Source organism: Amphibalanus amphitrite, unplaced genomic scaffold, assembly GCF_019059575.1.
Source record: "Amphibalanus amphitrite isolate SeventyFive unplaced genomic scaffold, NRLGWU_Aamphi_draft 000576F_arrow, whole genome shotgun sequence".
In the NCBI taxonomy this organism is placed as follows: Eukaryota; Metazoa; Arthropoda; class Thecostraca; order Balanomorpha; family Balanidae; genus Amphibalanus; species Amphibalanus amphitrite.
The window spans coordinates 4,058-148,236 of NW_024882070.1; the positions used below are offsets into that span (position 1 = coordinate 4,058).

At 48.4% G+C, this 144,179-nt stretch overlaps 1 protein-coding gene and 1 long non-coding RNA gene across 2 annotated transcripts in view; one reads left to right on the forward strand and one right to left on the reverse strand.

Annotated features, from left to right (window-relative positions):
• The first annotated feature begins 13,151 nt into the window (after window positions 1-13,151).
• LOC122394153 (nucleoporin NUP100/NSP100-like) lies at window positions 13,152-93,895 on the forward strand. Its single transcript, XM_043390812.1, has 14 exons — window positions 13,152-13,438; window positions 40,560-40,772; window positions 44,509-44,721; window positions 48,967-49,338; window positions 50,071-50,389; window positions 51,875-52,029; window positions 52,237-53,045; window positions 63,314-64,336; window positions 88,570-88,919; window positions 89,501-89,644; window positions 90,315-90,519; window positions 91,283-91,428; window positions 92,200-92,336; window positions 93,037-93,895. The coding sequence occupies exons 2-13, from the start codon at window positions 40,575-40,577 to the stop codon at window positions 92,271-92,273; spliced, it is 4,008 nt and encodes a 1,335-aa protein (XP_043246747.1). The 5' UTR covers window positions 13,152-13,438; window positions 40,560-40,574; the 3' UTR covers window positions 92,274-92,336; window positions 93,037-93,895.
• A 41,722-nt stretch (window positions 93,896-135,617) lies between these two features.
• LOC122394150 overlaps window positions 135,618-144,179 on the reverse strand; it is a 10,804-nt gene continuing 2,242 nt past the window's right edge. Inside the window, exon 3 of the long non-coding RNA XR_006258804.1 lies at window positions 135,618-135,713. This is a non-coding gene — a long non-coding RNA (uncharacterized LOC122394150). The remainder of the gene's footprint in view (window positions 135,714-144,179) is intronic.

Genomic DNA, 144,179 nt, shown 5'->3' on the forward strand with positions numbered 1-144,179 from the left:
TTATGACATGATAAGTTTTGTATCAGACTTGTGTTGACAATATATTTATTACTGACTATGTATGACGTCATAAGTTCTATTCCTGACTACCAATGACGTCATATTTGTTCGGGTCGCGACTGACGAACTATTCCGTCCGTGACGTTGGTTCCTGACTACCAATGACGTCATATTTGTTCGGGTCGCGACTGACGAACTATTCCGTCCGTGACGTTGGTTCTGACTACCAGTGACGTCATATTTGTTCGGGTCGCGAATGACGAACTATTCCGTCCGTGACGTTGGTTCCTGACTACCAATGACGTCATATTTGTTCGGGTCGCGACTGACGAACTATTCCGTCCGTGACGTTGGTTCTGACTACCAGTGACGTCATATTTGTTCGGGTCGTGAATGACGAACTATTCCGTCCGTGACGTTGGTTCCTGACTACCAATGACGTCATATTTGTTCCGGTCGCGACTGACGAACTATCCCGTCCGTGACGTCTCTGGTCGAGTCTGGTGAATCGCCGTCTCTGAAAAAAGAAACAAAGAGAGAGAGAGAGAGAGAGAGAGAGAGAGAGAGAGAGAGAGAGAGAGAGAGAGAGAGAGAGAGAGAGAGAGAGAGAGAGAGAGAGAGAGAGAGAGAGAGAGAGAGAGAGAGAGAGAGAGAGAGAGAGAGAGAGAGAGAGAGAGAGAGAGAGAGAGAGAGAGAGAGAGAGAGAGAGAGAGAGAGAGAGAGAGAGAGCAGTCGTCGACACGTTACACCAACAGACATGCCCCGGATAATGTAGCCGTAATGACCAGATCCCCAACTATGACGTCACCGTACGATAAGACGTCATACAGCGGTTCATTCACGTCAGGTCACTGTTCCACTGTTCCACTCTTCACACAGGCCGTGTGGACCGCCCGGGGTCACAGTTGTGACTGTTCCAGAACACCAGAGGTCACACAGGTGACCCGAGTTTGACCTCAGAGACACCACTTCCGGCCAGTGAGACAGAGAGAGAGAGAGAGAGAGAGAGAGAGAGAGAGAGAGAGAGAGAGAGAGAGAGAGAGAGAGAGAGAGAGAGAGAGAGAGAGAGAGAGAGAGAGAGAGAGAGAGAGAGCAGTCGTCGACACGTTACACCAACAGACATGCCCCGGAGAATGTAGCCGGAATGAACAGATCCCTAACTATGACGTCACCGTACGATATGACGTCATACAGCGGTTCATTCACGTCAGGTCACTGTTCCACTGTTCCACTCTTCACACAGGCCGTGTGGACCGCCCGGGGTCACAGTTGTGACTGTTCCAGAACACCAGAGGTCACACAGGTGACCCGAGTTTGACCTCAGAGACACCACTTCCGGCCAGTGAGACAGAGAGAGAGAGAGAGAGAGAGAGAGAGAGAGAGAGAGAGAGAGAGAGAGACAGAGAGAGAGAGAGAGAGAGAGAGAGAGAGAGAGAGAGAGAGAGAGAGAGAGAGAGAGAGCAGTCGTCGACACGTTACACCAACAGACATGCCCCGGATAATGTAGCCGTAATGACCAGATCCCTAACTATGACGTCACCGTACGATATGACGTCACACAGCGGTTCATTCACGTCAGGTCACTGTTCCACTGTTCCACTCTTCACACAGGCCGTGTGGACCGCCCGGGGTCACAGTTGTGACTGTTCCAGAACACCAGAGGTCACACAGGTGACCCGAGTTTGACCTCAGAGACACCACTTCCGGCCAGTGAGACAGAGAGAGAGAGAGAGAGAGAGAGAGAGAGAGAGAGAGAGAGAGAGAGAGAGAGAGAGAGAGACAGAGAGAGAGAGAGAGAGAGAGAGAGAGAGAGAGAGAGAGAGAGAGAGAGAGAGAGAGAGAGAGAGAGAGAGAGAGAGAGCAGTCGTCGACACGTTACACCAACAGACATGCCCCGGATAATGTAGCCGTAATGACCAGATCCCTAACTATGACGTCACCGTACGATATGACGTCACACAGCGGTTCATTCACGTCAGGTCACTGTTCCACTGTTCCACTCTTCACACAGGCCGTGTGGACCGCCCGGGGTCACAATTGTGACTGTTCCGGAACACCAGAGGTCACACAGGTGACCCGAGTTTGACCTCAGAGACACCACTTCCGGCTAGTGCCGGCCGTCGGAGGGGCTCCTCAGACGATAGCAGAGAGCCGACGGAGCCGATAGCTGCGCCGCCGATTGCAGGGAGCCGCATTCCCCGCCGTTTTTCAGAGTGGCGACGCGCCGGGACCTCTTCAGTGCTGTTGACACTGCCGATGGCACAGCTGAGGTGGGCTCGATAACGCGGCGTTGGTCAAACATTGCATGGCGCAAGCAGCTCTCCAAGGGACAATCCATCACTGAAATATGTGGCCCGGTACTGATATAGCTAATGCATCGTGATGACTAGCCCGTCTTCACTAATCCGAACAAGGTATGTCTGGTGTACTCTGTCCTGTGTCGCGTGAACTCGACTGGCGTCTGGGAGGGGGGGGGGGGGTGCTCAGCGCTTCGGGCACGGTGCACTGGCGGTCACGGGGCCGATAATACTGCTGACCTCTGACCCCGGCCATGACCCTAGGAGGATCTCTCTCTCTCTCTCTCTCTCTCTCTCTCTCTCTCTCTCTCTCTCTCTCTCTCTCTCTCTCTCTCTCTCTCTCTCCCTCTCTCTATCGGTCAGTTCTTCTCGTTGACTGCCGTTCGTCCGTTGCTGCTGGGGATGACGACTGGTGGTGGATTGAGAGACGGGATGACGACTGGTGGCGGATTGGGAGACGGGATGACGATTGGTGGATTGGGAGACGGGATGACACTGACGGTGGATTGGAAGACGAGATGACGACTGGTGACGGCTAGACGACAGATCGGTGGTGCCGGTGATTCGGTGCTGCCGACACGCTGGTCCGGCCGAGACGCTCTACAGAAACAGTCTGCTGTCTGCTCTACCGACTGGCTGAGACGAATCCCCCACCCCTAAGTTGGCTTTTTCAAGTCGCCTTATAGGTTATCCCTAGAACGCCTAGGGGGGGGGGGGTTGTATCAACCCCCCCCCCCCCCTTAGGTTTTTTCGAAGTGCACGCTAAACGGCTTGTCGTAGCGGGCTGAAATTTGCAATACCCTCTAAGGCAACCTTTGCGCATCTTTTGCCGAAAAAAAATTGATCGGGTCATGTCAGGTCACGGAGTTATGACGTCATAAGAGGTACAGCCTCCGGCCGACAGTTACCAAACGTGTGCGCCGAATCCCTAGGTTTTCTGCCGGTGATACCCACATTGTTTGATGGATCATGATGAAACTTCCCATGCATGTTGGGGCAAGCATTGTCTATCGTGTGGTGCAAGAAAATTGACCGGGTCAGGTCAGGTCACGGAGTTATGACGTCATAAGAAGTACAGCCTCCGGCCGGATTTTCACGAAGTGTGTACCGAGTCCCGAGGTTTTCTGCTGATGCTATCCACATCAGCAGATGTGGACATACATGTGGACATACACTTTTCTGAGTCGTTACCTACAGTATTTATAGCGGAGCAGTGGTCAACAGCCGACGAATCGGGAAAAACACCGGAGGGTGATGTGACACCATATCACTCATCAGCAATAGGCCTCTTACTTTTATAGGGTAAATACACCAAAAACACCATATATGATGCAGAATTGAGTGGGGAATACGTTGTTGAAGGTTTGAAGTTAATATCTCTCAGCGTTTTGCCGCAATCGTTGCGCAAAGTTGAAAAAAGTTTGATTTTCATTCGGAAAATTTGACCTTTGACCGGTCATAAGTAGGTCAAATGTTGACCTAGGACCAAAAATATACCACCAATCGCGAGATCTCGTTGAGAGCAATCCGTTGTTTTTTTCCGCTAAGCTCTACGACCTTCCGTTTCGAAACGCCAGGGGGGGTCGTAACAACCACCCCCCCCCCCCCCCCTGGTCGTTCGTGTTATGAGAAATGGCCTGGTCGTGCGAGGGTTATTCCACGCGTCTCGACAAGAGAAATGCACTAACGGTAAATAAACGCAACGTGAAGTTGGCGTCAAAAGCTATTACACAAATAAGGGTTTTGCAAAAATGTCAAATTCCGCGTTTATGCTCTTTGAAGGCAAAACCATTGACCTAAGGCAAAATATGAGAACAATGTCTATATGTTACAGACCGTATGAAAATCCAGTCCGTTTGCAAAAGGCCTGGCCCAGTCAGGCCGTTTGAAAAACGGCCTGAAAAAGCCGGCCGTTTGCAAACCGCCTGAAATATCAGACCGTATGGAAACGGCCTAGGCAGTTTGAAACGGCCTAGACAGTTTTCAAACGGTCTAGTCAGTTTTCAAACGGTCTGGCGAAGTACAACAGCCTCTGAAGATTGTCGTCACTTCTTCTGTTGGCCCAGCTCGGGCCGTGTATTTGTGACCACACCGGAGTCGAGACTAAACCGACAGCCAAGCACAAAGTGAACAGTCACATATCACGCCACATGGCGCTGCATCCGATTGGTCACCCCTTTGGCGCGAATGTCTCTCATTGGCGGACAGCGATCGGCTGATCGCGCCAGGTCACAGGCCGAGGTCACGTGACGGCGCATCGGCGGGGTTACTACTGGAAGCGATATAACGAACTGAAAAATTACGCCTAGAAAACAAAAGTAATAAAATAGGAAGCCACGGCCTAGGACACCTTCCTTTGTCTAAATTGTATCTAACACCTAAATTATCCGTATGCACTGTAAACGGAGCAGTGCCCGCGCACATTAAATAAACCGCCACCAAAGCCGCTACATATTCCGCAACATAAATCGGAAGGGCGAACCGAAATCTCGCCGAAATTGGGGCGCAGCCCGGGCGCACGATACCAATACAAAACGGAGTGGCGTCGACAAAAACCGAACGGCCATGCGCCTCGGACCACGCACATCGATCTTGCCACCGCCAAACCACATCATCGGCCAAATACGGCACAATGGCAGCGCACGCGGCACAGTCTCCGTCCCTGACCGCCGCCACAACCTCGAGAGGCAGCTTAAATAGAGGCCTTACAAAATTAACATAACCCGCCAGACGATGTCGCACCGTCGACGGCCAAGACGGACAGCACTCAGCTACCGCCGTACGAAGGGGTAGCAAAACATCGCGTCGCACCCGCGCCGAACTCTCACGCAAATTCAGCTCAACCCCCAAAAATACAATGCTCGACACCGGTGACAATATAGATTTCTCAAAATTAATGCATAAGCCCACATCCGTCAAAAACCGAACAATACCACCGAGGGATGCAAAGTCCCGAGCAAGAAACAGAAAATCATCTAAATACACAACGCCGCGAACACCAGGAAAACGCTCCTCCACCAGTTTAACAGTGACACAAGAAAAATGCTGCATCTCAGCAGGCGCATGTTTATAACCCATCGGCAATCTCGTAAACAAATATGTATGATTATCATATAATACCCCAAAGTTACGTTGCGTGCTCGGACATAACGGAATATGGTAAAAGCCATCGCGCAAATCAATCTTAATCGCCCATACAAAACCCTGAGACGATAAATCTAACGCTCTGTCAATAGAAGGCAAATTGCATGGACGGGCCGACAATAGTGGAGTCAAATCAGACAGATCGTAAACCAAACGCGCAACCGACTCAGATTTCGCAACCGGGAAAAGACGGTAGCAAGCCAGCGGGTTCCCCGGCCGCAAAACCCCCGCAGACACAAACGAATGCACCGCCGCGTCCATCAGCGCAGACCGAGGAGTCGCCCGCCAGATCGGCGGCACCACAGAAGGCACTCGTAACTTGAGGCCTCGAGCCAGAACACTGTGTACCCGATGATGGCGCACGTAATAGTCTGGCCTCACTTGCACCGACACCGGCGGCCGCACTCTGGCCTCACTCGACACGCGGCGCTGCCCGTCGCCGGTAAACGGCGACGCCGCCCACGCCGCACCCCGGTCGGCTCGCGCAGACGGAGCCGACCCACCACCACTCTGAGGAGCCGCCCGCTCAAGGAGCCCCAGCAGCGCCCCGAGGGCACAGCCAGCGCCCCCCGCCGCCAGAAACCGCCCCGCCGGCAGCGGCGCCGGCGCCGGCGGCGGCGGCGGCAGCGGCGCCGGCGGCAGCGGCGGCAGCGGCGGCGGCAGCGGCGGCACCAGCAACAACGGCGACGACGGCGGCAGCAGTCCCAGGTCGAATAGCCAGAATTTGGCGGCGCTGCGTGCCGCCGTTTTTTTCGCTATTTAAGAAAAACCACAGGGGGGGCCAAAATGCCCCCCCCCCCCATCAGGGCGCAGGTTAAAGAACACAGTGGACTTTTACTCTATTTTGAGGCAATGATTTCATTGAATAACTTTTAGCATGGCGTTTGGCATATGCTTTATTCTTCTGCATATCGAGTCGTATATAGAATATCGATGAGGGTATCGAGTAGACGTGCTGTAGAAAATTGATTCATAAAAGACATTTGTAAAAAAAAGTGACGAACTACATTGCTCTGACGTATGCGACTTTTTTGCAAAGAAATAAGCTGCTGCCTGCCACTAAACACAAGTCAATTGTCTAGGTCCTGGTAATACATCTATCGTCTTTTAGGCTCTCTGCCAGCATTGGCAGCACCACCACCAGCACCGCCGGCCTCAGGACCAAGCCCACCACCAGCGGGCGTGAGTTCACCAGCGGAATCTGCTTATTGATTTTACCAATTGTCCGGTTATCTTGTCCTGTTTCCGTGTCCCGCTTCAGTTTTGTGCTTTATGAAGTCCGCCTTTCCTTTATTCTAAATAATTTCAAGTACATGAATCTAAAAACACCATTCATAAATCATCTGGAATAACCATCTGTCCATTTACTGCACCGGCAGGTTGATGGAGGCGGGTGTGCGGCTTTGGCGCAGCTGAGCCGTCGACCGCCGGAGCCAATCCGGCAGTCCGGTAGTTCAGCTGCCGCACACTCGCCCGTCACAGCATCAGAGGCCTCCCGAGACAGGTTAGTTTGGTGGACGCTTCTTGTGTGATGCATACCTGTTTATGTTCCAAGTTCCAACGTTTGTGAATATACTTGATACGAGGCGATTTTAGTTAGCAGCATTCACAAATGACACCAGACTCATAATTATTGCATTACCAGTCCCGGGATGACGCGTTTCCCTTCCGCTGGTGGCGTCGCCAGCTCCCCGCGCGGCCAGCTGTCGCCATGACGGTGACCAGAGCCCGGGGACAGCCGCTCAGTCGTTATACAGCAGTGTCAGCTGACTGCTGGGTATCCTTTCAGCCCCCACGGTCACCTGGTCCGGCCGTCCTGAGCCAGTCGAGTTCTCGACAACCGGCTGCCGTCGGCCGTGTGCTGGGTAGCTGTCTGTCACCCGGTGGCAGTCCGTCTTCGAGTAGCACACACCGAGATGGGATGCTCGGGGCCGTACGGCTGCCGTGTCTTCCCTCAGGACATGGTGTGTGGGCTCTGCACTACCTGAGGGGTCTCGGGCGATAATAGAGACGCAGTCCGATGTGGCAGCCTCCACGTGGCGGATTGCGGGTCATGCTAATAGCCACACAGAGCCACACGTAAGTATTGCACTGTAGTATTCACCAGATTTGAGTGTGTTGCAGGAACCTGACATGTGACGTCACCTGTACCGCTGTTTCCGCTTCTAATGACGACGTGGTCAGGTGTCGGCTCTGCTGCAGTGTCAAGAGGACGCACGGGTTCTCCGACAGCATCATCTTGGTCGTGGTGGCGACTGTATCCGCCAGTGGGGAGGGTGTTCAGGAGATCACTAACCTCTCGTCCTATTCTCCTCTCCATGCGGTGTACTCGACAACCACAGGTTCCGGACCAGACCGGTAGGCGGCGCTAGTGTCGCTGACGTGCTCTGTCTGCGGCTCTGTGCTCCCCTCCTCTGCCCGCTGCTCCTGTTGCTCTGCCCAGACCTCACAGGCGGGCCCCCCTCTCCTGGTGGTGTCTACTACACACATTGTCAGATGGCTGGTACAGTGATAAGTAATGGACAGTGCACAGTGGACCGTGGTGCAATATATATTGACGATAAACCAGGCTGTGTCGTTTGTCACGCCGATGTTGTTTGTTATTTATGGCGACTCCGTGTGTATGTGTAGTGTGGGTGTCACACATATCATCTATGGTGTTTGTTGTGTGTTTGTTGTGACTCCGTTGTGTTTGTTGTCTGCGTTATGCGCCAGGCGCGGCCATAGCGCGGGACGCGACGCCAGCGCCGCCTATCGGCAACGCCAGAGAACTAAGGTCGGTGAGAGCACGGATTTTGATGGGTGATAGCGCAGTGTGAAAAAATAGGAAAGTTACATGAAAATGTCGCTATACTACGGTATAGTTCACCATCTGAGCGACATATTTATGCATTTTTTATCCATGGCGGATAAAAATTGGACCTGGGATCTGGCCATGGAAGAAAAAAATGTTGGTCAGTGTAAGCACGGATTTTCGTGGAAATGAGCACAGTGTGAAAAAATAGGGTAGTTACATAAAAATGTCGCTATACTACGCTGTAGATTACCATCTGAGCAACATATTTATGCATTCTTTATCCATAGCGGATAAAAATTGGACCTGGGATCTGGCCATGGAAGAAAAAAATATTGGTCAGTGTATGCACGGATTTTCGTGGAAACTAGCACAGTATGAAAAAATAGGCAGCTTACATAAAAATGTCGCTATACTACGCTGTAGCTCACTAACTGAGCAACACATCTCTGCACTTTTTATCCATAGGAGAGAAAAATTCGACCCGGGATGGGGACATGGAAGAAAAAAATATTTGCACCACCAAATGAAATTAAAATACATCACTCCCGTTATATTTGTATTGAGTCTTTCATGAAACAATTTCGCTATACTACGGCAAACAGCATGACGTCTCGCATATATTGAGACATATTTTGACAATGCAATGTAGGTATAATACAATTTGGAATGTTCATAAACATTTTATCTTCTCCTGCCAAATCGCGGTGCCAATTCTCCCCAAATATTGGTAAAAAATACGTCAGGGTAAACGCATATTACTGAATTTAATTGCATTATATCGCATTTTTCAGTTTATCATTAAGTCTCCACACAGGGACGTTTTCATCTGAAGTTTGGCCGCCGGAGCCACCGCGAGGCCTAGTTGCACGAGTAGTCGATAGTCGGCGCCACCGTCGCGCTCGGCCGCAGCCAGTATACTGCCAAAAATGGAGCTATTATGATATCGCTCGTTGGTAACTAAGTGTGGCGTGCTTCATAAATGATCGCCGCATAGAGAAACAACCGTTTAATGAAGAAAATGACTTATATTTTACTCATAATAACAATCTGAACCCCAATGTCCGCTTCTATATGGAGTTTGGCGCATAACGGTTACAGGTCCGGCCCGTACCGACATTGACTCACGACGAGTCTACTGAGTCATACAGAGTCATGGGGAGTCATCCAGAGTCAACGGATTTCATGGGAGTGAACATAGGTGTCGAGGAGTCCTGGGGAGTCCGTGAAGTCCCCCCGAGTCCCTCGAGTGCCGACAGTGAGAATGAGCTCCGTTGGCGGGTAAAGACGCTTGTTATCCGGCTCCCGCGCCGCTGCAGCTGCGGCCGACAGGAAGGACGGCAGATAGCCGGGGCAGTACCACCGAGTCCCAGAGCCGCAGGCAGGATGGTGCGGTGGACCCGGCGACGGTCCGGGGAGGGGGGCGGGATGGGACAGCTATCTGCTCGGCCGAACGGCGCAGTTTGGAGTGGGCGTCGGTGCCGGTGGGTCCGGGTGAGGTCACTGGAGAGGTCGGTTGGTCCGGGTCAGGTCACTGGAGAGGTCGGTGGGACTGGGTCATGTCACAGGAGAGGTCGGCGGGTCGGCTCATGTCTCGTCTCACCCCCCCCCCCGTGCCGCACACGGCGGTACCTTGCCGTCGCGCGGTGTCCCGTCTCTCCCCCCCGCCCCCCGGGCCCGCCGCCCCCTCTCGACGGTAGCGACGCGTCGCACGCGACACGGCTGACCAGACGGCGGTAGGGCGGCTCGGCGGCGGTGATCGGCGCCGGGCCGGAGAGGTCACTGGAGAGGTCGGTGGGTCTGGGTGAGGTCACTGTAGAGGTCGGTAAGTCCGGGTCAGGTCACTGGAGAGGTCGGCGGGTCCGGCTCATGTCTCGTCTCATCTCCCCCCCCCCCCATGCCGTATGTACGGAGCACAATGCACATATAGACCTCCATATCCAGAGTTGTTTTGAGCCGCCCTGTCCCATGGGGCCAGGTCCGCGGGTGTTTTACCGCCGTGTCAGACGGATTATTGTTTGAGTCGCCACCTGAAGGCCTGTCATTTGATTTAGGCACATATTGCTACGTTTGTTGACACTGCTTTGATAGACAGTAGGTTCGTTCAGTATCCGCGATTTATCACGCTCGAGAACACTGTCCAGCCGTCGGTAAACCGTTGTCACCGTGCCGGTGGTACCGCCGTGGTGACGTCACGTGTGTTGTGACGTCACGTGTGTTGTGACGTCAGACGTGACGTCACGCTGGCTCACACCGCTGCGCTGTTGTGTTGTAGTTTCAGTTTAGACCAGAGAGTGGTTGGAGCCAGCTAAGAGGGTGTCTGGTCCAGGCGATATCGGACCTCGCCCGTCACTGTGTCGGACCGTCGGTGGTCCGGTCGGCTGTGGTTCGTTTGGACCAGATTTTTTCCGGTTCGATGTCGTCCATTTTTGTGATATCACCGAACTGATGGCGATTGAATTACATTATTGATGGCTTAGTAATTTTATTCAAGAATCTGTGTTCAGGCCTCCTGTTAGTACATGAGAGCCTAAGGAGGGAGGTATCGAATACGCAATTTTACTGAAATGGCATTCGCAAGTGTTTAACCCTATTCCTGGCGGGCTCCGCCGGGACAAGAAACTGGCGGGGGGGGGGCCGATTCGGCCCCCCCCTGAGATCTCGAGAACGAAGCAAGATAGCGACAAGCGGTAAACGGCATCGGATACGCACGGCCAAGATCTACAATTTTTACAAAGGTCATTTTCAGGTCAGGTCAAAGGTGACGTCACAGGGGTCGAAAAAGTCAAAATGGCGGCACTAGATATGGAGAGAGTTTTTCTCGAATAACTTTCGAATTAGTCAAGATAGGAACAAACTAAGGGCATCATCGTGATCCTCTCGTCAATCCGCATCAAATGATATATATGTTGACCTCGAAAGGTCAAGGTCAAAGGTTGACCTCAGGTCACGTGACCTCGAGGTCATCATGTATATCATTCGATGCGTCTTGACGAGTTGAACACAATGAGACCATCCACGCGTCTGTATCTTGTTCCTGTACGGAGTTATTGGCCAAAAACCTTTGGTGACCTTTGATGACGTCACATGACCTCACAGCTGCCCAACAGCAAAACAGACCTCAAGGTAGTGAAGGTTGATCGTATATGAAGTCATGTATGGTATATGGGGCCATTCCGACCCGTTTTAGTGGTAAAAACAGGGAGTTGATTTTTCCCCCATTGACTTATAATGGGGAGGTCGCGAAATTGACCTGACCTTAGGTCACCGATATCAAAATTCCGAGATATACAAATTGCACATACTGGTACCCTAACTAAACCCTGAAGAGAAGAAATTGATCGGTCAAAAACTCTAGCTCTGGCGTGATTGCAAACTTTTCTGAGGTAGCGTCACCAAACCGCCTCTGGTGACCTGACCTGAGGTCAGATCAACTCAAAATTTTCAGACATGTTGCGTAGAAGCCTTTTAGGAAAAGTCAGAAAGTTTGAGCTTCCTAGCTCAACGCGTTTGGGAGATATATCCAAAAAACCTCAGGGGGGGCTCCTGAGGCCCCCCCCCCCGCCAGGAATAGGGTTAACCCGCGCCGTGCTGGTGGCCTGAACTTTCCGCCGAGTGCTGGGGGGGGGGGGGGCGTTTTCACGCCCCCCGTCTAACTCGGCTCCTGGGCCACGTATCGACACGCGGTAAGCGGCAATCGAAAGAGCGTCAAAAATAAGGACGAAAACACTTCGGTCATTTTTTGGGTCAGGTCAAAGGTCAGGTCACCAGAGGTCACCAAAGGTAAAATGTTGACTATTTCAACATTTTGGAAACTGCCAACGGCTATCTCGGGAACCGATAGAGCTACAGCGCCGCGGAAAAGCGCATTCGATAGCCCGTTTACAGACCTTTCTGAATAATGTTCTCAGATTTGACCTCAGGTCAACGGTTTAGCCTCCAGAGGGCAAAAACTCCAAAAATAGCCGTTTTTACGAAAAACGTTTTTTCGTCAATTACTTTTGACTCATAAGCGCCATGACATTATTTTTGCCAGCATCGTGTTCCTCTCGTCGAGACGCGTCGAATGAACTATTTGTTGACCTTGAAAGGTCATTTTGAAAATTTGACCTCAGGTCAAGGTCATGACCTGACCGAAAAGGGTCATGTTGCATATCAGTCGATCCGTATCGTCGAGCTGAACACATCTGACGTGTTTTCACCGCTCTAGCACGTCTCTATCAAAAGTTATAGCCAAAAAACTGCTGGCGACCGTTCATGACCTGAGATGACCTCAGGGGCACACAGAGGGGTCACAGGTGCATTTTTCCTATTCAGTGTGTCATGTTTACCTATGAACCGATGTTTGAGAGCGTTTTGAACGATATTCGTCCAAAAGAGGCGCATTTCAATTTTCTCCCGTTGACTTATAATGGAGAGGTCGCAAAATTGACCTGACCTTAGGTCACAGATATCAAAAATCCGAGATATACATTGTATACATACTATTACTCATATCAATCGCTAAAAGTTTCAAAGTGATCGTTCAGTCGGTGTAGCTATAGCGAGCCTTTGAACTTTTTCTGAGGTAAGGTCACTTGACGTGACCTGGTGACCTGACCTTGAACGGCCTAGGTCTGAAATTTTCACAACATGTGCGGAAATGATGTAGAAACACGTGTACTAAAAACGGCGGCGCTGCGCGCCGCCGTTTTTTGAGATATTCGCGAAAAACCTGAGGGGGGGCGTAAAAACGCCCCCCCCAGCACGGCGCGGGTTTTATTGCCACAACCAACCATAATAAACGATGTAGGATGTTATTATTGTAATCGTCATGCATTCTACATATATGCATCATCTTCCATTGTATTGTATATCTATTTAGCATTGACATTCAGTAAGTTTGTACCTACTTTGTTGTCATGGGTAAGCGCCGTCAAATCGACCACCTGGGCTGGATGTACTGCCGGCTGAAACTGCAAGCTGCATGCCAGGGGAGGGGGAGCCTGCACACTGACCGACTCGTGTTGTCACGTTACCATGGTAGCTCTGATGACGTCATCAAATTATTGAGCCCCGCCACCAGGTTAATGGGTTAGTTCCAAGGCCATGCTAGTTCGGCCTCATGACAAAGCGACACAGGGGCGGCACTGCGCAGTGTCAGCGCTGTGACCTCGTACAGAGAGTGGAGGACTAGGACGAAAGGTGTGCTGAGGAAAGTAAGGTAAGCGATTCAAGTTGAGCCCGTGCCCCGGACTGGGGTCCTAGATTTAAGGTTTCAACGCCCTGCTGGTGCGGTGCTTTGACTTCAAACTCGCGCCCCGCTCACTCGCTGGGGGGGGGGGGGGCGGGGGCTGGATTTGCTCGCAATGTTGGTACGGTGTTATAACCCTCGCCGGCCGAGGAGGGGGGGGGGGCTGCCCAAGATACCTATAAGAAACAGGTAGATCCGATGTTTGAAAGTAAAGCCCCAGTCACGAATTTGACGCACCTGTGACATTTCCTGACACCCACGTGACTATGGTAGGGGAGAACGGGGTCAATTGTAACATTTTTTGCATTTTATCATCTGGTGCAAACACGTTCGCAGTTATAAAGCTCTTTTCTTTATTTTCAGAAACTATGATGTTTTGTCTTTAAAATGAAGTTAAAACATTTGCGAAATAACTTCTTATTCTGGTCAAAATTGTGGTCCGAAAAAGTCAATTCAGCTGTTACAATTCACCCCAGATACGGGGTCAAAAGTAACACCACCCGGGGACAATTGTAACATGTTAACTTTCAGGCTACAGCAACACATTTTTTTCCAAAACTTTGATTTAACAAAAGTATTGAACACTTGTTCATCTTCCCAGACTTGGTAGGTACGGTTCTTCTTAGGAAAAAAAGGCTTAAAAATCTCGCACTTATGCATGGGCTTGGATGGACCTCCTCTCCCTTGGTTTTTCGCAAATACATCGCGTAAAAAGCTGCCAATTGCGACAAAATTTACAGTTCTCTTAATTCTTCTAGCAATGTTTCATCTCCCTTGAAAATTTGACGACTTTGACATAATGGCCACTGACCTATAACCTGTTACATTTGACCCCTGCAAAAATGTTACAATTGTCCCCATCGCGCCTTGATATATTTTAGACGAAACTGGCGCAAAAAAGATGTTGCATGTACAGCATTTAATGCTTTCAATTTATGGACAACAAGCCTGCCAACGCTTACACAAAGTCTGAAGTCGATATCATTTCAATGGCGGGAATGAGCTAATCAAATATAACGGTATAAGAATTTACAAAATGCTCTCAAAAACACATTACTGTGCACAGCCATCGACATACTCGGCACTCTCGCTTCAAACTCCGTTGAGAAAGGCAGTATAGAATTACGCATTTTCGGTCTTAACCCTATTCCTGGCGGGCTCCGCCGGGACAAGAAACTGGCGGGGGGGGGCCGATTCGGCCCCCCCCCCCTGAGATCTCGAGAACGAAGCAAGATAGCGACAAGCGGTAAACGGCATCGGATACGCACGGCCAAGATCTACAATTTTTACGAAGGTCATTTTCAGGTCAGGTCAAAGATGACGTCACAGGGGTCGAAAAAGTCAAAATGGCGGCACTAGATATGGAGAGAGTTTTTCTCGAATAACTTTCGAATTAGTCAAGATAGGAACAAACTAAGGGCATCATCGTGATCCTCTCGTCAATCCGCATCGAATGATATATATGTTGACCTCGAAAGGTCAAGGTCAAAGGTTGACCTCAGGTCACGTGACCTCGAGGTCATCATGTATATCATTCGATGCGTCTTGACGAGCTGAACACAATGAGACCATTCACGCGTCTGTATCTTGTTCCTGTACGGAGTTATTGGCCAAAAACCTTTGGTGACCTTTGATGACGTCACATGACCTCACAGCTGCCCAACAGCAAAACAGACCTCAAGGTAGTGAAGGTTGATCGTATATGAAGTCATGTATGGTATATGGGGCCATTCCGACCCGTTTTAGTGGTAAAAACAGGGAGTTGATTTTTCCCCCATTGACTTATAATGGGGAGGTCGCGAAATTGACCTGACCTTAGGTCACCGATATCAAAATTCCGAGATATACAAATTGCACATACTGGTACCCTAACTAAACCCTGAAGAGAAGAAATTGATCGGTCAAAAACTCTAGCTCTGGCGTGATTGCAAACTTTTCTGAGGTAGCGTCACCAAACCGCCTCTGGTGACCTGACCTGAGGTCAGATCAACTCAAATTTTTCAGACATGTTGCGTAGAAGCCTTTTAGGAAAAGTCAGAAAATTTGAGCTTCCTAGCTCAACGCGTTTGGGAGATATAACCAAAAAACCTCAGGGGGGGGGGCTCCTGAGGCCCCCCCCGCCAGGAATAGGGTTAACATCAGCTCATTCTATTGGTAAGTTTATGAGTTATTAACACTGTTACAATTGCCCCGTGTTACATTTGACCCCGCTCTCCCCTATTAACTTTTGTGTTTTGCGATGTTTTGACCTTATTTAACCCTCGCCCTGGCAGGGGGGGGGGGGTCGATGCGACCCCCCCCTAAGGTTTTTCGAAGATAGCGTAAAAACGTCGGCGCGCAGCGCCGCCAAATTTGGCACAGCCTATGGGGCAACCTTTTTACATATGACCTGAAAATTTCAGGTCCAAGTGACCTTGGGTCAGGTCACCAGGTCAGAAAACCGGTACAAGGTCATGGTCAAATTTCAATTTTCTTTTTGCACCTGTCCAACTCACAGTTTTTGACTGATTTCCTTCAAACTTTCAGGATGTGCTAAGTTCATCGAGTTGTATAACATATAGTCCGGCTTTTTTGAGGTCACTGACCTGAGGTCAGTTAGAGGTCATTACTTCGTAATGTTAAGCCTAAGGGAAAATACTAAATTCGGAAAATACTGGAGATATCCGCTTCGTTCTATCACTTTTGTGCTTCGAAACCACGGTACTTAACAGCAGGTCACTTGGTGCTTCTTTGTTTGGTGTACTTATACATGGGTCAGGTCAAATGAGGTCAACTGAGGTCAAATGACGTTTTTGCCAATAACTTGGCACATAATGACGCTAGAGCTTCAAAAATGGTATCATTGTGTTCCTGGTGATCAGCCGAATCGAATGATATGCGATATGATGCAATTTGGTTAAGTTGAACTTAATTTATTAATTTAAGTTTACTTAAAATTTAAGAAAAACTTTAAGTACACTTAAGCAAGCTTAACCCTCGCCCTGGCAGGGCATTTTTCATAACACGGCCTGGCAGGGGGGGGGGTCTATGCGACCCCCCCCTCGCGATTGGCTCCTATAGCACCTAGAAACACCAAATTTGGTAGGTAGGTGGGCCTCCTGGAGTTCTCGCCCCTGTGCAAATTTGGTTGCTCTAGGTCAATATTTAGGGGGGTTTTGGGGGGTATAAATGTAAAAAAATTTAAAAATTTTAAGTCAACTTAAATTAATAAATTAAGTTAAAGTTAACCAAATTGCATCATATTGCATATCATTCGATTCGGCTGATCACCAGGAACACAATGATGCCATTTTTTAAGCTCTAGCGTCATTATGTGCCAAGTTATTGGCAAAAACGTCATTTGACCTCAGTTGACCTCATTTGACCTGACCCATGGCTAAGTACACCAAACAAAGAAGCACCAAGTGACCTGCTGTTCAGTACTGTGGTTTAAAAGCACAAAAGTGATAGAACGAAGCGGAAATCTCCAGTATTTTCCGAATTTAGTATTTTCCCATAGGCTTAACATTATGACGTAATGATCTCTAACTGACCTCAGGTCAGTGACCTCAAAAAACCCGAACTATATGTTATACAACTCGGTGAACTTAGCACATCCTGAAAGTTTGAAGGAAATCAGTGCAAAACTGTGAGTTGGACAGGTGCAAATAGAAAATTGAAATTTGACTATGACCTTGTACCGGTTTTTCTGACCTGGTGACCTGACCCAAGGTCACCCGGACCTGAAATTTTCAGGTCATATGTAAAAAGGTTGCCCCATAGGCTGTGCCAAATTTGGCGGCGCTGCGCGCCGCGTTTTTACGCTATCTTCGAAAAACCTTAGGGGGGGGGGGTCGCATCGACCCCCCCTGCCAGGGCGAGGGTTAAGATAGAGCAAAAAGAAAAGTACCAGTGAACTCAGCACGTCAAGGCGCGTCGAATGATATACTTTTAAAGTATTAAAAGCTCAAAATGTATGATTAATGTTGTTTAACCCTCGCCCCGTTGGGGGGGGGGGCCATTTTGGCCCCCCCCCCTGTGGTTTTTCCTGAATAGCAAGAAAACGGCGGCGCGCAGCGCCGCCAAATTTTCAGTACCTTCCCGGGCATCAATTTGACACCTTCACACCAAATTTCAAGTCTTAGGTCACCTTAGGTCAGGAGTTATTGAGGTCAAACTGAGGTCATGTTCGAGCAAAAATGAGCAAAAAACATGCAATCTTGAAACGCTCACCAAATCTACAGTTATCAAGCAATTTCAAAGTTCTTTATATGGTCTAGTAGACAAAAAGCGGCGCTACAAAACTGCTATCTCGGATTTTCAAAATTTTTGGTTTTTGACCAAAAAAAATTCAAAAAATTGATTTTTTTAGAAAAACTTTGAAAAAATCCAAAATTTTTCCGAATTTCGAAAAAAACCGGAATATATGTGATAGTCCCAGCGCTCTTCTATATACATACCAAATTTCAAATCGATATCTCGTTTTTTGGCCAAGTTATAGCGAAAAAACTGTTCAAAAATGATGACGTCAAATTTTTGAACTCAATTTTTAGCAATTCTAGACCACCTACGGCAAAACAAAGACCACCATTGAACTCCCCGTGACGAGCTGCATCGATTCGATACCCATTTTATGCAAAAATATTAACTTTGAAATTTGACCTAATTTGACCTGACCTTGACCTGACCTTGACCTGACCTTGACCAAAACGTGATCTAAGCTGGCCCCAAAGGCTGCCTGACCCATATAATCGCATTTGTCATGTAAAATGGACCATAAAACATGTATCACACGACACTTTCATATTGTGACCCCCCCGTGACCTGACCTCTGTGACCTGACCTGGTATCAGTGACCTCAAATAGCAAAATATGTGTTTGAAGAACATTTCCCCATCGATGATTTTCAATGAAATGCATTTTACTCGATTTTACAACGCATTTCTTGAAGTGCCTGTAAACGGTGAAAATTGGACCTTTGACCTGACCTGTGACGTCATCGGTTTGACCTAGGTCAATAAAATTGGGTCACAAGGTAGTTCCCCGTTGGGGCTATCCAACGCCGTTTACCGCTTGTCGCTATGTTGCGTGGTTCTCGAGATCTTAGGGGGGGGCCAAAATGGCCCCCCCCCCCCAACCGGGCGCGTTGCTCGGCAGAGCCCAACGGGGCGCGGGTTAAAGCAGCATATTAACCTTCGCCCCAGGGGGGGCATATGTTACCACCCTGTCGCGTTTTTTGCGTGTGAATAAAAAACCGCGGCGCGTAGCGCCGCGCCGCTCATGATAGCTTTTGGTACATCAATTTTGGACAATGTGTGAAATTTTTGACCCCAGGTCATGTCAGGTCAGGTCACCAGATCAAGTTAACTGACCAAGCCTAAAAAAAAGTTTGCAATCATGTCCAGCCTGCAATGTTTGTCAGAAAGGTTTTAACACGCGCAGTGGAAGGGGGGGGGGGGCGGATTTCGCCCACCCCTCCTGTTTTTCGCCAATAACTCGCGCCGCAAGTACAATATCAATGTGAAATTTCGGCTACCTGTCCAGAATTGAATTGCGGATCTTCTCGCGCAAGAAGTAAGCAAATCGGTTCACAACTTTTCTAGTAATAGCGGTGTAAAGTCAAACATCATGCCGCCGCGGCGGCGCGGCGGCGCGGCGGCCGGCGCTAGCCGTTACGCGCCGCCTGAATTGTAGACTGTGCCGGGGCGGGACGGTTCCGTCTTTACATCGCGCTCCTTACCGCTGATTATATTAGATTCGCGTCAAATTCGGTGAGAAGACTGAGAAATGTACAGGCAATCATATGGTTAAAGAATTTTGAAAATCGGCCGGTAACAACTTGAGTTATGAGTGTGTAAACACAAAATTGTGATTGCCGCGTTTCCCGCGTCGGCCGATGCCGCTTCAGCCGGCGACATCTTACCCTTAGCAGGCTTCTAACTGCCATATTTATTGTTGGATTATCTAGAAATTCACCATACATACTCACAAATGTTTGCTCTTTCGTATAGTGAAAGTTTTAAAAAAATCGGCCGGTAACTTTTTGAGTTATCGGCGTGTAAACGCAAAAAAGTCGCTAATATGGCAGATTTGACCACATTTGACCTCATTTGACCTTGAAGATATTGACCTAGGGTCATGAAATTCACACACAACAGAGTTCCCCATGGCCCCCACCTACCCTCCAAATTTCGTCTTTCTAGCTCCAGTGGGAGCTGAGATCTTAGGGGGGGGCGACATCCGCCCCCCCCCCTTCCACTGGGCGTAGTACTCGCAACCCTTCCACTGCGCGTGTTAAACTTGGTGGATTGCATGCTGTTATGGACGCCTACAATTTGTATATCTCGGATTTTTTATATCCGTGACCTAAGGTCAGGTCAGTGGCGTGACCTTTCCATTACAAGTCAATGGAGAAAAATGAAAATGCCTCTAGATCCGTGTGTACGCATAGGAACAGTCCAAATATTTCAGAATCACAACGATTTAGTCCACTCGTGACGACCAAGGGGTCATTTTTGCTGATAGCCTCTAGAAAGGTCATCCGAGGTCATTTGAGGCTACAAACAGTTTTTTGCCAATAACTCGCGATTGGAAAGAGATAGAACGCTGGGGATGGTTTCATTGTGTTTGTCTTGTTAAGACGCATCGACTGACATGCAACATGGCCTTTTCCGGTCAGGTCATGACCTTGACCTGAGGTCAAATTTTCAAGTTGACCTTTCAAGGTCAAATTATAGTTCATTCGACGCGTCTCGGCGAGGGGAACACGATTCTGGCAATAGAAATGTCGTGGCTTTTTGTAGTCGAAAGTTATTGTCGAAAAACACTTTTCGTAAAAACGGCTATTTTTGGAGTTTTTGCCCTCTGGAGGCTAAACCGTTGACCTGAGGTCAATATTGATAATGACCTTTTCAAAAGAAAAGTTCAAAAGCTACCGATTGCTGTTCCATGCGTTTTCCTAGCTATCATAGTTCCTGAGATAGCGGCATGTTTTCTGAAAAATATCATGACAATTGGCAAATTTTGACCTTTGATGACCTCTGGTGACCCCAATATTGCTCTAAGGTGAAAAATGACCGAAATACTTTCAAACGTACGCATTGAGAGCTATCGACTACTTTTTACCGCGTCTTTCTAGCCCTCTTAGTTTTTGAGTTAAAGGTGGGTGGTAACATATGCCCCCCCTCACTAGGGCGAAGTTGGCGGAGACCGCCACTGGGGCGCGGGTTAATAATTATGTTTGTAAATTATCGATAAGCTGCTTATAGCAGGTCACGTGATTGCTACCAGATTATGTGCTCAGAAAGCATCTTTTCAACTTCGATTTTGAACAATTATTACCTCCTTTGAGGTCAAATGATGGACGGTTTGAGGCACACGATGAAATGCTGAATCTATTGATGCCAAAATTTGTTCGTTTTTTGCATTTTTAGACTAGTATATCCTGGGTCAAACTTTGACCAGTTTGTGTGTAAACCCTATGGTGAAGGGAAAACTTCACGCCCAGCAGGCGTCATTACAGTGCTGCAAAATCGTGTTTGGTGGGGGTGGGGGCTGCCACCTTCCCACATCGTTTTTTTTTTCTTCGCAATAGCTCCTATTTTCGAACACGCTGGCGATGGAGAGCTGAGACTTAGGATACCTGACCTCAACCGCATTTTCGGGTCAGGTCAGGTCACTGACCTATGACGTCATAAAGGAGCGTCTGCACGGTCTTCAGATCAGATGTCGGAAATTCGCAACGCCCTCAGTGCCAGAGGAGCTTTTACAGGGAGATGAAACTTACCGAGCCTAGTATCCATTAGGAGTCTCACAACTTTTATTACTCGGATTTTCCTAAAGGCCACATGAGGTCAGGTCGGTCACGTGACCTCACTAGAGATGTCAATCGGATACCAACTTTTTGGTATACCGATACCCAACCGATACCAACTTGGTATTTGGTACTTCAATCCTAATGTGCTTGATGTTTTGTTGGTATCAGGAATCCTCGCAGGCAGAGGTGGGGCAGAGGTTTAACCCGGCAGGCGGTGGGCCTCCCGGCCACCATCCGCGCGGCGGGGGGGGGGGGCATTTTTTGGCCCTCCTCCCGTATCTCCGAAACTACTGGACGGATCCGGAAAATTCAAACGGCGTTCGATAGCCCTGTCAAATTTGTTGAAGGAAACCAAATTTCATTGACCTCGGGGTCACCGATGACGTCATAGGTCAGGTCAAAGATAAAATGTTTCACCGTTCACGGGGTTCTAGGGAAAGCGCTATAACACCGAGTAAGACGCATTTTGTCGAAAATTCAGAGGTGAAAAAAGCTGCTACTCGCCTGCGTGCGTAGGTGACAGCCATAGGAATAAAGAGACAGATTCGAACATCTCAGATGATGCACTTAACCCGCGCGGGGCTGGGGTCTCCAACCGAAAGCGCGGGGCTGGGGGTGGGTAAATTTTACCCCCCTGTTGTCTCCCGAACTAATGGTCCGATTTGGAAAATTCAAACGCCAATCGAAAGATCTCATCACGAACAACTAAAAACATGCACTTAATTTAAAGTTTGAGCCTTTAGGTCAAGGTCAAGGTCAGGTCAAGGGTACTGAAATTGCAAGTTTCTACAGTATCGGCCTTGCACCGTAGAAGCCGAAGAATGGACTGAGACTGATTGCCTAAAACGTGTTCTTAGGCTACCAAGACAATATTCGCTGCATAAAATATCATTCAGAGGTCAAGGTCAAGGTCAGATCAGGTCAGGTCAGGTCACCAAAAACAAAATATAGAAAAGGGCATGTGCGACACATGTTTTATGGGTCATTTTATTCATAGAATTCAATAGGCACACTCAATTGGTGATTTTGACCACATCTGGTTGAATTTCAGGTCAAGGTCAGGTCAAGGTCAGGTCAAGTGAGGTCAAATTTTGAACTTGGTTGTTAAGGCCTAAAAAGGTGTCTATCTGATGCAGTTTTTCACGGCGAATCGAATGATGCTATTTTTGTTTCCGTGCAAGGCCTAGAACTTCCAAAAAATTCATTTTTCAAAATTTTGTGTGTCGTGACACCATGAAACTTTTAAAAACTCCCACATTTTTGAACCGATTCTTCTAAAAATTGGTATGTAGGTCACGAACACCACATCTCTGACATATATTCCGGTTTTTTCGATGCACGCAAAATTTTGGATTTTATAATTATTTTCCCAAAAGTCAGTTTTTTGAAGAAAAAAATTGAGCCAAAATCCAAAATTTTCAAAAAAAAAAACGAGATAGTCATTTGATAGACAAAGTAGCATTACGTATAACCCTTTTTGTTGCGTCTTGATTCCTTTAAAAATGAAGATGTTAACGGCGTTTGAAATTTTGCCGTTTTTAGGCGAAAGTGGCGAAAATGACGTCATTAAAACGTCAATTTCTCAAAAAAATCCGACGGATTTCGCTCAAATTTTCAGGGAACGTGTCAAATTGATGTAAAAAAGGTACTGAAAGTTTCGCGGCGCTCTACGCCGCGGTTTTTGAGTTATTACAAAAATTCGCGAGGGTGGGTAAAATTTACCCCCCCCCCCCCAGCCCCGCGCGGGTTAAAATAGATAAATAGGCCGTTTCCGCTAAAATCAGAGCTGTCTTCCCATAGAGGGACACTATGACCACGGCATAAAAATTTAACAGCGTCATCTCTTTGTAGCCAGCTCCTGCTGAAAAATCCCGCCGGTACGACAGCCGGTGCGTTATGAAGCGCCATAGACAACGCAGGAAAAACGGCGACAGCGCGACAGCTCGTCCCCGCTCGTCGCCGGTTGAGCGGTGGCGGGGACTGGCGCGGCCTTGGCCGCCGCCGGAGGTAGGGAGGGACCGGGCGACGGGACGGGGGACGTCACATCTGGGCCACAACTGGGGTGAGGTCCATGACCATCGGTCCCGGGAACTTGGTAGGAGCGTTGATAATTGGTTCTGACTACTGAAGCAAAGGCAAGTGAATCAGTGACAACTGACAATCCTTTCGTGAGTTCTGATTGAACTAGATCAGGAAGCCAGGACGAGCTAGGAAGTCGATCAGACCTTAGGTAAGTTGGATGCTAGTAATTTATTTTTGTGTTGTTGTGTCACTGAAATGAGGTGATGCATTGTAATGCAGAGAGGCCGAAATTTGAAAGGTCAGTTTCTTTCTAACATTCTGGCCTCATTTCATTAGGCCTACAAACATACTGACATGCATGGTACATACTGTTTCAAGATGACTTGTAAAAAATTGGTGACAGCTAGACATTGCAAAGGTGACAGCTTTTGAGTTTTATTCACCTCTGCGAAAATTAGCGATAGGGCGTCAGTTGTCTAGTACATATGTTGCTATTAGAGGCCACTGGTCATACCAGGTCAGGTCACAGGTCAGGTCACCAAGGGTCACCACATGAACCCAACTTTACTATGGTAGTTTAACCCGTGAGTTGCTGGGGGGGGGGGTTAAACGCCCCCACTTTTTTCGCCGGGCCATAGCATAAAAACGGTGCGCCGCAGGCGCGCCAAATTTTTAGTAACTGTAGGGAATTGATTAAAGTTTACTGTGACAAAGTTTCAAAAAAATCGGTCGGAAAATTTTTGAGATATCGAGGTTTTAGTGACGTAATGATTTCCGAGTTTTCGACCAAAAACGGCATATGTTCAAAAAATCATATAAAATCACAGAATAGACATACAGACATGCCGTAAACGCCATTAGACTGCCAATACCATGAGCAATCAAATGGCTATCTTCGATTATTGATTATCGTTCCGCATTTTCCATAATCTTGAACTGAATCTTGGCAATTTTTCGTGACTACTTCACGACCATGATACATGCATTTCTTAAATTGAACTTTTTGAGCCAAACACGTACACATATGATAAAATGAATGTCACCATCGTGTTCCAGCCCCAAATTACCTATAAAACATGTGTCACAGGCTGCGAATATCAGTTTTGATTTTCGGGGATATGTGCCTACCCGGTTGACCTAACCTTGACCCTGACCTATGCTTGACTGACCCCTACATGGAGCTGACACTCTTGTAGGCCTTATATGATGGATTGTGAACCGTTTTGACAGAGTTTGTGACGAGAGGCGCCCATTGCGAAGTCCTGAAGTCCATGCTACTGAAAGCCCGATTTCGGGTGTTTGACCTGACCTTACCCGACCTGTGACCTCAAAATTCAACTTTAAAGTACTCATCTGAAGCGTCTCGTCGCGCTCTTTCGTTTGCCGCCTCGTGCGTTTCGCTGCGCCTATTGGTTCTCGAGTTATCGGCTGGGGGCGTTTAACGCCCCCCCCCCCCCAGCAAACGGTGGGTGGCGAAATACCCCAGCAACTGCCGGGTTAAAGCGGCTCCGGTGGAGCAGTATCCTTTACCGCGTTTTAATTAAAAGAGCTCTCAGCAAAGCTCCAGGGGAGTACGGTGTACTCAAAGGTTGATCTTAAATCGGCCTATAATCAGCTCCCTCTAGACGAAAAATCACGAGAATATCTTACCGTCAACACTCTAAAAGGCTTACTGATGCCCACGAGACTCGGGTTTGGTTATTCCGATCCGCACCAGCACTTTTCCAAAGGACGATGGAGGTGCTCTTAGCGGGCATCCCAGGGACGTGCGTCTTTGTGGATGACGTCGTAGTCTCGGTTAAGACGCTGCCGGAGCATAATGTCGCACTGCGAGCGGTGTTGGCGCGTATCCGTGAGGCCGGACTGCGGCTTAACAAGGACATGTGCGTTTTCCGAGCTCACAGGGTGGTGTACCTGGGTCATCAGATCAGTGGTGAGGGTATCAAACCGACAGATGACAAACTGGAGGCGATCACAGCGGCCCCGGAGCCGGAAAATGTGTCCCAGCTGTGCTGCTGGCTGAGACTGGTTAACCCTCGCCCCGTTGGGGGGGGGGCCATTTTGCCCCCCCCCTGTGGTTTTTCCTGAATAGCAAGAAAACAGCGGCGCGCAGCGCCGCCAAATTTTTAGTACCTTCCCGGGCATCAATTTGACACCTTCACACCAAATTTCAAGTCTTAGGTCACCTTAGGTCAGGAGTTATTGAGGTCAAACTGAGGTCATGTTCGAGCAAAAATGAGCAAAAAACATGCAATCTTGAAACGCTCACCAAATCTATAGTTATCAAGCAATTTCAAAGTTCTTTATATGGTCTAGTAGACAAAAAGCGGCGCTACAAAACTGCTATCTCGGATTTTCAAAATTTTTGGTTTTTGACCAAAAAATTCAAAAAATTGATTTTTTTTAGAAAAACTTTGAAAAAATCCAAAAATTTTCCGAATTTCGAAAAAACTGGAACATATGTGATAGTCCCAGCGCTCTTCTATATACATACCAAATTTCAGATCGATATCTCGTTTTTTGGCCAAGTTATAGCGAAAAAACTGTTCAAAAATGATGACGTCAAATTTTTGAACTCCATTTTTAGCAATTCTAGACCACGTACGGCAAAACAAAGACCACCATTGAACTCCCCGTGACGAGCTGCATCGATTCGATACCCATTTTATGCAAAAATATCAACTTTGAAATTTGACCTAATTTGACCTGACCTTGACCTGACCTTGACCAAAACGTGATCTAAGCTGGCCCCAAAGGCTGCCTGACCCATATAATCGCATTTGTCATGTAAAATGGACCATAAAACATGTATCACACGACACTTTCATATTGTGACCCCCCCCCGTGACCTGACCTCTGTGACCTGACCTGGTATCAGTGACCTCAAATAGCAAAATATGTGTTTGAAGAACATTTCCCCATCGATGATTTTCAATGAAAGGCATTTTACTCGATTTTACAACGCATTTCTTGAAGTGCCTGTAAACGGTGAAAATTGGACCTTTGACCTGACCTGTGACGTCATCGGTTTGACCTAGGTCAATAAAATTGGGTCACAAGGTAGTTCCCCGTTGGGGCTATCCAACGCCGTTTACCGCTTGTCGCTATGTTGCGTGGTTCTCGAGATCTTAGGGGGGGGGGCCAAAATGCCCCCCCCCCCCCAACCGGGCGCGTTGCTCGGCAGAGCCCAACGGGGCGCGGGTTAACTTCTATGGGAAGTTTCTGCGTGGGCTGGCCACTACGCTGTCACCACTGTACGCTCCTTTGCGAAAGGATGCTGTTTGGAAATGGGCGGACGCGGAAAAGGAGGCGTTTCGGGATGCCAAGCGCCTGTTACGGAGCCCTCCTGTTCTGGCACACTTTAATCCTCAGTTACCGATCACGCTGGCATGTGACGCCAGTCCGGTGGGGATCGGTTGAGTCCTCAGTCAAAAGACGCCGTCCGGCGAGCGCCCAGTAGCGTATTATTCGCGCACGCTCAATGAGACGGAGCGGCGTTACTCGCAAACAGACCGAGAGGGCTTAGCGGTGGTGGCAGGGGTCAAACATTTTCACTTTTCTTTAGCTGGCAAGACGTTCGTTATCCAAACCGATCATAAGACCCTTCTGGGTTTAATTGGCGAGATGAAATCGAATGGCTTAGCTGAAAAATGTGTGGGAAATTTTAAACGCAGTTTCAAGAAGCAGCAGTCGGGATCTGTGCACACAAAAGTTTCGAAATTTTTGTTTCATTACCGAGCGACTCCCCATACCACGACTCGCGCTACACCAGCAGAGTTGTTTTGGAGGCGGCGTATGCGAACACCGCTGAACGCTCTAGTGCCTGATTTAGGTGCGACAGTGTGGCAGACGCAAGCGAAACAGAAATTGTATCGCGATCGGCACACGGTTGGTCGTCAGGTGGCCGTAGGCGATGCTGTGTTTGTGTCTGCAGTGGACCAGCTCAGCGGTGGTGGGGGGAGGACGTGGCTGCCCGGTGTCCTGGTGGGGAGAGAGGGTGTGGAACTGTCAGTGCGACTCAGAGGTGGGCGTGTGATTCATAGACACCTCGACCTTGTGTGGACGTCTGGCCAAAATGCTTGCAATGCTGCCCATCGCAATGTCAGCATTCCCAGTGTTGGATACCCTCCCTCATGTGTGCGTGAGCCGTCCTCACGGGCCTCTGAGACGTCGCCCTCGGCAACGGAGGCCGAGGGAGACGGCCGGGGGGGGGGGGGACGTTACGCTTTGCGAGACCGTGCGCGGCTCCGTCCGCCTGAGAGACTGTCTTATGTGTAAATTGGCGACTGTCCAAAAGTGTCATGTTTTGTCCTGAGGTGGAGGGATGTAGTAGATTGCCCCACCGCTGGCTGCGCCAGTGGCCCATGTGTCGCTATACCTGGCGCCGCCCCTGACTCGGCCCGCGGCGCACGGCCTGAGCCGAGGCCGCGGTTCAATAAACCAGTACAGAACGAACCGCCGTGGTGAACAGGTCAATGAACTTGCATGTTCACATGCTGACCTCCGTGATGTGAGCTGTGTTGGGAGGGGTTTCTTGAGTTATGCGTTGGCTTCTTGGAAATTGTCGACATTCGACCTGAAAATCGGCGAACCTTTGCCTTCAATGACCTCTGGTGTCCTGATCTTTGACCTTACCAAAAAAAGTGACCGCAGTGATTTCGTCATTATTTCTGGCGCTCTTTTCCGCGTAACACTACGTGGCCCAGGAGCCGAGTTAGAAGGGGGGAGAGTGTTCAAACGATTGTTGAGATTCCATGACAAAACATCGAAACGCAAAATATCGAATCGCAAAATATCGAGTCGCATAGTATCGAAATCGCAAAATATCGAATAGCAAAATATCGAAATAGCAAAATATCGACTCGCTTAACCCTCGCCCATGTAGGGGGAGCCCCCCCCTGAGGTTTTTCTTAGCTACACGCCGAACCGTTTCAGATAGCCTGCTCAAATTTTCAGTACCCTATGGGGCATTCTTTGCGCAACTTTTGTTTTTTTTTGTCAAGGTCATGTCAGGTCACGGAGTTATGACATCATAAAGGGAACAACCTCCGGCCAGATTTACGCTAAATTGGAGATTGGTATGAATGCCGACTGACCTGACACACTTATGGGTTGTTTTAGAATCATAACTGGCTGATTTGACATTGGCACAGTGTCCGTTGACCTTTTCAAGGTTCCTAAAGGTCAAGGTCAGGTCAGTGACCTCGGTTGACCTGTAATGACTTCTTGCACTTGCATGCCTTTTCGGGGTATTTTGATGCCCTGAATTCGAATTTGCTATCCATTTTAGGCATCGCCGGTTGCTTCTTGTAGTTCATTTTGGGTCAGGGTCAGGTCAGTGACGTCACACGCCTGACGTGACCCAATGCACAAAAGACCTTGCAGACTTCCGATGCTCCCAACGCATCATTTTTAGAGTTATGACATCGAAATACACACCAAACGATAGAGAATTGATCAAGGATCACGATAGTGAAGGTTTCAAGTCGATATCTCTTACCGTTTTGCCGCAATCGGCGCGGAAATCTGAAAAAAGTTAGATTTTTCCGAAAATTTGACCTTTGACAGGTCATAAGTAGGTCAAATGTTGACCTAGGACCAAAAAATATACCACCAATCGCGAGATCTCGTTGAGAGCAATCCGTTGGTCTTTTCCGCTAAGCTCTACGACGCTCCGTTTCCAAACGCCAGGGGGGGGGGGTCGCACCTGCATGGGCGAAGGTGGCAAAATACCGTTTACGGGCGAGGGATAATATTGAAGTTGCAAAATATCGAAATGGCAAAATACCGAAAGACAAAATATCGAGCGCCAAATATCGAAAAGACAAAATATGGAAAGCAAAATATCGAAAAGACGAAACATCGAAAACAGAATATCGAAAAGGCAAAATATCGAATGCATAATATCGAAAAGACAAAATATCGAAAGCATAATATCTAAAGGACAAAGTATTGAATGCAAAATATTGAAAAGACAAAATATCGATAAAGCGAAATATCAAAAGACGACAGCATAGGCGGCACCAGGGTGGGAATTGACAAGGCACTAAAACTTGATTCCATGACAACTGAACCAGTGACAGCTGAACCAGTGACAACTAAACCATTCACAGCTGAACCGATGACAATTTAAACAGTAAACAACTGAACCAGTGGACAGCTGAACCAGTGGACAACTAAATAATAAGTTGATTCAACCCTTCCCGTTATTGGCGTTTCATTAGAAGGAAACAGTTACATTTGATCTAAAATAATAATCAAACCTGATCAAACCTAACCCAACCTAACCTAACCCGCGCCCTGCCTGGGGGGGGGTGTTTGAACACCCCCCCCCTTGTGGTTTTTCGCGAATATCTCAAAAACGGCGGCGCGGAGCGCCGCCGTTTTTGGTACACCTTATCATACATCAATTCTACACATGTTGTAAAAATTTCAGACCAAGGTCATTCAAGGTCAGGTCACCAGGTCACTTGAAGTGACCTCACCTCATAAAAAGTTTCAATGTCTGTCATAGCTACACCGAGTGACCGATCGCTTTGAAACTTTCAGCGATTGCTAAGGGCAATAGCATGTACAAAATGTATATCTCAGAATTTTGATATCGATGACCTAAGGTCAGGTCAATTTTGCGACCTCCCCATTATAAGTCAATGGGAGAAAATTGAAATGCGCCTCTTTTGGACGAAAGACATTATAAACACTCCCAAACACCGAATTACAAGTGGTTTAGACACACTGAACATGAAAATGGTGTCCGTGACCCTTGTTTGTGCCCTGAGGTCATCTTAGGTCACGAATGGTATCTAACAGTTTTTTTCGCAAATAACTTTTGATAGAGGCATGCTAGAGCGATGAAAACGCCTTATATGTGTTCAGCTCGACTATACGGATCGACTGATATGCAACATGACCCTTTCCGGTCAGGTCATGACCTTGACCTGAGGTCAAATTTTCAAGTTGACCTTTCAAGGTCAAGTTATAGTTCATTCAATGCGTCTTGACGAGAGGAACACGATGCCGGTAACAGTAAGCTCGTACAAGGCTTGGGTCAAAAGTTATTGCAGAAAAACTGTTTCCGAAAAAATCGGCTATTTTTGCAGTTTTTGCCCCCTGCAGGCAAAACTGTTGACGTTAGGTCAAATCTGAGAGAATTACTCAGAAAGGGCGTTAATAGGGCTATCGAATGCACTTTTCCGCGGCGCTGTAGCTCTATTGGTTCCCGAGTTATGCGTTAGCTTCTTGGAAATTTTCGACATTCGACCTGGAAATCGGCGAAATTTTGCCTTCAATGACCTCTGGTGACCTGACCTTTGACCTGACCAAAAAATTGACCAAAGTGATTTCGTCATTATTTTTTGACGCTCTTTCGAACGCCGCCTTCCGCGTATCGCTACGTGGCCCAGGAGCCGAGTTACAAGGGGGGTGTTCAAACACCCCCCCCCCCAGCAGGGCGTGGAAATCCAGGACCCCCAGCCGGGCGCGGGCTAACCTAACCTAATCTAGCCTAACCTAGCCCAACCCAACCCTCCCCAACACAGCCTGTGATGTTTTTTTTCATTTCAAAGCAAGAAGTGTCGGAAATTGCAGTGCATCAGCGATTCTTTTCAAGATTCTGCTTTCGATATTTTGTCTTTGCGATATTCTCATTACCGATAATTTGTCTTTTCGATATCTAGCATTCGATATTTCGTCTTTTCGATATTTTGCTTTCGATAATTTGTCTTTTCGATATTTTGCTTTCCATATTTTGTCTTTTCGATATTTTGCATTCTATATTTTGTCTTTCGATAGTTTGCAGCTTCGATATTATGCCATTCGATATTTTGCGATTTCGATATTTTGCGATTCGATATTTTGCCATCTCGATATTCTGCTTTTCGATATTCTGCTTTTCGATATTTCGCAACTTCGATATTTTTCCATTTCGATATTTTGCTTTCGATATTTTGTCACTTCGATATTTTACCTTCGATATTTTGCGATTCGATATTTTGCATTTCGATATTTTATCCGGAACCCTGTTCAAGCATCCCCCCTCCCAACAGGGCGTGGAAATCCAGGACCCCCAGCGGGGCTCGGGATATGATGTTGCTCCCATGGGATTAGGGTGGGTGTCAAGGTCACCTGAGGGTCAGATCAGGTCATTGACCTTTGATGGCTTTGGTTTAGTTTTTTAATTTAACTCTCGCCCTGGCAGAGGGGTCGATGCGACCCCCCCTAAGGTTTTTCGAAGATAGCGTAAAAACGGCGGCGCACAGCGCCCCCAAATTTGGCACAGCTTATGGTGCAACCTTTTTACATACGACCTGAAAATTTCAGGTCCGGGTGACCTTGGGTCAGGTCACCAGGTCAGAAAAACCGGTACAAGGTCATGGTCAAATTTCAATTTTCTTTTTGCACCTGTCCAACTCACAGTTTTTGACTGATTTCCTTCAAACTTTCAGGATGTGCTAAGTTCACCGAGTTGTATAACATATAGTCCGGCTTTTTTGAGGTCACTGACCTGAGGTCAGTTAGAGGTCATTACGTCGTAATGTTAAGCCTATGGGAAAATACTAAATTCGGAAAATACTGGAGATATCCGCTTCGTTCTATCACTTTTGTGCTTTTAAACCACGGTACTTAACAGCAGGTCACTTTTTGCTTCTTTGTTTGGTGTACTTATCCATGGGTCAGGTCAAATGAGGTCAACTGAGGTCAAATGACGTTATTGCCAATAACTTGGCACATAATGACGCTAGAGCTTAAAAAATGGTATCATTGTGTTCCTGGTGATCAGCCGAGTCGAATGATATGCGATATGATGCAATTTGGTTAACTTGAACTTAATTTATTAATTTAAGTTTACTTAAAATTTAAGAAAAACTTTAAGTACACTTAAGCAAGTTAAAAAGTATATCATTCGACGCGCCTTGACGTGCTGAGTTCACTGGTGCTTTTCTTTTTGCTCTATCTTAATTAGATCAAAAGTTATAAGCGAAAAACTTTTGACCGTTTTTTAGCGAAATTTTTACATTTATACCCCCCAAAACCCCCCTAAATATTGACCTAGAGCAACCAAATTTGCACAGGGGCGAGAACTCCAGGGGGCCCACCTACCTACCAAATTGGGTGTTTCTAGGTGTCATAGGAGCCAATCGCGAGGGCCGAGGGGGGGGGGGTCGTATCGACCCCCCCTGCCAGGCCGTGTTATGAAAAATGCCCTGCCAGGGCGAGGGTTAAATGTTTCTGGCTTCTGGGCTAGTTTTTGGAGCTGAATTCACATTTAGCATCCATTTGAACATTTACGGTTTATTCTTGGTGCCTTCGTAACACGTTACGAAGCCTTTAGAGGCGGTTGACACCTACTACGAATACCCGGCAAAACCCTTACTGGTTGACCTGATCTGACCTGACCCGACTTGACCTAAATGCATGAAGACATCATTTATTATGGCATAACTAACATGATATTCGTGATCAGCACCCCGAAAAACCACGTAGCTGCCATGCTTTACGACGTTCTGACAGGTCCCGATTTCCCCGACTTTTGGGTTATTGACCTGACCTGGAAGATCGACCGATGACCTAGGACCTTCCCTCGCCCGCACATGCCATTTTCCCATCCTAGAACGCACATGGGGATTTGCCATTTTCCAGCGGGGAGATATCGCCACCGTCACCGGAAGGTCAGGTCAGGTCATTGACCTTTGATGACTTCGGTTCAGTTTTTTTTTTATTTAAATGTTGCCAGCCCCCCCGCGCCATTTCGTTCCTGTTGGAGATAGAGCTTAGCGGTAAAGACCAAAAAGATTCTTTGGGGAGACGCGAATCCAATGATACCCAGTTTTACCTTCTCAGGTCAGTCACTGACCTTCCAGTTCAGGTCATACTAAAAATTGTTGCTGTTTGGGTCACCGTTGGATATCAAGTGCGCTGCTTATCATATACCGATGACGATGCTGTTTTCTGGTGCCAAGCCAGCTAGAACCTCTTTGTCTCACAACCCGACCAGGTTTTTGCTGCTGAGGTCATTTCAGGTCAAGTTAGGTCAAGGTCAATTATATGTGTTTGTATGTCTGTGTGTGTCTGTGTGTATACTGATGTGTGCACCGATTGTTTTTGTGTCCATATTACATGAAATCATGATCTGAGAAGCTTTTACAAAAAATGCAGTAAAAAAACTTCACAAAAAGTAAATTCAGCTTGCCTAAAACGCAATTATCTTAGATGACCTAGGTTGACCTTGACCCTGACCTTGACACCTGTACATTAGGGGTACCCATTTTTGGGTCAATTTTTCAAATTTTAGGTGGGGGTGGATTTTCCCATTATTTGGTCTATTCTGATTTCATCTATGCCAAAAATAGCGAAATCAAACGATTTCTAGGGGTCGCGAATTCAAAATGAAAATGCCAGTTTTAGCGAAAAATCGACCAAATTAATGCTATTTTATTTTGGAACAAGGTTACCATGCTAACAGGTGGGAGTCAATTTTCCCATTATTTGGTCCATTCTGATTCCATTTGTGCCAAAAATAACGAAACCAAACTATTTCTAGAGGTCACGTATTCAAAATGAAAAGGTCAATTTTAGCGGAAAATCGACCAAATTAACCCGCGCCCTGATGGGGGGGGCCATTTTGGCCCCCCCCCCCTGTGGTTTTTCTGAAATAGCGAGAAAACGGCGGCGCGCAGCGCCGCCAAATTTTGGGTACCTTACCGGACATCAATTTGACACCTTCACACAAAATTTCAAGTCACAGGTCACCTCAGGTCAGGAGTTATTGAGGTCAAACTGAGGTCATGTTCGAGTAAAAATGAGCAAAAAACATGACATCTTGAAACGCTCACCAATTCTACAGTTCACAAGCAATTTTAAAGTTCTTTATGTGGTTGTGTAGAGAAAAGACGGCGCTACAAAACTGCTATCTCGGATTTTTGAAATTTTTGGATTTTGACCCCCAAAAATCAAAAAAATTGATTTTTTTAGAAAAACTCAAAAAATTTCCAAAATTTTTTCGAATTTCGAGAAAAACGGAATATATGTGATAGTCCCTGCGCTCTTCGATATACATACCAAATTTTAGATCGATAGCTCTTTTTTTGGCCAAGTTATAGCGAAAAAACTGTTAACCCGCGCCCTGCTGGGGGGGGTGTTTGAACACCCCCCCTTGTGGTTTTTCGCGAATATCTCAAAAACGGCGGCGCGGAGCGCCGCCGTTTTTGGTACACCTTATCATACATCAATTCTACACATGTTGTGAAAATTTCAGACCAAGGTCATTCAAGGTCAGGTCACCAGGTCACTTGAAGTGACCTCACCTCATAAAAAGTTTCAATGTCTGTCATAGCTACACCGAGTGACCGATCGCTTTGAAACTTTCAGCGATTGCTAAGAGCAATAGCATGTACAAAATGTATATCTCAGAATTTTGATATCGATGACCTAAGGTCAGGTCAATTTTGCGACCTCCCCATTATAAGTCAATGGGAGAATATTGAAATGCGCCTCTTTTGGACGAAAGACATTATAAACACTCCCAAACACTGAATTACAAGTGGTTTAGACACACTGAACATGAAAATGGTGTCCGTGACCCCTGTTTATGCCCTGAGGTCATCTTAGGTCACGAATGGTATCTAACAGTTTTTCGCAAATAACTTTTGATAGAGGCATGCTAGAGCGATGAAAATGCCTTAGATGTGTTCAGCTCGACGATACGGATCGACTGATATGCAACATGACCCTTTCCGGTCAGGTCATGACCTTGACCTGAGGTCAAATTTTCAAGTTGACCTTTCAAGGTCAAGTTATAGTTCATTCGATGCGTCTTGACGAGAGGAACACGATGCCGGTAAAAGTAAGCTCGTACAAGGCTTGGGTCAAAAGTTATTGCAGAAAAACTGTTTCCGAAAAAATCGGCTATTTTTGCAGTTTTTGCCCCCTGCAGGCAAAACCGTTGAAGCTAGGTCAAATCTGAGAAAATTACTCAGAAAGGGCGTTAATAGGGCTATCGAATGCGCTTTTCCGCGGCGCTGTAGCTCTATTGGTTCCCGAGTTATGCGTTGGCTTCTTGGAAATTGTCGACATTCGACCTGGAAATCGGCGAAATTTTGCCTTCAATGACCTCTGGTGACCTGACCTTTGACCTGACCAAAAAATTGACCGAAGTGATTTCCTCATTATTTTTGACGCTCTTTCGAACGCCGCCTTCCGCGTATCGCTACGTGGCCCAGGAGCCGAGTTAGAAGGGGGGGGGGGTGTTCAAACACCCCCCCCAGCAGGGCGTGGAAATCCAGGACCCCCAGCCGGGCGCGGGTTAAAAATTGATGACGTCAAATTTTTGAACTCAATTTTTAGCAATTCTAGACCTCGTAGCGCAAAACGGAGACCACCATTGAACTCCCCGTGACGAACTGCATCGAATCGATACCCATTTTATGCAAAAATATCAACTTTGAAATTTGACCTAATTTGACCTGACCTTGACCTGACCTTGACCTGACCTTGACCAAAACGTGACCTAAGCTGGTCCTAAAGTCTGTCTGACCCACATAATCGCATTTGTCATGTAAAATGGACCATAAAACATGTATCACACGACACTTTCATATTGTGACCCCCCAGTGACCTGACCTCTGTGACCTGACCTGGTATCAGTGACCTCAAATAGCAAAATATGTGTTTGAAGAACATTTCCCCATCGATGATTTTCAATGAAATGCATTTTACACGATTTTACAACGCATTTCTTGAAATGCCTGTAAACGGTGAAAATTCGACCTTTGACCTGACCTGTGACGTCATCGGTTTGACCGAGGTCAATGAAATTGGGTCACAAGGTAGTTCCCTGTTGGGGCTATCCAACACCGTTTACCGCTTGTCGCTATGTTGCGTGGTTCTCGAGATCTGAGGGGGGAGGGGCCAAAATGGCCCCCCCCCCATCAGACCGCGTTGCTCGGCAGACCCCATCTGGGCGCGGGTTAACATTTTTTATGTTTTGGACAAAGTTACTATGCCAACGGTTTGGGGTCGATTTTATCATTATTTGCTCCGTTCTGGATCTAGCAGTGACAGAAATAACGATATCAGACCAGTTTTAGGGATCGCGAGCTTGCATTGGAAGTTTTAATTTTACTTGGAAAAATGACTTCATATGAATGGATATGAATGCGCAAAGCCTGAATGTGTTGCAGTGGTATTAATGACTGTTGGACACCGTGCAACATTGCTTTAGTTGTAGATATATTCGACGTGCAGCGGTAAAAGAGAGCACCAAAAATATCATTTTGGTCAATGAACAGCATATGCTCAGTTACACTCACTGTGGCTTAGACCGTCATTCGTACCTACATATACACAAGACCGTAACTCTTAGAACGACTGGCTATGTAGTCAGAGGGCTCAAATCAGTGATCGAAGCTTTCTCATTAGGACCATTTAGTTTTCAATGAGTCGTCTTATTCAGCAAAAGAAATGACTGAACCCCAGGACGTAAACAATGAATATTGACACAATCTGGGTGGGAGGGGCATTAAAAGCCGTTACGGATGTGACGATATAACTCGTGTGTCGTATTGTAACGGAAATATGGCATGAAGTAGATAAATAAGTTGTTAATGGCCTATTTATATCTTTAACGAGGTGAAAACAGCACTGAAGCTATGCCGGTATGCATGACCTTTGCCAATTCGCTAGCCGACCTCCCCTATAGTCCCGGAGTTGCAGACACGGCTGAGGGAGGGGCGCAAGCTTTTTACCACCGCGCCGTTGGGTGACTGCTGTATGAATGTAGCTTTGCCCATCTCCCACAAACACCCACACCCACATACAGACTTTTGTTTAGACTGTTGACATATTGTTGACTTGAGACGGGTGCAGATATCATGCCATGGAACTAGTGCCTGGTGATGGCCGCTGCCAGCAGCGTCCTTGCAAGATAACGGACCTTACGTTGCACTCTACAGGCCCAGTCCAAACCCTCAGATGGTGCAGAACTGAAGTCGAATGGCATTGCCTAAAGCTGGAAATTAGGAAGGTACCAAGTCTAAACGACTCAGCCAACTCCGAGGCAGATCCGTTTACTGACTCCTGGCATTGCCTGGGGGCCGACACATTGGGTGGGCCATGGACCTTAGGTGGCGGAACTAGTTCTCCTCGTCTTCAGCCTCTGCACGCACACTCTTTTATATGACGCCGCGTCCTGGTTACCACCATATACGGCCCATGCAGGATGAAAATCTTCTGCTTCATTAGGTTCTTCAGATTCAGACGCCAATTACCTCAGATCACAAGTGATCTGTGCAAGGAGCTGTGAAAGGTCTTCGTCACTTATCAGCTATGCACGTATCAGCGCATGGCTAGTCGCCCGTGGTCGAAAATGCAAAGTCGTAAATGATGTGCAATGTGCATTGTATCGGAAACTCTTACACTTAAGACGTGTACTCGTATCTGTCCCCACTGAAGAAATGGAATAGTAGGTACATGGTTGGTAGGCATGGAAAGAATCGACGCTTTGGAGTTTATGTTTTTGGATTAGAAGTTGATATTTTTGGGTAGAACACCCAGATTTATTCTACCTTGTCTCATGCGTGTATTACATCGTAGCCGTCAGCGACAGTAGCGGTGGAACACCTTCAATTAGGGGGGGGGGGGGGCACTGCCGACTTTTGGTCCCATTCTTTCCATGCAACGCCCCTAGGGCTAATGTTAAAATGCCAAAATTAAAGGGGGCACGGTGCCCCGGTGCCCTCCCCGTTCCGCCGCCTGTGGTCAGCGATCAGCACTGCTTGTGGAAGTAGGTATACGGTCAAAATGGTTTGATCGTTTTTGAATTACATGGTTTGAAGTCCATTCGGAGCCATAACCTGTGAGATGTATCCTGAGCTAATTTGCGGAAACTTTAATTGTATGGACACAAAAAGCCTGTCATGAACTGAGATGTGGCAACTGAAACGTCATATTTAAGTTTGACCTCACAGGTCATCAAAGGTCACCAATACCAAAGGTCACCAAAGGTCACATGAAGGCAGAAGATATCAAAAATGATTACACGCCGACCAGAATGATACCAACAACAGGAGCAAAACATCACGGCGCTTTTCACCAAATGTTGCAATATCGACTTGTATTGATCGCTAGTAAGGCATTTAACCGGAACCACGTGATGGAGCACATCGATCTGGATGAAAAAGGAGCGCTCAATGACCCCTCTACCCGACTTTCGAAACAAAAAGTTTGCCTTTGGTGCGATTTACTATCAGCGTAAAATAGGCATATTTCTAGGTAAATACGCAAATTTCAATCTCAATTCGCGACCCCTAAACCACCTTTGATTTCAATATTTTTGGCATCATTGGAATCAGGAGCCGCGAAATAATGGGGAAAACTACCCCCACCCTCAAATTTCCAAAATCGGGAAAAATGGGTACCCCTACTGTACATCGTCGAACAACATGTTCCATGATAGGTGGGAGGTAAGACTGGCAAAAAAGGCCGAAATCAAGGTGTCAAAAGCTCACAAAGCCCATGGCAAACGTAAGATGCTGTGAATTGGCCATTTGGGTCATGACATGACCTGAAAAAGAAGGTCATATCTCCAAAACAAAACATCACAGAAACTTTAGAGTTTAAGTGGACATCAAGAAAGGTTAGCGGAGCAGCTATACCAAAAATCAGCCTTCTAGCTCAAAAATGTTGAGTGCAGAGCAGAAAGACTACCTGGGGGAGGGGGGGTGGTGGTGGCAACCCCCCCTTGTGCGGGCGAGGGTTAAAATTGGGTATCAACGGCTTTCTCACGTGACGGGCAACACGCTCGTTTTTACCGTGAAGTGCTAGCTCGATCAGGGGCCAAAGGCGAGGGGGGTCGTATCCCCCCCCCCCGTGTGCCGTCGAAGGACGCAAAATGGCCTGTGCCGGCGAGGGTTAACCCGCCTGGGGTCTGTGTATAACGCGCCCTACTGTGGGGCAGGGGGCTCCTAACTCCGAAACTATTGGGCCGACTTCGTCAAAATTCAAACAGTATCTGATAGCCTTGTAAAAACTGTCCAGACAAGCCTAATTTCATTGACCTCGAGGTCACCGATGACGTTACAGGTCAGGTCAAAGTAAAAATTATCAATGTTTTGCTTGTTCACATTTTGGGCTCTGGCTGCCGTCTTACAAGTCAGATCAGGCTGATTTTTTGAAAACACACTCGTGAATAGATGCCTTTGATATCCTGAGGGTACCACACTTGTACTTTGATTTTCAGGTGAGGGTCAGGTCATCATAGGTCACGGAAATCTTATATAATAAGTCGGTCGAGTGACACATGTTTTATGGTTCATTTAGGCCATAGCTTTCGAAATCGGTGTCGCCTGTCATTTGAGGCCATTTTTATCTGAATATAGCTGAGGTCAGGTCACTTTCAGGTCAAAAAAGGTCAAATTTTAAAGTTGAAATTTTTCACTAGAAAACATGTCTATCGGATGCAGTTTGAGCTGAGGAACACGATGGTTCTATTTATTTCGGTGTACAATGTCAAATTCGTACTGAAAAATTGATTTGAAGAATTTAAAAATGTGAAATTTTGCTATAATGCGTGTAGCTTGGCCATTTTTGAAGATATCTGGCTAAAACCTCCTAGAGTAAGTCATAAGCATGTGTTCTATCATACCTATATATTCCGTTTTTTTTTCGAAAAATCAAAATCTTTTTTAAAAAAAGATAAGACTACAAATTTTGAATTTTAATAAACATAACTTTCTAAACTTTTTTACAATTTTGAAAATCCGAGATAACAGTTTGATAGCGCTGTCCATTCTGAGTCCTCTCATGCAACGAAATTGGACCTAGCTAAAAAACTGAGCTCTTGGGAGCGATTCCCGTGGTTCAATGTTTTGCGTCGAAATCGGACGAACATGACGTCACTCTGACGTCATTTCCGGCCCACCTATGATAGATACGAAGTTGAAATTAAAAAAAGGTCAAATTGATGCAGCTGAAGGTACTGAAAGTTTAGCGGCGATACGTCAAGCGGTTTAGAAGCTATTGCAGAAAACCCCCAGTGCAGTGGGTCGCGGATTGAAGGTGTTTACCTCGGGTCGAGGTCAGGACAGTGGTCTAATCGTGCGCAGGGAGAAGAGACCTGGGATCGAACTTCCACATTAGAGAAACGAATTAGTTTTTTTACTACTCTGAAACGTCACGGATGTATGTATGTGTTTATGATTGTTGTGCCCTATCCAAGGAATGACACTTTCTGGCGGACCTGAGGGTGTGGCTGACCCGAGACCTGTACTTTCCGCTCAGGAGGTGCGTCCCCTCATGGACCGCCTGTGCGACGAGCTGAAGGGTCTGAAGGAAGCCGTCATAACTCTGATTGGACAGCAGTGGCCGCCGGCGGCCGGCCCGCACACCCGGCCCCAGAGTTCCGCGGAGCTGCGGGACGCGGTGCTGGCCGACGTTCGCGACATGCTGAACGAGGAGCTGCGGCAGCTGCGCCGAGAGCTGCAGAAGCTGAGCGTGAGTCAGGGGGACGTCTCATTGTGTTTGTCTTGTTGAGACGCATCGACTGATATGCATCATGACCTTTTCCGGTAAGGTCATGACCTTGACCTGAGGTCAAATTTTGAAGTTACCCTTCAATGTCAAATTATAGTTCTTTCGACGCGTCTCGACGAGGGGAACACGATTCTGTTAATAAAAATGTGGTGGCTTTTGGTAGTCGAAAGTTATTGTCGAAAAACACTTTTCGTGAAAACAGCTATTTTTGGAGTTTTTGCCCTCTGGAGGCTAAACCGTTGACCTGAGGTCAATATTGATACGACCTTTTCAAAAGAAGAGTTCAAAAGCTATCGATTGCTTTTCCATGCTTTTTTCTAGCTACCATAGTACCTGAGATAGCGGCATGTTTTCTGAAAAATATCATGACAATTGGCAAATTTTGACCTTTGATGACGTCTGGTGACCCCAATGTTGCTCTAAGGTGAAAAATGACCGTAATACTTTCAAACGTACGCATTGAGAGCTATCGACTGCTTTTTACCGCGTCTTTCTAGCCCTCTTAGTTTTTGAGTTAGAGGTGGGTGGTAACATATGCCCCCCCCCCCCCCCCACTAGGGCGAAGTTGGCTGAGACCGCCACTGGGGCGCGGGTTAAAAACTGAGCTCTTGGGAGCGATTCCAATGGTTCAATGTTTTGCGTCGAAATCGGCCGAACATGACGTCACTCTGACGTCATTTCCGGCCGACCTATGATAGATACGAAGTTGAAATTTAAAAAAAAGTATCAAATTGATGCAGCCGAAGGTACTGAAAGTTTGGCGGCGATACGTCAAGCGGTTTAGAAGCTATTGCAGAAAACCCCCAGTGCAGTGGGTCGCGGATTGAAGGTGTTGACCTCGGGTCGAGGTCAGGACAGTGGTCGAATCGTGCGCAGGGAGAAGAGACCTGGGATGGAACTTTCACATAGAAGAAACGAATTAGGGTTTTTGGACTACCATGAAACGTCATCGGATGTAGTATGTGTGGCGTGATGCTAATCTGTATTTTTCGCTCACTATCACACACAACACAAATAACACAGAACGTGACATATTCACGTGACACTTATCCGGCTGCCTACATCTAAGCAGCCGGCACATCCTCCGTTTTTCATTTCTGATGTGACCTACTCCTCAGCATATACGGTGACCGAGATCTCTGGTTCCCAGTGATCTGAGGTTCCGGTCCTCTCCGGGAAACCTGAGGTGGTGCTGCTGCCTCTTGGCGTGGTGGCACTCTTAGGTACAAGCTTCCGTCGCTGGTTTCTCTTCTCTTTGTCGAGTCCGTTGTGTCCTGACAGGGGCTGTAGTTCCGCAGATGACGTCGATTTCTTCGGTACACTCGTCCATCCTCTGTTTTGACTGCATAGGATCGGTTGCTGTCTCGACTTACAACTACGGCGGGTCTCCATTTTTGCTGGCCGGGTATCGGTGCCATCAGCACCGGCGTGCTGGTCTGCATGGGGGGGGAGATCCTTTGCAGTTCTGTTATAATATTTCTGCTGCTTTTCTTTTCTTTCCTGAAGGCCCCTTTCTGCACCAAGCGGTACTTCGGGATTGAGCAGTTTTCCATGGATGGGTAGCATAGTTCGAGTACGCCGTCCCATGAGTTGTTGCGCCGGGGAACTGCCGACATTTTCTGACGGTAGGTTTCGCATTTCTAGTAATGCTAGATATGGATCTGATTTTGTCTCGCATGTTCTTGTCATCATTCTCTTCATTTGCTTCACCGCGTTTTCGGCCTTTCCGTTAGACTGTGGATATCCGGGAGAACTCGTCGTGTGTTTGAATTCGTACATCTCAGCGAACTCGCTGAAATCCCTTGAGTTGAAGGGAGGGCCATTGTCGCTGACGAGCTCCATTGGAATACCATAGCGTGCCATATGTCCTTTTAGCAGTCTGATGATTTCTTTCGTGGTCTTGTTGTGCACTCTGTCGCATTCTATGAAGTCGGAATAGTAATCTACAGTGACTAGATATGACCAGCCTGCAAACTCCATGAGGTCACAGCCGATCCTCTCCCATGGTCTTGCTGGTACTTTGTAGGATATGAGTGTCTCTTTCTGTTGGGCTGGCTGATAAGCCGCACATGCTGTACATTTGGAGACATAGTCTTTTATGTCTTCGTTCATGTTTGGCCAGTACAGGGCTTCTCTTGCTCTACGCATGCACGTTTGCACTCCAGCATGCGACAAGTGCACGCGTTCCAGCAGGTAGCGCCTTGCGCTGACAGGTACGAAAATTCGATCACCTTTAAATATTACTCCCTTGTTGACAGATAACGTGCTCCTGAGATCGAAATACCTGCGTGCTTCCATCGGTACATCACTTTTATGTTTTGGCCATCCTTTGCTGATGAGTTCTGCGAGTGTGCATGCTTCCATGTCGTTTTCTGACTCTGTTCTCAGGAAAATAGCCGTTTTGTCAGATATCGGCAGGTAGTCTTCTATCTCCAGTTGTTCTATGTTAGCTTCTTCTTGGCATCTTCCAAGTGAAGCATAGTATATTTCATCCAGATGTTCCGTGTTCTTATCCGGGAGCTGAGCTCTGCTAAGTGTATCGGCTAGATGCATGTCAACTCCCCTTTTGTACTCTATATGGAAGTCGAATTTCTGCACCGCTAGCATCATCCGTTGCAAGCGTTTCGGTGTTTCAGCGAGGCTTTTGAGCTGGATCTGTTCCAATGGCTTGTGGTCCGACTGTATTGTCACCTCTCTTCCCAAGGTGTACCGTTCGAACTTGTTCAGTCCGTAGACAATCGCGAGCATTTCTTTTTCGATTTGGGCATAGTGTCTCTCAGCGTTGGTGAGCGTTCGAGAGGCATAGGCGACTGGCTGACCGCATTGCATTAGACACGCACCAAGCCCCTCTTGAGACGCGTCCACCTGGAGACTAGTCTCGTCTTTGGTACTGAAGTATTTCAGAACAGGTGCCTCGACGATCAGCTTCTTTATGGCTCGTAGAGCCTCGCCGTGGATGCAGTCGTCAAAAAGGAAAGGTGCATCATCCTTCAGAAGCTGACGGAGTGGTGCTGCTACTGTCGACAGGTTTGGGGAAAACTTTTGAAGATAGTTGACCATTCCCAGCAGCCTCTGCACACCTTTCTTATCTTTTGGGGCTGGCATGGATTGGATAGCACGCGTCTTCTCTGGGTCAACTTGTGGACCTCGATCCGTGAATAGGTGACCCATGTAGGCTACTTGTTTTTGTTTCAGCTTCATCTTGTTCATGTTCAATCTTATACCTCTTTCTCTACATCTTTCTAGTAGAGCTTTCAGTTTCCTGTCATGATCTGTGACAGCCTCTTCGTATGTGTCGCCTTCCCCGTAGATCAGAATGTCGTCGGCAATAGCCTTTATGCCATCTAGACCTTCTAGCTCTTGGTTTAGCCTTCTTTGAAATTCTTCTGATGCCACGGCTATACCAAATGGCAAATACCACTTCTGACACCATGTGGCGTGATGCTAATCTGTATTTTTCGCTCACTATCACACACAACACAAATAACACAGAACGTGACATATTCACGTGACACTTATCCGGCTGCCTACATCTAAGCAGCCGGCACAGTATGTGTTTATGATTGTTGTGCCCTACCCAAGGAATGACACTTCCTGAGGGTGTGGCTGTGGCTGAGGGTGTGGCTGTGGCTGAGGGTGTGGCTGTGGCTGCGGACCTGAGGGTGTGGCTGACCCGAGACCTGTACTTTCCGCTCAGGAGGTGCGTCCCCTCATGGACCGCCTGTGCGACGAGCTGCAGGGTCTGAAGGAAGCCGTCATAACTCTGACGGAACAGCAGTCGCCGCCGGCGGCCGGCCCGCACACCCGGCCCCAGAGTTCCGCAGAGCTGCGGGACACGGTGCTGGCCGACGTTCGCGGCATGCTGAACGAGGAGCTGCGCCAGCTGCGCCGAGAGCTGCAGGAGCTGAGCGTGAGTCAGGGGGACGGCGATTCAGGCCTACTGGGACGGAGGGCTGCTGGCCCGTCAAACCCGGCGGTGGGTGGCCTCTGCAGTCACAACAATGTCCGACCGCGTCATCAATGGCAGAGACCTTCACTGTGCTGACCATGTTTATCTCACACCCTTGTTTATTTAACCATCGCCGGTACGAGGTGTGGCTAAAAAGAAACCGGACTGCTTGTGCTGGCCATAAAGTGGGGGGCCCGAAAACTAGCGAGACACTTGACATTAATCTTTATCATATTGTGGTGATGTGTGCCAAACGGCATCTCGATATCGCTATTATTCTCCTTTCCACAGCTCTTTGTTTTATCGATGTTCGGCGGCCTTGTCACAGTCAGGCTTCTACAATGAGCTTCGAAAAAAGAAGGAACATCACGTTCCTTGCCAAACTCATCAGAGACGCTGAATCTGTTCAAGGCTTTAATGTTATGTTAGGTCATATGTCACATGGAAGTGTTTGAATGGCATACGAGGTTCAGCACTGGTCGTGAGGATATCTGTGATGACCCCAAGGTCTGGAGGTCCATCAACGTTCGCGCGCATGTCGAAGTTGAGGGTGGAGACGACATTGAGCGTCTTTTTTCGATCATAGGGGATTCGTTCACCGCCAGTTCGTGCTGGAGGTGTACCACAGTCGACCAGCATTTCTACAAGGAAGACCCGGGACGCCTCATTTCACGAGTCCGGCGCACCAAGTGAAATTTCTGGGAAGCCAAGAACTGGGTGCTTCATCACGACAACGCTCCAGCGCATTCTGCCATTAGCGTCAAGCAGTTTTTTGCCAAAAAGCAGGTTGCGGTGCTCAAGCACCCTCTTATTTGTCAGACCTCCCTCCCTGTCACTTTTGGCTGTTCCTTTAACCCTCGCCGGACCTATTGGTTTTCTACATACGCGCCGGCCGAGGGGGGGGGGGGGCGGGTACGACCCCCCCCTCGCCGTTTCGCCCCTGGTGGAGCTAGCGCGTCGCGGAAAAAACGAGCGTGTGCGCCGTTACGAGACGCAGAGATTGGTACCCGATTTTAAGGTCCTAGGTCAACCGGTGACCTCTGAGGTCAGGTCAAGTGCCCCAGGGTACGGTTCAGTTTTTGGTGAATAACTTCGCAAAAAACGGCCGCAGAGCCGCGATTTTGGCAGCATCGTGTTTGCCTTGATCAGGCGCGTCGAATGATATACTTTTTGTCCGGGTCAGGTCAACTTGGGGTGTTGACCTCAGGTCAAGGTCAGGTCAGCACCCCCAGGTCACGAAGTTGGTCGAAAGAGGTCATGTCGCATATCATTCGATTCGGCAGGTCTTCCTGAGTCCATTGGTGGCTTTCCCGACTCGCTAGCTCAATTTGATCGGGAGTTATTGACGAAAAACTAATATGACCTTGATGACGTCATAAATGACGTCACGGAAGGTCAACATTGCAAAAGTGACGCATCTAACCTTCCAAGGAGTGCATCAAATCACGATTCTGTGTGCTTGAGATAGTTGGAGATCGTTCCCGGCGCCAGAATAGCAGTTTTCATTTTTCCCCATTGACTTATAATGGTGAGGTCACGAAAATGACCTGACCTCATATGACCTTTAGGAAAAATCCGAGATATACAAGTTGTGAGACTCATAATGGATACTAGATCCTGCAAGTTTCATTTCCCTGTGACATCTCCTCTGGCAGTGAGGGCGTTGCGAAGTTGCGACATCTGAAGACCGTGCAGAGGTTCACTTATGACGTCATAGGTCAGTGACCTGACCTGACCCAAAAATGCGGTTGGTGTCAAAAGATGTGGCTTGGATCAAAGGTCAGGTATGCCAAGTTTCAGCTCTCTATCGCCAGCGTGTTTGGAGCTATCGCGAAAAAACCCTATGGGGGGGGGCGGCACCCGCCCCCCCCCCTCGGCCGGCGAGGGTTAACCCTCGCCCGCACATGGGGGGGGGGGGGGTTGGTTGCCACCCCCCCTCAGGTAGTCTTTCTGCTCTGCACTCAACATTTTTTTTAGCTAGAAGGCTGATTTTTCGTATAGCTGCTCCTCTATCCTTTCTTGATGTCCACTGAAAATTTCAAGTTTCTGTGATTTTTGGTTTCGGAGATATGACCTTGTTTTTCAGGTCATGTCATGACCCAAATGGCCAATTCTCAACATCTTGCGTTTGCCATGGGCCTTATGAGCTTTTGACACCCTGATTTCGGCCTTTTTTGCCAGTCTTACCTCCTAACTATCATGGAACATGTTGTTTGACGATGTACAGGGGTCAAGGTCAGGGTCAAGGTCAACCTAGGTCACCTAAGATAATTGCGTTTTAGGGAAGCTGAATTTACTTTTTTTGAAGTTTTTTGACTGCATTTTTGGTAAAAGCTTCTCAGATCATGATTTCATGTAATATGGACCCAAAAACAATCGGTGCACACATCAGTATACACACAGACACACACAGACATACAAACACATATAATTGACCTTGACCTAACTTGACCTGAAATGACCTCAGCAGCAAAATTCTGGTCGGGTAGTGTGACAAAGAGGTTCTAGCTGGCTTGGCACCAGAAAACAGCATCGTCATCGGTATTTGATAAGCAGCACACTTGATATCCAACGGTGACCCAAAACAGCAACATTTTTTAGTTTGACCTGACCTGGAAGGTCAATGACTGACCTGAGAAGGTAAAACTGGGTATCATTGGATTCGTCTCTTCCCAAAGAATCTTTTTGGTCCTTACTGCTAAGCTCTATCTCGAACAGGAACGAAATGGCGCGGGGGGTGGCAACCCCCCCCCCCCCATGTGCGTTCTAGGATGGGAAAATGGCATGTGCGGGCGAGGGTTAAAGGAAATAGTTCACTTTCACGAAATTATTTTTTTTTGCAACGATTTATGATTTATTATGTTCAAAATAATCAGCAAAGAAAATAAAACCTTTTTATAACAAAATATTTTTTTTTTCTATATTTTGATATAGGAAGAACTTTTCAGTTTCTGTAAGGCACAGGCGATCCAGTATGAAAAGAGCATGGGTCCCGAAAATTCTTCAGAAACAGAGAAATTATCGCAGCCACCGGCATTTGGGCGATCTGCTCGATCTGATAATGTTCCCCTGAATGTCCTAATTGATCAGTACGATAATTTCTCTAGAGTTCTCGTAGATAATTTCTCTAGTTTCTGAAGAATTTTCGGGACCCATGCTCTTTTCATACTGGATGGAAATATATGCAAGGCACACATCCTCAACGCAAGACACCTTTTTCGGGACGAGAAATAGAATATCTTTGCCTAGGGTGATCGTTGGGCTGTAAAAGCTCCTGATTTATGCTCGTCTCAGCCCAAGCTACGGAACTGCTATTCCAGTTCAAAACCCATGTTAAAAAGTGAACTATTTCCTTTAAAGGGACCCTCCCACCTTCAAAAAAGTAAATGAATTGGCACGAAAGTGATGTCGCTCGGTTCAGAAAGAGCGAAAACGAATGTCTACCAAATTTCATCGAAAAATATTCACCGGTTTTCAAGATATTAGACTTTTACTTTTGTTTACTTTTTGGGATCTCCGCTGTTCCTAGCGACTTTATTTGAAAGTGCGGCATTTGTTGCGCGCAAAGCAGCATACACCACCGCGTGCTACCAAACGTTTTAGTAAAAGATTTAAAAATCGTTAGATCTCCGCTGACGTCACAAATTCTAAGGGGGCATACCAATGCACTAGCCCCTTAGAATCCGAAAACTGCAAGTTTGAAATTCCATATCTCCGAATTAAAGCATTTGTCGATGTTGTGAGTGCCCAAACCGGTATTTGCAGGCCATGGCCACCAATTTGGCTATCTCAACTCAAAACTAATGTTAAGGTGGGAGTGTCCCTTTAAATGAAAAAGGTCGTCAAGGGAACCCATTTTGAATCGGTCGAGGACATCCAGACCAGAGTGACCAGCATCAGCGTCATCAATAAAACAGAGAGCTGTGGAAAGGAGAATAATAGCGATATCGAGATGCCGCTTGGCACACATCACCACAATATGATAAAGATTAATGTCAAGTGTCTCGCTAGTTTTCGGGCCCCCCACTTTATGGCCAGCACAAGCAGTCCGGTTTCTTTTTAGCCACACCTCGTATGTTGTGTCGGATCTCATCACATTGCGAGGAACGATAAGTGTTGTGCATGTTCTGGCGTATCGTGCTCCTAGATAGTGTCCCGTTGTCACTGAAGTCTCCACCTCTGACACTCCTTCTGCCCCTTCGGCAGCTGGAGGTGGACCAGATGAAGAACCAGAGGCAGCTAGAGGTGCAGGTGGCACCACAGCTGCAGCAGCTCCCCATACCGCAAGAGCTGTTTTCCTGCGGTGGCAAGGCCCCCGCCACGACGGCTTCCACCATCTTCGGGTCGGGGTTTAGTAAGACGACGCCCTCTACCGGGACGGTCTCCAGCACGAACGGCGGTATCAAGCTCGACCAGGCGCCGTCGGCCTGGACTGGCGGTACCACGACTGGCGCCTCTGCTGCCGCCTCCACTGGCTTCAGCTTTGGACCGACCACAGCGCCACCTGCTCAGCCGAGCACGCCGAGCTTCTCGTTCCGTCCGCCGACCGCCGAGGGCGCCACCAGCACACCGGCCAAGGTCAGTCAGTCAGAATACAAACCGTCAGCCAGCTACGAACGATGCCCCCAGGGCTCACTGCCTTTCCCGAGGCACGTGGCTAATAGCTTCTCGCCCCACTCTGTCCATCACTATTGTCTGCCCATAGAATAGTGCCACACTCTCCATTTCGTCGCCAGTTCGCCTGCTAACCTTGCTCATGGAATGTTCAGCTTATAGTGACTACCTATATCTGCCTCCATCGATATCCGCACCGTTCCATCGTTTCCATCCTCAGGATAGCCAAATCCTTCTCCTCCACGCCGCAACCGCCTGATCCGGGCTGGACGGGCAACTTTATCCCATGCGGGATTGCCCGTAAGCCGAGCACCGCCCGTAGCCGGGTGCGGTGAGTGCTGGGGGAGCCCCCCCCCCTTCCCCAGCAGGGCGTGGAAATCCAGGACCCCCAGCGGGGCGCGGATTTATAATCGGGTATCATTTACTGCGTATGGTAACAGCGCACACGCTCGTTTTTTCCGCAACGCTCTTGAGCTCCATCAGGGGCATAACGGCGAGGGGGTTCGTACCCCCCCCCCTTCCATCGGCCGGCACGTGCGAGTATGTAGAAAATATAAAAGGTCCAGCGAGGGCTAAGTGTTCCCTTGGCCTTGTCATTGTTCCTTTATTTTATAATGTATTTTCATGTGTTCAACTACTGATGTGTTTAACTGGATGTCTGAACTAAAGCCGCCCCTGCACCGTTTTCTATCGCAGGCAAGGGGCGAGAACACCACGGAGGAGGGGCCTGTCAGCTCGACCTCTGGCTCTGGCGCCGCGGTCTCCAATACCACCACCTCCAGCGCCGCGACCTCCGCCCCCGCCGCTGCACCGGCCGCCGCCACTGAATCCGGCTTCTCGTTATATAACGCCGAATATCTCGTTATATATAAGCCGAATATCTCCGGCTTCTCGTTCGGTAGCAGGTTCGGTGGTACACCGGCTGCCCAGAGCACGGCTACGGACGGCCCCAGCACCAGCTTCACGTTCCGACTGCCGGCCACCGCCAGCGCCACAGCGGCAGCAACAGACTCTGGTAAGTTGGCGAAAGGCATAATCATCGCGCACAGCTATCAGGAGACCCACGCTAGGCTGATACTATAGCATTGCTTAACCCGCGCCCTGCTGGGGGGGGGGGGTGTTTGAACACCCCCCCTTGTGGTTTTTCGCGCATATCACAAAAACGGCGGCGCGGAGCGCCGCCGTTTTTGGTACACCTTATCGTACATCAATTCTACACATGTTGTGAAAATTTCAGACCAAGGTCATTCAAGGTCAAGTCACCAGATCACTTGAAGTGACCTCACCTCATAAAAAGTTTCAATGTCTGTCATAGCTACACCGAGTGACCGATCGCTTTGAAACTTTCAGCGATTGCTAAGAGCAATAGCATGTACAAAATGTATATCTCAGAATTTTGATATCGATGACCTAAGGTCAGGTCAATTTTGCGACCTCCCCATTATAAGTCTATGGGAGAAAATTGAAATGCGCCTCTTTTGGACAAAAGACATTATTAACACTCCCAAACACCGAATTACAAGTGGCTTAGACACACTGAACATGAAAATGGTGTCCGTGACCCTTGTTTATGCCCTGAGGTCATCTTAGGTCACGAATGGTATCGAACATTTTTTCGCAAATAACTTTTGATAGAGGCATGCTAGAGCGATGAAAACGCCTTAGATGTGTTCAGCTCGACGATACGGATCGACTGATATGCAACATGACCCTTTCCGGTCAGGTCATAACCTTGACCTGGGGTCAAATTTTCAAGTTGACCTTGCAAGGTCAACTTATAGTTCATTCGATGCGTCTTGACGAGAGGAACACAATGCCGGTAAAAGTAAGCTCGTACAAGGCTTGGGTCAAAAGTTATTGCAGAAAAACTGTTTCCGGAAAAATCGGCTATTTTTGCAATTTTTGCCCCCTGCAGGCAAAACCGTTGACGTTAGGTCAAATCTGAGAGAATTACTCAGAAAGGGCTTTAATAGGGCTATCGAATGCACTTTTCCGCGGCGCTGTAGCTCTATTAGTTCTCGAGTTATGCGTTGGCTTCTTGGAAATTTTCGACATTCGACCTGGAAATCGGCGAAATTTTGCCTTCAATGACCTCTGGTGACCTGACCTTTGACCTGACCAAAAAATTGACCGAAGTAATTTCGTCATTATTTTTGACGCTCTTTCGAACGCCGCCTTCCGCGTATCGCTACGTGGCCCAGGAGCCGAGTTACAAGGGGGGGGTGTTCAAACACCCCCCCCCCCCCAGCAGGGCGTGGAAATCCAGGACCCCCAGCCGGGCGCGGGTTAAGAAATGGCAGGTAGTCATGCATGAGACGTTCAGGCGTACTTAGTACTGTCGTGTAAATAGTGGGATCAAATAATGGTCTGACGATGTCTTGTCATCGGTGTGGTGGGGCGATGAGCTTACAAAAAATGTGTCGCCGTTTCAATCATTACACGACGTCTAATGGCTTTCGCTATCCGTTAACACCGCCGTTCTTCTCTCTTACCGCGACAGACTCGGATGAGGTGACTGTGGTGGGCGAGGTTCAGCCGACCGAGGAGCAGCGCGCTGCCGCCGCCCGGCTCCAGCTGCCGGCCGGCTTCTACCTGTACGAACAGCGACCGCCGTGCCGGGGATGCCGCGGCTGCTGGGACCAGATGCCCGGAGAGGTAAGAGTCAACAGTCAGCTGAGGCAACAGTCAGAACGAGTGTTTTAGTGAGATGTCATTTTGTATGCATGCACGTTTTCATCTAGATTAATCGCTGCTCCAAACTCAAGTGCGGTTGGCATTTTTCCTCGATTCTTATGATATTTTTATGTGTTCCACTGGATGTAGAACCTGCACTAAAATAACCCGTTCCGTTTTCTATCGCAGGCAAGGGGCGAGAACACCACGGAGGAGGGACCTGTCAGCTCGACCTCTGGCTCTGGCGCCGCGGTCTCCAATACCACCACCTCCAGCGCCGTGACCTCTGCCCCCGCCGCCGGCGCCGGAGCGGCCACTCCCAACAGCTCCTTCCATTTCAAGGCTGCCCCGTTTTGGTTTGCGTTCGGCGGCGACCAGAGTAAGGTCGGCGAGGCGACTCCCAAGGCCACGTTCGAGTTCGGCGTGTCGTCCGCAGCCTCCTCGCCGTTCAAATTCTCACTCGGCGGCGACGCCGACAAGTCTGGATCCTCGATCTTCGGAGGAGCGGCGGCAGCGGACACAAAGACCACGTCAATATTTGGAGGTTCAACGGGTAACAAGACAACTTCGATCTTCGGAGGAGCGTCGTCAACTGAAACCAAACCTGTGTCTATTTTCGGAGGAACACCCTCTTCCGAAGCCAAAACCACGTCCATCTTTGGTACCCCATCGGTGTTCGGAGGAAAGGGAGCTGACAAAGCCGTATCTTTCTTCGGTGGTTCGACCACCACCGACAAGACATCCAAAGAAAACCAGATATTCGGCGGCTCCGGGACTGACTCCAAGCCCGCCTCTCTGTTCGGCGGCTTTGGTGTGGCCTCTGGTGCCCAGTCGTCTCCGTTCGGCTCCGGCTCCTCAATGTTAAGTGGATGGCCGTCGTTCGGTAGCGCCGCGTCTAAGCCGGCCTCCAGCGAGAGCGGCGCCGCCGCCAAGCCACCTACTCCGGCCAACTCGTCCGCCCCCAAGGCGCCTGAGCCGGCCAGCTCCGGCTCGGCCCCGTCGGCACCACCGGCCACTGCTACTGGATCGACTGGTGCCGGCGCTGCGGCCACCCCGGCCCCGTCGGCACCACCGGCCGCCGCCACTGGATCGACTGGTGCCGGCGCTGCGGCCACCCCGGCCCCGACCAATGGGTGAGGCTCCGAACTAGGGATGTCTATTTTAGAAAACATGTGTCCAATGTCTGTCCAATGTCCAATGCTTACGTCGACCGTTTGTCCAAAAATGTCCAAGCCAGCCATTTGTCCAAAGATGTCCGACATCTACGCAATAGTTTACACTCAACACCGTTATTTAACCCTCGCCCATGTAGGGGGGGGGTGCAACCCCCCCTGAGGTTTTTCTTAGCTACACGCCGAACCGTTTCAGATAGCCTGCTCAAATTTTCAGTACCCTTTGGGGCATCCTTTGCGCAACTTTTGTTTTTTTTTGTCAAGGTCATGTCAGGTCACGGAGTTATGACGTCATAAAGGGAACAACCTCCAGCCAGATTTACGCTAAATTGGAGATTGCTTCACATTGGTATAAATGCCGACTGACCTGACACACTGATGGATTGTTTTAGAATCACAACTGGCTGATTTGACATTGGCACAATGTCCGTTGACATTTTGAAGGTTACTAAAGGTCAAGGTAAGGTCAGTGACCTCGGTTGACCTGTAATGACTTCTTGCACTTGTATGCCTTTTCGGGGTGTTTTGATGCCCTGAATTCGAACTTGCTATCCATTTCAGGCATCGTCGGATGTTTCTTGTAGTTCATTTGGGGTCAGGGTCAGGTCAGTGACGTCACACGCCTGACGTGACCCAATGCACAAATGACCTTGCAGACTTCCGATGCTCCCAACGCATCATTTTTAGAGTTATGACATCGAAATACACACCAAACGATAGAGAATTGATCGAGGATCACGACAGTGAAGATTTCAAGTCGATATCTCTTACAGTTTTGCCGCGATCGGCGCGGAAATCTGAAAAAGTTAGATTTTTCCGAAAAATTGACCTTTGACCGGTCATAAGTAGGTCAAATATTAACCCTCGCATGTGTAGGGGGGGGGTCGGATGGACCTCCCCCCATGGTTTTTCGCGAATAACTCGCGTAAAAAGCGGCCGATCGCGACGAAACTTTCAGTACCCTCGCATTGATCAATTTTACACCTATCCTGAAAATTTCATGACCCTGACCCAAATGACCTTTGACCTGTGACCTCTTTTCCGAGACCATGTTTGGCCGTAATCGCGATTTCGCGTATGTCGGCTCGCACTAGCCGCACGTTTGCAAGCTTTTCGTGGTTTCAAACGTTCAAACATGTGATTTGATGTTACTCCCGTGGGTGTCAAGGTCACCTGAAGGTCAGGTCAGATCATTGACCTTTGGTGACCTCGGGTGACCTCGGTTCACTTTTTCGAGTTTTACATGTTTCTAGGCTAGTTTTTGGAGCTGAATTCGAATTTAGCAACCATTTGAACATTTACGAAGTAGTTTTGGTGACTTCGTAACATGTTACGAAGCTGTCAGAGGTGGTTGACACATACTACGAATACCCGTCACGACGCCTACTGGTTGACCTGACCTGACCTGACCCGACCTGGTCTAAATGCTTCAAGACATCATCCGTGATCAAAACTAACACGATATTCGTGATCAGCACCCCGAAAACCCCTTAGCAGTCACACTTTACGACTTTCTAACAGGTCCCGATTTTCCCGACTTTGGGTCATTGACCTGACCTGGAAGGTCAACCAATGACCTAGGACCTTAAAATTGGGTATCATCGGCTTCCTCTCGTCACGGGCAACACGCTCGTTTTTTCCGCGAAGCTCTAGTTCGATCAGGGGCCAAACGGCAAGGGGGGGGGGTCCAACCGACCCCCCCTACACATTCACTCAAAACTCAAATGATTCCTTTTTTGGTGTAAATGGGGTGTGGTCTAAAACGATACCCACTTTACGCCCTACCTAGACCAGAAGAACACCATCTTAACCCTATCGAAACACCAAACATACACCCTGTACACCTGTCGAACACCGTTCATACACCCCTCTTGCACCCTTTTAACACCACCAGTAAACCTATATGACACCCGTATCATACCCACTTGCACCGGGTTAACACCCCCTGAACCAGCTTTATGCCACCTTTGCACCTTATGTGCACTCTTTTTACTCTTGTGCTACACCACTTTGCACCCATTTTACTCCTGTTCTACACTCCCTTTGCACCCATTTTACTCCTGTTGTACACCCCCTTTGCACCCATATTACTCCTGTTCTACACCCCCTTTGCACCCATTTTACTCCTGTTCTACACCCTCTTTGCACCCATTCTACTCCTGTTCTACACCCTCTTTGCACCCATTTTACTCCTGTTCTACACTCCCCTAGCACCCACGGTACACCCGGCTAGCACCATCCATGCACCGCTCCCCAACACCACCGCTCCCCACCTTTTTCATTCGCAGACCCGTCACCAAAGTCAGCCAGCTGGTGCAACATTTATTACAACGAAACTTAAAACGAAACGCATAAAGAAACTTAGCGCATACGAAACTTAGCGCGGCCGCCCAGCCGCGGTGGTCGACTATGACGAACAGTTTCAGTCTATCTTGAAGGAACTGCTGGTCTTGGATGTCGGCCGGGGGCCGCTCAGTGGCTAGGAGTAGCACTCTGATTTCTTGGCGGTCCCTTGTTTGATAGTTCTCGTTGATAAGCCTCTGTTGAGAGAGGTAGTTCCGCCACTGCTGGTTCAACTCGGGCGGCGGGAGCACCAGCGGAGGTGGGCCGTCCATGGGGCGCTGAGAAGCCGAACCCGGCCGAGGTGTTGAGTCTGGTTGCGATGGCTGGGAAGCACGGCCCGGCCGGGGCGGCTGTAAAAGAGTCGCCACTCGGCGGGCGAGCTGTTCCAGCTGGTCGTCACCCAGAAGCACCGGCTGGGTGGGCCTCGTGCCCCCGGCACCGCCTTCGGATCGATCCAGCTCGAGCTGTAGCTGGCGAGCCACCTGGCTCCTGGTGTTCCTCGACGGCGTGTCGGCTGCTGAGAGTCGTTGGCGCGATGTGGAGGGCGTACCTGGGCGGTTGTTGCCCATCCGCTCCTTGGAAGGGCAGAATCTGGCCGCGGGTAGGCACCGTGGTGCGTCCCGCTAGGCCAGAGGGAAATCCTGCGTCGCACTCCGCACTCACAGCCCACTTAACCCTCGCCCTGGCAGGGGGGGGGGGGTCGATGCGACCCCCCCCTAAGGTTTTTCGGAGATAGCGTGAAAACGGCGGCGCGCAGCGCCGCCAAATTTGGCACAGCCTATGGGGCAACCTTTTTACATATGACCTGAAAATTTCAGGTCCGGGTGACCTTGGGTCAGGTCACCAGGTCAGAAAAACCGGTACAAGGTCATGGTCAAATTTCAATTTTCTTTTTGCACCTGTCCAACTCACAGTTTTGCACTGATTTCCTTCAAACTTTCAGGATGTGCTAAGTTCACCGAGTTGTATAGCATATAGTTCGGGTTTTTTGAGGTCACTGACCTGAGGTCAGTTAGAGGTCATTACGTCGTAATGTTAAGCCTATGGGAAAATACTAAATTCGGAAAATACTGGAGATATCCGCTTTGTTCTATCACTTTTGTGCTTTGAAACCACAGTACTGAACAGCAGGTCACTTGGTGTTTCTTTGTTTGGTGTACTTATCCATGGGTCAGGTCAAATGAGGTCAACTGAGGTCAAATGACGTTTTTGCCAATAACTTGGCACATAATGACGCTAGAGCTTAAAAAATGGTATCATTGTGTTCCTGGTGATCAGCCGAATCGAATGATATGCGATATGATGCAATTTGGTTAACTTTAACTTAATTTATTAATTTAAGTTTACTTAAAATTTAAGAAAAACTTTAAGTACACTTAAGCAAGCTATAAAGTATATCATTCGACGCGCCTTGACGTGCTGAGTTCACTGGTGCTTTTCTTTTTGCTCTATCTTAATTAGATCAAAAGTTATAAGCGAAAAACTTTTGACCTGTTTTTAGCGAAATTTTTGCATTTATACCCCCCAAAACCCCCCTAAATATTGACCTAGAGCAACCAAATTTGCACAGGGGTGAGAACTCCAGAGGGCCCACCTACCTACCAAATTTGGTGTTTCTAGGTGCCATAGGAGCCAATCGCGAGGGGGGGGGTCGCATCGACCCCCCCCCCCTGCCAGGCCGTGTTATGAAAAATGCCCTGCCAGGGCGAGGGTTAATAGAGGTTTTCACTTTTCGCCACCTAGCACTTGGGACGCTCCCCTCGTCGGAGCGTCCTGAGTCGCGGTCACGGCGAAACTGAGCCGTTAACGGCGGCCGAGGGCCCGCGCAGGGGCCTAGGCCGCTTCCCATTGGTCGGCCGCGCTGACGTCATGTCGGCAGCCGTTAGAAAGCGCGCGAAAAACGGCGTTGCAAAATGGCGTTGCTTCCTTGCTCAATGAGTGTAAAAGGGGTGTTTCCAGAAAGTTCTTATCCCGATCTATTCCCTTATTACACCCCGATCTGGGCATCGCCGCCCTAGGTGTACAGATGGTGTTTCAACGATGGTGTTCGTATAGTGTAAAAAGGGTGTTTCCAGAAAGTTCTTATCCCGATCTATTCCCTTATTACACCCCGATCTTGGCATCGCCGCCCTAGGTGTACAGATGGTGTTTCAACGGGTGTCCGGACAAATTGCCGAAAGGCGATTTACCGAATGTCATTTTGCCGAATGCATTTCGTCGAATGTCATTTTGCCGATGTGCTTTTTGCCGACGTGTCAAAAAGTCGAAATGCTAAAAGTCGAAATGCCATTTGCCGACATGCCTTTTTGCCGAAATGCCAATTTACCGAAATGCCTATTAGTCGAAATGTAAATTTGCCGAAATGCGATTTGCCGAAATGTCGATTAGTCGAAATGTAAATTAGTCGAAATGTAAATTTGCCGAAATGTCAATTTGCCGAAATGTCAGTTTGCCGAAACGTCAATTTGCCGAAATGTCAATTTGCCGAAATGCCAATTTGCCGAAATGCAAATTTGCCGAAATGTTTTGCCGAAATGTTAATCTGCCGCAATGTCAATTTGCCGAATTGGCAGTTTGCCGAAATGTCAATTAGTTGAAATATAACTTTGCCGAAATGTCAATCTGCAAACCTTGGTTAGGTTAGGTTAGTTTAGGTGGTGTTTATTTACTTAGGACCGATCACCAATTTACTTTTGGTGCAATCCCCAAGTAAGAAGCAAATCACATGATATCCGTTGACCTCCTGATTTCATAACTAATCATTATTGTTGAAGCACTTGCTGTATGTAAGGCATAGGTATAAGTTCTATGAGAAAAAACACTTTTAACCCGCGCCCGGCTGGGGGTCCTGGATTTCCACGCCCTGCTGGGGGGGGGGGTGTTTGAACACCCCCCCTTGTAACTCGGCTCCTGGGCCACGTAGCGATACGCGGAAGGCGGCGTTCGAAAGAGCGCAAAAAATAATGACGAAATCACTTCAGTCAATTTTTTGGTCAGGTCAAAGGTCAGGTCACCAGAGGTCATTGAAGGCAAAATTTCGCCGATTTCCAGGTCGAATGTCGAAAATTTCCAAGAAGCCAACGCATAACTCGGGAACCAATAGAGCTACAGCGCCGCGGAAAAGTGCATTCGATAGCCCTATTAACGCCCTTTCTGAGTAATTCTCTCAGATTTGACCTAACGTCAACAGTTTTGCCTGCAGGGGGCAAAAACTGCAAAAATAGCCGATTTTTTCGGAAACAATTTTTCTGCAATAACTTTTGACCCAGGCCTTGCACGAGCTTACTTTCACCGGCATCGTGTTCCTCTCGTCAAGACGCATCGAATGGACTATAACTTGACCTTGAAAGGTCAACTTGAAAATTTGACCTCAGGTCAAGGTCATGACCTGACCGGAAAGGGTCATGCTGCATATCAGTCGATCCGTATCGTCGAGCTGAACACATATAAGGCGTTTTCATCGCTCTAGCATGCCTCTATCAAAAGTTATTTACGAAAAACTGTTAGATACCATTCGTGACCTAAGATGACCTCAGGGCACAGCCAAGGGTCACGGACACCATTTTCATGTTCAGTGTGTCTAAGCCACTTGTAATTCGGTGTTTGGGAGTGTTTATAATGTCTTTCGTCCAAAAGAGGCGCATTTCAATTTTCTCCCATTGACTTATAATGGGGAGGTCGCAAAATTGACCTGACCTTAGGTCATCGATATCAAAATTCTGAGATATACATTTTTTACATGTTATTGCTCTTAGCAATCGCTGAAAGTTTCAAAGCGATCGGTCACTCGGTGTAGCTATGACAGACATTGAAACTTTTTATGAGGTGGGGTCACTTCAAGTGACCTGGTGACCTGACCTTGAATGACCTTGGTCTGAAATTTTCACAACATGTGTAGAATTGATGTATGATAAGGTGTACCAAAAACGGCGGCGCTCCGCGCCGCCGTTTTTGAGATATTCGCGAAAAACCACAAGGGGGGGTGTTCAAACACCCCCCCCCCAGCAGGGCGCGGGTTAAATGGCCTCCTTACAATGAAATACCGAAAGATGAAATAATGAAATAATTATTTCATTAAGTTTATTTCATTCAATTATTTCATTAAATAATTATTTCATTAATGACCCGGTGGCAAAAAGTTCTGTCTGGCTTATTTTGATAATGACCTGTGGTCGAAATCATCAATAATTATTTCATTATTTCATCTTTCGGTATTTCATTGTAAGGAGGCCATTTAAAAGTGTTTTTTCTCATAGAACTAATCATTATTCATGGAAGCATCAATACCATGTGGAAATAAACATAAAATTGCTCGTGGCGAAGCAGTGCAGTGCCGAAGGCAATGCCCTAGGAGAGATTACAGGCAAAGGTAAGTCAAATATTTTTAGGTTAAACCTCGCCGGCCGAGGGGGGTGCGGGTGCCGCACCCCCATAGTTTTTTTTCGCGATAGCTCCGAACACGCTGGCGATAGAGCTGAAACTTTGCATAGCTGACCTTGATTCAAGCCGGATCTTTGACCCGGTCCCGTAGCTCAGTTGGTTAGAGCGTTGGACTCCGCGTGGTGAGAGCACGCGTTCCCGGTTATGACAGTCCGGGTTCGAAGCGCGACGGGCGCTCGACATTTATGGGCCTCCTGACAGGTATGGTTGCGGTTGGTGGCAGGCCGTAGCCAGGCGAAGTCAGCGAGGGGACCGGCCGTGCGCGGCTTTGTGCGCACGTTAAACTTTGAACTCTAAATTCTGCCATAGAATCGGAATTGCGCGATCGGAGGGTAGAGGGCAGGGTCATCGCAACAAGCTTCGCTTAGCGGTGGCTCTGTCCTTGTGAATCCTTCCCATCAAAAGGTTCGGACTAAATTTAAAAAAAAAATCTTTTTACATCAACCGCATTTTCGGGTCAGGTCAGGTCACCGACCTATGACGTCATAAAAGAACCTCTGCACGGTCTTCAGATGTCGCAACTTCGCAACGCCCTCACGGCCAGAGGAGCTTTCACAGGGAAATGAAACTTGCAGGACCTAATATCCATTACGAGTCTCACAGCTTGTATATCTCAGATTTTCCTAAAGGTTATTTGAGGACGAGGTCAGGTCATTTTCGTGACCTCACCATTATATCTAAGTCAAGAAGAAAAATGAAAACTGCTATTCTGGCGCCGGGAACGACCTCTAACTATCTCAAGCACACAGAATCGTGATTTGACGCACTCCTTGCAAGGTTAGATGCGTAACTTTTGCAATTCTGACCTTGCGTGACGTCATTTATGACGTCATCAAGGTCATATTCGTTTTTTGTCAATAACTCCCGATCAAATTGAGCTAGCGAGTCGGAAAAGCCACCAATGGACTCAAGAATACCTGCCGAATCGAATGATATGCGACATGACCTCTTTCCACCAACTTCATGACCTGGGGTTGCTGACCTGACCGTGACCTGAGGTCAACACCCTAAGTTGACCTGACCCAATTAAAAATCATATCATTTGACGCGCCTAAGCAAGGCAAACACGATGCTGCCAAAATCGCGGCCCTGCGGCCCTTTGTGGCGAAGCTATTCGCCAAAAACTGAACCGTACCTTGGGGCACTTGACCTGACCTCATGTTGGGATATTGTGACCGCGGACCGGTCGTGCGGGGCCGAGGCGCGGGCCGGGCCGGCGGCTCGGCCGGCCGGCCGGCGAGCCGCCTGACCGCCGCGTGGTCACCGCGCATGCGCTCTGTGCCGTGGTTATATAAGGGCGCGACCGTGACCGGACTGGGTCAGTCGGCGGGTCGCCGTGTCCGTGCTTGGTCTTCGGTCGCTGGAAGCACAATACACCGTGTCGTGGTATATGCAGCTTTACTTGGCCCTAACATATTTTGGCGCGGTCGGTAGGACCAATAACGTAAATGGGCTGCATATGAGTTTTTAAGAAGGAAGATTGCTGTGAGAGTTCTGTGACGACCTACGCAAGCTCACGGTGGAAAAGGTGGACGGAGCCGGTGAGTAGAGACTTTGGGTGGTGAGAGGTTCTCTCCAGTAGAGTTCAGTATAACAAACTATGGATTTATCTACCATTTTCCTTTCAAGAGCTTCGAAATTTAGTGGAGAGTCGGGGGAAGTGTGGCAGAAATGGTTCTGCCGATTCGAAGCTCAGACGGCGAGCATGAAAGCCGGGGACCGGCTGGCGGCTATGGTGGGTCTTTTGGACGGAGTCGCACTGGACACATTCGCGTCACTCACCGAAGAGTCACGGAAGGACTACGGCAGGGTGGTTGAAGCACTGAAAAGTCGATTCGGTCGGCAAATAAGCACGTTGCAGGCTCATGCCGAACTCAACCGAGTTTGCCAATCACCTTCGGAGTCTGTTGAAGACTTCTCAGCCAGGATCAGAGAGCTGAGTGGGCTAGCCCAGCCGGCTCTGCCCAGCGACCACAGCGCTATGGAGGGATTCCAGTGCGGCCGATTCATCTGTGGCCTCCGTGACACGCAATTGCAAGAGAGGTTAATCAGCCAAAACGTATCCACACTGACTGACGCGGTACGCGTTAGTAAAGAATTCGAGGAAACGAGGAAGACGATCAAGGCAGTGCGAAATCATGAGATCGACGTCATCGGGGCGGTCCGCCCGGTCGGGGGTGAAGCAACCGCGGGTCAAGCAGAAAAGACTGTGACGGACAACAACCGGCTCACAGCCATCGAAGATCATATTCGCGGGCTACACGAGTCGATATCGGCCATCACAATGGCGCCGAAGACGACAACTGATGCGAGTAAGTCTCGCCGACTTCCCCGGTGCTACCGCTGCGAGCAGCCGGGTCATTTTCAGCGAGACTGCCCCGAGCGTAGCCGTGGTTCACCTAGCGTCAGATGCTTCGGCTGTGGAGAATTGGGTCACCTCAAGCGACACTGCCCCATTTCATTGCCGTCGACAAGGGATGGGCGCGCGCTGCCGCTCTGCTTATGTTGCGGGCAGCAGGGCCACTGGATGGCGGGGTGCCAATACTTCCAGGGTGGCAGCACTGGCGGAGGCCACTCCGAGACAAGAGCTGCTGATCACCGGCGGGGCGCCGGTGCGCATCAGGAAAACTGAACCGGACTGGAGCCGTGGGACAGGTCCCAGTCCTCTCGAAAGCGTCCCCACTCACGGCGTCGGCCGTTCGGGTCGTCATTCACGGCGCTCCGACATGGGCGCTGGTGGACACTGGTGCCGACTTCACCATGATGCGAAGAGGATTTTATGAGGGGAATCCAGCACTCAGAGCAATCCGGCTCAGCCCGAGCGCGCGCAATGCTATCGGAGCGGGAGGTACCTCCCTCCAGGTAGTTGGTGAGTTGGAAAACCTCTCATTATGCATTGATGGAGTCAGCTTCCGATGCCCGGTAGTGACCGTGGCAGACGACCTCGTGTACGACGTGATACTAGGTCGCGACTTCCGCACGGTCATCGACGACGACGCTGGCTCATTCAAGATTGGAACCATGAGCGTTCCCCTGCCGAGCCGGGAGCAGGTTCGACCAAGACGTGCGCGAGTGCGATTACTGTCGAACGTCGTCATTCCAGCACGGTCAGAGAGCGTGGTAGCCGGTAAGCTGGAGAGAGTGGACGGCGTGCAGAGTGATGAAATGGGTGCAGCCGGGATATTCGAGCCATCAACCGTAGCGGAGCGGGAGGGACTCCTGACTCCAAGGGCTCTGGTCGTTGCAGACGACGACGGGTGCGTCTCGATCATTTTGACAAATGTTGGGTCTGAAGAAGTCCGTGTTCTCAGAGGCAGTGACCTAGGGACGTTTTATGATGCTACAAACGAGAAGGACTGCGAGTACAAGTTGTGCCTGGCTGCAGACGGAGGCGTCGAGGACAGTGATGATGATGACGTTGATGATGTGAGCTGCAGAACAGAAAGGCGTCAGAATACGACGGTGACAGAAGTACTTGATGTGGACGGATCTGACTTCTCAGCGGAAGGAAAGGAGAAGCTCAGAACCATTCTCAGCGAATATGCAGACATCTTCAGTCAGTATGCGGGTGATATCGGCAAGACAGATTTGCTCGAACACCACATCGACACAGGGGAGGAGGCTCCCGTGAAGCAGAGACCACGGCGGGTACCAGTTAAACTCCGCGAGCAAGTCGAGATGCAGAAGACGCAGATGATGAAAGATGGAATAATTGAAGAGAGTACAAGTCCGTGGTGCTCCCCAGTCGTCCTGGCCAGAAAGAAAGATGGAAGTTTCCGCTTCTGCGTCGATCTCCGCGCGATCAACAGCCGAACTCGAGGATGTGCGCATCCTCTGCCGAGGGTCGACGAGGCGTTGGATACCCTAGCGGGGGCAACGTGGTACACGACGCTCGACATGGCGACCGGCTACTGGCAGGTCCCGCTGGCCACAGAGGACCGAGAAAAGACGGCGTTCTCCACGGGCAAAGGACTCCATCAGTTCAGGGTGATGGCCATGGGTCTCAAAAATGCTGGAGCCACATTCCAGCGACTCATGGAACTGGTGCTTGCGGGTCTGGACTCGAAACGCTGTTTAGTCTACCTTGATGACATCATCATATCAAGCAGATCCGAGGACGAGCACATCGCAACGCTCCGTGATGTCTTCAAGCGAGTGAGGTCGGCGAAGCTGAAGCTCAAACCAGAAAAGTGCCGCCTCGCAAAGCGCGAAGTTACGTTCCTCGGTCACCGGATCGCAAAGGAGGGACTCCTACCGGACCCACATAACATCCAGAAGATACTCGACTGGGCTCCACCGAAGACGGAAGATGGCATGAAAAGCTTCCTCGGATTGTGCGGATATTACAGCCGTTTTGTCCCACAATACATGGATCTCACGAAGCCGCTGAGGGAAGCCAAGGTGGTGGGTGACCACCTGACGTGGACGCCGGAAGCTGAAGCAGCTTTTGAGAGTCTGAAGCAGGCGCTGACTGCACCTCCAGTGTTAGCCCTCCCTACGTTCCGTGGTACATTCGTCTTGTACACGGATGCATCCGACTCTGCAGTCGGTTCAGTGCTCGCGGAGCGGGTGGGTGACACGGAGAGAGTCATCGCCTACGACAGTAAGGTGCTGACAAAGCAACAGCGCAGATGGCCAACATATGATAAAGAACTCTGGGCCATCGTTCACGCCATCCGGCGATTCAACCAGTACACAGTTGGAGCAGAATTCGAAGTCGTGACCGATCACAAACCACTCACGGGTGTACCGGAGTCCATCAATGTGGAACGTGACGGGACGGGAAGACGTGGCCGGTGGGCCATCGAGCTGAGCTCTTACCAGTTCCGGGTGATTGTCCGGCCGGGCCGTGATCACGGCAATGCCGATGCGATGTCCCGGCAGCGACCAGTCAACGGCAATATCTGGACGGGCAAGCGCAGCAAGTCTTGTCCCGCCGAAGCCGGTCAAGCACCCGTGCATACCGCAGCTACAAGAGCCCAAGAACCTGCTTCTGGTGAAGAGGAGGAATGTGTGGGGAAGACTCGAGGCGCAGCAGAACTTGACCAAGTCTGCGCACTGCCTACTGCGCCACCTAGTGCGAAGGGTGACCAGGCGGGACGCCTAATCACTGAAGCACCAGGACAATCGGAGTTGCAGACGGCGCAACAAGAGGACGAGGTCCTCAGTGTCATGCGGAACGCCTGTCTGGGCAGTCGGGAACCACCGCCCGATCACCCTCTCGCCGAGTGGGAGCTACTGCGTGGGAGCTGGACGCAGCTCGAAGTGCGGGAGGGCGTTCTCGGCATGAGGACGAAGTGGGGCTTCCGGGCTCTGGTCCCCGATTCGATGCGATCAAGAATCATGACGCTCGCCCATGACCATCCGACGTCCGCACACTTGGGACGGAGTCGAACAACGGAAAGAGTGCGACAGCGCTTCCTCTGGCCCGGCATGTTCGCGGACATCCGTCGGTACTGCAGCACGTGTGACCTTTGCCAACGGCGCCATCGCCCTGCACCGAAGAAACGGGCTCCTCTGGTGACGGAGGTCACGAGTCAACCATTCCGCAGAATTGCGATTGACATCACTGAGATGCCGGTGTCGGAGAAAGGCAACCGATATGCAGTAGTCATCATGGACTATTTTTCTAAATACGTCCGAGTGTACCCAGTCAGACGGCAGGATGCCGAAACCGTAACCACGGTGCTGTTGGATTGGGTTTACGACATGGGGGTGCCAGACAGGATTCACTCGGACCAAGGAGGCCAATTTGAGTCTGCATTGTTCCAGTGCATGTGCAAGCGACTGGGCATCCTGAAAACGCGTACAACACCCTATCACCCTGAGAGTGATGGTATGATAGAGCGTTTTATGAGAACACTCAAGGACATGGTCGCCAAATACGTTGACCCTCAAGGAGCGAACTGGGACGCTGACATCAAGGCGTACTGCATGGCCTACAACACCTCTGTGCACAGCGTCACCGGATATTCCCCGTTCTTTCTGCTGCACGGATTCCACCCGAAAACGCCACTCGATGCGGTCATCAACCCTCCGGATCGGGCGGTAAATATCCGGTGCTACCTTGAAGACCGTCTCAAGGCCATTTCAGAGGCTTATCAGACGACTATCAAGAAAACCCGGGCCAGTGCTACGGAGGCTGCGACCCGATTCAACCAGCGCGCGAGCGGAAAAGGGTTCGAGGCTGGTGACCGGGTATGGATTCGGGATAATAGGGTCTCGGTCGGCGGGAAGCCGAAGCTGGGACTGTACTACAAAGGCCCGGGCACCATCATCGGCCGCCTTGGAGGAGAGAGAGGAGTAACGTACCTCGTCCGTGACGACAAGGGCAAGGAAAAGGCTCTGCACTTCAACCAGCTAAAGCCAGCTGTGGAACGGGAGTCCCACAAACAGGAAACGTCTGGAAGCACCCGGAGGGACGACGCATCGGACACAGCCACAGAAACGCGTCCCAGGAAGCAGACGGGGTCCGAGGAGACTGGACCGGATCCACTGGCGTTGTACTACCTCTGCCGGCGGTCCCGAGATCAGGTGGGGAATGGGGGTACATCTGTGCGGGGCGCGTATGTGACCAGGTCTGGCAGAGTGTCGCTCCCCCCAGATCGTTTTCAATCCTAGGCCTCGGATGGTCTCGATGTGCATCACCAGTGTCTGAATCAGTTTGTATTTCCGGTCGCGTTCCGGTCGCGTAGTGTGTCGCGTTTCTTTGTTACTTAACCAAGTGGAAACGTTTCTTTTATGGGGGGAGGAGTGTTGGGATATTGTGACCGCGGACCGGTCGTGCGGGGCCGAGGCGCGGGCCGGGCCGGCGGCTCGGCCGGCCGGCCGGCGAGCCGCCTGACCGCCGCGTGGTCACCGCGCATGCGCTCTGTGCCGTGGTTATATAAGGGCGCGACCGTGACCGGACTGGGTCAGTCGGCGGGTCGCCGTGTCCGTGCTTGGTCTTCGGTCGCTGGAAGCACAATACACCGTGTCGTGGTATATGCAGCTTTACTTGGCCCTAACACTCAGAGGTCACCGGTTGAGGTAGGAGCTTAAAATCGGGTATCAATCTCTGCGTCTCGTAACGGCGCACACGCTCGTTTTTTCCGCGACGCGCCAGCTCCATCAGGGGCGAAACGACTAATGAGCATTTCGGCAAATGGCATTTCGACTTTTTGACAGGTCGGCAAAAAGCACATCGGCAAAATGACATTCGGCGAAATGCATTCGGCAAATCGCCTTAATTACCACCTCGGCCGGCGCGTATGTAGAAAACCAATAGGTCCGGTGAGGGTTAAATTGTTGTGTATCTGGCTTCAGGCCGAAGGCCTGAAGCCTGATCCACAACCACTTAACCTAAAAATAATTGACTTATCATTGTCTGCAATCTATTAATGTATCTTCTTCCTTATCCACGGGTAGGCAAAAATCAGTACGTCAGGTAAGGTAAGGTTTAGTTATGTTTTTCTTATACTTTGGTGGCATGAAAGTGGGTTTCTAACTTTGAAAAGCGAGTCGGTCCTAAAGTTAATATTTACGGGTCACGTTAGGTTAGGTTAGGTTAGGTTAATTTTGACTAATTGACATTTCGACTAATTGACTTTTCGGTAAATTGACATTTCGACTAATTGACACTTCGGCAAATTTACATTTCGACTAATTAGCATTTCGGCAAATTAGCATTTCGACGAATTGACATTTCGACTAATTGACATTTCGGCAAATTGACATTTCGGCAAATTTACATTTCGACTAATTAGCATTTCGGCAAATAAGCATTTCGGCGAATTGACATTTCGACTAATTGACTTTTCGGCAAATTGCACGTCGGCAAAAAGGCATATCGGCAAATTGCATTTCGACTTTTAGCACTTCGCCCTTTTGACACGTCGGCAAAAAGACACGTCGGCAAAATGCATTCGACATATTGACATTCGGCGAATAAGCATTCGGCAAAATGCAGTTCGGCAAATTGTCCTGTAACCGTTTCAACGATGGTGTTCGTATAGTGTAAAAGGAGTATTTCCAGAAAGTTCTTATCCCGATATATTCCCTTATTACACCCCGATCTGGGCATCGCCATATGGTGTACAGATGGTGTTTCAACGATGGTGTTCGTATAGTGTAAAAAGGGTGTTTCCAGAAAGTTCTTATCCCAATCTATTCCCTTATTACACCCCGATCTGGGCATCACCTAGGTGTACAGATGGTGTTTCAACGAGGGTGTTCGCCTGGTGTGTTGATGGTATATTTAGCGGATCGGTGTATGAGCGGTGTTAAAAAGGTTCATGGGTGCAAACAGGGACTAACAACGGTGTATAATGGGCATCAGGTTGGCGTACTTCTGGTGCATATTTGGTGTAAAGTGGGTGTAATCCCAACTTAAGGTGTCAATGGGGTGTAAATCGTGTTTTCAGTGATATAGAAGCTGGAAAACGCCGCACACATGCGAGGGTATCGCGAGATCTCGTTGAGAGCAATCCGTTGGTCTTTTCCGCTAAGCTCTATGACGCTCCGTTTTCAAACGCCAGGGGGGTCGCACCCCCCCCCCTACATGGGCGAAGGTGGCAAAACACCGTTTACGGGCGATGGTTAATTTGCAATTAATGTATCGTTACCAGCTTTAAAGTGGTAAACATATCGAAAGCTGAGCTTTCTAATAGCCAATCAATGTTAAACACGATTACTTTATAAAAATGTTGAGGTGTAGCAAGCGATTGTCCAAAGTTGTCCAAAGCCTGCTGTCATTATCCAACCGAATTCCGAATTGGACATTGGACAAAATCGGAATTCCGAAGATTCAAGTTCCGATTGACACCACTACTCCGAACGGAGCGGGATTGTGGCTCTGATGGCCGGGATTTGTAGTAATCTTAGTACGAGTATGGCGGCGAAAACCACCGTCGGATAATTAACGTAATATGCTGGGCTTTTGCAGCGCTGGCATTAGTCAGTAACTGCTAATAAATAACTCCATACCCTTTTGCATGATGATATAGAAGACTGTGAACCCTCGCCCGCACATGGGGTTCCCCCCCCAGGTAGGCTTTCTGCTCTGCACTCAATATCTTTAGAGCTAGAAGCCTGATTTTTCGTGTAGCTGCTCCTCTATCCTTTCTTGATGTCCACTGAAAATTTCAACTTTCAGGTTTCTGTTTTTTCGGAGATATGACTTTCTTTTTCAGGTCATGTCATGACCCAAATGACCAATTATTAACATCTTGCGTTGGCTATGGGCCTTATGAGCTTTTGACACCTTGCTTTCGGCCTTTTTTTGCCAGTCTTACCTCCCACCTATCATGGAACATGTTGTTCGACGATGTACTGATGTCAAGGTCAGGGTCTAGGTCAACCTAGGTCATCTAAAATAATTGCGTTAGGCAAGTTGAATTTGCTTTTCGTGAATTTTTTGACTGTATTTTTGGTAAAAGCTTCTCAGATTATGATTTCATGTAGGTAATATGGACACATAAACAATCGGTGCACACATCAGTATACACACAGACACACACAGACATACAAACACATATCATTGACCTTGACCTAGCTTGACCTGAAATGACCTCAGCCGCAAAAACCTGGTCGGGAAGTGTGACAAAGAGGTTCTAGCTGGCTTGGTACCAGAAAACGGCATCGTCATCGGTATATGATAAGCAGCGCACTTGATATCCAACGGTGACCCAAAACAGGAACATTTTTTAGTTTAACCTGACCTGGAAGGTCAATGACTGACCTGAGAAGGTAAAACTGGGTATCATTGTATTCGTCTCTTCCCAAAGAATCTTTTTGGTCTTTACAGCGAAGCTCTATCTTCAACAGGAACGAAATGGCGCGGGGGGGGGGGTGGTGGTGGCAACCCCCCATGTGCGTTCTAGGATGGTAAAATGGCATGTGCGGGCGAGGGTTAAATTAACCCTCGCCCATATAGTGCGGGGAGGGGGGAGGCGTCGAACGGACCCCTACTGCCATCGGTTTTTCGCGAATAACTTTCGTAAAAAGCGGCCGATCGCAACGAAACTTTCAGTACCTCGCGTTAACCCGCGACCGCCTGGGGGGGGGTCGGATCCGACCCCCCCCCCTCCGTTTTTCTTGAATAACCCATGAACCGCTTGCGCTATCAACTTGAAACTTCGCATACCTTCTCCCCCATCAATTTGACGTCTCCTGTGCAATTTTTAAGAAAAAATTTTCAAAAATTCCTGAGATATATCGATTTTAGTGATGTAACTACATGGCGTTTTCAGTCAAAAAATGGTAAATGTTTAAAAAATCGCCAAAAATCGAGGTTTTAAGCAAATTGCAAATTAAGGACATGAAAAGACGCAGCTCAACGAGTTCTTTAAAATGGCTATCTCGGATTTTCCGTAAAATGCGTTTTTCACCCCTAAAAATTCAAAAAACTATATTTTTTGGAAAACAGCTAATAAAATCCAAAATTTTGAGAATTTCCAAAAAACCGGAATATATGTTATAGAGCTCTATTAGAACATTAGATGTCCCAAATTTCAACTTTCTATCTTGATTTTTGACCCCCAAATTGTAAAAAATAGCTCCAACATGCATAGGGCATGGTGACGTCATAAGCATTTTCGCGAATTAGAGGCACTTCTGAACATCGCATGTGAAAACAAATGGCACCACTAGATTCCTGGGACAAAGCTCGTCTAGAAAAGTGCATTTTTATGTCAAAAATAAAAAGTTGAAAAATTGACCTTTTTTCTCAGCCCTCGTTTAGTATAAACGATTTGTTATGCTTTCAATGCACACTTATCACCAGCACAGTGACTTGGGGTCACATATAACCATTACCATCGGATTTGGCGTGAAAAATAAGCCATAAAACATGTGTCGCACGCCCATGTAGCAGAAAGTGAAAACCGTGACCTTTCGTGACCTGACCTGACCTTGACCCGTACTTAGTATGACCCCTGTACGCACATGGTACCTTCACTAGGTCTTTGAGGTCATTTGTGGTGAGTTTCGAGCAGCAGCTATCGATTCCGCTGTCCGTAAGCCTAATCATGCAAAACCCCTGAATTTGACCTTTGACCTGACCTTGACCCGAAAGTTGACCTCAATCTTAAAATCTTAAGAGTGCTTTGGGAAGGTCTCGTAGAGACCTTTCGAACGCCGCCTCGCGGGGCTCGATACGACCATTGGTTCTCGAGATAACAGGGGGGGTCGGATCCGACCCCCCCCCCCCAGGCTGATGTGGGTACGGAAATAGCCCAGGCGGTGCCGGGTTAACCCGCGAGTTGCTGGGGGGGGGGGGGAGGGGCGTGAAACGCCCCCCACTTTTTTCGCCGCGCTATAGCATAAACACAATTTGGATACCTGTAGGGAATTGATTGAAGTTTCTTATGACAAAGTTTCAAAAAATCGGACGAAGCTTTTTTGAGATATCGAGGTTTTAGTGACGTAATAATTTCTGAGTTTTCGACCAAAAACGGCATATGTTAAAAAAACATAAAATCACAGATAAGACATACAAACATGCCGTAAACGCCATGAGACTGCCAATACCATGAACAATCAAATGGCTATCTTCGATTTTTGATTATCGTTCCGCATTTTCCAAAATCTTGAACTGAATCTTGGCAATTTCTCGTGACTACTTCACGACCATGATACATGCATTTCTTCAATTTAACTTTTTGAACCAAACACGTACGCATATGATAAGATTAATGCCACCATCGTGTTCTACGTCCAAAATTACCCCTAAAACATGTGTCACAGGCTGCGAATATCAGTTTTGATTTTCGGGGATATGTGCCTACCTGGTAGACCTGACCTTGACCCTGACCTATGCTTGACTGACTCTTGCACGGATCTGACACTCTTTTAGGCCTTATATAAAGGATTGTGCACCGTTGTGACAGAAATTATGACGAGAGGCGCCCATTGCGAGGTTCTGAAGTCCATGCTACTGAAAACCCGATTTCAGGGGTTTGACCTGACCTTGACCCGACCTGTGAACTCAAAATTCAACTTAGAAGTACTCATCTGAAGCGTCACGTCGCGTTCTTTCGTTTGCCGCCTCGTGCGTTTCGCTGCGCCTATTGGTTCTCGAGTTATCGGCTGGGGGCGTTTATTCCCCCCCCCCAGCAAACGGTGGATGGCAAAATACCCCAACAACTGCCGGGATAATCAATTTTACACCTACCCTAAACATTTCATCACCCTGACCCATATGACCTTTGACCTGTGACCTTTTTCTCGAGGCCATGTTTGGCCGGAATCGCGATTCGGCGTATGTCGGCTTGCATTAGCCGCTCGTTTGCAGTTTTTTTTTCGTGGTTTGCAGCGTTCAAACATGCGAAAAGATAGTAGTCCCATGCATTAGGGCGGGTGTCAAGGTGACCTGAAGGTCAGGTCAGGTGATTAATTTTATAATGACCTCGATTCCTTTTTTGAGTTTTACATGTTACTAGGCTAGTTTTGGAGCTGAATTCAAATTTAGCAACCCTTTGATTGAACATTTACGAAGTACTTGTTGTACCTTCGTAGCATGTTACGAAGCTGTCAGAGGCCGTTGACACATAGGTACTAGGAATACCCGGCAGGACCCCTACTGGTTGACCTGACCTTACCCGACCTGGCCTAAATGCATGAAGACATCATTTGTGATCAAAGCTAACCGATGATATTCGTGATCAGCACCCCGAAAACCCCCATAGCAGCCACACTTCACGACGTTCTAACACGTTACGGTCCAAACTCCATAGAGAAGCGGACATACGAATCTTCGAGAGTTAGGCGACGAAATACTCAACTTGATTGTTAACCCTCGCCCGTATTGGTGGTTTGTCAGCCGCGAACGTATAAAGGGAGGGGGGGGGGGGTCCGTTGGACTCCCCTTGCCGTTTGGCCCCTGATTGAGCTAGAGCTTCGCGGAAAAAAAACGAGCGTGTTGACCATGACGGGAGAAAGCCGATGATACCCAATTTTAAGGTCCTAGGTCATTAGTTGACCTTGCAGATCAAGTCAATGACCCAAAAGTCGGGAAAATCGGGACCTGTTAGAAAGTCGTAAAACGTGGCTTCTTTGGGTTTGTTCGGGGTGATGATCACCAATATCATGTCAGTTATGATCATAGAGGGTGTCTTCATACATTTAGGCCAGGTCTGGTCAGGTCAAGATAACCAGTAAGGGTTTTGCCGGGTATTCATAGTAGGTGGCAACCGCCTCTGACAGATTCGTAACATGTTGCGAAGGCACCAACCGAAGTCATCAAAGGTCAATGATCTGACCTGACCTTCCGGTGACATTGACACTCACCCTAATGCATGGGAGGAACACGATATCCCATGTTTGAACGCTTGAAGCCATGAAAAGTCTGCAAACGCGCGGCTAATGCGAGCCGACTTATGCCGAATCGCGATTCTGGCCAAACATGGTTTCGAAAATTAGGTCACTGGTCAAAGGTCATTGGGATCAGGGTCATGAATTTTTTTAGGGTAGGTGTAATATTGATTAACCCTCGCCCTGGCAGGGCATTTTTCATAACACGGCCTGGCAGGGGGGGGGGGTCGAAACGACCCCCCTCGCGGTTGGCTCCTATGGCACCTAGAAACACTAAATTTGGTAGGTAGGTGGCCCCCCGGAGTTCTCGCCCCTGTGCAAATTTGGTTGCTCTAGGTCATTATTTAGGGGGGTTTGGGGGTATAAATGTAAAAATTTCGCTAAAAACAGGTCAAAAGTTTTTCGCTGATAACTTTTGATCTAATTGAGATAAAGCAAAAAGAAAAGGACCAGTGAACTCAGCACGTTAAGGCGCGTCGAATGGTATACTTTTTAGTTTGCTTAACCCGCGCGGGGCTGGGGGGGGTAAATTTTACCCCCCCCCCCCTCGCGAATTTTTGCGATATCTCAAAAACGGCGGCGCGCAGCGCCGCCAAACTTTCAGTGCCTTTTCTTACATCAATTTGACACGTTCCATGAAGATTTGAGCGAAATCCGTCGGATAATTTTTTAGAAATTGACGTTTTAGTGACGTCATGTTCGCCATTTTCGCCTCAAAAACGGCAAAAGTTCAAACGCCGCTTACATCTTCATTTTTAAAGGAATCAAGACATAACAAAAAAGGTTATACGTAATTTTACTTTGTCTATCAAATGGCTATCTCGGTTTTTTGAAAATTTTGGATTTTTGCCTAATTTTTTTCAAAAAACTGACTTTTTTGGAAAAATCATTATAAAATCCAAAATTTTGAGTCTATCTAAAAACCGGAATATATGTCAGAGAAGTGGTCTATGTGCACCTACATACCAAATTTTAGAAGAATCGGTTCAAAAATGTGGGAGTTATTCAAAATTTTATGACGTCACGACACACAAATTTTTTGAAAAATGACTTTTTTGGAAGTTCTAGAGCTCGTACGGAAACAAAAATAGCACCATTCGATTCGCCGTGAAAAACTGCATCAGATAGACACCTTTTTAGGCCTTGACAACCAACTTCAAAATTTGACCTCACTTGACCTGACCTTGACCTGACCTCGACCTGAAATTCATCCAGAGGTGGTCCATATCACTTATTGAGTGTGCCTATTGATTTCTATGATTAAAATGACCCATAAAACATGTGTCGCACATGCCCTTTTCTATATTTTGTTTTTTGGTGACCTGACCTGACCTGACCTGACCTTGACCTTGACCTCTGAATGATATTGTATGCAACGAATATTGTCTTGGTAGCCTAAGAACACGTTTTGGGCGATTAGTCTCAGTCCATGACTCCATTCTTCGGCAACTACGGTGCAAGGCCGATACTGTAGAAACTTGCAATTTGTACCCTTGACCTGACCTTGACCTTGACCTCAAACTTTAAATTAAGTACATGTTTTTAGTAGTTCGTGATGAGAGATTTCGATTGGCGTTTGAATTTTCTAAATCGGACCATTAGTTCGGGAGATAACAGGGGGTAAAATTTACCCCCCCCAGCCCCGCGCGTTCGGCTGGAGACCCCAGCCCCGCGCGGGTTAAGTGTACTTAAAGTTTTCCTTAAATTTTAACCCTCGCCCATGTAGGGGGGTTGGTGCAACCCCCCCTGAGGTTTTTCGGAAATAGTGCAAAAACGGCGGCGCGCAGCGCCGCCAAATTTTGGGTACCTTATGGGGCAAACCTTGCGCATCTTTTGATAAAAAAATTGACCGGGTCATGTCAGGTCACGGAGTTATGACGTCACAAAGGGAACAGCCTCCGGCCGGATTTTCACAAACTGAGTGCCAACGCCCGAGGTTTCCTGCCGGTGGTACGAAGATCGGTTGATGGATCGTGATGAAACTTCCCATGCATGTTGGGGCAAGTATTGGCTATCATATGGTATACGAAACTTGACCGGGTCAGGTCAGGTCACGGAGCTATGACGTCACAAGAGGAACAGCGTCCGGTACTATTTTTGAAAAGCGCCCGAACCACTATTTTGCTAATTCTTGTCACCTCAATGGGAATATGCAGCAATATTAGCTTCTATAGGGAGCAAATGGACCTCCCAAATCCAAAAATACAATCAGATTTCAAAAATTTAAATTTTGATTTTTCGAATTTCTGCCGCCGACTGTGACCTTGCCGACTTCCGGCGCTCCCAACGCGCCATTTTTAGAGCTAGGGAAACGAAATACATACCAAACGATAGAGAATTGATCAAGGAACACGATAGTGAAGGTTTTAAGTCGATATCTCCCACCGTTTTGCCGCGATCGCCGCCAAAAGTTGAAAAAAGTCTATTTTTCCGAAAATTTGACATTTGACCGGTCAAAAGTAGGTCAAATGTTGACCTAGGACCAAAAAATATACCACCAATCGCGAGATCTCGGCGAGAGCAATCCGTTGGTCTTTTCCGCTAAGCTCTATGACGCTCCGTTTTTAAACGCCAAGGGGGGGGGGTCGCACCAACCCCCCCCCCCGCATGGGCGAAGGTGGCAGATCGTCGTTTACGGGCGAGGGTTAAGTAAACCAAAAGGGCTACAAAACTGCTATTTCGGTTTTTCGATTTTTTTATTTTGACCCACAAAAATCAAAAAATAAATTTTTGAAAATAATAGCCGAAAAATTCAAAAAGTTTTTCGAATTTCGAAAAAACGGAATATAGGGGAAGTTGGGGCAATGCCGGAGTTGGGGCAAAGCCGAAATTCGAGATATTTCGAAAACCGTAAGACATGGATGCCACCTGTCAGTGATGCTCTGAAGCTTAAGTGACTACAATTATCGCATGTATGTTACGAGTCGTCATTCGGAATACTTCGGCTGTGAGGGCGCCAAGAGCGTGTTCAAGGTACGCGTTCCTTGTACTACATGCCCCTTTGAAGCTGCATTTCTTACTCATTATGCTACCGTTTGTCTGGCCAATTCGGTCAAGTAATCTTCAGCATGTCTTTGCATAAGTGTGCTGCCTATTTGAAATTTATACAGCACGTTGAAAAGTTATGGGCCTGCAAATGAAAGTATGGCTGGCTGGGGTAATGCCGAAAACGTGCAATTACGCACGTTAACCCGCGCGGGGCTGGGGGGGGTAAATTTTACCCCCCCCCCCTCGCGAATTTTTGCGATATCTCAAAAACGGCGGCGCGCAGCGCCGCCAAACTTTTAGTACCTTTTCTTACATCAATTTGACACGTTCCCTGAAAATTTGAGCGAAATCCGTCGGAAATTTTTGAGAAATTGACGTTTTAGTGACGTCATGTTCGCCATTTTCGCCTCAAAAACGGCAAAAGTTCAAACGCCGCTAACATCTTCATTTTTAAAGGAATCAAGACGTAACAAAAAAGGTTATACGTAATTTTACTTTGTCTATCAAATGGCTATCTCGGTTTTTTGAAAATTTTGGATTTTGGCCTAAATTTTTTCAAAAAACTGACTTTTTTGGGAAAATCATTATAAAATCCAAAATTTTGAGTCTATCGAAAAAACCGGAATATATGTCAGAGAAGTGGTCTATGTGCACCTACATACCAAATTTTAGAAGAATCGGTTCAAAAATGTGGGAGTTATCCAAAATTTTATGACGTCACGACACACAAAATTTTTGAAAAATGACTTTTTTGGAAGTTCTAGACCTCGTACGGAAACAAAAATAGCACCATTCGATTCGCCGTGAAAAACTGCATCAGATAGACACCTTTTCAGGCCTTAACAACCAACTTCAAAATTTGACCTCACTTGACCTGACCTTGACCTGACCTCGACCTGAAATTCATCCAGAGGTGGTACATATCATTTATTGAGTGTGCCTATTGAATTCTATGAATAAAATGACCCATAAAACATGTGTCGCACATGCCCTTTTCTATATTTTGTTTTTTGGTGACCTGACCTGACCTGACCTGACCTTGACCTTGACCTCTGAATGATATTGTATGCAACGAATATTGTCTTGGTAGCCTAAGAACACGTTTTGGGCGATCAGTCTCAGTCCATGACTCCATTCTTCGGCAACTACGGCGCAAGGCCGATACTGTAGAAACTTGCAATTTGTACCCTTGACCTGACCTTGACCTTGACCTCAAACTTTAAATTAAGTACATGTTTTTAGTAGTTCGTGATGAGAGCTTTCGATTGGCATTTGAATTTTCCAAATCGGACCATTAGCTCGGGAGATAACAGGGGGGGTAAAATTTACCCCCCCCCCAGCCCCGCGCGTTCGGCTGGAGACCCCAGCCCCGCGCGGGTTAAAGCACGCTACATGGACTTTACTGCTGTAGAATAGCAACGCGAATTTTAACCCGCGCCCCGCTGGGCTATTCAGCCATACGCGCCCTGCTGGGGGGGGGCAGATTCTGCCCCCCCCCCTGTCTAACTTCCGAACCGATGGTCGTAGAAAGACGGGGAAAACGGCAATCGAAAGCTCTCAACAAGGCGGATCTTAAGAGCCCAAATTTTTTTGCTTAAGTAGGTCAGAGGTCAGGTCAAGGTCAGGTCAAGGGTACAAAATACAAGTTTCTACAGTATCGGCCTTGCACCGTAGTTGCCGAAGAATGGACTAAGACTGATTGCCCAAAACGTGTTCTTAGACTACCAAGACAATATTCATTGCACACAATGTCATTCAAAGGTCAAGGTCAAGGTCAGGTCAGGTCAGGTCAGGTCACCAAAAACAAAATATAGAAAAGGGCATGTGCGACACATGTTTTATGGGTCATTTTACTCACGGAATTCAATAGGCACACTCAATAAGTGATATGGACCACCTCTGGATGAATTTCAGGTCGAGGTCAGGTCAAGGTCAGGTCAAGTGAGGTCAAATTTTTAACTTGGTTGTTAAGGCCTAAAAAGGTGTCTGTTCGATGCGGTTTTTCACGGCAAATCGAATGGTGCTATTTTTGTTTCCGTACGAGGTCTAGAACTTCCAAAAAAGTCATTTTTCAAAAATTTTGTGTGTCGTGACGTCATAAAATTTTGGATAACTCCCACATTTTTGAACCGATTCTTCTAAAATTTGGTATGTAGGTGCACATAGACCACTTCTCTGACATATATTCCGGTTTTTTCGATAGACTCAAAATTTTGGATTTTATAATGATTTTCCCAAAAAAGTCAGTTTTTTGAAAAAATTTAGGCCAAAATCCAAAATTTTCAAAAAACCGAGATAGCCATTTGATAGACAAAGTAAAATTACGTATAACCTTTTTTGTTACGTCTTGATTCCTTTAAAAATGAAGATGTTAGCGGCGTTTGAACTTTTGCCGTTTTTGAGGCGAAAATGGCGAACATGACGTCACTAAAACGTCAATTTCTCAAAAATTTCCGACGGATTTCGCTCAAATTTTCAGGGAACGTGTCAAATTGATGTAAGAAAAGGTACTAAAAGTTTGGCGGCGCTGCGCGCCGCCGTTTTTGAGATATCGCAAAAATTCGCGAGGGGGGGGGGGGTAAAATTTACCCCCCCCCCCAGCCCCGCGCGGGTTAACGTGCGTAATTGCACGTTTTCGGCATTACCCCAGCCAGCCATACTTTCATTTGCAGGCCCATAACTTTTCAACGTGCTGTATAAATTTCAAATAGGCAGCACACTTATGCAAAGACATGCTGAAGATTACTTGACCGAATTGGCCAGACAAACGGTAGCATAATGAGTAAGAAATGCAGCTTCAAAGGGGCATGTAGTACAAGGAACGCGTACCTTGAACACGCTCTTGGCGCCCTCACAGCCGAAGTATTCCGAATGACGACTCGTAACATACATGCGATAATTGTAGTCACTTAAGCTTCAGAGCATCACTGACAGGTGGCATCCATGTCTTACGGTTTTCGAAATATCTCGAATTTCGGCTTTGCCCCAACTCCGGCATTGCCCCAACTTCCCCTATATTCCGTTTTTTCGAAATTCGAAAAACTTTTTGAATTTTTCGGCTATTATTTTCAAAAATTTATTTTTTGATTTTTGTGAAAAAAATCATTTTTTTCAAAAATTTTGTGTGTCGTGACGTCATAAAATTTTGAATAACTCACACATTTTTGAACCGATTCTTTTAAAAATTGGTATGTAGGTGCACATAGACCACTTCTTTGACATATATTCCGGTTTTTTCGATGAACTCAAAATTTTGGATTTTATAAATATTTTTCCAAAAAAGTCAGTTTTTTGGAAAATTTTTGGCCAAAATCCAAAATTTTCAAAAAACCGAGATAGCCATTTGATAGACAAAGTAGAATCACGTATAACCTTTTTTGTTACGTCTTGATTCCTTTAAAAATGAAGATGTTAGCGGCGTTTGAAATTTTGCCGTTTTTGAGGCGAAAATGGCGAACATGACGTCACTAAAACGTCAATTTCTCAAAAATTTTCCGACGGATTTTGCTAAAATTTTCAGGGAACGTGTCAAATTGATGTATGATAAGGTACTGAAAGTTTGACGTCGCTGGCGTAACGCGTTTAGAAGTTATTGGTGAAAAACGGGAGGGGGGGCAGATTCTGCCCCCCCCAGCGGGGCGCGGGTTAAGTCACACAAATTACACTTTCAACCGACACAACGGCCTGTTACCTATAAGGAATTATTTACCTGGCATTTTCTTATTATATCACACAATTATAACTTCCAGTGTGCACCAAGCGTCCTCAAGCTATTAAAACGCGTGTCAGCTTTGATGAATTCTGGATAAAGTTTGAGATAAAGTGGCAAACATCAATGTCGGCATTCCCCGTAGATCATTTCTCCCATTTTCGGCTTTCCCCGCAGTCCGGGGCAACGCCGAAAAAGTCACTTCTTTGATATTTTTAGTTTGTGCGCTTAACGGTATGCGAATTCATCAAATGCGCCTGGTATGTTTGAAAGGCAAAAGACTGGCCTCTCGAATGACGCCAACAAGAAAAGCTTATGTTGTCTACCTTGCGTGCTACGGGCGTCAGAAAAAAGTATTCGGCGTTCCCCCAACTTCCCCTATGTGATAGTCCCTACCGCATTCTATCTACATACCAAATTTGAGATCGATACCTCTTTTTTGGCCAAGTTATAGCGAAAAAACTGTTCAAAATTGATGACGTCAAATTTTCAAACTCAATTTTTAGCAATTCTAGACCTCGTAGCGCAAAACAAAGACCACCATTAGACTCCCCGTGACGAGCTGCATCGAATCGATACCCATTTTATGCAAAATATCAACTTTGAAATTTGACCTTTTTTGACCTGACCTTGACCTGACCTCCACCAGAAAGTGGCCTAAACCGTACCTGATGGTCTTATAACCAACACCATTGAGTTGGAAATGAAAAACTGGCCATAAAACATGCATCGCATAACCTTAGTAAAGTTGGGCTCATGTGGTGACCCTTGGTGACCTTTGGTGACCTGACCTGTGACCTGACCTGGTATGACCAGTGACCTCTAATAGCAACATATGTACTAGACAACTGACGCCTTATCGATGATTTTCGACAAAATGCGTTTTACTCGGTGTTATAGCGCTTTCCCTAGAAGCCCCGCGAACGGTGAAACATTCTATCTTTGACCTGACCTGTGACGTCATCGGTGACCCCGAGGTCAATGAAATTTAGTTTCCTTCTACAAATTTGACAGGGCTATCGAACGCCGTTTGAATTTTTCGGATCCGTCCAGTAGTTTCGGAGATACGGGGGGGGGGCAAAAAAATGCCCCCCTCCCCACCGCGCGGAAGGTGGCTGGTAGGCCCACCGCCTGCCGGGTTAAAAATGGTATCATTGTGTTCCTGGTGATCAGCCGAATCGAATTATATGCGATATGATGCAATTTGGTTAACTTGAACTTAATTTATTCAAAAATACCAAATGCTCTAGCCTTGAAATACCAAATACCCGATTTGGTATCGGTATACCAAAAAGTTGGTATCCGATTGACATCTCTAGCCTTCCAGGCGGTGGGGGGGGGGGGCATTTTTTTGCCTCCCCCCTTAGTTTTTTCGATATATCTCGAGAACCGCTGCGCCGAATGTCACCAAACTTTCAGTACCCTCCCGGGAGTAGCTAGCGCACATGATGACTTTTTTTTCCAAAGGCTTTGATAGGTTGGCCGCTAATGACGTCAGAATGACGTCATTTTTGCCATTTTCGACCCAAAAAAAGGTTTCGTGGGAAGAGCTGTCAGGTCTACAGCTTTAGAGATACAGAAAAATTGTCCGTACATAAAAGGTGTGAAATCAAAAGGACTACAAAACTGCTATTTCGGTTTTTTCGATTTTTTTTTTATTTTGACCCCAAAAAATCAAAAAATAGTTTTTTGAAAATAATAGCCGAAAAATCCAAAAAGGTTTTTGAATTTCGAAAAAACGGAATATGTGTGATAGTCCCTACCGCCTTCCATCTACATACCAAATTTGAGATCCGATAGGTGTTATCATAAGTGTATTCGCGGCCATTGGGGCGACGTAAGAAAAGAAGAAAACAACTGGCCCCAAGAACTTTAAATTATCAGTTACCATGCACCTTTTCCTTGATGTGTAGAGAATTTACCATTAATTGTTAGTAAAAATTGCGTTTAAAATCTTCCATTTATGCTTTCATCATCCTTTGCACAAAATGTTCTTTTACTAAGCTAGAAACACTAATTAGAAATAGTTCCCGCATCATCAAGAACAATAGGGAAGGCTTGAAGTTAATACAATAATCTAAACGGTTTTGTAATCAATGTGAGGACACTTCTAAAATTGCCTGTAGAAATATTGAAGGCAAAAGTTCAACTTTTTCACAAGACTGATGTCTATAAACCTATTCAACGTGTGACAACTCAGCCGGTATTTCGTCGCCTACAGCCCAGCTTTCCCTAGTGACCGATAGAGGCGCTGCTATCGATGTCCGCCCGTGCCGCCTAACGCAATACCTCTTTTTTGGCCAAGTTATAGCGAAAAAACTGTTCAAAATTAATAACGTCAAATATTCAAACTCATTTTGTAGCAATTCTAGACCTTGTAGCGTAAAACAAAGATCACCATTAGACTCCCCGTGACGAGCTGCATCGAATCGATACCCATTTTATGCAAAAATATCAACTTTGAAATTTGACCTTTTTTGACCTGACCTTGACCTGACCTCCACCAGAAAGTGACCTAAACCGTACCTGACGGTCTTATAACCAATACCATTGAGTTGGAAATGAAAAACTGGCCATAAAACATGCATCGCACAACCTTAGTAAAGATGGGTTCATGTGGTGACCCTTGGTGACCTTTGGTGACCTGACCTGTGACCTGACCTGGTATGACCAGTAACCTCTAATAGCAACATATGTACTAGACAACTGACGCATTATCGCTGATTTTCGACAAAATGCGTTTTACTCGGTGTTATAGCGCTTTCCCTAGAAGCCCCGTGAACGGTGAAACATTTTATCTTTGACCTGACCTGTGACGTCATCGGTGACCCCGAGGTCAATGAAATTTGGTTTCCTTCAACAAATTTGACAGGGCTATCGATTGCCGTTTGAATTTTCCGGATCCGTCCAGTAGTTTCGGAGATACGAGGGGGAGGGGGGAATGCCCCCCCCCCCCCACCGCGCGGAAGGTGGCTGGGAGGCCCACCGCCTGCTGGGCTAGGAAGACTGCCACCTTCAAAAAGTTTTCTCAGGTCGGCCTATGATTTAGTCCCTGGACAAAACAAAATTTTAGAATTCACCTGACAAAGTATCATCACGTGAATCGGGAAAAAAATTGTCGATTATCATACAATTATCAATCGGTTAATGTCTAGCGACAATGTTTACACATCACTAGACTTCAAGGTCATAAGATTATTACATTTTATTTGAAAAAGTAAGGTATTTTATGATTTACTAATATATGATTTCATAAGAAATTGGTCATGTTTAATTTATTTTGCATTTAAGTTCGTAAAACATTTAAAAATCATGGCTCATTTGGAATGGGTCTGGCCTATGTTAACCCGCGCCCTGCTGGGGGGGGGGTGTTTGAACACCCCCCTTGTGGTTTTTTGCGAATATCTCAAAAACGGCGGCGCGGAGCGCCGCCGTTTTTGGTACACCTTATCATACATCAATTCTACACATGTTGTGAAAATTTCAGACCAAGGTCATTCAAGGTCAGGTCACCAGGTCACTTGAAGTGACCTCACCTCATTAAAACTTTCAATGTCTGTCATAGCGACACCGAGTGACCGATCGCTTTGAAACTTTCAGCGATTGCTAAGAGCAATAGCATGTACAAAATGTATATCTCAGAATTTTGATATCGATGACTTAAGGTCAGGTCAATTTTGCGACCTCCCCATTATAAGTCAATGGGAGAAAATTGAAATGCGCCTCTTTTGGATGAAAGACATTATAAACACTCCCAAACACCGAATTACAAGTGGTTTAGACACACTGAACTTGAAAATGGTGTCCGTGACCCTTGTTTATGCCCTGAGGTCATCTTAGGTCACGAATGGTATCTAACAGTTTTTCGCAAATAACTTTTGATAGAGGCATGCTAGAGCGATGAAAACGCCTTAGATGTGTTCAGCTCGACGATACGGATCGACTGATATGCAACATGACCCTTTCCGGTCAGGTCATGACCTTGACCTGAGGTCAAATTTTCAAGTTGACCTTTCAAGGTCAAGTCATAGTTCATTCGATGCGTCTTGACGAGAGGAACACGATGCCGGTAAAAGTAAGCTCGTACAAGGCTTAGGTCAAAAGTTATTGCAGAAAAACTGTTTTCGAAAAAATCGGCTATTTTTGCAGTTTTTGCCCCCTGCAGGCAAAACCGTTGACGTTAGGTCAAATCTGAGAGAATTACTCAGAAAGGGCGTTAATAGGGCTATCGAATGCGCTTTTCCGCGGCGCTGTAGCTCTATTGGTTCCCGAGTTACGCGTTGGCTTCTTGGAAATTTTCTACATTCGACCTGGAAATCGGCGAAATTTTGCCTTCAATGACCTCTGGTGACCTGACCTTTGACCTGACAAAAAAATTGACCGAAGTGATTTCGTCATTATTTTTTACGCTCTTTCGAACGCCGCCTTCCGCGTATCGCTACGTGGCCCAGGAGCCGAGTTACAAGGGGGGGGTGTTCAAACACCCCCCCCCCCCAGCAGGGCGTGGAAATCCAGGACCCCCAGCAGGGCGCGGGTTAAACCCCATTTCCCACACTTTTTTGGAAAAATGAACTACTGAATATTTAAGTTTAACTTTTATTTTGACACTCCAAAATTCTTCTCTGATCTCGAAACAATCAAAGTTTTGACATATATTTACCAAAAGATAAGAAAATTCATGTTTCAAAGTTATCGATAAACAGTAGAGATGTCGGTTTTCTTGGACTAAAAAAATGGCATCAAACTGAACTTTGGTCTCCGATTTCTCGCAAACGGGTTCGAATTTCGGAAAACCGACTTCAGTCTGGGACATAGGTGGCTCAGCTCTAGTGAAAACCGTTTTCTGGAAAAAAGGTGGCAGTCTACCTTTAAGATATGATCTTTTTGTGAATGTTGGGCAAAGCCTGACCACTACTGGGGCATTCCTTAACTCTACCAGCAGTTAACATGTTAGCCAAGGCCCTGTTATGTTACACGCCGTGTGATTTATTTATTAGTTCAGTTATAATTCCTGAGAAGTCGTCTATCCCGGGGGGAGGGGGGGGGGGTAAATAAGGGCAAATACGAGCTACGAGTCTGGGAAGTAGGCGCCAGGTAGAAATAATTTTGATAAAGTTGATCGTCTGTTAACACGCGCAGTGGAAGGGTTGCGAGTACTACGCCCAGTGGAAGGGGGGGCGGATGTCGCCCCCCCCCCTAAGATCTCAGCTCCCACTGGAGCTAGAAAGACGAAATTTGGAAGGTAGGTGGGGGCCATGGGGAACTCTGTTGTGTGTGAATTTCATGACCCTAGGTCAATATCTTCAAGGTCAAATGAGGTCAAAAGTGGTCAAATCTGCCATATTAGCGACTTTTTTTGCGTTTGCACGCCGATAACTCAAAAAGTTACCGGCCGATTTTTTAAAATCTTTCACTATACGAAAGAACAAACATTTGTTAGTATGTATGGTGAATTTCTAGATAATCCAACAATAAATATGGCAGTTAGAAGCCTGCTAAGGATAAGATGTCGCCGGCTGAAGCGGCATCGGCCGACGCGGGAAACGCGGCAATCACAACTTTGTGTTTACACACTCATAACTCAAGTTGTTACCGGCCGATATTCAAAATTCTTTGACTATATGATTGCCCGTACATTTCTCAGTCTTCTCACAGAATTTGACGCGAATCTAATATAATCAGCGGTAAGGAGCGCGATGTAAAGACGGAACCGTCCCGCCCCGGCACAGCCTACAATTCAGGCGGCGCGTAACGGCTAGCGCCGGCCGCCGCGCCGCCGCGCCGCCGCGGCGGCAGGATGTTTGACTTTACACCGCTATTACTAGAAAAGTTGTGAACCGATTTTCTTACTTCTTGCACGAGAAGATCCGCAATTCAATTCTGGACAGGTAGCCGAAATTTCACATTGATATTATGCTTGCGGCGCGAGTTATTGGCGAAAAACAGGAGGGGTGGGCGAAATCCGCCCCCCCCCCCCTTCCACTGCGCGTGTTAAATCAATGTGCATCAACCAGATGTCTCAGTAATTCAGCCAGCAATTTTACTGCTGTGTTCAAAAAGATGTTTACAGTGAGGGGCAAACTTAACCCGCGCCGTGCTGGGGGGGGGGCGTTTTTACGCCCCCCCCCCCTCAGGTTTTTCGCGAATATCTCAAAAACGGCGGCGCGCAGCGCCGCCGTTTTTGGTACTAGTGTTCCTACATCATTTCCGCACATGGTGTGAAAATTTCAGACCTAGGCCGTTCAAGGTCAGGTCACCAGGTCACGTCAAGTGACCTTACCTCAGAAAAAGTTCAAAGGCTCGCTATAGCTACACCGACTGAACGATCACTTTGAAACTTTCAGCGATTGATATGAGTAACAGTATGTATAAAATTTATATCTCGGATTTTTGATATCTGTGACCTAAGGTCAGGTCAATTTTGCGACCTCTCCATTATAAGTCAATGGGAGAAAATTGAAATGCGCCTCTTTTGGACGAATATCGTTCAAAACGCTCTCAAACATCGGTTCATAGGTAAACATGACACACTGAATAGGAAAAATGCACCTGTGACCCCTCTGTGTGCCCCTGAGGTCATCTCAGGTCATGAACGGTCGCCAGCAGTTTTTTGGCTATAACTTTTGATAGAGACGTGCTAGAGCGGTGAAAACACGTCAGATGTGTTCAGCTCGACGATACGGATCGACTGATATGCAACATGACCCTTTTCGGTCAGGTCATGACCCTGACCTGAGGTCAAATTTTCAAAATGACCTTTCAAGGTCAACAAATAGTTCATTCGACGCGTCTCGACGAGAGGAACACGATGCTGGCAAAAGTAATGTCATGGCGCTTATGAGTCAAAAGTTATTGACGAAAAAACGTTTTTCGTAAAAACGGCTATTTTTGGAGTTTTTGCCCTCTGGAGGCTAAACCGTTGACCTGAGGTCAAATCTGAGAACATTAATCAGAAAGGTCTGTAAAAGGGCTATCGAATGCGCTTTTCCGCGGCGCTGTAGCTCTATCGGTTCCCGAGATAGCCGTTGGCAGTTTCCAAAATGTTGAAATAGTCAACATTTTACCTTTGGTGACCTCTGGTGACCTGACCTTTGACCTGACCCAAAAAATGACCAATGTGTTTTCGTCCTTATTTTTGACGCTCTTTCGATTGCCGCTTACCGCGTGTCGCTACGTGGCCAAGGAGCCGAGTTAGACGGGGGGGCGTGAAAACGCCCCCCCCCCCCAGCACTCGGCGGAAAGTTCAGGCCACCAGCACGGCGCGGGTTAAAATAAACGAACTATAGTTTTCCCGCGCCCCAGTGGCGGTCTCAGCGAACTTCGCCCTAGTGGGGGGGGGGGGGGGGCGGCATATGTTACCACCCACCTCTAACTCAAAAACTAAGAGGGCTAGAAAGACGCGGTAAAAAGCAGTCGATAGCTCTCAATGCGTACGTTTGAAAGTATTTCAGTCATTTTTCACCTTAGAGCAATATTGGGGTCACCAGAGGTCATTAAAGGTCAAAATTTGTCAATTGTCATTATATTTTTCAGAAAACATGCCGCTATCTCAGGAACTATGGTAGCTAGAAAAACGCATTGAAAAGCAATCGATAGATTTTGAACTATTCTTTTGATAAGGTCATAATCAAAGTTGACCTCAGGTCAACGGTTTAGCCTCCAGAGGGCAAACACTCCAAAAATAGCTGTTTTTACGAAAAGGGTTTTTCGACAATAACTTTCGACTCCAAAAAGCCACGACATTTCTATTGCCAGAATCGTGTTCCCCTCGCCGAGACGCGTCGAATGAACTATAATTTGACCTTGAAAGGTCAACTTGAAAATTTGACCTCAGGTCAAGGTCATGACCTTACCGGAAAAGGTCATGTTTCATATCAGTTGATGCGTCTCAACAAGATAAACACAATGAGACCATCCCCAGCGTTCTATCTCTTTCCAATCGCGAGTTATTGGCAAAAAACTGTTTGTAGCCTCTAATGACATCGGATGACCTTTCTAGAGGCTATCAGCAAAAATGACACCTTGGTCATCACGAGTGGTCTAAATCATTGTGATTCTGAAATATTTGGACTGTTCCTATGCGTACACACGGATCTAGAGGAATTTTCATTTTTCTCCTTTGACTTGTAATGGAAAGGTCACGCCACTGACCTGACCTTAGGTCACGGATATAAAAAATCCGAGATATACAAATTGTGAGATATACGCCTATAACATCATGCAATCCACCAAGTTTAAAACCTTTCTGACAAACACTGCAGGTTGGACAGGATTGCAAGCTTTTTTAGGCTTGGTCAGTTAACTTGACCTGGTGACCTGACCTGACATGACCTGGGGTCAAAAATTTCACACATTGTCCAAAATTGATGTACCAAAAGCTACCCCAAGCTGCGCGGCGCTAGGCGCCGCGGTTTTTTATTCACACGCAAAAAACGCGACAGGGTGGTAACATATGCCTGCCCCCCACTGGGGCGAAGGTTATTTGTCAAAAACCGATTGGGTTCACCTGATTGCTCCCTCTCAATCTAGGTGCGAGTTTTATGTATGGACCCTCAACGTTATTCTCGTTTGCTTTTGCAGTCCATCTACAGAACCCAGCATCAACGACGCAGCACAGAGAGGGCTCCAGTCGCCGGCGGACAGTGACGTCTCGAAGCGGACATCGAGCGAATTCCCTGCGGCCAGTGACGCCTCGAAGCGGACATCGAGCCAATCACCTGCGACCAGTGTAGTCACAGTCCAGAAGCAGGAACTCTCGACTGTGAAGCAGTTCACATTTCCACCTGGTCTAGTAGAGCAACAGGTGATCGCGATTTTGGAGTCCCTCCAAGTCCAAACCTTGAAGGAGCTCACGGTCTCCACTCCTCCTGACTCGACGGGACGGTGGCTGCGGCTGCTGCCGCCGTCCTTGAGGCGCCTGGACGTTTACGGTGAGATGTCATTGATGAAACTTGTACCTAATCACACTACTGTGTGGTGAGGACAGCGCTTAGTAGGTATTGCGATTGCAGCCATGCATGTAGGTTGTAATTTTTAGCCGCTCCGATACCATATGCAATGTAATATTAATCTACACACAAAAACAGTATTTTAGCGGGCAATGGCATCATCACAGAAAAAATGTGTAATGCGTACCTATTCACTGTAACTCTGGTCAAAATTTTGATAGACGTTGTTTTGAAGAACACATGCTCTACAAATGATCATAGGAAACCGACGCGTTATGTTGATCATGGCCTGAAATCCAATACAGATAGTTTTGACAGCATCGTCGATAGTGTTCAATCTCTATTGTTCATAGTTCATGGTCCATGCTGAGCTATGTAGGTATAACAATATGTGTGCTTGTATACAACAGACATTGCCAAACTCATTCCTATCAGTGACGATTCTCCTGTGTCTGTGTCAGTATCGGCTGTATCATTGTTAGATACCATAGTATCAGCGGCCTCCCATCCCGGCGGCAGCTCCGTCCGACTGCAGTCAGCTGACACAGCTCTCTCTCCGACAGGACCGGGGGAGACGGGGGAGCCGGTGACACGGACCAGACCGCTCGACCATGGGCTGGATGTAGTCATACAACAGGCGGGAGATGACGTCATCAACCAGCTGGCCAAGGAGCTGGGACCACGGGTTACCGCGCTGCACATGTTCAGTGAGTGGCGGTGGCACGGACGGGTTATCGTTACGTGTGGTTAGGTATACTGACGAACACCATATACCTAACTGAGCACGGTAACACCGTTCGGGGAGAGGTGAAACAGGGAGTGTGATCAGAGTAAAAGTCATGTCAGATACTTTTTGCTGGTATATTTGGTATATTATATGTATGTAAATGACGGATATGCCGGATGCGTCGATAGGTATTCATTTCCGTGGGGTGTGTGGAAGTGTTGTCGCCAACATGGTGTTGGCGACCTGTGGTGAGTGCTCCATATAAATGCATAACCAATCACCAATCACCAGTTATGTGGATGTGTTGTTTCATTGTCTGCTTGGCAGCTCTTCATTAGTAGGCATCATTACTTGTACACAGAATGCATATACATATAGGTATACATGCATGCGTGTATAGCTACTTCTTTGCAGATACATACATAAACTGTACATACATACATACATGCATGCGTACTTACATATACACAAATATACATACAAATAATATTAAATGTGTTCATTATCACTATTTACTGCTCAATATTAACAGTTAGCTCGTATGCAGCATGTAGTGTCATACCTGGCTATGTCTCAGCACGTGCTAGCGAGTAGCGTAGCAGCTCCCACGCCATTCACCTACCATATCTGTATGTGTCTGTGTTTCCCAGACTGCCCGCGTGTCACTGCCGGGGCCCTACAGAGGCTGCTGTCCGCCCTCACCGGCCTGGAAGACGTCACACTTTGCGGCTCTCTGTCCGGCGCCATCACTGACGCCTCACTGGCCGCCCTCCACGGCTGCTCCCAGCTGCGTAACATGCAGCTGGGACATCCCAGTGGACTCTGTACGGATATACCGGTCACAGCGGTCAGCAGGTCAGTCAGCTGTACACACAGACCAGACCAGACACAGACCAGACCCAGACCAGACCCAGACCAGACCCAGACCAGACCCAGACCAGACCCAGACCAGACCCAGACCAGACCCAGACCAGACCCAGACCAGACCCAGACCCAGACCAGACCCAGACCCAGACCAGAACCAGACCACACCAGACTCAAACCAGTTCTGGCTAGACGGGACCAATGCATGCTACCGCTTGTCTGCATGTGTAGTGTGTTCACTGTTACAATACATTGTGCTTCGAGCCTTGGTATTGGTATGTATTAGCCGTTTTACTTGTCATGGCGGCCATCATCTGGTACACATTTGGTACACATTTGGTGCACATTAGGTGCAGATTTGGTCAAATTAGGCTCAGTGTGTCTCTTAGCAGCTTTCAGCTAGGGTTGTCCTAATTGCTTATATGCCTGCTTTGTTATATTATCAGTGAGTTTTATCAATTTAAACACTGAAATAAATTCATAACATGAAGATATTCGCTGATAAAGAGATAAGTTGCAGATTTGGTCAAACTAGGTGCATTCGCTGGATAGCCCGTCGTGAAAACGGCTATTGTCACTATAACGAGCATACAGACCCATAGTAGTTAGCAATCACTATAGCTATTAGCTGACGCAGGGCATCGGGGCCGAACCGGACTGGACTTGTGGTCCTGTGGAGACCGGACCCGTCCCTTCCAGACGGCCGGTCGGCCGGCTGGTGTCGCTGACTGGCCTGTGTCCTGTGCTGTCGCAGACTGGTGGTTACCTGTCGGAAACTGAAGGAGCTGCTCTTTTACGCAACGGAGGACCTCAGTCAGAGGGTCCTGGACGCCCTGGTCCGGGCAGACCTGGGGAAAAGAGATGACGGCACGCCGAGAGCACTGAGGTTCCAAGTCCGAGGTAAGTGACGGCGCCGCCCAGCGCCTCTGATCAGTCCCACAACAGACGGCTCGGCGCCACCGGCCTCTCGGAGCCGCTGTCGTATACTCTCTCAACGGGTCGAGATGAACACATGACGCTGATATGACGTCACAACTAATAAAACAGTATAGTGATGCCATTCATATGTAGATGAGTCTACCCTCATGTGTGGCGTGAATGATTGTTCGAGTGTGAACAATACCAAACACTAGTTGATTCCTATGATAGGTTAGCCAGTATAGTAAGATGACGTCACTCGTATTTAGGTAGGTAATTGGTATGGCTTGAGCTCTGACGCGGTGTGTGGTATGAATTGATGTTATGGACATGTTCACCACCACGGGACGTACCTACATAGAGTTCACGTAGGTACTGTCATTGTTACATGTCTTTGGTGCTGAATTGGGCTTACGCAGATATATACTACCAACCAGTTTTGTGACTGGTGTCGGACTTGTGAAGATAAATGAACCTATCCAACCTGACCATTTGTGTCTGGTTGATATAGCTGTACCTACTTTTGCATTTAGTTACTGCATGAGACACAATGTGCTCACCCGTGCTGTTTTGTGCCATTCTGAGGCGTCACATCAGAAGTCCCAAATTGGTGATATGTTATATCATATCACATTAAACAAAACTTTGTTTAGTTCGTACTTCGTACTTATTTTGAACCATGAGAAGAATTTTCCTCATTGTGTATGAGTTGTCATTTGTAATGTAACCTCTCGTTCGTTGTCTTATCCGCAGGAGCCGTTTATGACAAGCTGAGCATACCGTCTCAGACCGGCAACATCATGGTTGTGAGGAACCCCAAACACTAGATGGGATTATCACATGTAACAACTCGCGGACACCCACAGCGGTATCAGCGGTGATCATTCTCGGTGAGTACACCAGGTGGCAGCACTTTCCAAACTAGGTGGCAGCACCATCGTATCCTCACCATGCGATATCAGTATGACACGGCAACGGCAGAGGGTAGAACATTTAACATCACAACATTTTGTCATCAATTAGTACGCACCTAAGCGATGAGTCGTTGCGACCAATATTTTAGAAAGGCGAAAGCAATGCGAACAAATAGAACACTCTGAAGTCTGAGTTCTGACCATTTAGCGGTGGACTTGAAGGTCACTGCCCGAGATGAGATGCCTTACCGTACTACTCCCGTGAGCGTGACGTCACTTTGTTCCACGTCTCAGTGACATCACTGTTTTGTCATTTTGTCTGTTCTTGTCACTTGTATATACTCCAAACTGCATTATATAGATGTCATTGGAGACCTGTGATGACGTCACTTATTTTCATACTCCATTAATTCCTCTGCTGACGTCACTGTGCGCCTCACGTTCCCACGTGAGAGAGCGCCTATGTGACAATCCACTGTGGAAGGAGAATGTTCTTATTACAAATGGTCAACAATACTGCTTGGACAAGTAAGGATAGGCTAGGTTGTTTTTTCAAGACATACTTATTTAAAAATGTATTTCTATATAAGCTAACAAAAGAATGCGGCAATACGGCATTACTTATAGCCCAAACTAATAGTCGTAGTAATGACGTCATACCTACCTCGTCCGGCAGGCCCGTTCACCCTTCTGATTGGCGCATCACAAGACGCCGAGGTGACGGACAAATGGGACGACAGTCTGCCGGGCTTTATCTCCAACTGGGAGCCGGTGAAGCTGCGCTCCTTCAGCACCGGGTGAACACGGTGGGGTCGAACACAATGCCTGCTTGTTCTTACTATGCTGCTTCTGCTTATGCGTTTCCTGTATCATATATGATAAGAAACAATGACGTGATTGTTCGGTGAAAATCATTCAAATGATGTGAGCAATTGTAGAGATTGTGTGACTTAGGGAATAAAAATATGGATAAGATACACAGTTAGATGATCGTCAATGCTGCCTTATCTATCCTTATCCGTTAGAGCACCCTTTTCTACGGAATCGATAGAATGAACGCACCATATGTCCTTTACATTTCGAACGCCTGTGAAAACTGAATAGTTATTAGTGCGCTCAGTGTCTCGTATCGATACACCGTGCGGCGGTGTCAACAAACCCGACCGAGGGAGGACTGTCAAGTTTGAGGGACACCGAACTGCCTGACCTGGGGATGGGTGACGATTGGAGGAGGAAGGGGGCGGGGCGAGTTTAGCCGGCGCGGCGGTTATCCGCTCCTCACATTTCACGTGTATCGGTACTTTCGTGAGAGACTGTACATTCACATGGCGTGTGCTGTGAAACTTGCTGTTGGGTGTAAATGTGATAGAAACTGTTTGACGTGCGAAACAAGTGTAATTAATGGCTATGTGCCGATGTTATGCACGGCGATAGGGATAAGGGATAAGTGGCTTTTTCCACATTGTCTACAAATGTGTGAATGATGTATGAGCGCGAAAGTATGCAAACGAGACATACTTTTAGGACACCTGTATCAGAGAAAGGTAAATGAGCTACGCGTTTTTTGCTTTCTTACAGGACAAGAGTTCTACACTTCACTCACATGATAATGCTTTTGCTGCTTGAGATTGCTCACAATAAATACATGCAAGTTCTATCGTTTTTTCATGCGTTCTTTTGCTACGCTGACTCTCGCCGGTGGGGGGGGGGGGGGCAGAATCTGCCCATTACCGTTTTTCGGCAATATCCAGTAGATTAAGGGTCGTTAACGGCAGATAACAATGTTGGATAGCGATACTTTGCTAACGAAAATAAAGCTTCGCAAAAAAAAAACGAGCATATTGTACCTATGTGTCGAGAGGAGGCCGATTCTACGCAGATTTGTCCATGACCTAGCTCATTGGTTGATCTTACAGGTCAGGTCAGTGACCCAAAGGTCGTAAAAATTGGGCGCTGCTAGAATTTGGTACAGTGAAGTCGTCATTGGATTTCAGGGTCCTGTCCAGCTCACGGGTGTCGTTGGTACAACGTTGTCAAAACGTTGTTTTTCGGTAAGTTATCCCGCGCCCCGCTGGGGGGGGGGGGCAGAATCTGCCCCCCCTCCCGTTTTTCGCCAATAACTTCCAAACGCGTTACGCCAGCGACGTCAAACTTTCAGTACCTTATCATACATCAATTTGACACGTTCCCTGAAAATTTGAGCGAAATCCGTCGGAAAATATTTGAGAAATTGACGTTTTAGTGACGTCATGTTCGCCATTTTCGCCTCAAAAACGGCAAAATTTCAAACGCCGCTAACTTCTTCATTTTTAAAGGAATCAAGACGTAACAAAAAAGGTTATACGTGATTCTACTTTGTCTATCAAATGGCTATCTCGGTTTTTTGAAAATTTTGGATTTTGGCCAAAATTTTTCCAAAAAACTGACTTTTTTGGGAAAATATTTATAAAATCCAAAATTTTGAGTTTATCGAAAAAACCGGAATATATGTCAAAGAAGTGGTCTATGTGCACCTACATACCAATTTTGAGAAGAATCGGTTCAAAAATGTGGGAGTTATTCAAAATTTTATGACGTCACGACACACAAATTTTTTGAAAAATGATTTTTTTGGAAGTTCTAGACCTCGTACGGAAACAAAAATAGCACCATTCGATTCGCCGTGAAAAACTGCATCGGATAGACACCTTTTTAGGCCTTAACAACCAACTTCAAAATTTGACCTCACTTGACCTGACCTTGACCTGACCTCGACCTGAAATTCATCCAGAGGTGGTCCATATCACTTATTGAGTGTGCCTATTGAATTCCATGAGTAAAATGACCCATAAAACATGTGTCGCACATGCCCTTTTCTATATTTTGGTTTTGGTGACCTGACCTGACCTGACCTGACTTTGACCTTGACCTTTGAATGACATTGTGTGCAACGAATATTGTCTTGGTAGTCTAAGAACACGTTTTGGGCAATCAGTCTCAGTCCATTCTTCGGCAACTACGGTGCAAGGCCGATACTGTAGAAACTTGCATTTTGTACCCTTGACCTGACCTTGACCTGACCTCTGACCTACTTAAGCAAAAAAAATTGGGCTCTTAAGATCCGCCTTGTTGAGAGCTTTCGATTGCCGTTTTCCCCGTCTTTCTACGACCATCGGTTCGGAAGTTAGACAGGGGGGGGCAGAATCTGCCCCCCCCAGCAGGGCGCGTATGGCTGAATAGCCCAGCGGGGCGCGGGTTATGGTAGGTATACAACGTTGTCAGGACGCTATGGCAACGTTACAAGCGTGCGTCGGCAGGGTTGACGAAAGGTCCGTCATTTTACGTTTTGTTGACTTTATGCCGATAGCTTGCGCCGACGTTGTATACGACGTCGGCACAGTTATGCTATAGCATAACTTCGAAATCTCGGTTACAAGAGTGAGTTCCAAATGCTTTTCTGCTCTGATCGGTGGACAATCTTCAGAAAGCCAGGAAAGACATAGATTGCTATTCTGGTATGTCTTGTTTTAAATTGACTACCTACACATTCATGGTTCTCATCATAGCTGCTTGTGGCTTTTGTAACATTATCACATTTTCTCGTGACTATTCGTGACGTCATTATAGCTGTGGGGGCTGTTGTTCGGAGACGTCATCAAAATTCCTCGCGACTTTTGAGGGCTTGGCATGATACCTATGTCCTATTTGCTCTTTATTTGTGGTGATCCATCATCATGTAAGCACTTCATTGTTGACGACTTCATTGTATTTCCTTACAGCTAGTTATTACATGATAAGTTTTGTATCAGACTTGTGTTGACAATATATTTATTACTGACTATGTATGACGTCATAAGTTCTGTTCCTGACTACCAATGACGTCATATTTGTTCTGGTCGCGACTGACGAACTATCCCGTCCGTGACGTTGTTTCCTGACTACCAATGACGTCATATTTGTTCGGGTCGCGACTGACGAACTATCCCGTCCGTGACATTGGTTCCTGACTACCAATGACGTCATATTTGTTCGGGTCGCAAATGACGACCTATCGCGTCCGTGACGTTGGTTCTGACTACCAATGACGTCATATTTGTTCGGGTCGCGACTGACGAACTATCCCGTCCGTGACGTTGACGTTGGTTCCTGACTACCAATGACGTCATATTTGTTCCGGTCGCGACTGACGAACTATTCCGTCCGTGACGTTGGTTCCTGACTACCAATGACGTCATATTTGTTCGGGTCGCGACTGACGAACTATCCCGTCCGTGACGTTGGTTCTGACTAACAATGACGTCATATTTGTTCGGGTCGCGACTGACGAACTATCCCGTCCGTGACGTTGGTTCTGACTACCAATGACGTCATATTTGTTCGGGTCGCGACTGACGAACTATTCCGTCCGTGACGTTGGTTCCTGACTACCAATGACGTCATATTTGTTCGGGTCGCGACTGACGAACTATCCCGTCCGTGACGTTGACGTTGGTTCTGACTAACAATGACGTCATATTTGTTCCGGTCGCGACTGACGAACTATTCCGTCCGTGACGTTGGTTCCTGACTACTAATGACGTCATATTTGTTCGGGTTGCGGCTGACGAGCTATTCCGTCCGTGACGTCTCTGTTCAAGTCTGGTGAATCGCCGTCTCTGAAAAGAAAACAAAGAGAGATCAGCATCATAAATCAGAACATGGAGAAGAGGAGATAGATGGGAAGAGAGAGAGAGAGAGAGAGAGAGAGAGAGAGAGAGAGAGAGAGAGAGAGAGAGAGAGAGAGAGAGAGAGAGAGAGAGAGAGAGAGCAGTCGTCGACACGTTATACGTACAGACATGCCCCGGATAATGTAGCCGTAATGACCAGATCCCTAACTATGACGTCACCGTATGATATGACGTCATACAGCGGTTCATTCACGTCAGGTCACTGTTCCACTGTTCCACCCTTCACACAGGCCGTGTGGTCCGCCCGGGGTCACAATTGTGACTGTTCCGGAACACCAGAGGTCACACAGGTGTGACCCGAGTTTGACCTGAGACACCACTTCCGGCCAGTGCCGGCCGTTGGAGGGGCCCCTCAGACGATAGTCGAGAGCCGACGGAGACGATAGGTGCGCCGCCGATTGCAGGGAGCCGCATTCCCCGCCGCTGTTTAGAGTGGCGACGCGCCGGGACCTCTTCAGTACTGTTGACACTGCCTATTGCACAGACGAGTTGGGCTCGATAACGCGGCGTTGGTCAAACATTTCATGCAGCTCTCCAACGGACATTTTATCACTGAAATATGTGGCCCGGTACAGATATAGCTAATGCATCGTGATGACTAGCCCGGCTTTACTAATCCGAACAAGGTATGTCTGTTGTACTATGTCCTGTGTCGCGTGATCTCGACTGGCGTCTGGGGGGGGGGGGGGCTGCAGGCACGGTGCACTGGCGGTCACGGGGCCGGCAATACTGCTGACCTCTGAGCCAGGTGATGACTCGAGGAGGATCTCTCTCCCTCTCTCTCTCTCTCTCTCTCCCTCTCTCTCTCTCTCTCTCTCTCTCTTCTCTCTCTCTCTCTCTCTCTCTCTCTCTCTCTCTCTCTCTCTCTCTCTCTCTCTCTCTCTCTCTCTCTCTCTCTCTCTCTCTCTCTCTCTCTCGGTCAGTTCTTCTCGTTGACTGCCGTTCGTCCGGTGCTGCTGGCGGTGACGACTGCTGGCGGATTGGGAGACGAGATGACACTGGTGATGGATTGGGAGACGAGATGACACTGGTGACGGATTGGAAGACGGGATCGAGAAATGATCCTCAGCCGCGCTGGCCCGGGGGTTTTGGCAACCCATCTCCCTGCGATTTCTAGCAGACATATAAAAAACGACGGCGCAGAGCAACGCTTTTTTTTTTTGTGGACACCAATTCATGCATCTTTTCCGCCCAAGTTGTGGATAATTCCAGACCCAAGTCGCCTAAGGCCAGGTCATCAGGTCACGCTAAGTGGCCTCACCTCAGAAAAAAAGCTGTGATGGGGCTTTCTACGGCCGTTCAAAGTTAGAGAGCTCGTTATAGCTACACCGACTGAACGATCGCTTTAAAACTGTCAGCTATTGACATTAGTAGTAGTATCTATACAAATTCACATATCGGAATTTCGGTATCGGTGATCAATGGTCGGGTCAATTTCACAAACTCTCCATTATCAGTCAATGGAAGACAAATACCTAATAGTTCAATGGCGTCACTTTTGGACGAACGCCATTCTAGACACTCTCAAACATCGGGATACACGTATGTACACTTGACATACTGAATAGACAAGTTGCAGGTCTGTCACCCCTATTATGTCCCCGAGGTCATCCCAGGCCCTGAAAGGTCCCCGGCAGCTTTTTTGGCAATAATGTTTGATAGACATGGAAGAGCGATACAAACACCCATAGGCGGCGGAACGGGGGGGGGGCACCGGGGCACCGTGCCCCCCTTGAATTCTGCAAGGGGGGCACCAATAGCAAGGTGCCCCCCTTAAATTTGATGTATTAGTACCAGGGGCGGATTCGGGAAAACTCCAAGGGGAGGGTCATGAATCGAAGTGGTGCCCCTACCTATGCCCAAAATTAAAACCTCAACGGATTTCGGCCACTTAATTTTGGTGGTGCCCTATTTTCAGTTTTTTATTTTCTTTATTTTTGGTTAGTCATGTGATGACTGGTGCCCCTGCTAGGCCGCTGGTGCCCCTGGAAAGACTGTGGTACCTACCTACCCTGCCCCCTGACAAGCCTACGGTGGGCCCTGACATGACTTAGGTGCCCATGGGCCCTGACAGGCCCGTGGTGCCCCTGACAGGCCTGTGGTGTCCTTGCTAGGCCTGTGGTGTCCCTGGGCCTTGGCAGGTTTGTGGTGCCCTTGTTAGAACGCAGGTGCCCTTGACAGGTTTGTGGTGCCTCTGACAAACCTAAATTGCCAACGACAGGCTTGTGGTGCCCTTGGCAGGCCCATGGTGCCCTTGCGAGGCCGGTGGTTCCCCTGCGAAGCCGATAGTGCCCCTGGCAGGTCTGTGGTGCCCCTGGAAGACCTGTAGTGCTTTTGCTAGGCCGATGGTGCTCCTGACAGGCCTGTGGTACCACTGACAGGCCCGTGGTGCCCCTGCTAGGCCTTTGGCATCCCTGGCGGGCCTGTGGTGCCCCTGTCGGCTGTCAGGCCTGTGGTGCTCCTGGCAGGCATGTGGTGACCCCAGGCCCTAAGTCATGACCCATGTGACCTTTACCCTGGGATTCGCCACTGATTAGTACTGCGATGGCTTCTTGGTAATTATACATGTAGGATAAATTGAATTTATCAAACGACAATAAGGAAGAGACAAACACATAGGTACTTGAGGATCAGCTTAAAGTTAACCACACATACGGGCAGGGGTGTAATTTTCCTAAAATGATTGTGGGTGCCTAGCTGTAGGGGCGGCCGGCGCCAGGCCGTTTTGGGGCGGGATAGATATTCTTTATGTGGCAGCCTAAATTAACACCGAATTTGATAGCATTGCTAGCTGAATGGCGCTTCAAGTGACGTGTCTGACTAAGCAAATACACGCTTAAAAGTGGAAACTGACCGGAAGGACGTAAAAAAGATGTAGAGAGGCGCCATCCAGTAGGAGGGGCACGAAATGTGGAGGCACCAGACGGTTACGACTTACGAGGGCGCCGTGACACGATGAAAAGGGCGCCATTCTCTTAGGAGGGCGCCGAGTGATTGAAAACGCTATGTGGTCCAGGGGCGCTAAGAGGCCAGGCGCCGCACAGTCAGTAGTGCTACGTTGGTGGGGACGTGGGGGCGCCAGATGGTTACGAGGGCGCCTTGAGATCATGAAAAGGGCGCCTTTCTCGTAAAAGGGTGCCGAGTGATTGAAAACGCTATATGTGGTTCAGGGGCGCTGAGAGGCCAGAAGGGCGCCGAACACTCGAGGGATGCACGGTGAACAGAGACCTAAGGACGCGAGATGGTCAGGAGGGCGCCGTTAGACCATGAGAATGGCGCGGTGCTGTCAAAAGTGCGCCATTCTCCCAGAAGGGCGCCGAGTGATTAAAAACGCTATATTATCCGTGAACGCGAGACGGTCAGGAGGACACCGTTAGAGCATGCGAAGGGCACCGTGCTCTCGAAATGACGCTTGCAGCCTTGTAAAAGACTTGTGGGTGCATTTTCATCATTGTGGGGGCATAATTCAGGATTGTGGGTGCATATGCCCCCACAAAGCAGGGTTGTGCTCGACTCCAAAAAAATTTGCCGACTCGACTCATCATTCAACTTCAGAATGCCCTGACTCAACTCTGACTCAAACAAGGAGCTGATTTTTTCCCTTGACTCGACTCATGACTCAAGCGGCTCAATGAAAATATGACTTGACTCAAACTTGACTCAAATTTTTTGTGGAGTCAAGTGTGTTGACTCAAAATTGACTCAGATAAAAAAGTTGTTGAGCGGGGGGGGGGGGGTGAAAAAATCCGGCAGCAGGGCCAGGTCTAAGTTGTTAAGCGGGGGGAGAATGAAAAACTTATACTATATATTGTTTCTAGAAAGTTGAGTCAGCTGACTCATGTTCCTAAATGTTTTTGACTCAACTCAATGTCAAAAGTTATTTTACTGACTCAACTCTGACTCAACTCAACACCTTAATATTTTTGTCTGACTCAACTCTGACTCAACTCAACAGCTCAACATTTTATCCGACTCGACTCAAATCTGACTCATTTGAGTCAGAGTTGAGTCAAATTTCTGACTCGACTCATGAGTCAAGCACAACCCTGCCACAAAGAGATATAAAATTACACCTCTGCATACGGGGGTGAACTGCCATTTTCGTTAAGTAAAAAAAAAAATAAAAAAAAAATAAAAAAATCATCGTGTCAGGGCTGTGACGAAAAATAAGTGGCCTAAATCCGATGAGAAAACAGGATTTGGGGGTACCCTAGGTTTGGCTCCTTGAGCCATGGTGCCCCCCCTTGTCTCAAATCGTTCCGCCGCCTATGCAAACACCTAAGGTGTATTCAGATTTATTCAAGATGTCTCAATAGACCTATGTAAGGTATTATTCAGATTCAGATATTTGATGACAATTTAGTGGTTTTAGCACTCAGGATAACGTCGCAGTGCTGGCGTCATAAACTGTTGTCGCCCTCCTATATGGAGCATTCCTGATGTCGCTGAGCGTGAAACGCAACAGTAAATGAACTAAACAGCACCTGCTGTCATCCTGACACATCTTGGTACACTATCAACTAGTTCCTGACGAGTGATCAGTCGTTCTACATATAAATTGATATCATATGTTGGATATATCGTGAGAAAACTAGGAAACACCTATCTATAATTTGACTCCTGACGTCACTGCATTGTCATTGCAAATGGAATCAACACCAAATTTGGACACAACCTAGGCTAGCTATTAGAAATATGAGTGCAAAGTTTCCGGTTTCTCTATCTTTCCCCATTGCAAAAATATCGTCGGAGAAGTAAAGGGGGGGGGGCAACTGCCGCTCCCCAGCGGCCGGCGGGTGGCACGGAGTCCCAGCGGCCGTCGGGTAAAAGGGCTATCGATTGGGCTTTTCTGCGGTGCTGCACCTGTATTCATCCCCGAGTTATGCGTTGGTGTTTCAAAATAACGTTTAATTAAATAGGCAACATGCTACTTTTGATTACCACATGTGACCTGACCTTTCACCTGGCCTACGAAACGACGAACGTATTTTTATCCTGATTTTGGATGTTTTTTTTTTCTCGAACGCCACTATACCGCAGGACGCTACGTTGCTCGAGACCCGAGTAAGAAGAGGGGCGGGGGTCAAACATCCCCCTGGCCCGGCTCGGTTGGACCGCGACGGGCACCGGCCCGGCCCGTGGTAATGATTTTGAAAGATCTTATAGCCAGATATCTATTCCTTTTTACAGCGTCTTTCTGACTTTCTTACTTTCCGAGACATAGGCGCGAAAGCCGGGGGGGGGGGCAATGGGTAAGCCTGCCCACCCAAATCTGGGGCCGTGGGGGCGGTGCCCCCACAGCTTTGAGACGGAATACCACACTTTTTTGCAAATGTTTTCTTTTTGTTGAAAAAGCCGAGGGATGAAAAATAAGTGGCCTAAAACCGGTGACAAAAATAGATTTGGGGGTACCCTAGGTTGATCTCTATTATGGTGTGCCCCCCCCCCCCCCCCAGTCGGAAAGTAGTTCCCGCGCCACTGTTCCTAGATAGCCTAGTGTGATCAACGACGCCCCCCCCCCTGGTGAGCCTGGCTGAGAGGCCCACCCGATACCGCGATAGTTCACTGATAACAGGGCCGGTGGCAGTGAGTCCGTCCGCAGCCAGCCGCTCCGACGGAGCTGTCGGCACCACCCAGTCCACAGAGATGGAGTACAGCGATCATATAGGACGGCACCACCATCAACATGCTGCCGATGTCTGACATGTTCTGTCGGTCCCACCCAGTACACAGAGATGGAGTACAGCGATCATATAGGACGGCACCACCATCAACATGCTGCCGATGACTGACATGTTCTGCCGGTCCCACCCAGTCCACAGAGATGGAGTCCAGCGATCATATAGGACGGCACCACCATCAACATGCTGCCGATGACTGACATGTTCTGTCGGTCCCACCCAGTCCACAGTGATGGAGTCCAGCGATCATATAGGACGGCACCACCATCAACATGCTGCCGATGACTGACATGTTCTGTCGGTCCCACCCAGTACACAGAGATGGAGTCCAGCGATCATATAGGACGGCACCACCATCAACATGCTGCCGATGACTGACATGTTCTGACGGTCCCACCCAGTCCACAGAGATGGAGTACAGCGATCATATGGGACGGCACCACTATCAACATGCTGCCGATGACTGACATGTTCTGTCGGTCCCACCCAGTCCACAGAGATGGAGTACAGCGATCATATAGGACGGCACCACCATCAACATGCTGCCGATGACTGACATGTTCTGTCGGTCCCACCCAGTCCACAGAGATGGAGTACAGCGATCATATAGGACGGCACCACCATCAACATGCTGCCGATGACTGACATGTTCTGTCGGTCCCACCTAGTCCACAGAGATGGAGTACAGCGATCATATAGGACGGCACCACCATCAACATGCTGCCGATGACTGACATGTTCTGTCGGTCCCACCCAGTCCACAGAGATGGAGTCCAGCGATCATATAGGACGGCACCACCATCAACATGCTGCCGATGACTGACATGTTCTGTCGGTCCCACCCAGTCCACAGAGATGGAGTCTAGCGATCATATAGGACGGCATCACCATCAACATGCTGCCGATGACTGACATGTTCTGTCGGTCCCACCCAGTCCACAGAGATGGAGTACAGCGATCATATAGGACGGCACCACCATCAACATGCTGCCGATGACTGACATGTTCTTTCGGTCCCACCCAGTCCACAGAGATGGAGTCCAGCGATCATATAGGACGGCACCACCATCAACACGCTGCCGATGACTGATGTGTTCTGTCGGTCCCACCCAGTCCACAGAGATGGAGTACAGCGATCATATAGGACGGCTCCACCATCAACATGCTGCCGATGACTGACATGTTCTGTCGGTCCCACCCAGTTCACAGAGATGGAGTCCAGCGATCATATAGGACGGCACCACCATCAACATGCTGCCGATGACTGACATGTTCTGTCGGTCCCACCCAGTCCACAGAGATGGAGTACAGCGATCATATAGGACGGCACCACCATCAACATGCTGCCGATGACTGACATGTTCTGTCGGTCCCACCCAGTCCACAGAGATGGAGTACAGCGATCATATAGGACGGCACCACCATCAACATACTGCCGATGACTGACATGTTCTGTCGGTCCCACCCAGTCCACAGAGATGGAGTCCAGCGATCATATAGGACGGCACCACCATCAACATGCTGCCGATGACTGACATGTTCTGTCGGTCCCGCCCAGTACACATAGATGGAGTACAGCGATAATATAGGACGGCATCACCATCAACATGCTGCCGATGACTAACATGTTCTGTCGGTCCCACCCAGTCCACAGAGATGGAGTACAGCGATCATATAGGACGGCACCACCATCAACATGCTGCCGATGACTGACATGTTCTGTCGGTCCCACCCAGTCCACAGAGATGGAGTACAGCGATCATATAGGACGGCACCACCATCAACATGCTGCCGATGACTGACATGTTCTGTCGGTCCCACCCAGTACACAGAGATGGAGTCCAGCGCATCATATAGGACGGCACCACCATCAACATGCTGCCGATGACTGACATGTTCTGTCGGTCCCGCCCAGTACACATAGATGGAGTACAGCGATCATATAGGACGGCACCACCATCAACATGCTGCCGATGACTGACATGTTCTGTCGGTCCCACCCAGTCCACAGAGATGGAGTCCAGCGATCATATAGGACGGCGCCACCATCAACATGCTGCCGATGACTGACATGTTCTGTCGGAACCACCCAGTCCACAGAGATGGAGTACAGCGATCATATAGGACGGCACCACCATCAACATGATGCCGATGACTGACATGTTCTGTCGGTCCCACCCAGTCCACAGAGATGGAGTCCAGCGATCATATAGGACGGCGCCACCATCAACATGCTGCCGATGACTGACATGTTCTGTCGGTCCCGCCCAGTACACAGAGATGGAGTCCAGCGATCATATAGGACGGCACCACCATCAACATGCTGCCGATGACTGACATGTTCTGTCGGTCCCACCCAGTACACAGAGATGGAGTCCAGCGATCATATAGGACGGCACCACCATCAACATGCTGCCGATGACTAACATGTTCTGTCGGTCCCGCCCAGTACACATAGATGGAGTACAGCGATCATATAGGACGGCACCACCATCAACATGCTGCCGATGACTGACATGTTCTGTCGGTCCCACCCAGTCCACAGAGATGGAGTACAGCGATCATATAGGACGGCACCACCATCAACATGCTGCCGATGACTGACATGTTCTGTTGGTCCCACCCAGTCCACAGAGATGGAGTCCAGCGATCATATAGGACGGCACCACCATCAACATGCTGCCGATGACTGATGTGTTCTGTCGGTCCCACCCAGTCCACAGAGATGGAGTACAGCGATCATATAGGACGGCACCACATTCAACATGCTGCCGATGACTGACATGTTCTGTCGGTCCCACCCAGTACACAGAGATGGAGTACAGCGATCATATAGGACGGCACCACCATCAACATGCTGCCGATGACTGACATGTTCTGTCGGTCCCACCCAGTCCACAGAGATGGAGTACAGCGATCATATAGGACGGCACCACCATCAACATGATGCCGATGACTGACATGTTCTGTCGGTCCCACCCAGTCCACAGAGATGGAGTACAGCGATCATATAGGACGGCACCACCATCAACATGCTGCCGATGACTGACGTGTTCTGTTGGTCCCACCCAGTCCACAGAGATGGAGTACAGCGATCATATAGGACGGCACCACCATCAACATGCTGCCGATGACTGATGTGTTCTGTCGGTCCCACCCAGTCCACAGAGATGGAGTACAGCGATCATATAGGACGGCACCACCATCAACATGCTGCCGATGACTGATGTGTTCTGTCGGTCCCACCCAGTCCACAGAGATGGAGTACAGCGATCATATAGGACGGCACCACCATCAACATGCTGCCGATGACTGACATGTTCTGTCGGTCCCACCCAGTACACAGAGATGGAGTACAGCGATCATATAGGACGGCACCACCATCAACATGCTGCCGATGACTGACATGTTCTGTCGGTCCCACCCAGTCCACAGAGATGGAGTACAGCGATCATATAGGACGGCACCACCATCAACATGCTGCCGATGACTGACATGTTCTGTCGGTCCCACCCAGTACACATAGATGGAGTACAGCGATCATATAGGACGGCACCACCATCAACATGCTGCCGATGACTGACATGTTCTGTCGGTCCCACCCAGTCCACAGAGATGGAGTCCAGCGATCATATAGGACGGCACCACCATCAACATGCTGCCGATGACTGACATGTTCTGTCGGTCCCACCCAGTCCACAGAGATGGAGTACAGCGATCATATAGGACGGCACCACCATCAACATGCTGCCGATGACTGACATGTTCTGTCGGTCCCACCCAGTCCACAGAGATGGAGTCCAGCGATCATATAGGACGGCACCACCATCAACATGCTGCCGATGACTGATGTGTTCTGACGGTCCCACCCAGTCCACAGAGATGGAGTACAGCGATCATATAGGACGGCACCACCATCAACATGCTGCCGATGACTGACATGTTCTGTCGGTCCCACCCAGTCCACAGAGATGGAGTACAGCGATCATATAGGACGGCACCACCATCAACATGCTGCCGATGAATGACATGTTCTGTCGGTCCCACCCAGTCCACAGAGATGGAGTACAGCGATCATATAGGACGGCACCACCATCAACATGCTGCCGATGACTGACATGTTCTGTCGGTCCCACCCAGTCCACAGAGATGGAGTACAGAGATCATATAGGACGGCACCACCATCAACATGCTGCCGATGACTGACATGTTCTGTCGGTCCCACCCAGTCCACAGAGATGGAGTACAGCGATCATATAGGACGGCACCACCATCAACATGCTGCCGATGAATGACATGTTCTGTCGGTCCCACCCAGTCCACAGAGATGGAGTACAGCGATCATATAGGACGGCACCACCATCAACATGCTGCCGATGACTGACATGTTCTGTCGGTCCCACCCAGTCCACAGACATGGAGTACAGCGATCATATAGGACGGCACCACCATCAACATGCTGCCGATGACTGACATGTTCTGTCGGTCCCACCCAGTCCACAGAGATGGAGTACAGCGCATCATATAGGACGGCACCACCATCAACATGCTGCCGATGACTGACATGTTCTGTCGGTCCCACCCAGTCCAAAGGGATGGAGTCCAGCGATCATATAGGACGGCACCACCATCAACTTGCTGCCATTGCTGCCGATGACTGACATGTTCTGACGGTCCCACCCAGTCCACAGAGATGGAGTACAGCGATCATATAGGTCGGCACCACCATCAACATGCTGCCGATGACTGACATGTTCTGTCGGTACCACCCAGTCCACAGAGATGGAGTACAGCGATCATATAGGACGGCACCACCATCAACATGCTGCCGATGACTGACATGTTCTGTCGGTCCCACCCAGTCCACAGAGATGGAGTACAGCGATCATATAGGACGGCACCACCATCAACATGCTGCCGATGACTGACATGTTCTGTCGGTCCCACCCAGTCCACAGAGATGGAGTACAGCGATCATATAGGACGGCACCACCATCAACATGCTGCCGATGACTGACATGTTCTGTCGGTCCCACCCAGTCCACAGAGATGGAGTCCAGCGATCATATAGGACGGCACCACCATCAACTTGCTGCCATTGCTGCCGATGACTGACATGTTTTGACGGTCCCACCCAGTCCACAGAGATGGAGTACAGCGATCATATAGGACGGCACCACCATCAACATGCTGCCGATGACTGACATGTTCTGTCGGTACCACCCAGTCCACAGAGATGGAGTACAGCGATCATATAGGACGGCACCACCATCAACATGCTGCCGATGACTGACATGTTCTGTCGGTCCCACCCAGTCCACAGAGATGGAGTACAGCGATCATATAGGACGGCACCACCATCAACATGCTGCCGATGACTGACATGTTCTGTCGGTCCCACCCAGTCCACAGAGATGGAGTACAGCGATCATATAGGACGGCACCACCATCAACATACTGCCGATGACTGACATGTTCTGTCGGTCCCACCCAGTCCACAGAGATGGAGTCCAGCGATCATATAGGACGGCACCACCATCAACATGCTGCCGATGACTGACATGTTCTGTCGGTCCCACCCAGTCCACAGAGATGGAGTACAGCGATAATATAGGACGGCATCACCATCAACATGCTGCCGATGACTAACATGTTCTGTCGGTCCCACCCAGTCCACAGAGATGGAGTACAGCGATCATATAGGACGGCACCACCATCAACATGCTGCCGATGACTGACATGTTCTGTCGGTCCCACCCAGTCCACAGAGATGGAGTACAGCGATCATATAGGACGGCACCACCATCAACATGCTGCCGATGACTGACATGTTCTGTCGGTCCCACCCAGTACACAGAGATGGAGTACAGCGCATCATATAGGACGGCACCACCATCAACATGATGCCGATGACTGACATGTTCTGTCGGTCCCACCCAGTCCACAGAGATGGAGTACAGCGATCATATAGGACGGCACCACCAGCAACATGCTGCCGATGACTGACATGTTCTGTCGGTCCCACCCAGTCCACAGAGATGGAGTCCAGCGATCATATAGGACGGCACCACCATCAACATGATGCCGATGACTGACATGTTCTGTCGGTCCCACCCAGTCCACAGAGATGGAGTCCAGCGATCATATGGGACGGCACCACTATCAACATGCTGCCGATGACTGACATGTTCTGTCGGTCCCACCCAGTCCACAGAGATGGAGTACAGCAATCATATAGGACGGCACCACCATCAACATGCTGCCGATGACTGACATGTTCTGTCGGTCCCACCCAGTCCACAGAGATGGAGTACAGCGATCATATAGGACGGCACCACCATCAACATGCTGCCGATGACTGACATGTTCTGTCGGTCCCACCCAGTCCACAGAGATGGAGTACAGCGCATCATATAGGACGGCACCACCATCAACATGCTGCCGATGACTGACATGTTCTGTCGGTCCCACCCAGTCCACAGAGATGGAGTACAGCGATCATATAGGACGGCACCACCATCAACATGCTGCCGATGACTGACATGTTCTGTCGGTCCCACCCAGTCCACAGAGATGGAGTACAGCGCATCATATAGGACGGCACCACCATCAACATGCTGCCGATGACTGACATGTTCTGTCGGTCCCACCCAGTCCACAGAGATGGAGTACAGCGATCATATAGGACGGCACCACCATCAACATGATGCCGATGACTGACATGTTCTGTCGGTCCCACCCAGTCCACAGAGATGGAGTCCAGCGATCATATAGGACGGCACCACCATCAACATGCTGCCGATGACTGACATGTTCTGTCGGTCCCGCCCAGTACACATAGATGGAGTACAGCGATCATATAGGACGGCACCACCATCAACATGCTGCCGATGACTGACATGTTCTGTCGGTCCCACCCAGTCCACAGAGATGGAGTACAGCGCATCATAGAGGACGGCACCACCATCAACATGCTGCCGATGACTGACATGTTCTGTCGGTCCCACCCAGTCCACAGAGATGGAGTACAGCGATCATATAGGACGGCACCACCATCAACATGATGCCGATGACTGACATGTTCTGTCGGTCCCACCCAGTCCACAGAGATGGAGTCCAGCGATCATATAGGACGGCACCACCATCAACATGCTGCCGATGACTGACATGTTCTGTCGGTCCCGCTCAGTACACATAGATGGAGTACAGCGATCATATAGGACGGCACCACCATCAACATGCTGCCGATGACTGACATGTTCTGTCGGTCCCACCCAGTCCACAGAGATGGAGTCCAGCGATCATATAGGACGGCACCACCATCAACATGCTGCCGATGACTGACATGTTCTGTCGGTCCCACCCAGTCCACAGAGATGGAGTACAGCGATCATATAGGACGGCACCACCATCAACATGATGCCGATGACTGACATGTTCTGTCGGTCCCACCCAGTCCACAGAGATGGAGTCCAGCGATCATATAGGACGGCACCACCATCAACATGCTGCCGATGACTGACATGTTCTGTCGGTCCCGCCCAGTACACATAGATGGAGTACAGCGATCATATAGGACGGCACCACCATCAACATGCTGCCGATGACTGACATGTTCTGTCGGTCCCACCCAGTCCACAGAGATGGAGTCCAGCGATCATATAGGACGGCACCACCATCAACATGCTGCCGATGACTGACATGTTCTGTCGGTCCCACCCAGTACACAGAGATGGAGTCCAGCGATCATATAGGACGGCACCACCATCAACATGCTGCCGATGACTAACATGTTCTGTCGGTCCCGCCCAGTACACATAGATGGAGTACAGCGATCATATAGGACGGCACCACCATCAACATGCTGCCGATGACTGACATGTTCTGTCGGTCCCACCCAGTCCACAGAGATGGAGTACAGCGATCATATAGGACGGCACCACCATCAACATGCTGCCGATGACTGACATGTTCTGTTGGTCCCACCCAGTCCACAGAGATGGAGTCCAGCGATCATATAGGACGGCACCACCATCAACATGCTGCCGATGACTGATGTGTTCTGTCGGTCCCACCCAGTCCACAGAGATGGAGTACAGCGATCATATAGGACGGCACCACCATCAACATGCTGCCGATGACTGACATGTTCTGTCGGTCCCACCCAGTACACAGAGATGGAGTACAGCGATCATATAGGACGGCACCACCATCAACATGCTGCCGATGACTGACATGTTCTGTCGGTCCCACCCAGTCCACAGAGATGGAGTACAGCGATCATATAGGACGGCACCACCATCAACATGATGCCGATGACTGACATGTTCTGTCGGTCCCACCCAGTCCACAGAGATGGAGTACAGCGATCATATAGGACGGCACCACCATCAACATGCTGCCGATGACTGACGTGTTCTGTTGGTCCCACCCAGTCCACAGAGATGGAGTACAGCGATCATATAGGACGGCACCACCATCAACATGCTGCCGATGACTGATGTGTTCTGTCGGTCCCACCCAGTCCACAGAGATGGAGTACAGCGATCATATAGGACGGCACCACCATCAACATGCTGCCGATGACTGATGTGTTCTGTCGGTCCCACCCAGTCCACAGAGATGGAGTACAGCGATCATATAGGACGGCACCACCATCAACATGCTGCCGATGACTGACATGTTCTGTCGGTCCCACCCAGTACACAGAGATGGAGTACAGCGATCATATAGGACGGCACCACCATCAACATGCTGCCGATGACTGACATGTTCTGTCGGTCCCACCCAGTCCACAGAGATGGAGTACAGCGATCATATAGGACGGCACCACCATCAACATGCTGCCGATGACTGACATGTTCTGTCGGTCCCACCCAGTACACATAGATGGAGTACAGCGATCATATAGGACGGCACCACCATCAACATGCTGCCGATGACTGACATGTTCTGTCGGTCCCACCCAGTCCACAGAGATGGAGTACAGCGATCATATAGGACGGCACCACCATCAACATGCTGCCGATGAATGACATGTTCTGTCGGTCCCACCCAGTCCACAGAGATGGAGTACAGCGATCATATAGGACGGCACCACCATCAACATGCTGCCGATGACTGACATGTTCTGTCGGTCCCACCCAGTCCACAGAGATGGAGTACAGAGATCATATAGGACGGCACCACCATCAACATGCTGCCGATGACTGACATGTTCTGTCGGTCCCACCCAGTCCACAGAGATGGAGTACAGCGATCATATAGGACGGCACCACCATCAACATGCTGCCGATGAATGACATGTTCTGTCGGTCCCACCCAGTCCACAGAGATGGAGTACAGCGATCATATAGGACGGCACCACCATCAACATGCTGCCGATGACTGACATGTTCTGTCGGTCCCACCCAGTCCACAGAGATGGAGTACAGCGATCATATAGGACGGCACCACCATCAACATGCTGCCGATGACTGACATGTTCTGTTGGTCCCACCCAGTCCACAGAGATGGAGTACAGAGATCATATAGGACGGCACCACCATCAACATGCTGCCGATGACTGACATGTTCTGTCGGTCCCACCCAGTCCACAGAGATGGAGTACAGCGATCATATAGGACGGCACCACCATCAACATGCTGCCGATGACTGACATGTTCTGTCGGTCCCGCCCAGTACACATAGATGGAGTACAGCGATCATATAGGACGGCACCACCATCAACATGCTGCCGATGACTGACATGTTCTGTCGGTCCCACCCAGTCCACAGAGATGGAGTACAGCGATCATATAGGACGGCACCACCATTAACATGCTGCCGATGACTGACATGTTCTGTCGGTCCCACCCAGTCCACAGAGATGGAGTACAGCGATCATATAGGACGGCACCACCATCAACATGCTGCCGATGACTGACATGTTCTGTCGGTCCCGCCCAGTACACATAGATGGAGTACAGCGATCATATAGGACGGCACCACCATCAACATGCTGCCGATGACTGACATGTTCTGTCGGTCCCACCCAGTCCACAGAGATGGAGTACAGCGATCATATAGGACGGCACCACCATTAACATGCTGCCGATGACTGACATGTTCTGTCGGTCCCACCCAGTCTACAGAGATGGAGTACAGCGATCATATAGGACGGCACCACCATCAACATGCTGCCGATGACTGACATGTTCTGTCGGTCCCACCCAGTCCACAGAGATGGAGTACAGCGATCATATAGGACGGCACCACCATCAACATGCTGCCGATGACTGACATGTTCTGTCGGTCCCGCCCAGTACACATAGATGGAGTACAGCGATCATATAGGACGGCACCACCATCAACATGCTGCCGATGACTGACATGTTCTGTCGGTCCCACCCAGTCCACAGAGATGGAGTACAGCGATCATATAGGACGGCACCACCATCAACATGCTGCCGATGACTGACATGTTCTGTCGGTCCCACCCAGTCCACAGAGATGGAGTACAGCGATCATATAGGACGGCACCACCATCAACATGCTGCCGATGACTGACATGTTCTATCGGTCCCACCTAGTCCACAGAGATGGAGTCCAGCGATCATATAGGACGGCACCACCATCAACATGCTCCCGATGACTGACATGTTCTGTCGGTCCCATCCAGTCCACAGAGATGGAGTACAGCGCATCATATAGGACGGCACCACCATCAACATGCTGCCGATGACTGACATGTTCTGTCGGTCCCACCCAGTCCACAGAGATGGAGTACAGCGCATCATATAGGACGGCACCACCATCAACATGCTGCCGATGACTGACATGTTCTGTCGGTCCCACCCAGTCCACAGAGATGGAGTACAGCGCATCATATAGGACGGCACCACCATCAACATGCTGCCGATGACTGACATGTTCTGTCGGTCCCACCCAGTCCACAGAGATGGAGTACAGCGATCATATAGGACGGCACCACCATCAACATGATGCCGATGACTGACATGTTCTGTCGGTCCCACCCAGTCCACAGAGATGGAGTCCAGCGATCATATGGGACGGCACCACTATCAACATGCTGCCGATGACTGACATGTTCTGTCGGTCCCGCCCAGTACACATAGATGGAGTACAGCGATCATATAGGACGGCACCACCATCAACATGCTGCAGATGACTGATATGTTCTGTCGGTCCCACCCAGTCCACAGAGATGGAGTACAGAGATCATATAGGACGGCACCACCATCAACATGCTGCCGATGACTGACATGTTCTGTCGGTCCCACCCAGTCCACAGAGATGGAGTCCAGCGATCATATAGGACGGCACCACCATCAACATGCTGCCGATGACTGACATGTTCTGTCGGTCCCACCCAGTCCACAGAGATGGAGTACAGCGATCATATAGGACGGCACCACCATCAACATGCTGCCGATGACTGACATGTTCTGTCGGTCCCACCCAGTCCACAGAGATGGAGTCCAGCGATCATATAGGACGGCACCACCATCAACATGCTGCCGATGACTGACATGTTCTGTCGGTCCCACCCAGTCCACAGAGATGGAGTACAGCGATCATATAGGACGGCACCACCATCAACATGCTGCCGATGACTGATATGTTCTGTCGGTCCCACCCAGTCCACAGAGATGGAGTACAGCGCATCATATAGGACGGCACCACCATCAACATGCTGCCGATGACTGACATGTTCTGTCGGTCCCACCCAGTCCACAGAGATGGAGTACAGCGATCATATAGGACGGCACCACCATCAACATGCTGCCGATGACTGACATGTTCTGTCGGTCCCGCCCAGTACACATAGATGGAGTACAGCGATCATATAGGACGGCACCACCATCAACATGCTGCCGATGACTGACATGTTCTGTCGGTCCCACCCAGTCCACAGAGATGGAGTCCAGCGATCATATAGGACGGCACCACCATCAACATGCTGCCGATGACTGACATGTTCTGTCGGTCCCGCCCAGTACACATAGATGGAGTACAGCGATCATATAGGACGGCACCACCATCAACATGCTGCCGATGACTGACATGTTCTGTCGGTCCCACCCAGTCCACAGAGATGGAGTACAGCGATCATATAGGACGGCACCACCATCAACATGCTGCCGATGACTGACATGTTCTGTCGGTCCCACCCTGTCCACAGAGATGGAGTACAGCGATCATATAGGACAGCACCACCATCAACATGCTGCCGATGACTGACATGTTATGTCGGTCCCACCCAGTCCACAAAGATGGAGTCCAGCGATCATATAGGACGGCACCACCATCAACATGCTGCCGATGACTGACATGTTCTGTCGGACCCACCCAGTCCACAGAGATGGAGTACAGCGATCATATAGGACGGCACCACCATCAACATGCTGCCGATGACTGACATGTTCGATGACGGTCATCATATCATCGGGTCATGACCGGGCTCAGAGCACTTCAAGACAAGCCAGACTCAGCCCAGATTCAGCCCAGATTCAGCCCAGATTCGGGACACCTCAGATAAAGCTGAAACTTCCTCGCAATAGAGGCTATGACATGCAAATTTCACAGCCCGAGCAATTTGGTGGCACCCCCAGCCGTTTGACCTGCAGAGGTCAACAAAGTTCACGTGACCAAAAATTTGCACAGCTGATTTTAACCCGCCCAGTAAAGCTAAAGCGCCAAAAATAACAACAGGCGACTCGCTAGTATTAGGTACAGTCCACAGCAGAAGTAATGTGGGGTTTCAGTCATGGGTATGTTCTGCTTCTGAAGCTTAGGAACGATTACCCAGACTACAATGAAACTTTGAATGTAGCTTATATGTATCGTCACCCTTGCAGCTGCAACTTTAGCTATTGACATCTTCTTTTCGATCACTCCGCATTGAACAATCGCCAGTCAAAGCCAACCGTTGAGATTGGTAAAACCCTACATTACTTTAGCGGTGGGCTGTACATCTTACTTTCTCGGTAGCAAATTGGTCTCCAGTTTCATGCGATAACCAAAGGTCATTTTTGGATATATCGAGAATAAACTTGCACAACGGTTCTCGAGTATGAGCCTCGGCCGAATTTCAAATCAAAGCACATTATCGGGTAGCTTATAAGCCTAAGCCATAGTATCGTTCCTTGAAAACAGCTTCTCGATATGTGCCCCCTTTTGACCTCAGCAAGCGGGACAAATTGTACCTACAAATAAACGCCACCCCATTCGTTGCAGCCCGGACTCAGCCCAGACCGTTCTGGGGCTGACTGACCTGGTCAGTCAGTCAGGTCAGCAGTACATTTTCGGCCCCGTGACCGGCAGGGTACCGTGCGTGCAGCCCCCCCCCCCCCCCTGACGCCGGTCGAGTTCACGTGACACAGGACAGAGTAAAAAACAGCCACGCCTTGTTCGGATTAGTGAAGACGGGCTGGCCTTCGCTGGGCATTAGCTGTATCGATATCAGACCACTCATTGCAGTGGAAATTTCCCGTTGGAGAGCCGTTAGCGTCTTGCAATATTTGACCGACGCCGCGTTATCGAGCCCACCTCGACTGTTCCGACGACAGGCTCTACAGGATTATAGAGGCCCGAGTGTCACGTCACTCAGGGCAGACTCAGACATGAGGTGACCTGCAATCGGCGGATCAGCTATTCGCCGTCGGCTTTCGGCTATCGTCGGAGGGGCTCCTGCGACGACCGGCCTCTCAGGTTAAACCCAGGTCATCCATGTGTGACCTCTGGGGTCAACTCTGAAAGCTAGAACGCAGGGAGATTACATTATATATGAGTTATAACGTCGCCTGTTGAAGTGAATTTTGAGCTGACCTCTAGAAGTGAGAGTACCTACCTATCGTGGAAATTAACACGCGCACTGCAGGGGGGGGGGGGTGTTTTCACCCCCCCTCTGTTTTTTTTTGCTGTAACTAAAAAACCAGTGAAGCTACGACTTTAAAACTTTGTATAGCTGCTCATCAAACAATTTTACATCACCTCTGAAAAATTAGTATTAGTTCATGCAAGGTCAGGTCACCAGGTCACGATAAGTGACCTCACCTCATAAAAAGTTTGACGCTGTGCTACATCCACACCATTTGACTGAATGCCTATGAAACTTTCAGAAATATATTAGGAGACCATAAGGAACATTTTGTTTATTTCAAATTTTTTTATTTCTGTGACCTTAGGTCAGGTCACTTGTGGGGCCCGGCATGCAATTTCGGACATAACTCGAGAAGTATGGGACATAGAAACGTAATTCTTTCACCATCCCGCTTATTTTATCAAGACGCGTCGATCAAGATGCAACTTGACCTAGTTTGGTCAATGTTTGACCTAACATGACCTCGATCTCAGGTCACCTGAGGTCACCAACGGTTTTTCTTCAACAACTCTTAATTGATAGAGATAGAGAATCCGTTCGACGTTTATCGTGTTTGTCTCGTCAATGCGGATCGAATGATGTGCAACATGACCTATTTCGGTCAGGTCATGACCTTGACCTGAGGTCAACTTTTGAACTTGACCTTTCGAGGGTATATTACCTATATATCATTCGATGCGCCTTGACGAGCTAAGAACGATGGTGTATGAAATATTTCTCTATCTCATTGGGAAGAAAAGTTATTGCAGAAAAAGCATTTCCGGAAAATTTGCAATATTGATCTGACATTACATGACCTCTATAGGCTGAACCGTTGACATTAGATCAAGTTTGAGGACAGCTTAGCGAAAGAGCGTTTCAACAGCTATCGAATGCTTTTTTCGAAACTTTCTAGCTCATCTACACTGTAAACCAAATTGACAAGTCTTGTGTAATATAACCAATCATCTCTTGGTATGTTTACCAACTGATACTTTTCAAACAAGCCGTTGTCTGGTGCATTGCTTGTCAGATGACAACTACGAGTCAATAGTTACTATGCACACCAACTTCTCAGTATCCAGACCAACTCTACATTTGTTTCAACGTTTGTTTCTTAACCAGTTTTGGAAACTTGTTGCCGCATGGTTATTTAACCGGCGCCTAACTTGTACTGGTCAGCTGGTCAGCATACACATGGTCAGCTGCGCCCGTGACGTCAGACTTGGCGGACCAATCAGCGGTCGCCGTCCGGCCCCGGCGCGGCGGTTTCAAACCGTTCAAACCAGCAGTTGTCGCGCGGCCGCCGTGCAGCATGGATCAGCGACGAGGGCTGTTCCAGCATTTGTGCAGTAAAAGTGAAATCTGTGAACTGTGGTGTTCGTGCTGTGAGTGAGGCCCGCTCTGGCCTGCGGGACGCACTAATCGTGCCTGTACCCGCGGTCGAGACGCCTCCCTTCCCCTGCGCGCGCAATGTAAGTGGGCCAGACCTTTGCATGCACATTGCACATGTGAGCAGATGTTTTGCGGTCGGTGTTTTTTTATATATAAATACATTTATTTGCCTTTAATTCAACTCTTTGTATTTTTAACTTAACTGATGGACATATATGGGCTGTAAAAGCTAATCTGGTTGGCGATCATGCTTTATTCGAATTATCTGCGTGATCGTGCAACTGCCATGATTGTTATGGTCAATGTGGAAATATTCGTCATACGGGCATGTTATACTTCTGGCTTGATGCGATGCACAAAACCATGTTCTTCCACATACGCAGCAGTTCTTGCTTCAAAGACTTATATGCTGACGGTGCACGATAGGTATACCTTATACCTCATGCATTTACCACATCCATTCGAAAATATGCACTTGGAATTGTCTCCAGTCAATAGTATTAATTACATACTACGTGATGTAGGTACGTGACCGTAATAAATACTAATGATTCCAGAAACTTCCGAATGGATGTGGTGTATGCATTCATCGATTATATCCCTCGCCCTGGCAGGGCATTTTTCATAACACGGCCTGGCAGGGGGGGGGGGGGGTCGATGCGACCCCCCCTCGCGATTGGCTCCTATGGCACCTAGAAACACCAAATTTGGTAGGTAGGTGGGCCCCCTGGAGTTCTCGCCCCTGTGCAAATTTGGTTGCTCTAGGTCAATATTTAGGGGGGTTTTGGGGGGTATAAATGCAAAAATTTCGCTAAAAACAGGTCAAAAGTTTTTCGCTTATAACTTTTGATCTAATTAAGGTAGAGCAAAAAGAAAAGCACCAGTGAACTCAGCACGTCAAGGCGCGTCGAATGATATACTTTTTAGCTTGCTTAAGTGTACTTAAAGTTTTTCTTAAATTTTAAGTAAACTTAAATTAATAAATTAAGTTAAAGTTAACCAAATTGCATCATATCGCATATCATTCCATTCGGCTGATCACCAGGAACACAATGATACCATTTTTTAAGCTCTAGCGTCATTATGTGCCAAGTTATTGGCAAAAACGTCATTTGACCTCAGTTGACCTCATTTGACCTGACCCATGGATAAGTACACCAAACAAAGAAGCACCAAGTGACCTGCTGTTAAGTACTGTGGTTTCAAAGCACAAAAGTGATAGAACGAAGCGGATATCTCCAGTATTTTCCGAATTTAGTATTTTCCCATAGGCTTAACATTACGACGTAATGACCTCTAACTGACCTCAGGTCAGTGACCTCAAAAAACCCGAACTATATGTTATACAACTCGGTGAACTTAGCACATCCTGAAAGTTTGAAGGAAATCAGTGCAAAACTGTGAGCTGGACAGGTGCAAAAAAAAAATTGAAATATAACCATGACCTTGTACCGGTTTTTCTGACCTGGTGACCTGACCCAAGGTCACCCGGACCTGAAATTTTCAGGTCATATGTAAAAAGGTTGCCCCATAGGCTGTGCCAAATTTGGTGGCGCTGCGCGCTGCCGTTTTTACGCTATCTTCGAAAAACCTTAGGGGGGGGGGTCGCATCGACCCCCCCCCCTGCCAGGGCGAGGGATATAACCCATCAGTATTTCGTTTCTTGTCAGCGCAAGCCTTTGAGCAATAACTGATGCCAGTCATGATTTTGTGCACCACTTCCAGCCAAAAAATGACCTGTCCGTATAGAAAATATTTCCTGAATCAGTATCGTGGCAATTGAAAACGAACGCGAATCGTAAGTTCTTAAGGTTATCAACGCAAACAAAGCGATTGTAAGGAAGAACAAGTTCGAACTGAGCGTTAGTACACTTACTTGTTGACAATTTGTAAACTAGCAATGCCCAGTCAAAGGCTAGTTCATCAACAAACCAGGGGTTGTTGAACCGACAAGGAAACGGCTATGCCTATCCAGAAGTTGGTAGGTTCACAAGGCCCAGACTAGTACTCAACAAGGTGACGCCTATGCGAATTGGAACCAAACTTGTAGACAAACTGTTAGTTTGTTGGCCAACACGCCTGGGGTTGGTGAATCGACAAGGTGACGCCTATGCGAATTGGAACCAAACTTGTAGACAAACTGTTAGTTTGTTGGCCAACAAGCCTGGGGCTGGTGAATCGACAAGGTGACGCCTATGCGAATTGGAACCAAACTTGTAGACAAACTGTTAGTTTGTTAGCCAACAAGCCTGGGGCTGGTGAATCGACAAGGTGACGCCTATGCGAATTGGAACCAAACTTGTAACAAGGAGCCAACTTGTAGATTTGGTTTACAGTGTAGTTTCCGAGATAAAGCGGGAAATATGGAGGGATGTCGAGATCGCTAAAAAATCGCAACATTTTGAGTTTGGTGACCTCTGCTGACCTCGTTTTTGACCTGACCCAAAAATGATCCTGTATTTCTTGTAGACCTCATCTCAAACTACCCAATGCTGTTTACCGCTTGTCGCTACGTTGCGCTGTTTTCGAGATCTCAGGGGGGGGGGGTGTATTCAACCCCCAACCCCCTGCAGTTCGTGTTCGGCTCAGACCCGCTGCAGTGCGCATTTTAATGCTGACAATCCTCCAAACGCATCGTTCCATTGCCGTTCTGGTCATTTCGGAAGTAGATTCACAGGCATGATATGCAGAACGTTGTGAAGACAACAAGTGGTTACACATGCATTTGCAAACGAGCTCCCATTGGCACAAAATAATCACTGAAGTCGCCATCCACATGTAGGTAGGTAGGGGAGAGCGGGGCCAGTTGAACCACTTTTTATTGATTGACATGCACAGCGAGATCTAGTTGTCATATCGAAAAATGCACAGTACCATGAAAAAATATGCTCTTTTGGCTTTATTTTAAGATATGTAAAATTATGTTTCAAACATATTTTACTGCCAAACGCATGCTTATAAAACAGCTCTACGCCCGTTTCAAATGACCCCGATGCGAGGGTCAATTGAACCAGCCAATGGGGTCAATTGCACCTATCCTTAACAATGGGATGTTTTCCTCTTTAAGGCCACTTTCTTAAGGAGATATTTTGTCCGGTTTACTTTTCCAAATGCTACATTCAATAGGTCGTTGGAAAGCTAAAAGTGCAAAGTTCCTCATAATAGGTGACATAAAGTACATAGACTATGGTAAAATGGGCGGATGAGGAAAATGAGAAATATCTTAGGCTATAGTGTGCTTTCAAGCAAAAGGCTGGAGAAAAAGGGGTAAAAAATTGAGCTCTATTTAACTACTATTTCAGTTTAAAAGCTCATTTCAAAGGTGGACTATTTCCTTTAATGTTTACAGCCCCTGAACAATAACCATTGCAAAGGTCACCGGGGTCCATTGAAACGGATTGTGGCCCTGTTTCAACTGACCCTCAGAGAAGCGTTTCAATTGACCCCATCCGCTCCCGCCATCTCGCACGCGCCGTAAAGCACATGTCAAACGAGCTGGAGGGACGGCATCATGCTGAATGAAGGGCCAAATAAGGTGTTATTCCGGAGCCAGGAGTTCTTCTTTCAGCAAACAAAGGTATTTGAGATTTCACAAAATATTCATAAAAACGATTTCTCCCAAACGCCCCTCAAAAACACAAAAACAAGTGTCAAATCAAAATTACCGTCCGTTTGCCGCTCAAACGCCGTTGACAAAGGAAGTGGTCGAGCGCGGATGCGCAGTGGTGTCGGTAACGCCATATGTTGCATACTGTTGAAAATAAAGCCATGTTTCATCTAACCCCGTGTTTCAACTGGCCCCGCTCTCCCCTACCTACAAACGGCGCTTCCATGCCAACCTCCGTCCGCCGGCGACCCGATGTATTTACAGCACGAGACAACTCGCGACAACGCGCTGTGGGGGACACTTTCTAAACACTAATTACATTTAAAATCGTTGTATTGTGCTTGCATGTTACCTACGTTTGATGGTTGAGCCTTCATATCTAAGCAATCGCCAATCACCGTTCTACAAACGATGCTGAACCGTTAGTTTTCAGGATAGGTGTGAGCTGCGTGCCCCCCCCCCCCCTCTAACTCCCCCTCGCCCCCCCCCCCCCCACCCCACCCCAACAGTCAGCAACGGGTTCTAAGAAGAAGTCTTTTTTATAATATACATTTATTACACTCAGATCACCTCATCACATTCACAGTCATCCGACATCATCCACTCCAATGATGCGCCACCAGTGGCTCATCAGGGTTCTAAGAAGAAGTCGTTTATTCAAATACTATTTACTTTTACATTGATGTTTGTCTCTCTGTCTCTGATGATGTCTCTCTGTCTCTCTGCCGGTCCCGTAGCTCAGTTGGTTAGAGCGTTGGACTCCGCGTGGTGAGAGCACGCGTTCCCGGTTATGACAGTCCGGGTTCGAAGCGCGACGGGCGCTCGACATTTATGGGCCTCCTGACAGGTATGGTTGCGGTTGGTGGCAGGCCGTAGCCAGGCGAAGTCAGCGAGGGGACCGGCCGTGCGCGGCTTTGTGCGCACGTTAAACTTTGGACTCTAAATTCTGCCATAGAATCGGAATTGCGCGATCGGAGGGTAGAGGGCAGGGTCATCGCAACAAGCTTCGCTTAGCGGTGGCTCTGTCCTTGTGAATCCTTCCCATCAAAAGGTTCGGACTAAATTTATAAAAAAAAAAAAAAAAATGTTCCAGCATCACCGCACTCGGTGCTCATTGGACGTGCCAGTATGGACGGACGAGTCCATTATTGTGTTCATCCAGACGGGGGAGGTAGTTTCCATCCCCGTCGTGTATAAACAGCACGGAACAATGCAATTATGTTTGTTTTGCAACTAACAAGGCTAAAAAATGATTTATTTTGTAACGAATAGATCGGCGCAGGTACCACCTCTGGTGTGTGGCCCCGCGCCGGCCCGGCTCGTCTCTGTGTTGGCCGTGACGCCGGCAGCCGGCGCGGAGGTGGCCGCCGGCCGGCTCCAGTCGGCGCCGCGCGCCTGTCGCTGCCGGCGGCCGGCGGCTCTTATCGGGGCCGCCGCCGGCGGTCGGTATATCAGCAGCGGCGCCGGCCGGCACCGGCCAGTCCTTCTGTGACAGTGCCACAGTGACTGTGTGATTTGCTACTTGCTAGTGACCTCTTACAGCAACAAGATGTCTAACATCCTTGACGCCATCTCTGCCCTCAGGCTGGAGCAGGGGAGGAGGCTGGTGGGGACTCTGAGCCCCGCGGTGCAGCAGCTGGTGGAGACGGAGAGGTGCGGGTCGGCGCCCCATCTGGTCGCCGACACGCTGCTGGTGGCCACAGACCTGATGGACAACCACGGCCCGGGACGACAGGCGTACATCACCGCCCAGGAGGTCGATGACGCCGTCTGGGGTCTGGTGCACAGGCCTCTGCTGTCGGCGCTGGCGGAGGTCGGGGCCGCCGCCGCCGCCGCCCGGTGTCGTCACTGCCAGCCCCGCCAGCCGCTCCGGCTGGTCACCTGTAACAGGTCGGGGAGCTCGGCTGAGGGACTGGCTGACCTTATCATGGGTAAGGGGGGCACGTCCGACTACGACATTATGTTGGAGTTTGACGGCCCATTCCGCTGGGCGCCGCCGGGCGCGGAGAAGCCGGCCGACATCGAGCCGCGCTCTGCGCCGCAGCTGTGGGCCCGGCCGACCGACAACGCCGGCTTCGTGACGCTGCACTGGGTGCGGACGGACCGGTGCGGCCACGAGGAGCCGCTGGAGGCGCTGCCGGCCGACTCCGTCCGTCGGCTGATGGTGGATTACTGCCGGGTCAGGATGGTTGGTGAGATCACCCCCACCGGCCCGGCAGTCAATGTCAAGAGGCCTGGTGCTAAAGACGGCGGCAGAGACTACGTCTTCTGCCTGCTGGTGCGCGGCTGGTGGCCCGCGCCAGGCTGGCCCGACGGCGCCCCATTGTATACCAGTTTCGGGGTCCACCTGGTGCCCACCGGCCGGCCGGGCAGTAAGACGGAGTCTATTGAGTACCGCATCTCGCTGTCTCGGGCGGAGCTGCTGGCCGTCCGTCAGCTCTGCCCGGGGCTGCGGGCTGCGGTTAGAGCCCTAAAGGCCATTAAAAACATGCTGAAGGAGAGCGGGGTAGCCATTGGCGACTTAAAGTCGTATTTTATCAAGACGGCGGCGCTCTGGGTGGCCCAGGAGCCGCACGGTGGACCGCGGACGGGCGTCACGGACGGCGTCCACCGGCTCCTGGACTGGCTGGAGCGGCGCCTCGATGAAGAATGGCTGCCCTGCTTCTTCTACCCGGCCATTAACGTGGCGGCGGAGCTGACCGCGGACCAACGGCAGGCCATCATCGGCTCCCTCCGGCTGGTGAGGGAGCACCTGACACACCTCCTGATGGCCTGCTGTGAGGAGCGGGGGTGGTCCCTGGACACCCTGCTGGAGGGGCGGCCGACGGAGCCGCTCTCAGAGCGCCAGCTGCGGCTCCGTCTGGGACGGACGCTCCTCTGGCACGCTGTGGTGGAAGGTATCAGGTTCCGCCCCACGGCTCCGTGCTGGGAGAGCTGGTGGAGGTGGTCCATCCCCAGCCTGGCCCGCGCGGCCCCCCGCCTGCTCCAGTGGCTCCACCACATGATGTCGGGGACACACCGCCAGCAGTGTCTCCTGCTCATGGCCTGGAGCGTGGTGGACCCGGCGGACCTGGCGGACGGCGAGCCGATGACGTCACCGGTCGGTGACGTCACCGTCACGCTCGACGTGACGCCGCTCACCCGGCTCCTCACCGACTCCGACCTGGATGACCTGCTGGGTGAGCCGGCCGCGGTGGCCGCCTGGTGTCGCCGGGAGCGGCCGGCCGGCCTGACCGCCGAGCCGGACACGCCGCGGGGTCGGGCCGAGCTGCTGCTGCGGCCCGAGCTGCTGCTGCGGGCCCTCGGTGAGGCCGCGCCGCTGATGAACTTCATGTGGGGAGTGATGGACCGGGAGAAGAAGGAGGCCTGGGAGGGGAACTACCAACCACCGGCCACCTACCAGCAGCGCCGGGAGGGGTTGGAGCGGGCCCTCAGCTGTGACCTGCAGTACTGGCTCCGTGTCAAACTACCAGAGATGGACGGCCCGACGGTGGTCGCCACGGCCGGCCTCTGGCGCCGGCGGATGCAGCAGCTGCTGACCGGTGATCGGCTGCGAGCGGCCTACGACGCGGCCGTCGGCCGGTGGCCGGACCGGTGGCAGCTGCTGCAGTATTACCTGGAGGACGACACACAAGGTAAGTCCGCCGCCGGCGCCGCCGCGCGGGTTTCGCTTTAGCAACCGAGTTACTGACGGAATAAATGCAATTTAGAAACACAGGCAAAAGCAGATGTACGCACCCGGCCGCGAACTCGCAACCTTTGGCTTGGAATGCGACTGCGCTAACTATTACGCCACGCAGCCACTTTTATTGGATCGACTTATTAGTGATTTATAATGAAAAGTAAATTATTCTCCGGATGGCTCCTCCCCCTCCTGCTGACACACAGACACACACACAAGTGGGCGGTGCACTCCGTCACCCGGTGGCCACAACACTGGACCGGATTGGTCATCACTGTACAGCGGCAATACGAGAGACCACCGACTGTTCAATGGCCGTGGACCGATACTGAATCAGAATGGGACCCGTGGCATTGATCAATTCTACATATATAAGTAAATTATATGATATGATGTTATGATTAGTATGATTATATGATTAGATGTATGTACCTAGGCTCTATTATATGATCTAAATGCGATTTAGCTATGTCATGCTAGTGAATATCTGTAAAGTTTGCATCTCTCAAATGACGTCAAAGTTAATGCAATCCCGTTCATACCTCCAATACAATACCAATACCACGGTGTTGAAAAGCCTCAGTAGGGAAGACTGCCCTTGGAGCCAAATGTCCAAAATATGAGCTGCAGTCGGTGCCGAAAGCAGTTTGATAGATGGCAGCACCATCGACTGATGCTTGTGTAGGTGGCAGCACCAGTCACAGTAACACCAGGCCAGAGCTGCAATCACAAACAAAAGGGTTATTGGCAACGAGACGCATATCGTTGAAAGGTGCGTCGAACTCTACGAATACAGCAAAACGGGAATACAGGGTTGGGCAGATAAATTGGGACAAAATACGCATTTGCATTTAAAACGCCGTAGCTTAGAAATTTGTAAACATAGGCATTTCAAATTTGGATCACATATTATCACACCAATTTTACACGTTTATCACCAAATATGGTCACCGTGGTCCACCTGCATCAGTCCTTGTCGGTGCCTGGACTGACTGCACGCGCGGCGAGATCTTCCGTCTGAAATGGCTCGTAATTGTAGCCGACTGGAACTGCTGAGGCTCGCCACAGTCACATGGGGACGTTCGTTAGACTCACCCGCAAAAACGCCCCAGCAACCAGAACTTGTGTGGGCTGAGGTTTAATGAGGAAGGGGGCATTTTCCCTTGGGTACAGTTTGCGGGATCCTCCGTTTCAGGAGATTTTGTATTTAATTTACTGTATGCTGGGGAGCTGACTCCTCGAAGAGCATCACCCCATGCAAGATGTTGCCTTCTTCCATCTTGTTGGTTCGAACTGCCGGAATAATGGTTAGGTACCCTGTAATGGCGAACCACATTCAGATTCCGTAAAATAAGGGGGCCCCACGTGACCGTCGGAGGTCACCGGGTGGAATGCCATCACTGATGTCTGCTGCATGTTTTTTTGGAACTAAGATCACGTCTTCTGGGCTGGTTGCGATGTCACATGGTGTTAGCGGTTGTTCATATGTTCGGTTATGGGGATACCATCGTCAGAAATGACCTGCACGTGCTTGCTCGCTTCTCCAAGTCCTTCAAGAGGAAACAATCTTTTTTAACCCGCGCACCGACGGGGGGGGGCGGATATCCGCCCCCCCCTGAGGTTTTTCGCGGATAGCGGGAAAACCGCGGCGCGTAGCGCCGCGAAATTTGGTATGACTATTCTCTCATCAATTTTACACATGGTGTGCAAGTTTGAACCTCCTAACTTTTAAGGTCAGGTCACCAGGTCACTTTGAATGACCCAACCTCAAGTCACTTTTTTGCAACTTTGTCACCGTGCCAGAGCTACAGTAGATGTCGGAGGCCTTTGAAAGTCGCAGGATGTTGTTAGGTCATTAGTAGCTACAATTTGTATATCTCGGAATTTTGATGTCGGTGACCTAAGGTCAGGTCAATTTCGCGACCTCCCCATTATAAGTCAATGGGGGAAAAATCAACTCCCTGTTTTTACCACTAAAACGGGTCGGAATGGCCCCATATACCATACATGACTTCACATACGATCAACCTTCACTACCTTGAGGTCTGTTTTGCTGTTGGGCAGCTGTAAGGTCATGTGACGTCATCAAAGGTCACCAAAGGTTTTTTGCCAATAACTCCTTACAGGAACAAGATACAGCCACGCGGATGGTCTCATTGTGTTCAGCTCGTCAAGACGCATCGAATGATATACATGATGACCTCGAGGTCACGTGACCTGAGGTCAACCTTTGACCTTGACCTTTCGAGGTCAACATATATATCATTCGATGCGGATTGACGAGAGGATCACGATGATGCCCTTAGTTTGTTCCTATCTTGACTACTTCGAAAGTTATTCGAGAAAAACCTTCTCCATATCTAGCGCCGCCATTTTGACTTTTTCGACCCCTGTGACGTCATCTTTGACCTGACCTGAAAATGACCTTAGTAAAAATTGTAGACCTTGTCCGTGCGTATCCGATGCCGTTTACCGCTTGTCGCTATCTTGCTTCGTTCTCGAGATCTCAGGGGGGGCGGTCATCCGCCCCCCCCCCCGTCGGTACTAAGTTGGCGCAGACCCCCGTCGGTGCGCGGGTTAACGTCACAGCTGCTCTAACATCTATGTTAACAGATTGATATGCATCAGTGCATAAGAGTACATGTTTGAGGTGCTGGTATATCGCTTTCTCATGGCGCGGCTACCTTCGTTGTAAGCTCGCGCCACTGTTTTCGCGAGGATCCTCTGATTTAATTGAATTTTGCCCTTTAGCCCCCCTGGAAAACCGGGGGAGCGGCCGGTGTCAATGCAATAGGTATGTAAGGATGAGTCAATATCATCTCTTCCTCTAACGTTTACGTCTGTTCGATACACACTTCTTCAGCCATTTGATGGAACATAATTAGAATATTGGCATGCATGTGCGCGCGGACTAAGTTGATAGTGGCTTGCCTAAGCCCAAGTTCTGTGACCAGCCGACTCAAAATTACAACGCAACCTGCATAACATGGAAAAATATTCATTAGCCTATATTTATGTTCAAAAATTATCTTTATCACTCAAAAAATAGTCGTTTTAGAGGAAGTTGAAATTTGTCCCAATTTATCTGCCCAACCCTGTATATGACAGTCATACTTGTTTATAGAGGAAGCAAATTATGAATCATTTTCAGCTGCTGCATTGATTTACCTATTTATCATGTTTGCGTTTCCGATTAGCTACCTATATGTAGGTAGGTAGCCAGGACATTTGCAATAAAATAAAATGGTTCAACGTAACTAGATTAACCCTATTAGTGGCAGGGGGGGGGGTTGTTTTTATCCACCCCTCAGGTTTTTCGGGAATATCTCCGAAACCGCTTAACCCGCGCCCCGTAGGGGGGGGGGCCGAAACGGCCCCTCCCTGTCCTTTTCGGTCGATATCTCCTAAACGGCTGGAGATATCGCCACGAAACTTTCAGGACCCCTCCGGGCATCAATTTTACACATTGTGACCCAAAATTTTTCCAGAGGCTATGATAGGTTGGCCACAAATGACGTCAGAGTGACGTCATGTTCTGTCATTTTCGACCGAAAAAAGACCTTCGCGAGAAGACCTGTCAGGACTACAGCTTTGAAGATACAGAAAAATGATCAAGACATAAAAGGTGTAGAATTGACAGGGCTACAAAACTGCTATCTCGAATTTTTAAAATTTTTGAGTTTTGACCCCCAAAAATCAAAAAAGCATTTTTTGGATATATTCGCCAAAAAATCCAAAAAGTTTTTTGAGTTTCGAAAAAACCGGAATATATGTGATAGTGCCTACCGTCTTCTATCTACATACCAAATTTCAGATCGATACCTCGTTTTTTGGCCAAGTTATAGCGAAAAAACTGTTCAAAAATGATGACGTCAAATTTTCAAACTCAATTTTTGGCAATTCTAGAACTCGTAGAGCAAAACGAAGACCACCATTAGACTCCCCGTGACGAGCTGCATCGAATCGATACCCATTTTATGCAAAAATATCAACTTTGAAATTTGACCTAATTTGACCTGACCTTGACCTGACCTTCACAAAAACGTGACCTAGGCTGGCCCCAAAGGCTGCCTAACCCACATAATCGCATTTGTCATGTAAAATGGACCATAAAACATGTATCACACGACACATTCATATTGTGACCCCCGGTGACCTGACCTCGCTGTGACCTGACCTGGTATCAGTGACCTCAGATAGCAAAGTATGTGTTTGACGAACAATGTACCATCGATGGTTTTCAATAAATTACCAATTTACTCGCTTTCACAGCACATTTCTTGAATTGCCTGTGAACGGTGAAAATCTGACCTTTGACCTGACCTGTGACGTCATCGGTTTGACCTAGGTCAATGAAATTTGGTCACAAGGTAGTTACCGGGTGGGGCTATCGAACGCCGTTTGAATTTTGAAAATCGGCCGGTAACTTTCCGAGATCTTAGGGGGGGGGCCGAAACGGCCCCTCCCCTACGGGTGGTAGGGTCCGCCGGTAGCCCTACGGGGCGCGGGTTAAGCTACGATGCTGAAATTTTCTGACTTTTCCTAAAACTAAATTGGGCACATTCCCTGAAAATTTCAAGTTCATAACTTTACCAGGAGCGGCTCCAGAGCACTGGGAATTGGGGGGTCCTATTCGTGAAGCGAGTCATTTGGGCGAAGATCACGATGCTGCACCAGTTTTACGAACAGTGAATGAAAGGTATCATGTGATAACATATACAGTTACTGTGCATCCTCTTTTGACACGTTTTTGCTATAATAGGCGGATCCAGGCATCCAAAAAGGGGGGTTATGTTTTACCTCCCAACATAGGTGCCCTGACACCGCCTATGCATGACCAATACAATTGTAGTCGTTCTCTCATAAGAAAATTGTAACAAAACAAGACCATTACCACCCTTTTTAGAAACAGTAGGGGAGAGCGGGGTGAGTTGTATCATGTCCAAGTTGTATCAGGGCGAATTGTGCCAAACTTATCCAATAGATAGCGCTCGTGACACGACCAGTCGACGAGGTTTTCCGGGCGCCATCTTTCCCTGTTCTGTCGTGTGGCTGGGTGGACGCGTCTCGAGGTGAGAGCCGATTTTATATTTTTCTAATGTCATTCTAAAAAAATAAGTTGCAGGGAAATGTGTGTTTTGGGCATTTAGATGTGCACGAATTTGAAAGATCTCCGTAGCGGTGGTGAGGGTAGGTTCTAAGGCTGCGTGAGTGAAAATGGATTTCTCCAGCTGTCCGCTGTTTTTGAGCACGAGGATGTTTTTTCCAAGATGGCGGCGAGGTACATGTTGTATCAGAGCCGGGTGGGGTATGTTGTAACATCTATGCATGTATGTATGTATGTATGGGTATGTTGCTTTTGATCGCGAAAGCTAAGCCCTGGCTCGCGTTTGTAGGTAGCTAGTCAATACTCGTTCCATTTCGGAACAATGTGTTGGCTGCTTTGCTCTTAACGGGTCACTTTTGCGTCTAGTCTGTTGATGTTTCGTTCGTTTCGATGTTTCGTTCGGATTGACATAAGTTTGGTCTAATAAAAGTGAAGCCTTTGAGCATATACATTGTATTAACCCCATTTAATGTTGTTGTTATGTTCAAAACCAGTAGCAAACACACTCCCTGAAACGTGAAATAGTGATACAAATTACCCCACCATGTGATACAACTCACCCAAGCCATGGGGCAAGTTGTATCAAAAACATTGTTCTATTCGGCAGACCGTAGAAGAAAAACTAGTAGAGGTAGCGTAAAAGTTACTTTGCACAAAAAAGCAGAAGAATCAAGGAAGGAGATAGTATGGAAATAATGAATTTATAACGGATAGTTACGAGGTAATGGGTCTCGGAGTAAAAACTGATACAACCCACCCCACTCTCCCCTACCAACAAAAACCTTATTTACTATACTTTTTGTGTACCCCCAATCTCAATGATCTGTATCCGCCTATGATTTTTGAAAATGCATATTTTTAGGATCCATGTGAATTCCTGGTTCATTCTCTATCGATCGGCAAAAGTTGCGTTAAGATTGGTTCAGAAACCTGGCCGTGATAAACAGTCTAAAATGTATCTGCAATTTGCCCGTTTTTACCCCCCTCTATCCCCCCTATTGACATTTTTTAATTCTTATTTTTTTAGAAATGTAGATCACGTTGAGCGAAATCGAATGCCGTTTGAATTTTGAAAATCGGCCCGTTAGATCTCGAGATATCAAGGGGGGGTCGTAAACAGCCCCCCCCTGCCACTAATAGGGGTAGCCAGGAGCCTGCCACTAATAGGGTTAACCCTATTCCTGGCGGGGGGGGCCTCAGGAGCCCCCCCCCCCCTGAGGTTTTTTGGTTATTTCTCCCAACGCGTTGAGCTAGGAAGCTCAAATTTTCTGACTTTTCCTAAAAGGCTTCTACGCAACATGTCTGAAAATTTTGAGTTGATCTGACCTCAGGTCAGGTCACCAGAGGCGGTTTGGTGACCCTACCTCAGAAAAGTTTGCAATCACGCCAGAGCTAGAGTTTTTGACCGATCAATTTCTTCTCTTCAGGGTTTAGTTAGGGTACCAGTATGTGCAATTTGTTTATCTCGGAATTTTGATATCGGTGACCTAAGGTCAGGTCAATTTCGCGACCTCCCCATTATAAGTCAATGGGGGAAAAATCAACTCCCTGTTTTTACCACTAAAACGGGTCGGAATGGCCCCATATACCATACATGACCTCATATACGATCAACCTTCACTACCTTGAGGTCTTTTAATTCTTGTAGTGCTCTTTGTATGTAAGGCATGTAGGTGATTGGTAAATTCCTTTTTAATGACCTCCTTACAAATTATTTATGTTTTTGATGTATTTAGCTTGATACAAATTTTCGGTTACGGGCCTTGATCACATATCAGTTTAAACACAGACACGAAAAACACACAGACACCAATGCAGTTACAGTTTTGCCAGTTTTTTCAGTTTCTGTACAACTTCGCGTGATAAAAAAGCACAATATACCTACAGTTCTAAGGAATATGTTAGATGGGCCCAATAAAAACGATCATAGACAACCTAATAGGTCAAAAATTAACTTTAAATTCGTTTTCGTATTCGATTCATTCATCTACTTTTCAACGTTCACTCATGTACATTGAAATGCACATAAAACCCGATAACTACATAATGTACCACGATGATACATTTCGATTCAGTTGCGGCTTTCGCTTTCGGATTTGTAGCGACTCACTTATCTTTCGGTGTGGATGGTCGCCGGTTTTTTGAATGATTTCCACCGTTAGAGGAATTACACCCCTTTGAAGTTCTAATTCTCTGTGAGCCGATCCAAAGTGATCACCAATGGGTGTGTCTCGGGTCTTGTTCTTGGCGTTTAAGACATGCTCATTAAAACGTAGCCTAATAGGCCGTTTTGTCTCGCCCACATATGTTACTTCTTCTCCACCTTTCTGGCAGACGCTACATGTGATTCTATACACTACACCTGCGGTTAGGCACTTCCCTTTCAATCCCGACTCACAAGTATTGCAAACTCGCGACCCTGCTGGGCACTTGGGATGGGAGAGGGCAGAACGTGTGAGGCGGCTTTTCAATGTGTTCTTGCTTTGCCAGGCTACTCGCAAGTTTAAATCAGTTTTTCTCACGATGGCATTGACTTTGGCACAGACGGTCTCGTCGATATATGGTAGAGTCAGGTACCCGTCTAGCTGCTGTACTTGCTGCTTTTTGTGGTGCCGGTGCTCTCCATTTGTCGTCGGATGTGTCTCTGCTCGGGTAGCCTCTCGTTGCAGCCTCCGCACCAACTGTTTTCTGTAGCCGTTTTCTTCGAATAGCTGCTGTATCTTCTGGCAGGAGCGAGCACGTGCCGCTGCATCTGACGACAGTCTGATGGCGCGTCGAAACTCGGCTCGTATCACTGCCTGCTTGGTCTTCATGGGATGTGATGATGTTTGATGGATGATGATCCCGGAGTGATTTGGCTTTATATATAGCTCTGTTTGGTACTTGGAATTTGAGTTCACAGTGATGAGAGTGTCCAGAAACGGTACGTTTCCAGACTTACTGCTATCTTCCAGAGTGAACTTGATTCTCGGGTGGATGGAGTTGAGGTACTCGAGGAACTTGTTCAGCTCGTCCCGTCCGTGAGTCCAGACTCCAATGGAGTCATCAATATACCTCGAGTAGAACTCTGGTTTCAGCACTGCATTGTCCAGTGCACGCGGGCAACAAGGTGGCACCCCCAGTAGCCATCATATTCATGCACAAATTCGAAACGCGTGCACTGGACAATGCAGTGCTGAAACCAGAGTTCTACTCGAGGTATATTGATGACTCCATTGGAGTCTGGACTCACGGACGGGACGAGCTGAACAAGTTCCTCGAGTACCTCAACTCCATCCACCCGAGAATCAAGTTCACTCTGGAAGATAGCAGTAAGTCTGGAAACGTACCGTTTCTGGACACTCTCATCACTGTGAACTCAAATTCCAAGTACCAAACAGAGCTATATATAAAGCCAAATCACTCCGGGATCATCATCCATCAAACATCATCACATCCCATGAAGACCAAGCAGGCAGTGATACGAGCCGAGTTTCGACGCGCCATCAGACTGTCGTCAGATGCAGCGGCACGTGCTCGCTCCTGCCAGAAGATACAGCAGCTATTCGAAGAAAACGGCTACAGAAAACAGTTGGTGCGGAGGCTGCAACGAGAGGCTACCCGAGCAGAGACACATCCGACGACAAATGGAGAGCACCGGCACCACAAAAAGCAGCAAGTACAGCAGCTAGACGGGTACCTGACTCTACCATATATCGACGAGACCGTCTGTGCCAAAGTCAATGCCATCGTGAGAAAAACTGATTTAAACTTGCGAGTAGCCTGGCAAAGCAAGAACACATTGAAAAGCCGCCTCACACGTTCTGCCCTCTCCCATCCCAAGTGCCCAGCAGGGTCGCGAGTTTGCAATACTTGTGAGTCGGGATTGAAAGGGAAGTGCCTAACCGCAGGTGTAGTGTATAGAATCACATGTAGCGTCTGCCAGAAAGGTGGAGAAGAAGTAACATATGTGGGCGAGACAAAACGGCCTATTAGGCTACGTTTTAATGAGCATGTCTTAAACGCCAAGAACAAGACCCGAGACACACCCATTGGTGATCACTTTGGATCGGCTCACAGAGAATTAGAACTTCAAAGGGGTGTAATTCCTCTAACGGTGGAAATCATTCAAAAAACCGGCGACCATCCACACCGAAAGATAAGTGAGTCGCTACAAATCCGAAAGCGAAAGCCGCAACTGAATCGAAATGTATCATCGTGGTACATTATGTAGTTATCGGGTTTTATGTGCATTTCAATGTACATGAGTGAACGTTGAAAAGTAGATGAATGAATCGAATACGAAAACGAATTTAAAGTTAATTTTTGACCTATTAGGTTGTCTATGATCGTTTTTATTGGGCCCATCTAACATATTCCTTAGAACTGTAGGTATATTGTGCTTTTTTATCACGCGAAGTTGTACAGAAACTGAAAAAACTGGCAAAACTGTAACTGCATTGGTGTCTGTGTGTTTTTCGTGTCTGTGTTTAAACTGATATGTGATCAAGGCCCGTGGCCGAAAATTTGTATCAAGCTAAATACATCAAAAACATAAATAATTTGTAAGGAGGTCATTAAAAAGGAATTTACCAGTTACCTTGAGGTCTGTTTTGCTGTTGGGCAGCTTTGAGGTCATGTGACGTCATCAAAGGTCACCAAAGGTTTTTGGCCAATAACTCCGTACAGGAACAAGATAAAGACGCGTGGATGGTCTCATTGTGTTCAGCTCGTCAAGACGCATCGAATGATATACATGATGACCTCGAGGTCACGTGACCTGAGGTCAACCTTTGACCTTGACCTTTCGAGGTCAACATATATATCATTCGATGCGGATTGACGAGAGGATCACGACGATGCCCTTAGTTTGTTCCTATCTTGACTAATTCGAAAGTTATTCAAGAAAAACTCTCTCCATATCTAGCGCCGCCATTTTGACTTTTTCGACCCCTGTGACGTCATCTTTGACCTGACCTGAAAATGACCTTTGTAAAAATTGTAGATCTTGGCCGTGCGTATCCGATGCCGTTTACCGCTTGTCGCTATCTTGCTTCGTTCTCGAGATCTCAGGGGGGGGGGCCGAATCGGCCCCCCCCCCCGCCAGTTTCTTGTCCCGGCGGAGCCCGCCAGGAATACTAGGGTTAAGCAGATGGAAAGTACATTCATTGTGCTAAATACAATTATAACGTATGAATAGATTCAGACTTGATCCAGAGATACCCATCTGCTGCCGTCGGTGCAGGAATATGCCGTGAGATGACAGGGCCGACATCAGAATAGGAACCGATTGAAATGTCGACATCAGTCTCAGAAACACCATGGAGTCGAGCTGCGAACAGAAACAACAAAAACATGTCAGAGTGACCGAAACGTGCAGCTGAGTGAGCAATTATTGTCATTTCTGGGATGGACAAATAGGCACACAAAACAAGGAGGTCATCGTTACTCGAGGGCAGCGCTTTTCGAGGAGCGCTGTGGCCCGAAGGTTTGGACTTTGAATTGTGAAAAACGCCCGCCCGTCGTTAGCTCATGTTGAGGTCATCGTTATGGACAACTCAGAGTCTTGCATATCTCAAAGTGGTTTGACAAAAAATGACTATGGGACAACTTTGCACAGAAGGGCGATAGACCCCCCCCCTCCCCCTAGGATCTCGAAAACGATGGGATACATTCGGTTGATGTCTGCAATTTTTACACCGGGGTTTTTCAAGTCAGTGCAAAGATGACGTTGCAGGGGTGAAACTAATCAAAGTTGTGGCGTGTGAGGCCAAGAAAGTACAGGGTGTCCCAAAAGTAAGGTTATGATTTAAAACTTAAACCTCGCCCTGGCAGGGGGGGGGGGTCAATGCGACCCCCCCCCCCTAAGGTTTTTCAAAGATAGCGTAAAAACGGCAGCGCGCAGCGGCGCCAAATTTGGCACAGCCTATGGGGCAACCTTTTTACATATTATCTGAAAATTTCAGGTCCAGGTGACCTTGGGTCAGGTCACCAGGTCAGAAAAACCGGTACAGGGTCATGGTCAAATTTCAATTTTCTTTTTGCACCTGTTCTTCTCACAGTTTTGGACTGATTTCCTTCAAACTTTCAGGATGTGCTAAGTTCACCGAGTTGTATAACATATGGTTCGGGTTTTTGAGGTCACTGACCTGAGGTCAGTTAGAGGTCATTACGTCGTAATGTTAACCCACGCACCGACGGGGGGGCGGATATCCGCCCCCCCCCTGAGGTTTTCGCGAATAGCGGAAAAACCGCGGCGCGTAGCGCCGCGAAATTTAGTACGACTATTTTCGTATCAATTTTACACATGGTGTGCAAGTTTGAACCTCCTAACTTTCAAGGTCAGGTCACCAGGTCACTTTGAATGACCCAACCTCAAGTCCTTTTTTTGCAACTTTGTCACCGTGCCAGAGCTACAGTAGATGTCGGAGGCCTATGAAAGTCGCAGGATGTTATTACCTCATTAGTAGCTACAATTTGTATATCTCGGAATTTTGATATCAGTGACCTAAGGTCAGGTCAATTTCGCGACCTCCCCATTATAAGTCAATGGGGGAAAAATCAACTCCCTGTTTTTAGCACTAAAACGGGTCGGAATGGCCCCATATACCATACATGACTTCATATACGATCAACCTTCACTACCTTGAGGTCTGTTTTGCTGTTGGGCAGCTGTAAGGTCATGTTACGTCATCAAAGGTCACCAAAGGTTTTTTGCCAATAACTCCGTACAGGAACAAGATACAGCCGCGCGGATGGTCTTATTGTGTTCAGCTCATCAAGACACATCGAATGATATACATGATGACCTCGAGGTCACGTGACCTGAGGTCAACCTTTGACCTTGACCTTTCGAGGTCAACATATATATCACCCGATGCGGATTGACGAGAGGATCACGATGCTGCCCTTAGTTTGTTCCTATCTTGACTAATTCGAAAGTTATTCGAGAAAAACTCTCTCCATATCTAGCGCCGCCATTTTGACTTTTTCGACCCCTGTGACGTCATCTTTGACCTGACCTGAAAATGACCTTCGTAAAAATTGTAGACCATGTCCGTGCGTATCCGATGCCGTTTATCGCTTGTCACTATCTTGCTTCGTTCTCGAGATCTCAGGGGGGGGGCGGTCATCCGCCCCCCCCCCCCCCGTCGGTGCGAAGTTGGCGCAGACCCCCGTCGGTGCGCGGGTTAATTAACCCTCGCCAGCCGAGGGGGGGGGGGCGGGTGCCCCCCCATAGTTTTTTTCGCGATAGCTCCGAACACGCTGGCGATAGAGAGCTGAAACTTGGCATACCTGACCTTTGATCCAAGCCGGATCTTTTGACACCAACCGCGTTTTTGGGTCAGGTCAGGTCACGGACCTATGACGTCATAAGTGGACCTCTGCACGGTCTTCAGATGTCGCAACTTCACAACGCCCTCACTGCCAGAGGAGATGTCACAGGGAAATGAAACTTGCAGGATCTAGTATCCATTATGAGTCCCACAACTTGTATAGGTATCTCGGATTTTTCCTAAAGGTCATATGAGGTCAGGTCATTTTCGTGACCTCATCATTATAAGTCAATTAGGAAAAATGAAAACTTATAAAATATATTTTAAAACTTATATATATAAATAAAACTTATAATAAAAATACTTATATCATTCGACGCGCCTTGACGTGCTGAGGTCACTGGTGCTTTTCTTTTTTCTCTATCCTAATTAGATCAAAAGTTATAAGCGAAAAAACTTTTGACCTGCCTGTTTTTAGAGAAATTTTTACATTTATACCCCCTAAAAATTGACCTAGAGCAACGAAATTTGCACAGGGGCGAGAAATCCTGGGGGCCAGCCTACCTACCAAATTTGGTGTTTCTAGGTGCCATAGGAGCCAATCGCGAGGGGGGTCGCATCAACCATCCTGCCAGGCCGTGTTATGAAAAATGTACTGCCAGGGCGGGGTTAACCCGCGCCCTGGGGGGTCTGTTTATAACACGACTTGGTGGGGGACTATTCCCCCCCCCCCATCATATCTCCGAAACTACTGGACGGATCCGCGAAATTCAAACGGCGTTCGAAAGGGCTGTCAAATTTGTCGAAGGGAAACCAAATGTCATTGACCTTAGTGTCACCGATGACGTCACAGGTCAGGTCAAAGATGAAATGTTTCACCGTTCACGGGTCATCTAGGGAATGCGCTATAACACCGAAGAAAACGCATTTTGCCGAGAATCAGCGATAGGGCGTCAGTTGCCTAGTACATATGTTGCTATAAGAGTTCACTGACATTACCAGGTCAGGTCACAGGTCAGGTCACCAAGGGTCACAGGTCAGGTCACCATGGGTCACAGGTCCCCAGTAAACATGCCGACGTCGGCCCTACGTCGGGCCGAGGCTCGGCCCGACGTCGGCCCAGCGTCGGTTCAACCTCGGCCCGACATCGGCTGGACGTCGGATATGCCCGCATGTTCCGACGTCCAGCCGAAGTCCAGCCGACGTCGAGCCGACGTCGGGCCGAGGTCGTTTGCCGAGGTTGACGAGATCGTTCATCGTTGGACCGACGGGGTCGACGTCGGCATGTTTATTGGAACAACGCGCCAAAAATATCAACCGGCGGCGGGATTCGAGCCCCCCCCCCCCAGTCGCCGACGTCGGCATGTTTATTGGGACAACGCGCCAAAAGCATCACCCGGCGATGGGATTCGAACCCTGTGTCATTTGAACGCGAGGTTAGTCCGCTAACCACTACACCACGCAGCCAGATAGCAAATGTAGTTTGTTTTGTTGTGTTATGCCCTTTCGGTCTGACAAGACCATTTCAGAGCCGGAAGGATGATAGGATGGAGACATTGGTCTTCTTGGCGAGCACCCTGGGTCCAGTTCATATAGAGTCCCTACTCCCTGGCCCCATTGCTGTTACGTGACACTTATTGGAAAGGGCGACCCCACAATGGATTCATATAGCCACTCTTACACACCTGCACCAACGTTTCCCAAAGTGTCCCTTTGATAAGTGGCACTTTGGCAAAGTGACACTTGCCGACTGGCCTTTCTATATGAACTGGGCCCGGCCCTGGTGAGTTGCCGGGGCTGAGCCTGACCAAAGGATAGGCCGAGCAGCCCCCAAGCACTCACCACACCCGGCTACGGGCGAGCTCGGCTTACGGGTAATCCCAAATGGGATAAAGTTTCCCGTCCAGTCCGGATCAGGGGGTTGCGGCGTGGAGGAAGATTTGAGTTTCCTGAGGATATTTTGAATACAGAAGCTCTTTATGAAACATGAAACATGTATTTTATATTATTTTAACGGTCAGAACAGCGGCCGATGTCGGTCCGACGTCGGGGCGACGTCGGCCCGACGTCGGCTGGACCTCAGCAATTGATCTCGGTCCGACGTCGGCCCGACGTCGGCTGGACCTCGGCTGTACGTCGGTACATGCGGGCATATCCGACATCCAGCCAACGTCGTGCCGAGGTTGGACCGACGTCGGGCCGACGTCGGCATGCCGATGCCGAGTTGCCGACGTCACCCCGACGTCGGCCGACGTCGGGCCGACGTCGGCATGTTTACTGGGTCAGGTCACATGAACCTAACTTTAGGTACTAAGGTTGTGCGTTGCATGTTTTATGGCCAATTTTTCATTTCCAACTCAATGGTGTTGGTTATAAGACTATCAGGTAGGCTTAGGTCACTTTCTGGTGAAGGTCAGGTCAAGGTCAGGTCAAAGAAGGTCAAATTTTAAAGTTGATAGTTTTGCTTAAAAGGGGTATTGATTCGATGCAGCTCGTCACGGGGAGTCTAATGATGGTCTTTGTTTTGCGCTACGGGGTCTAGAATTGCTAAAAATTGAGTTTGAAAATTTGACGTCATCAATTTTGAACCGTTTTTTCGCTATAACTTCGCCAAAAAAGAGATATCAATCTCAAATTTGGTATGTGGATAGAAGGAGGTAAGGACTATCACATATATTGTGTTTTTGCGAATTTCAAAAAACTTTTTGGATTTTTTGGCTTTTATATTCAAAAAAACTATTTTTTGATTTTTGGGGGTCAAAATCCAAAAATTTAAAAAAACCCGAGATAGTAGTTTTGTAGCCCTGTCAATTTTACAGCTTTTACGTCTTTATCGTTTTTCTCTATTTGCAAAGCTATAGGCCTGACAGCTCGGTAAAAGTATACATTAGGTCCGAGTGCCTGTTAAAAGATAAAGTTTTCACATTCTTACATTATTTGACATCCTGAATCCAAAAATGATACTTACATTTACTGGAAACGTGAAAAAAACACCAAATCACCAACCCATTTCACTACAATACCACCCGGCGGCATTAACACGCGACGAATGAAAAACGTGGGCGTTGTAGCGCTGCCATATGTGGATTGCTGCCATTTCAGGGGAAATTTTAGGAACAGGGGTTTTGGGTGGGGAAAAAGAAAACGATACGAATGGTGTGATGAAAGTGACGTCATAATTACAAAAAAAGGAACCTAACCTAACCTAACCTAACCTAACCTAACCTAACCTAACCTAACCTAACCTAACCTAACCTAACCTAACCTAACCTAACCTACTGATGTTTGCCTACCGGGGATAAGGAAAAAGTTACTTGCAGGAATAGATTGCAGGCAAGAGTAAATCAAATATTTTTAGGTTAAGTGGTCATGCATCAGGCTTCAGGCCTTCGGCCTGAAGCCAGATACATAACCACTTAACCTAAAAATATTTGATTTACTCTTGCCTGTAATCTCTCCTAAGGCATTGCCTTCGGCACTGCGCTGCTTCGCCGCGAGAAGTATTATGACGTCATTATTCACAGTTGAATAGCAACTGTTAGATATCATCCTTGATTTACTTGACCTTGGCCAGCTTTGCGCAGTAATTGCCGCCCGGCACATTGCGATAGTGTGGAGCGTGTGGAGTTGGTGTGGAGTGCGGTAGTGATTTGCGGTAACTGTAAGTATTTCATAGGTGCTTTGATACTTGGTTCCAGAAGGAATAACTATCAGATATGAAATGAGGAGGTCAAAATACATCGTATAGTATGCTTTTCATAATCGGTTCGCCACTCGGACCTTATATATACTAATACCGACAGCTCTTCCCGCGAAACCCTTTTTTGGGTCGAAAACGGCAGAACATGACGTCACTCTGACGTCATTTCCGGCCAACGTATCATAGCCTTTGGAAAAAAATTTTGGTCACAATGTGTAAAATTGATGTCCGGGAGGGTACTGAAAGTTTGGTGACGATCGGCGCAGCGGTTCTGGAGATATATCAAAAAGTCTGGGTAGTCATAAAGCAGGCGTCACACTTCCGTGTTAACGGCCGGAGGTCCGGTGACGGGCTGTGGCCTTGAGACGGCCGCCGGTTTATTACGTCACAAACGTACTATCGATGCAGAGTTTTCTATCGATGTGAGAGCTTTGATTTACGGAGCGGGGAGATGAAAATGACCAGCGCACAGCGGACGCAGGGAGAGGAAAGGATAAAAAAAACTTGGTCACAGCAGCGGACTCGCTTCGAATCCGAAGGTCACCGGTTCGAATCCCACCATGCCGTTCGATCAGCGGCCGACAGTCGCGAACTTTTTTGGGTGTGTGCGTGTTTTTTTGTGTGTAGAGGGCTGGGACCGGCAGTGTTGAGGGTGCTAGAGCTCACTGACTTGACCCCAATGCAGAGATCCTGGGTTCGAATCCCACCACGGCGTTACCTAAGCGGCCACTTTATCGTAGGTACTTTTTTTAGTTTTATAGGATTGGGATCGGCAGTGCTGAGGGTGCTAGAGCTTACTGACTCGACTCCAATGCAGAGGTCCCGGGTTCGAATCCCACCATGGCGTTGCCTCAGCGGCCACTTTATCGTACTTTTTAAGTTTTAGAGGGCTGGGATCGGCAGTGCTGAGGAAGGTGCTAGAGCTCACTGACTCGACTCCAATGCAGAGGTCCTGGGTTCGAGTCCCACCACGGCGTTACCGAAGCGCCCACTTTATCGTACTTCTTTAGTTTTATAGGATTGGGATCGCCAACGCCGTGGCGGGATTTGAGCCTGGGACCTCTGCATTCGAGCTGAGTCAGTCAACTCTAGCACTCTTAGCACTGTTGATCCCAGCTCTCTAGAACTAAAAAGTACGATAAAATCGGTCTTTGAGTCAATGCCATGGTGGGATTCGAGCCAAGGACCTCTACATTGGAGTTAAATCAGTGAGCTTTAGCACCCTCAGCACTGCGGAACCCTCTAAAACTAAAAAAAGTACGATACAGTCGGCCGCTGAGTTAATGCAATGGTGGGCTTCGAACCCAGGACCTCTGCATTGGAGTCGAATTAAGCTCTAGCACCCTCAGCACTGCCGATCCCAACCCTCTAAAACTAAAAAAAGTACGATAAAGTGGCCGCTTAGGTAACGCCGTGGTGGGACTCGAACCCAGGACCTCTGCATTGGAGTCGAGTCAGTGAGCTCTAGCACCCTCAGCACTGCCGATCCCAACCCTCTAAAACTTAAAAAGTACGATAAAGTGGCCGCTGAGGCAACGCCATGGTGGGATTCGAACCCAGGACCTCTGCATTGGAGTCGAGTCAGTAAGCTCTAGCACCCTCAGCACTGCCGATCCCAATCCTATAAAACTAAAAAAGTATCTACGACAAAGTGGCCGCTTCGGTAACGCCGTGGTGGGATTCGAACCCAGGACCTCTGCATTGGAGTCGAGTCAGTAAGCTCTAGCACCCTCAGCACTGCCGATCCCAATCCTATAAAACTAAAAAAGCATCTACGATAAAGTGGCCGCTTCGGTAACGCCGTGGTGGGACTCGAACCCAGGACCTCTGCATTGGAGTCGAGTCAGTGAGCTCTAGCACCCTCAGCACTGCCGATCCCAGCCCTCTAAAACTTAAAAAGTACGATAAAGTGGCCGCTGAGGCAACGCCATGGTGGGATTCGAACCCGGGACCTTCGGATTCGAAGCGAGTCCGCTGCTGTGACCAAGTTTTTTTATCCTTTCCTCTCCCTGCGTCCGCTGTGCGCTGGTCATTTTCATCTCCCCGCTCCGTAAATCAAAGCTCTCACATCGATAGAAAACTCTGCATCGATAGTACGTTTGTGACGTAATAAACCGGCGGCCGTCTCAAGGCCACAGCCCGTCACCGGACCTCCGGCCGTTAACACGGAAGTGTGACGCCTGCTTTATGACTACCAAAGTCTGGAGGGGAGGGGGCAAAAAATTCCCCCCCCCCCACCAGGGCGCGGGTTAAGGGGCGAAATAGCCCCCCCCTACGGGTGGCAGTGTCCTGCGATAGCCCCACGGCTCACGGGGCGTACGGTTGTTTGTTTGTTAATTGGGGCTTTAGGGCGCGCCGACTACTTAGGTCATTTTGCGCCCATAACGTCGTTTTAATAAAACAAGTGTGTCAAAAGAGAGAACCTTCTAGATACGAATACTAAAAAGTAAAAGACTCGATATAAAACAGCAAGGTAAGATAAAGCAGCGCAAGAGTGTCGTCCTAGACAACTGACTAGATGTAAGGACTAGAGAGGACTAGTTGGATTTAATGTCAGGTCGAGTAAATCGCTTGGAAGTTGATCGAACGGATAAAGGAGAAAATGTTGCCGGATAAAACCCAGGGTGAGTCGTCACCCAGAAGGTGGCGGATAGTGGTATCCGGAGCGATGCGCCCGAGATAGCGTGTCCGGTTCGGTTCAGCGAGAGGACAAGATAAAAGCACGTGAGAGACAGTGAGAGGCACGGCACACCGACTGCATGTGGGTTGTTCCTCTCCACGGAGGAGATAGCCATGAGTCGCGTACGTATGACCAATACGT

Excerpts from the sequence above, each read along its gene's own strand:
- LOC122394153 (XM_043390812.1), top strand. The coding sequence starts at position 40,575 with ATGGACCGCCTGTGCGACGAGCTGAAGGGTCTGAAGGAAGCCGTCATA. Across the intron at positions 40,773-44,508 it reads GAGAGCTGCAGAAGCTGAGC|GAGGTGCGTCCCCTCATGGA; the intron begins GTGAGTCAGGGG and ends CTTTCCGCTCAG. Across the intron at positions 50,390-51,874 it reads AGCGGCAGCAACAGACTCTG|ACTCGGATGAGGTGACTGTG; the intron begins GTAAGTTGGCGA and ends TTACCGCGACAG.